The sequence below is a fragment of the Fringilla coelebs genome (genome assembly GCF_963513975.1).
Source record: "Fringilla coelebs genome assembly, chromosome: 15".
In the NCBI taxonomy this organism is placed as follows: domain Eukaryota; kingdom Metazoa; phylum Chordata; class Aves; order Passeriformes; family Fringillidae; genus Fringilla; species Fringilla coelebs.
The window spans coordinates 17,654,428-17,794,562 of record NC_140041.1 but is presented as its reverse complement, the minus strand read 5'-3'; the positions used below and the strand labels follow the sequence as shown (position 1 = coordinate 17,794,562).

The window sequence follows — 140,135 nt, the reverse complement described above, 5'->3', positions numbered from 1 at the left end:
TTGTATTTCTGTATCAACCCATTGTCAGCTTTCATTTCAAGTGTTACAGAAACATCTTCTGTCACCTAAGTAAAAAATATTCTGAATTTATAAAGCATTTTCCATCTAAGATTCGGAGAACATTTCAAGCCCTCAGTCTGCTCAGTGACTCAGTCCATCAGTAACTCACACCTAGTTTTATTGGCACGGAGCTCTGAGGGAGATTTATCCTGCCTTGGGTGGGATTTCCCAGAGAGCAGGGCTGCTCTGATGTGCAGCCCAGCTTCCTCCTCGCACATTTGTTTGTTCTTTTGGAGCAGCTCTGGTGGATTTTGAAAAACAAAACCTGCCTGAGTGTTCCTCTGAAGGGGCAGGTTGGAAACACAAGTCCAGATGGCTCAGGCAGATTTCACAGCAAAGCACAGAGCAGTTGTGGGGAAAAAAGGAACAAAAAGCATCTCCTGCCTGTTTCCTGCAGCTGAGCAAAGGCTCAGCTTGGGAGGAACAGAGTTCACTTGGAGCCAGTTACTCTGAATGCCAACAGGGCTGAAATTCCCTCGTTAACACACAAAGGTTGTTAATTGTGACCTGTGTGCTCTTTCTGAGCTGCAGATCAGCTCATTTTTCCCTCCCTGAGGAATGATTCAGGTGTTCTTTGGCCTCCACTGAGTTCCTTGGGCATCCCATCTCCCAGGAAAGCAGGAGTTGCTCCTTGGCAGGGAAATGTGCAGGGCTTGGTGCAGAGTAACTGAAGGGAATGTTTTATTCCATGTTTGCAGGATGGATAACTGAGAATGGGCCCTGCTCAAAGAGTTTGACCCACAACTCCAAAATTCAGTTCAGCAACCACAGAGAAATTGGGATTATATCCAATAAACAGCAAGCAAGAGCAGCAGGGGAGCGCAGGGGGTCAGAATCTTAACTGGTGCTGGCTTTTCTTCATTCCCTCGAGCTTGTTAATTAGCAAATGAAAGTGCAATGAGTTAGCAAATCCAATAACCTGGGATTTCTCTGAGTCTTTGTGAGTCCTTCCCTGCTCCTGCCAGGCTTGGACTGGCTCCACACTCCAGGCACAAGAATTTCCATGGGAATGGGCTGGTGTTGGCTGGCTCTGAGAGCACTGAGCAGCTGAGATTAAAACTTCTTAAATCACAGCAGAGCAGCAGCAGAGGAAACAAAGAAACCTCACTATAAAAACTCCCTTGTTGTCTTGCTGGGTTTTTATTTTAAGTCTGAGATAAATTGAAAAGCCTTTCAGCACCTGCCTAGGAATTTGGTCCCTGTCTCTCTTGAGCTCTTCCTGCTCAATTAGCCAAAATATTTTGGAGATCAGTGTGGTTCTCTCTGCCCACAGAGTGCCAGGATGGCTCAGGCTGGGAGGGACCCCACAGGTCCCAGCAGGGCCATCCCAGAGCTCAGGGACAGGAGTGTGTCCAACTGCTCCAGAGCATCCCAGAGCTCAGGGACAGGATTGTGTCCAACTGCTCTGGGACATCCCAGAGCTCAGGGACAGGAGTGTGTCCAACTGCTCTGGGACATCCCAGAGCTCAGGGACAGGACTGTGTCCAACTGCTCCAGAGCATCCCAGAGCTCAGGGACAGGAGTGTGTCCAACTGCTCCAGAATGTCCCAGAGCTCAGGGACAGGATTGTGTCCAACTGCTCCAGAACATCCCAGAGCTCAGGGACAGGATTGTGTCCAACTGCTCCAGAATGTCCCAGAGCTCAGGGACAGGAGTGTGTCCAACTGCTCCAGAGCATCCCAGAGCTCAGGGACAGGATTGTGTCCAACTGCTCCAGGACATCCCAGAGCTCAGGGACAGGATTGTGTCCAACTGCTCTGGGACATCCCAGAGCTCAGGGACAGGATTGTGTCCAACTGCTCTGGGACATCCCAGAGCTCAGGGACAGGAGTGTGTCCAACTGCTCTGGGACATCCCAGAGCTCAGGGACAGGAGTGTGTCCAACTGCTCTGGGACATCCCAGAGCTCAGGGACAGGACTGTGTCCAACTGCTCTGGGACATCCCAGAGCTTAGGGACAGGAGTGTGTCCAACTGCTCTGGGACATCCCTGCTGAGGGAGACCCCACAGGGCTGATTCAGTTCTATAAAAGAGCTGTAAAGTCCTGCAGGATTCTCTTCCAAACTCCTCCCCAGGATTTCAGCAGCAACCAAAGGCTGTGCCCAGCAAAGGTGTCCCAGCACACCTGGGGTGTCCCAGCAGTGTCACAGAGTGAGCCAGGGCTGGCTCTGTGCCTGCAGCAGGGATGGCACAGGGATCACACACACATTTTCCTGGCCTCATGCCCAGGGATTTTTGCTTGTTGAAGGCTCCTCTTTGTTTTTGCTGAATCCCAGAATGACTGGGGTTGGAAAAGAGCCCAGCCCCATCCCCACCTTGTCCCCAGCCCAGAACCACCTCCAGCCCTTCCTGGGACACTCCAGGGATGGGGATCCAAACCCCCCTGGGCAGTTCCAGTGCCTGAGCTCCCTTTCCATGGGGAAATTCCTGCTGTGCCCACCTGAGCCTGCCCTGGCCCAGCCTGGGGCTGTTCCCTCTCCTCCTCTCCCATCCCCACCTGGCTCCAGGTCCATGAGCTCAATTAGCACTGGCCTTGATGAACCTGCAAGGTGGGCTTTGCTTTTCCCTGAGATTTCAGAGCTTCCTTGCTTCAGGAAAGGCAGGGAGGGTGTGCCTGGCTGGGCTCTGTGAGAGCTGCTAACACAAACCTTGCTGCTTCAGAAACTTCCCCAGTTTCATGCTCAGAGAGAAAAAAAGAAGAAATGTTTCCCTCCTGCCTGAATGCAGAGGCATTTGAGGGTAATGAGGAGCTGAATTCCCAGCATCCATCCCAGCAGTGATGGATTTTTGGGTGAGAGATGATGGGAGCAGTCATTTGACTGGAGCAGTCAGATACGGTTTAGCACCTGCAGTGATGACTCAGGAGCACTCTCAGCTCGATCAGCTCCTCTCATTTCCCCCTGGAATGTTGGAGCTGTTCCATTGTGGAGGTGCCAGCCCGTGCAGGGGCTCCCAGGGAGCTGTGACAGCCCAGGCTCCCCCTGGCCCTGAGCAGAGCTCCGGCCCTGCCGCACTGCAGAGGGGCTCTCTCCTGCCAAAAATGACTTTTAAAGGCCTTTTCTGCTAAGGCCGAGGCTAATCCAAGAGTAGGTCCTGGTGGGAATAAGCAATGATTCTTCATGAATAACAAAAGCACAATCAGGCCCTAAATGAGACATTTATTCAACCTTTCTCATCTGCCTTCTGTAAATCACCTTCCCAGCGCTGGCACCTCGTGTCCCTGGAGGAAAGGACTGACTAACCACAGCTTTATTCCAGGAGGCAACAGCAGGAGGAAGGAGGATGTTAGCAATGATATTTCAGGCATATTGTGACAGCCCTGCTCGGTCCATCCCGGCAGGGAGTGGGAAGTGTCCTTCACACAGGGTCAGTGCGGTGCAAATGCAGACAGGGAGGGGAAGAGGAGCCTCTGAGCATCTCCAAGTCCCTGCTCCAAGTTCAGCTCTGCAGTGTCTAAAGGGACACAGAAGGGCAGATTGCTCGTGTTCTTTTCAAACCGAGATGCTCAAACTGAGATTTTTCAGTACCTCATCCTGTATTAATGAAGAATTCAGAGTTTGGTGTTAGCACAATCTCCTCCTGACTCCACAGACCTTCCTGCACTGCCCACAGCTTTCCGTTTGTTCTTTCCAAATGTTGTCTCCCTCCAATAGGGAAGGAATTTTCTAGGCTAAAATCACAGACAGATAAGACCCCGCTTATCACCCCCAGCCTCTGTCTGGGCCATTTCTTGGGGCTCTGCTCCTCCCTGATGCACAAAAGCCCAGCAGGTTTCAGTTTCATGATCCTTCTGCAGAAGTGTGAAAACTTCCTGGGTGCAGAGGCTGGGCTTGTCAAACCATGACTAAAAGGGCTTGAAGGGGACAGAAATTCCCAGGAAAAAAATCCTTGGGTATACAAGGAAAGAAAATCCTGTGTTAATGGAGCTTTCCAAGTGGTACCAGCAGCCCTAAGAGAAATAAAAATTTCAGGATGTCCCATAAAGAGCAGAGGAAGAAAGGACAGAGGCAGCAGCCCTTGGGTGGCTCTGGGATGAGGGTGGGGTTAGTGGAGAGATGGAAAATGTACATCACTTTTACATCAATGCCCAAAATACACAGACAGCTATTTTCTCAAGTGACTAGGAATAGTTTAGAGACTTTTTTTCCCAATCAAATAGCACGAGGGAAAATAGTCTGCAGGGGCTGGTGAGGAATGAGGGGTTTTTGAGGGAGGACGTTGCAGAACATAACAACTGCTCCTTTCTGCCTTTTCTGTCCCTAAAACCCAAGCTGCTTTTCGTGGTTTTGGAAGAGGAGTGTCCATGTGAGGAAATTAAAAGCTGACAATGCCTTTGCTCCCTTTGAGCTGACAGGAGCTCAGGAGATAACAATAAACAAGCAAAATGAGCCCAAGGAGAAGGGGAGCAGAGGAATTGCTCAGCACCATCTCCAAGCTCCATTTCTGCAGCTTTGCCTTAAAGCAAAATGCAGATTTTGAGGGAAAAAGGTGAAGAACAGAACCAAATGAACCAGAATAAGCAGAAGCAGCTTTCCCCTTCTTCCTTGGGGGGAATTCAACAGCTCCAAGTGGGTTTTAGATCTTGTGCCATTCTCATTCATCTGCGGCCTCCCTCACTTCACACTGTCAGTTTTGTTGAACTGCTCTGCATGAAAAGTGCTTCTGATGTTTGGCAGGGGACCAGCAGGAGAGAGAGACATGTCAGCAGCTCTGCCCTGTGGGGATAGAGCTGCTGGATGGGGCTGATGCAGCTGGGAATGTCCCTGGGGCTCAGTCCAAGCAAAGCCCTCCTGCTGCAGCTCCTGCTGTCCCCCAGCTCTGAGCTGGGGCTCCTCGCAGGGAGCAGAGAGCTCCTGGCCCAGGGAGCTGCTCCTGCAGGGCTGGGCTGCTCCAGGGAAAGGAGCAGGGCTGCTGGCTGTGAGAGGGGAGCACCCAGGGATTGAGCACTGGGAACAGGGATTGAGCACAGGGATTGAGCACAGGGCACAGGGACTGATCACTGAGCACAGGGATTGAGCACAGGGCACAGGGATTGAGCACAGGGATTGATCACTGAGAACAAGGGAGAGAACACAGGGACTGATCACTGAGCACAGGGACTGATCACAGGAATTGATCACTGAGCACAGAAACTGATCACTGAGCACAGGAATTGATCATTGAGCACACGGATTAATCACTGAGCACAGGGATTGATCACTGAGCAAAGGAACTGATCACATGAACTGATCACTGAGCACAGGGACTGATCACATGAACTGATCACTGAGCACAGGGATTGATCACTGAGAACAAGGCAGAGAACACAGGAATTGATCATTGAGCACAGGAACTGATCACTGAGCACAGAAACTGATCACTGAGCACAGGGATTGATCATTGAGCACACGGATTAATCACTGAGCACAGGGATTGATCACTGAGCACAGGGATTGATCATTGAGCACAGGGATTGATCACTGAGCACAGGGACTGATCACTGAGCACAGAGCAGGGGAGAAAAGGCACCTTCACTTGTCCCTTCCTGGCTTTGAGTGTTCCTCTAATGAGGAAACTCTCTGAACTCTGATTCCCTTGCCCCACTCCCTCTGGAAGGCACCCGAGCTGCTGGGAATTCCTGCCAGGGGATGCCCCAGCACAAGAGAACTTTCTGCTCATCACAGCAATGCCAGCAAAGCTCCCCTGTGTGTTTTTGCTCCCCAGGGAGTTCTGTGCTGGGGTTAAGGCCGTGTTTCACCTGTCCTTGGCCAGCTTGTCTCTCACTAGAACAGCTTCAATGCTCCTTGTCCTATCCAGGGAGACATGTGAAGGAACATCCTTGCTCCAATCTCTTTCTTGGGAGAAGCAGAGCGGCAGAAAACACTTCTATATTTGATATTTTCTGGAGAAGAATGGAAAGGAGAATGAGACAAACTACTCCTGAAAAACTTGGTGGGGCGATGCCAAGCCATGAGCTGTCATTAAATGAGAGAGCCAGCTCTGCATGAATGAAGGCTGAGGTTTCTGTGGGATCCACAGCAATGTTGCATTTATTCCCTCTGAAATTCAGGCAGGTGGGGCTCCAGAGGACTCCTCCAGTGGTCCCACCCCAGGCTGCTCCTGGAGCCCAGCAAACACAGACAGGACAGATGCTGGGACGTTTTGGCACAGGCTGCTCCACTCCCAGGCTCTCTGGGGAGAGGAGGAAACCAGGAATTCATTCCACTCTCCTCAGCCTTGGATCACTCCCAGTTTGGCCAAAGAGAGGTTTCCTCCACAGGGGAAGCTCTCCTGGAGCAAGGTTTCCTTCAAAGGAGAGGAGCTCCAGCCCTGGGGGAAAAGTGCTGGTCAGGGACTTGGAGCACCTCGAGCTTGGCACCAGATCTTTCCCTTTCTTCTCCCTCAGTCAGGAAAAAGTGCTCAGGATTTATCCCCTGCTCCCTTTGTGCCAACAGAGCCATTTTTACCAGCTGGCATTTCCCAGAGCTTCAATTTCCTGCTGAAGATTTAGGGTTTTAATTTTTGTAACGAAGCTGGTCCCAGAGGTCCAGAAATTCCTGATTAACTTTACCCAGTTTTCAAGATAACCAAATACATTTTGTCACTAAGCTCTGAAGTTTTGGAAAGAAGGCCCAGCCCCAGCTGGAGAGGGTGAAGTTCCCTTTTCCCTGATCTTACATTTCCCTCTAGTGGCTGAGCCCTCGAGCACCAGCAGCCAGAGGGAGGAATTCAGCTTTTCCTGCTTTGCCCTTTGTTTAGTAAAATATTTCTCTTTAACCTCGTTGTACCCTGCTGGCCTTGCTTTGCTCTGTGTGCAAACTCTGCCTTGCTGTTCCCTTCCCAGGGCTCAGGGATAACAGGACACAGGTGTTCCCAAACCCACCCTGCTCTGGGGGAGGAAAACATCCTGTGGTGCCCAAATTTGGGGGCAAAGGAGGAGTTAAAGGGGAGTGTGAGGAGGAGTAGTTTTGGTTCAGGGCTCTCCCGGGACTCTCAAACCCAGAAATGTTGTTCTGGTTGGACAAGACCCAAAATTTCCTGTTTCTAGCAGGGCTTTCTCCTTGGTGCTCTTCCAGAGAAGATCCCCAAGGCAAGGCTGGACTTCCAACCTGGGTAAGTCTGACTGGATTTTCAATACAGTAAAAAGCAGGAAAAGATTTAAGAGAAAAGATTCATCCATCAGATTCATCCCATCTCCACTTCACGGCAAGCCAATAATGTGAAGAAGAAATTGAAGCTCTAAAAAATACCAAGTTAAATCAGTTGTTTTGGTATTTTAAAGCCCCTTTTGGTCATTATACCTTCTAATCAAAGGTGGTTGGGGCAGAGAGGCTGTGAAGTGTCAATGTCTGGAGCCTGTGGGATGCACCAAAAAAGCTCCAGAGAGGCTGTGGTTCAGGACATGCTGGGCCTGGGACAGCCACCTCCACACTGGAAAATTTTATGGCCCAAAATCTGAGCTCTGAGGGTTCAGAACATGAGAGTTCATTTCACTCTCTATTTGAAATGAGTCTCCACACAAAGTTCTTTCAATGAAAAGGGTTTCTTTCTCATAAACACTTGAGAGCAGACATGGAATTTCTGTCCACCTCAGGAAGATGATGCCATGTCTCTGGCTTTGTGCTGGTGTGTGTGTGTGGGTTTTTCTCCTCCTCAAACCACGCTGATTTTGTCAAAACTGTCTGAGTCTGGAAGCCTCCTGAGCAAACATTGCAGAACTGAGACTGTGCCTTGGGAATGCTGGGGGAGAGGAGCTGAGCAGGGGGATGCACAGAGCAGCAGGGAAACCTCCAGGGGAGGGAGAGGGAGAGGGGAGGGTTAATTACATTAACCCTGATAAGATTTTAAATGCTTGCAGAGATGTTCTTACCGGTAAAAGCGAAGCTGGGGATGTGTTTGTTTGGGATCTGCTGCCCCAGGGGTTGGCAAAGCAGGGCCAGCTCTAACTGGGGTGTTCCTAGGGGATGGAGGAGCTGTGAACAGGAGGCAGAGGGGAAGGAGGAGCCTCTCCCTTGCAGATGAGGGCTCTGTGTGCCTGGCCAGGCTTTGGGGTCAGGAGCAGCACAGGAGGGAGCTCGGAGGCTGAGCCTGCACCTGGACCTGCCTGGGGGAGCTGAGCTGCTGCAGGAGGAGCCTCCAGCAACCCCAGAACAGGGAACCCCAACCTCAGAGCGCTTGCTCTGCTTCCAGCACCCCCCAATGCTCTGAGGGGGGCTGCAGGGCTGGCTCTGCCCTGGTGCCACCCCAGCTAATGGGGAAAACCTCTGGGAAAGGGAGGAGCTGCTGGTTTTTGCTCCAGCTGTTGGCTTGTGCCCTTGGTTTCTCTCATTGTCATGGAGCTGAGGCCACGCCGTGCTCACATGTTTGCTGTTAACCCAACCCACAGAATCCCCGAGGGGGAAAAGCCCTCCCAGCCCATGAATCCCAGCTGTGCCCCTTGTCCCCAGCCCAGAGCCCCGAGTGCCACCTCCAGGGATGGGGATCCAACCCTCCCTGGGCAGTTCCAAGGCCTGAGCTCCCTTCCCACGGGGAAATTCCTGCTGTGCCCACCCTGAGCCTGCCCCAAGAAGGAGCAAAGGCAGGTCTCTGTTTAGGCTCCTGGAGCCCTTTGGGCACGGAGGAGCTGCAGGGTGGATGCCCAGCAGAGCCTTGGGAAGGGGCACAACTGCCCAGAGGCTTCTGATTCAGCCAAAAACCGTAACTGAATACAGGGAAAATAACAAAAAGGGGAAGTAGACTGGAGAAAATGACTGATTGTACATTTTATTAAGGAATTGCTCTGGAGCTTGTTCATTCTGAGATGAATTGGGAGCTTTAGCCTCGCCAGTGAGCTCACCCTTGGTCTGAGCCTCTGATGGGGATTTATCCATCAGAGAGTGCCCTGAAGCTGCTGCACTTTCTATGAAGCTCCCCCTGGCAGATCAGACCCTGCAGTGAATTTCTGACTCAGAGGTAAAAGACACAATGTCATCCTCGATGGTGGAAACTCTCTGCAGGATTTCTTTCCCCTTTTGAAAGTTATTTGCCTAAAAGAAGAGACTGAGGTTGTAACTGGAGCACATGACAGAAACAAATGGTGTGTTTGTGTTCCTTAGTCAGGTATCTCAATCTTTCAGTATTTTAATTGTGCAATATCAAATGCCCTGGTAAATCCCCCCTGGGACTGTGAGAGTGCCGAGACTGTCAGTGTGAAATTCTTGGAGGGAAGGAGAAAATGATTGAATGAGGTTATTAAAACAATGAAGGGAGTTGCAGAAGTGGAAGAGGGAAGTGATGCCATTTTCTGCTGTAAATTAGTTTTGATGCACCGAGCTTGGACAGCACTGATGGTTTGGGTGTCTCTGAATGTCAGAGCCCATTAAAGGAGCCTGGATGAGGGGAATGGCTGAAAACTGCCAGGCAGTGCTGGATGGGATATTGGGAAGGAATTGCTCCCTGGCAGGCCCTGGCCCAGGGTGCCCAGAGCAGCTGTGGCTGTCCCTGGATCCCTGGCAGTGCCCAAGGCCAGGGTAGAACACCCTGGGACAGTGGAAGGTCCTTTCCCTTCTCCTGTGCTCCCCATTCCTCTCTCCATTTCCTCCAAAACAACACACCAGCCACAGTGAGAGAAAATCTCATCCATTTTTAACCATGAGTGCAGGCTTCTTCCCTCTTCCCAAATCTCCTATCCCAGCAGTCCCCCCACCATGGCTGGGCTGTCCTGGAGGGGCAGGACAAAGAGCAGTGGGATAAAAAGACCAGTTTGACTCCTGGCATGAACTGTGCCCTTTGCAGGGGTGCCCAAAGCCAATCCCCTTGCCCAGAGCAGCTCCCTGGGGTTCATCCTCCCAGTTCAGCTCTCTTGGTCTGAAGCTGGCCACACTTTGGGCTTGAACAATTTTTTGTTCCCTAAGAAAAGCCTTGGCAGGACTTTGTTTTGCTGTCATCTCAAGGCCTTGCAGGCTGGCACTGGGTCATGTGAGTTTTGCTGGCCCCAGGAGCCAGACTTGCAGTCAGGGTGGGAAATGCATTCGTTGCCCAATTTCAATGTCAGCAGCACAGCTGAGGTTTCTGATGGCAGCAGTGACCTCAGAAGTGTTAATGAGGCCAGAGTTTGGAGAAAATGTTCAAAGTTTGGATAAACTGCAGCTTCTCTTGGGCTTTTTGGGAATGACTGAGCTTTGGGAGGATCTGGCTGAACCCTGCAGATAAAACACAGGGGGAACCAAGGCCTGGCATTAAATACAAGGAAAAGTTAAAAATGGGTGTAAACTGTATAAATTTCAGGCAGTGTACATGATTCAAGTCAAGAGTTTCATGCAACTTTATTTTTATTTTCTTCACAGCAGAGGAGGTTCAGCTGAATGCCCTTAGGGAAGGGAGTGTGGAGGGAATGAAAAGGAATAACAGCTTCGGTGTGGTTGGGAATTTCAGCCATTCCAGGTGGGAATGGAGCCCAGGCTGTGCTCAGAGGGATGAGGAGCAGAGGGAGGCAGGGGCTGGCAGGGGAGGAGGGGATGGGGACAGGGACAGGGTGGGCACAGGGAGCGAGGCCAGCCCGGAGCAGGCTCTTGTCAGGGAGAGCCTGGGGCTCCTGCTGCTCAGGGTGAGCCCTCAGGAACAAAACCTTCCATGCCAGGGGGGCCACGACCCCTCCCTGCCCTCTCTGCTGTCCCTGTGTGCGGCTCTGCCCCCTCTGGGGGTGTCCTGGTGACACAGTGACAACGTGACCTGCTGGGACTTCCGTGCTTTCAGTTTGGGTTTGCTTTGTGAAAGTGCTGCAAGCTCCGGAGAGAGCAGCCACCAAAACTGACTGAAACCACAAGTCCATTACTAACCCTGGGTAAAGCCCGAAGGAATGACTTCCTTTGGAAGGGGTGCTGTGGATTTGGGAGGTGAAGGTCACACAGCTGCAGTTTGTAGTAGAGAATTGGTGCCTTTCTGTCTAATTACAAATTCTATTAAAAAAAAATCATCTTTAGACTTTATTCTGATGTTTTACTTTGCCACCAGCTGAGCACTGGCGAGAATTTTGAGTTGTGTACATATAGCTTTGCTTCTTATGAAATGAAATCTTTCTTGTTTGTATTTAATCTCCACTTTAAGTTCCACTGCCATTCCCCAACTCTCAGGTATACATAACAGGAGGGAAATCCTGACCTGGGGAGTTAAACACAAAGGTTTTGTTCATTCTGAGTTAAAGATTCTGTTATTTAAATGAGCAGAAAAATAACTGCAATTCTTCAGCACCTGGAAATCAAATCAGCCAAATCCAGAATTGGTGCCAGTCACCATCCATGTGTACAGGACTGTGCTGACATGGGAAATATGTGACAAAAATTGATTGATCAATGTCCAGTGGAATGTGGTGGGGGTTTATGTCAAAGGGAAGCATTGGGAATTCATGTTTGAAAAGGTTTCCTTTGCAAATGAAGAAAATCAGTTTCTTAATTGTGGTCTGTAATGGTAAAACCAGTGCAAACTATGCAGGATGTGGCTCAGGGTGGGCATCAGCAGGAATTTCTCCATGGAAAGGGTGTTCAGGCCTTGCCCAGGGAGGTTTGGAGTGCCCATCCCTGGAGGTGTCACCTGGAGGTGGCTCTGGGCTGGGAGGGCTCTCCCAGCTCGGGGACCCTGGGCCAGCAGAGGTGCCCGTCCTTGGGCACAGCCAGCACGGGGACAATGACACGGGCTGGCTCTGCTGGGACAGCAGCCAGTGTCAGCCTTGTGGCTTTTGAGGTCAGGCCAGGTCTCCCAGCCCGTTCTGGGGGAAGTTCTGCAGCCAGCCTGGCTCAGGACATAACAGAGCTGTCCTGGGAGCCCTGCCTGCCCCCTGCCACCCCGGCACGGCCCTGGGACCACAGAGCTGCCCTGCCAAGAAGGGACAGCCAGGGAGCTCAGCAGGAGCAAGGACAGAGCCAAACTGTGCCAGGATTCCCAAACAAACTCCGGGAATGGGGGCTGCTCCTGGGGGGCAGTGCCAGGCTCAGGGGGGATCCCACAGTCACACCCAGGCTGGGGCTGCAGCATCACCTCCCTCAGGCAGCCACACAGCCTTGTCCAGGGGCAGCTCCAGCCTTGTCCAGGAGCAATTCCTTCCAGGAAAGGGTGCCCAGGGGGCCCTGCAGCCCCCAGCCCTGGAGGTGGCACTCAGAGCTCTGGGCTGGGGACAAGTTGGACTCCAGGCTCTGGGAGGGCTTTTCCAGCCCCCAGGAATTGCAGTGCTCCCTGGTGCTGCCAAGCCATCACTTCCTGGCTGGGGACATGCTGGGGTCACCTGGGAAATGCTGCCTCTGCTTCCTCTTTCCCTCTGTGGTTTCAGCAGTTTTACATCTCCACAGGTTCGTAACAAACAAAAACGCTGCCGAAACTCAGAGCCAGGGAGTTTCTTTTCAGTGAAATTGTGAGTGAAGGTGGAATTTTCTATTTTTTACCAAATGCTTCATTGCCCCAGAAAGTCCTCAGTAAGGGGGAGGGAGATCCAAACATTTGGAAAGTATTTTCAATCAAAACTCATGCAGGCTGGAACCACAGGCAAAATGGACTGGAATGGGTTGTGTTAGCAGTTTGCTTTTAAGTGCCTAAAAATAAGATTCCCCAAAAGCAGATATTGAAATTTTAATAAAATGTTTCTACTTTTCTTTCCTTCTGTCTCTTTCTTTCTTTTTCTGATTTTCTTTATTTCTTCTCTCTGCCTCCCTCCCCAAATCTATCAGGACAACTTTGAGTGCCTCATGTCCTAATAATGATGGTGAGACTTGAAACTGCTCCCAAGGAAATCTAAAATCCTTCCTATCTCTGTGTGGCCATTTCAGCTGCCCAAACCTGAACTGATCTGTACAAATGTCAGCACTTCTCCCTTTCAGCCCAGCCCAAACCTTTCTGAAGGGCAGAGTTCTCCTGGGTCTTTGTGCATCCACGCTGCTGGGATTTATTGGTAATTATTGGAAACTTGCAAACAGCCTGAGCATCACCTGGAATTTTAAATTAATTAACTTTAAAAAATAATTTAATTTAAAATTAATTGAATTTGAAATGAATTTAAATTATTTAATTTTAAATTAATTAATGGGATAGTGCCTGTTTTATTCCCCATGTGCTCCAGTGGGATCCTGGGGGGATTCCAGCTCAGCAGTGGCACCACCTGGGATGGATTTCCTTGGGGCTGGGATCAGGATAAAGAGCTCTCAGTGCCACATCAGCTGTTCCTGGAGCACTCCCAGGGATGGGGACTCCACCCCCTACCCAGGGATAAACAAAGGGGATTTTCAATTTTTTTTTTGTTTAGTTTTGACCAGGATTCCCCTTCCAACTGAAAATCTCAGTTCTTTTAAGAGAAGTGGCTTGAAATTTTCCTCCCCAGACACTGAAGTGGGTGGTGGGGAAGGTTCATTGAGCTGCTTTGCACTCTGCTGGATTTCAACACCAGGGCTGGTGGGGCTTTTATATAAAATGAGAAGTGGAGATGAGGAGTCTCATGCTTTGTGTCTGCAGTGACCACAGAGGCTGCACAGAAGTCCCACAGAGCTCTCTGCACCCTCTCACACGTGGTTTCACACAGGGAATTGGAGCTTTGTTCTTCCAACCATATTTCTGCCTTGCCAGGGCTCTGATTTCCCAGCCCAGGTGCCCCTGGCTCAGCTCTGAGCTGAGCAGCAGTGCAGAGTGAGGGAACAGCACCTTCAATCCCTTCACAAAAATCAAGGTTATTTAGCAGAGTTTGTGGGTTTCTTCATCCCCATCTTTGCTTTGGTTTATTAAATAGAAATAAATCTGCAGTGCAAGTGGGTGAAGGTGCCTTTCCCCTGCTCAGCCACAGGTGCTCTAAGGAGACATTTGTGCATCAGATATTACAATATTGGTGGGGTTCCTTTCTCTCTCCATGAACAATTAACTGTCAGGAAAGGGCAGTGCAGGTGCAGCCCCTGTAATTAAAAGGTAATTACAGAGTTGTGCCAGTGGGAACCCAGGGCTGCTCAGGATCTGGCTGTTCCCAAATCCTGGCTGTGCCTTTGTGAACAAAGGTGTGGAGCCACCTCCCAGCCTGGAATAACCTTTGCCCTGGGTTATTCCCAGCCCTGCAGCAGGACAGAGCTTTGGGTTTCCTTGGAATGCCAGCCCTGGGGCAGAATTCCGTGCAGGGCTGGGTGGGGACTCCAGGGATGGATGGGGCTGGCTTGGGTCACACCCCACATCCCGGGGCTGTGGTGGTTCCAGCTGGGTCCCTGGGGCAGTTTGGGGGTCCCTGGGGCAGTTTGGGGGTCCCTGGAGCAGCGCCAGGCTCACACAGCCTGCCCTAGCAGGGGATTCCCTGCAGACCCAGGTGGAAGTGCCCTTCCATGAGGATGCTCAGAGCCCTTGAGCAGAGTGTTTGTTAAATTCAGCTGGTCGAGGAAAACATTCTCCTCCCCTCGTGCTCCATCCCCTCTGCACACCAGGAACTGGTTTATACTGGGCTGGTTCATCCTTTCCCTCTCTGGTGAAAGTATTTTCTGTGAACTCTCCAGACATGATCCCGGGACTGATGTCAATCAGGATTGAAGCTGGTTTGCTCAGGGCAAACAGTAGTTCCTTGGACAAAGGTATTTATGGTTACAACTGCCAGACTAGAGCTCTCTCGAGTGGTTCTTAATCTCAGGCATTAATTAGAGGTGGAGGAAACTCACACAGGACGTTTGAAGTTGACATTATTTTTATTCCAGGTGCAAACAAGTGTTGCATAAGAATATCAGTGTTTGACTGCTGAGCTTGTCCCGGGTGTGTTCCTGGAGGGTTCTGCAATGCAGGGCTTTTCCTGCTGGCTCTCCTTGCCTCAGAATTTCCAGAGCTGCTGGGGAGCCAGCCCAGCTTTCCCTCAGCCATCAGAGCGCTGCAACAGGAACAGATGGGACTCTTGATTTTTTTTGTGGAGGAAGGCTGAATGTTTATTGCATAGCTCATGTTTTTATAGGAATATTAGAAGGAACTGTGTTCATCCAGTTGGTTCCCAATGCACTGACAGTTTATTGCTCACTAAATGGCCAGGGTGCATGTTCCTTAAACCCCTCTGCTTTTGGTTAGTTTACATATTTTCTTCATGGATTCTTATGGGGTCTTTTACAGGTGCAGACTGGTTTTTTTACTAGAATAGGTTATTTGAACTGATTCTCATTCTCTCAATTCCTTCTCAGGGGAACTTAAGCTAGTTACTGGCTGTACTGAGCTGAAGCAAGGCTTAAGCGAGGGTTTTACAAAGCTTTTCTTTATAAGGTTTGTAACATCAGAGGAGTTTGGAGTGTGGCAGGTGAAGCCAAGGCTCTGTCAGAGGCAGTGCTGGGTTTGCAGCTGAGCCCCACAGTGGCTGTCACCACGGAAGGAAGTCATGTCCCTTGTGGTGGAAGCCGCTCTTGATTGACTCCCTGCTGCTGGGGAAGCTCTGGTGGAGATCAAAGGAAGTCCCCAGGTCCTGGGTCACCCCCTGAGCTCTGCACACAGGGACTGGGGCTGTTTGCAGCCCTGCCAGGGGTGTCCTGGCCCTTTCACCTGTAGGAATGAGCAGGAAAAGACAGAAATTTAGGGGAAAGTGGAGCGATGAGTTTATGGCTAAAATAGCTTATAAACAAATGGATTTAGGGCCAGTGAATGTTTGTGCTCTGCAGTTTTGCCCTGTGGAGTTGTAAAGAGTTTCATTCAATTTCCAGCTAGAAATTGTGAGGATTGTCCCCCCAAGTCCTTCAGAGCAGTTAGGAAGTGACAGAGGAGAGCCCACCCCCGCTGTGTGAGAGCTGCAGGGCTCTCACACTTATTTACCAGGAAAGCATCCTCTTCTCCTTGAAATCTGCAACTTCCAGTTTCGTCCTTTCAGATCCTGCCCATAACAAGAGCAGAACCCAGCAGAGATCTCCTCTCCAGGCACAGGATCAAATGAGCTCCCAGAAGTGCACAAAGCAGTGATTTTTATTTTAATTGTGTTTCCATAGCCCTGTGTACAGGATCATCCCCCAAAAAGGCATTATGTTCCATTTTTTGGGCAAAAAACAACCCAAAATACAAATCCATGAGCATTTTACATGTGAAATGCATCCTTTACTTGTTTGGGGGTTTGTTTGTTTGTTTATTTGTTTTTTGTTTTGTTTTGCTTTTTCCATATCTCCTCAGGCAAATCACAAAATTCCTGCTCAGCTCCAGGAATTTACTGGCTGAGTCAATGATTCCACCTGGGTGGGATTCCACTTTTCTGTGGGGCTGCTGAGGTGTTTAATCAGGGTGATGTCAGAGCACAGGGAGGAGCAAGGGAGCACAATTCCCAAAATGAGCAACTCCAGGCACATCCTCCTCCTGGCTGGCCCCAGCAGGAACAGATGTGCTCACTCCAGGCAGGAGGTTTCATCATCCTCCTGGGAAAGTCCTTGCTGGAAGTTCCCTCATGCAAAGCCTTCTCCTCACTCTGAATTATTCACAGCTCTCCTGCTTGGTGCCTTGGAGCTGCAGGAACAGGGATGTGCTGCTGGAGCAGCCCTGGGACAGCCCAGGACAGGGAAATGGGAGAAATGGATTTGTAAAGATCCTCAAAACCTGGCAGAGAGCTCCCACAGCCTTGTAGAGCTGTGTGCAAACTCTGGGATGAGCTGTGCTGCCTCAGGGAGGCCACGGAATGGAAATCACATTGTTGAGAGAGATTGAACTGGAAACAAGCTTCAAAAATGGCCTTGCACAAAGATCAGATATTTTAGAGAATTAGAACTGTGAGAGATGCTGTGTAGCAGGACCATGTGGGGTAAAAATACAGGTGATTGGTGTTAAATATAGGTAAAAGTATAGGTGATTTGTGTTAAATATAGCTTAAAATATAGGTAAAAATATAGGAGATTGGTGCTAAATATAGCTTAAAATATAGGTAAAAGCATAGGTGATTGGTGTTAAATATAGCTTAAAATATAGGTGATTGGTGCTAAATATAGGTTAAAATAAAGGTAAATATATAGGTGATTGATGTTAAATATAACTTAAAATATAGGTGATTGTGTTAAATATAGGTGATTTGGTGTTGAATATAGCTTAATATATAGGTAAAAATTTAGGTGATTGGTGTTAAATATAGGTTAAAATGTAGGGATTGTTGTTAAATATAGGTTAAAGTATAGGTGAAAGAATAGGTGACTGCTGTTAGAGGTAGCAGCATTGTGTGGCTGCAGCTAATAGGCTGAAAACCATTTCTGAGGTATTGTAAGCAGGAAAGGGTTGGTTTCTGATGGAATGGTGTTGAGTTTTACATCTCTTATGTCTCACCCTTCATTGAGACTGATAATGGAATAAAACCTTTTAAAATGCCTCTCAGTTACCCTGAGATCGCTGTAAAGCTGGAAAAACCAATGAGGGACCGTGGAGGTTGTCCCAGTTCCTGAGGTATTGGCACCAAAATCTGCCCTGTCCCAGTCAGAAATGTGTGGCAGCACCAAAGTGAGCTGGAGGAGGATTTGCCATTGCACAATCCCCCTCTTCTGCTGTGGGTCCTGGAAACCCTCCCCTGGCAGAGCTCCTGAATTTTAATTTTAAAGGGTTGGTAGCAGCATTGTCCCATTTGTTACATGGCTGCAGCAGAGGGGTTACAGGAGTGAGTGTGATGTCACAGAGCAGCCCTGGAGTAATTCCAAAATTCTCTTTGGCTTTCAGAAGTTCAGGGATGCTTCAGTGGTTCACTGGTGAAAAGTTTTTGCTTTCCAAATAGGTCTTGTATGACCTCATTCCCTCAGTCATGGGAGATGTCAGAGCTCTTATTACATAATTTAAAGTTTCTTTTCCCCACCTTGAGGAACTTGGAATTTTCTGACAGACAAAAGATGATGTAACAAGATGCCTGGATCCTGCCTGGCATTGAGTGTTCTGTGAACTCCTGAATCCATTCTCCTGATATCCCATCCTCAGCTTGGGTCCCCAGGCTTTAGCACGAAATAAATATTTATACATTAATAATTAATAGCAAAATAGGATGTGTCACAACTTCCTTCTTCTTCCAGGTGTGTCCCTGAGAGCTTTAATTACAGAATCATGGAATATCCTGGGCTGGAAGGGACCCTCAAGGATCATCAGTCCAGCTCCTGGACACCCAACAGCCCCACCCTGTCCCTGAGCATTGTCCAAACTCTCCTTGGACCTGGAATTGCCTGGCTGGGCTTTGTCTGAAAACTCCTTTTCTAGAAGCTGTCAGACAAAGAAAATGCTCCTTGAATTTCAATGAAATGAATTTACTGGGCTTTTCCCTTGACTTTCAATTTGCAATGTTATTTCCCCACCCCCAGCACTGTAACACAGCCCAAGCAGAGCTGGTGGTGGAGTTCAGAGTTACAACATCCCCAAGAAATGAGTGCAGCTCAAGAGAAGAGCCCAGCTTGCAGCTGGCTCCTCCAGCTGGGTGCTGGCAGACTGATCTCAGTGTCAGGTTTATCTCAGTGTCAGGTTTATATCAATGTCAGATTGAGCTCAGTGTCAGGTTTATCTCAGCATGAATTTTATATCAGTGTCAGGTGGATCTCAGTGTCAGGTTTATCTCCATGTGAGGTTTAGATTAAGTGAGATTAATCCCAGTGTGAGGTTTGTATGAAGTCAGGTTAATCCCAGTGCCAGGTTAATCCCAGTGTGAGGTTTAGATCAAGTCAGATTAATCCCAGTGCCAGATTTGTGCTGGTACCAGTGGAGCAGAGATCTGCTCTGCACTTTGGAGCAGCACTGAACCATCTCCCTGTGCATGCCCTGGGAGGAGCCTCCTCTGTTCTTGAGCCAGAGAGGACTGATAACTCTAATTCTGCAATAAATCTATCAAAAATACCAATTCCTCTTGCATCCCTGCCCCACATTCCCTGAGCACCTGTAAAGATTTGCAAAAGCATCTCATGGAATTAAGCACCCAAATCCCATTGACTCTGCAGAGTCATTTACTGTAGAAAATGAGATTTGGCTCTTAAACCCCTTTGGAAATGTCACACCTCACTTTTCCTCTCTTTACAAATCCCTGTGCAAGGCACTTCTGGCTCTTCCTGTTCCTTTTATCCCTCTCCAAGCCCAGGGTTTGTGCAGAGACACCCAAAGCTCTGGGGGTTAGATGCTGTGAGCTCCTGGGGCAGCACCAAGAGGTGAAATCCCCTTTTCCCTCCTCTCAGGAGGCACCAGCTCCTGCTCCCTGGATCCCAGATGCCATCCTGGGCTGGGCACAGCTCCCACCTGGAATTTGGGAACTTCATCAGCCTGTTCTCGGTCAGGGCAGAGCTCAGTGGTGCTCCTGCCCATCTTCCTGTCCCCTCCACCCCAGGAGGGGGAGATTCCCAACATCCCCATCCTGGCCTGCTGCTCCAGTGCTACCAAAACCAGATTCATCTCTGGCCTATAAAGATTTTTGGTAGAAGTTGGATATATTTTTCTCCCGTGCTTTGTATTTTTCTCAGGGCTGGACCTTGCCTCAGTGATTCCATAGAGTGGCTTAATGGGAATTTTTTATGAAATTTCATTGGTGCACTAATATTACACAGTATTTCCTGATGAATTCACATAAATGACTCAATTATAGATAAAGAATTATAGAATAATATATATAATTATAGATAAAGAACACTGTTCCCTTCTCAGTGCTACTGCATTAAAAATCCTGGGAATAAAAGTTGATCTTTGGCATTAACCTGCCAATGGACATCCATGGAAAATGGATTCCATACAGAGGAATCATACAGATGATACACTTTTTATAATTATTCCTTTTCCCTAAGTTACACAAAGTTTTTTGCCCCTGGATTAGGGTGATTTCTTTGTCATTCCACAAAGCAAAAATGTTAAGAAAGGAAACCTCTTTTCAAATGGGCCTTTTCTGCCAAAAAGGAATTTTTCCTCAGCATTAACTAAAGCACAGACAGGGTTTGCACGTTCTCTGTCAGAGGGGAAGCAGAATAAGGAGATGGGGAGAAGCTGCTCCCCTCCAAATTTCCCCTTCAGAATCAATGAGCTCATAGTGGAAAACCAGGCTGTCATTGAAAGAGCTTTTCACAATCTCTGTGTTTTAATATTTAAAAATTCCTCTGGTGGATCACAGGAAACCGTCCCATCACGGGAGTTCCACCCAGAGGTGTCTGTGCTCCAGGACTGGTTTCTGGGATTCTTGGCATAAAGTTTGGGCACCAGGTCACTCCATGTGTCCTGGGACCAGAGCTGAGCCAAGGGAATTAGAAAGGCTTGATGCAGACACACACTGCAAATGTGCATTTGTTTGTATGAATTATTAAGTGTTTATTTGTGTTAATGAGTAACTGTCCATGTTCCAGCAGTGAGCAGCGCTTGAGAAGCTTTGTGGAGCTCTGCATTAGTCACTGTGACTACAGAGACGTGCAGCCATGGAAGCAGAAAGAGATGGTGAGCAGGAAATGTGCCCATAAATTCACTGCTGCCCTTATTTGTACCTGGGACTGACCTCAGGACTGCCTGGCACTGCTGGCTCGCTGTTATCCCAAAAGGGATTTGGAATACTGCAAATTGTCTCAAATGGGAACAGACCTGTGCCCAGCCTGGGCTCTCTCTCCTTGTGCTGCAGGAGGGGAGGGGTCCCTGCCCCCTGAGCTGCTCCCGCTCCTCTCTCCAAAATGGGCTCTGGGGATGAGGACAAGCAGGTGAGCTGGAAAATGGTGCCCAGCACAGCCTCCTCTGAGCTGCCCTCAAAGGCAGGGAGCAGGATGAGAGGGGACACCTCTGTCACCTGGAATGCTTTGGGCGAGCCCAGAGCTCCCTCCTGTCCGTTCTGGCACTGACACAGAGCTCAGGTGAGCAGTCAGGGGCTGCTGCTCAGTCCTGTGCCAGGAATGGCCCCAGGAGCCCCTCTGAGCCACATTCAGCATTTGGGGTGGGAAAGGAGCACTTTTGGGTTATTGAGCATTTGGGATAGGAAGGGTGCAGCTTTTGGGTTGATCAGCATTTGGGATAGGAAGGGAGCAGCTTTTGGGTTGTTCAGCATTTGGGGTGGGTGGGAAGGGAGCAGCTTTTGGGTTATTGAGCATTTGGGGTGGGAAGGGAGCACTTTTTTTTCCCTCAGCCCCAGTGCTCCGCCCGTGCCCAGCTCTGGCAGCAGCTCTGGCCCAGGGAATTCCCGTGTTTGAGGAGCAGGCTGGGCACTCTGGGATTCATCAGGGAGTCATCAGGGCCACCTGGGAATGCAGGGCCTGGGGTTGTGTCCTGGGGCATGGGCAGGAGTCACAGCTCAGCCCCAAAGGCAAGTGTGACCCCAGCCAAGCCCCATTTCTTGCCTGGCCCCAGCCAGGAGGGACAGGACAGGGGAATGGCTCCCAGTGCCAGAGGGCAGGGATGGATGGCACACTGGGAATTGGGAATTGTTCCCTGGGAGAGCCTGGCACAGGGTGCCCACAGCAGCTGTGGCTGCCCCCGGATCCCTGGCAGCGCCCAAGGCCAGGTTGGACACTGGGGCTGGGAGCAGCTGGGACAGTGGGAGGAGTCCCTGCCATGGCAGGGGTGGAATAGACAATTTTTAAGGTCCCTTCCAACCCAAATAATTCTGGGATTCTACAGCAAATGAACAGGAATCTGGCACTACATTCCCACTGTGGAAAGCCCCTGGAATCAAGTTGTGTCTCCATTAATTCCTAAAGTGTGTCAGGTTGAGTTTCAAACCTTTCTTTTTTTTTTTTTGCTTTTATAAACAGTGTTTGCCTGGCAAATAATAAGAATTGTGTTCAATTACTTCGCAAACAATAAAAGAAAAATTGACACAGCCTTTCCTCATTTTCAAAGGCCATGTGGAGCATGGGGCTCTTCTTATGCCTGAGGTCTAAAAGGAACACCAGGTTCAGATTATATTTAAAATCTGCAGCAATATAATGTGCAAATAACAGGTATCTCTAAAATAGAACTAATTGTTTATTTTTGGTTGACTTAAGTCTCAATTCATAGAACAAACACACCTGAAAACCAGCAATTAAAAATTAATATTCCCTTTCCTGCTGATTGATGTGGGAGCTGGGATTAGAGGTCATGTAATTATCTCATGCTTATCAGGTAGAAAGAGTTTTAGTTTATTGAACTTTCTCTTTCTGTCTTCATTCTGTGTTTCCCATCAGACACTTTGGGAGTTTATTATCTCCTCACTCTTCCTCTGTGGTGACGAGACAGAATGAGAGACAGAAAACCATCAAGGAAAAGAAATTACTCTGGCAAACCTTTAATGCTTTACAATCTCATAATTTCATTTCCTCCTCGAAGTTTACCTGGGAGTCCCAAATATTTTTTTTTGGCTGTAGCTGTGGCCCAATGTGAAGTAGGAACTGCAGCCACGTGTTGCAATCCTGTGGTATTGCGGTGGCAGGAGGGTTTATAAGCTCCCCTTTCCTCGGCACACTTTGGGACCAGAACTTTGTTTCCTCCACATCTCAGAGGCAAGCTCCAGCTGCAGCTCCAGCCAGAGGCTCCCCAGGCAATGGTGAGAACTCATTTCTTCTTTACTCTAATGCAAGTTTAGCATTATTTATTTGAGAGTGGATTGAAATAGTCTTGGGGGAGTTTTCCTCAGGGCAGTGTTTTTGTCCTGATGAAGTTTAGCACATGATGTACACCTGTAAATACTGCTGGAGCTGTACCCTGTGTCACCAGGCAATAATAATCCTTTTATTGACCTGGGTTGGTGTTTCTGGGCTGGGAGTATTGCCAGACTCCTTTATATGGCTGTTCTGTCCCATTGGCTCCTGCCTGAGCTGGGGCTGGCCCAGCTGAGGTCCAGAGTTCCTTCCTGACAGGAATCCTTTGGGGATTCTCAGTGAAGGAACCTGGGCTCAGTCCCAGCCCTCGAGCTCCAGAGGGGACACCAAGGACGCTCTGCCCCTGGGCTCAGGTGAGACCCCACCTGCAGAGCCCTGGGGTCTCCAACATCAGCAGCACCTGGATGGAGCTGCTGGAGAGAGCCCAGAGGAGCCCCGGGGCTGCTCCAGGGCTGGAGCCAGCCTGGGAGAGCTGGGAGGGCTCACCTGGAGAGGAAAAGGCTCCAGGGAGATCTCAGAGCCCTTGCAGGGCCTGAAGGGGCTCCAGGAGAGCTGCAGAGGGACTGGGGACAAGGATGGAGGGACAGGACACAGGGAATGGCTCCCACTGCCAGAGGGCAGGGCTGGATGGGATACTGGGAATTGGGAATTCCTGGCAGGGGTGGCACTGGGTGGGCTTTGAGGTCCTTCCAACCCAAACTGTTCCATGACTCTGAGATTCCCTGATTCCCTGAACATTTGGAGCTGGAATATTCTCATTTCTGAAGTGCTCAGGCACTCACTAGTGTTGTTCAGAATCTGAGTTTATTTCTGATTAATTTTTCAATAAAATGTTGAGATGGGGGAGTGTTGCTCTCCCACATCTACAATGTGAATCATTTCCATGCAAATTGCTGACTGTTTTCATCAAAAACCTGAATTATGCAGCTTCTCCCTCAAAGCAGGAGAAACTTTTCTGTTTTGGAGGTTTCGATTGTGATGAATGGAGGAGAAGGCACAAGTCCCATTGCTCTCCCCCAATCTGAGCTGATGTTTTGATGTTCAGTTTCAGGTTTATGAAGTGTGGTGATGAATTTCATGTTTCTGCGACAGAAACCAGCAATTTTCAGAAAGTTGCCAAATGAATCTTTCTGTTGGAAATTCCAGCTAATCCTGCCTGAAATCTAAGAGTGTAATGAAGCAGTTATTAGTACTGCTAATAGGATGTGATATATTTTAGAGCTCTTTTCCAAACCTAAATTATTCTGTCATTTCTGTCCAACAGTAGCTGGCTTTTCCCTGAGCCTTGTGCCCCTCTCTGAGCACAACAGGAGCTGCTGCCTCTCCTGGACACTCTCCAGGCACTTCATTGCAGCTCCTGGTCCCATTTAGAGCTGGGTACAAATCCAAAGGGCACTGGATGATTTGTGACCAGGATTTAGGATGCTCAGAACAGCAGGAGCTGCACTAGGATCTGGTCTGCACAGGAACACACTCTGCTCTCGAGGAATCAGGAGGGCTACTCCTCTTTCATTACAAAAAGAATGGTTTGGGAGGAAAAGAAACAACTCAAAGCACTTAATTTTGTGTTTTTCTCCTGCATTCAGCCTCCCACTGTAGTTAGAATAGGCTTTGAAAACGATGTTCACCATCTCTCTCTTGAAGAGATTTTATTTCTGGTAATTTGGTTTGCTCTCCAGTTTGAAAAGGTCTGGAAGTGCACCTAAATCGCTGTTATTGAAGTTTTTATGCACCCAGTAGTTATGATAATATTTGGCAAAGGTAAATGTGCTTTATGGAGAGTTGTGCTTTATGGAGAGTTCTGGTGCTATTTGGAACAAATTCAGGAGAAATATCAATTTATATGTTGGACATAGAGCAGCAATGATCTCCACTCCCAGCCCTTGCTGCAGACAGAGCTGGGCACTGAACCCAGGAGGAATTTTGCCTGAGATTGTTCACAAGCTCAGGCTGTGAGAGCTCAGGTGGATTCCAGGAGTAGGAGCAGAACTGGAGCTGGCCCAGCTGTGCACTGGCCCCGCTGTCACTTGTTCAGAGTGGGGACAGAACCCAGCAGAGCCCTTCAGCAGCTCCTTGGGGGTGTCCTCAACCCCTTGCTTTAGTGGAACCACTGGTGAGCTGAGCCAAGCTGGGCTTTGGGTGGATGGAAGGTGATGCCATTGATCCTTCAGGGCAGTGCCTTGGCCATGGGGAGTCAGGGAATCACTGGGGCTGGGAAAGAGCTTTGGGATCACCAGGCCAGGCTGTGCCCGTCCCCAGCCTGTCCCCAACCCAGAGCACCCAGTGCCACCTCCAGGGATGGGGATCCAAACCTGGATCCTTCATCCAGTGCCTTTTCCATGGGATTGGCCTCACTGGACCAAGCAGGGCTTTTCCTGCATGAGGAGCATTTACTGAGGGCCCAGAGCCACTCACAATTCCTGTGGAGTGATTCCTTCTCTAAACTGCCTTGGGATGAGAATCCCGAGTGGATCAAGATCATGGCTCCAGCAAAATGCTGGGATTCCATTTTTAAGGAATCCCAGAGATCTCAGAATGGGAAGATGCTCCTCAGCTCACTGGGACTCATTTTGTGTCCCTGTCACCCTGCCCAGCCCCAGCCTGACTTTGGAGCACATTCAGCCAACCTCAGTGAAGTTTAATAATGTTTGGTGTTTTTTTCCCCCTACAGATGTCTCACCTCCTCTGTGCCTTACTGTCCCTGTTTTCCTTTGCTGCCCTACTGGAAAGTGCTCAGTGGAAACTGCAGGAAAATGGTAAGGAAATCTCTGCTTAGTCAGACCTGAAACTTTGGAATCATAATTGTGGCCACTAGCACAGGATCTGTTAACTCCAGTACCTTAGGCCAAGGCCAGATGTTTATTTGTTTGACAATAATTAATTGGAGTTCATGGAAAAATATTTAAAAGTCCCAAAATGTTTTCCAACAGCATATTTGCAATATTTGCATTAGCAACTGTTTTATTTCCTATTCCTTCTCCTCGTGGTCAAAGTCTCAGTCATGCAGCCTGGATGCAAAAACTGAGACTAAAGGAACAGCCCTAAAAAAAACCAAGGGAAGAATTAGTTGTGAAAAAGAAAATATATTTCTGAGTAAAACCTATAACCTAGAAATAGTTTATCAGCTTCTCTGGTAAAGAACTAAAATGTAAATCCATTTGTAAAAATACAGGGCAGGTAATAAACAATTATTTTGAATAATTTATCAGAGAGTTGGGCTAAATTCAGATTGTCCTCTCTTTCAATGACTTATCTTCACATTAAAAAGAATATTTATCCTGGGGGTTCCCTGGGAGGGCTAGGATGCTGAAAGCAGCAAATCTCTTTGTCAGCATTGAGAGTAAACTTTGAGTTTGAAGGTTCCCTCTGTTTGGGAGGCTCCCAGGCTCCCTAGAGCCGAGTGTTTCCTGCCAGGGGGGATCCCAGATTTGCCAGGTTTCCCGGGGTTTCTCCTTTGTGGAAAAGCCTCCCTGGGGCAGGGCTGCAGGAAGGCTCAGCCCCAGCTCGGCTGTCCCTGCCAGCAGCCCCCGATGTCTCCTCTGCCCTGCCAGTGTTCGTCATCGACTCCCGCTGGGACGCCGAGGCCCCGGCCACCACGGTGGAGCTGAGCTGCGGCGGCGCCGAGGAGGCCGTGCTCTGGAGAAAGGACTCCAGCCCTCTGCAGGGAGGGGAACGGAGAGGGCAGACCCTGAGAGTGGCAGTGAAGGAGCTGCCGGACGCCGGCAACTACAGCTGCGTGAGCGAGGAGAGCCTGCGGGTGCTGAGCTCCAGCCTGCTGCTCATCGCCAGGATCGGCCCCGGCGGGCTCCTCCTCAGGGACATCCTCCAGCCCTTCCAGGGTACGGCCCCGGGGCCGGCACTGCCCTGCCCGGCCGGGGGCAGGCTCGGGAATGGCCTTGCGGGGTGTTCTGCGTGCTGGCAGGGACAGGGACATGGGAATCGTCCCTCCTGCGGCTCTGGGCCCCGCGGCTGGAACTGGGGCCGCGGGATTTGTTTGGGATTCTCCAGGCTGGTAGGGGGAAGGATGGGAGGAATTCCTGGGCTGGAAAATCAGGGCTGCATGACAGGACCCATGGAATGGCTGGGGCTGGGCCAGGGCAGGCTCAGGGTGGATTTTGGGGAAGGTTCTTCCCCCAGAGGGTGCTGGCACTGCCCAGGCTCCCCAGGGATGGGCACAGGGTGAGGCTGCCAGAGCTCCAGGAGGGCTTGGACACAACTCCAGGGTGGGATTCCAGGGCTGGGCAGTTGGACTGTATGAGCCTTGTGAGTCTCTTCCAGCTCAGGAGATTCCAGGGTTCTGGGATTTGGCAGAACCAGGGCCTGGCCCAGGTTTGAAGTGCTGTCATTTGGGCCTCTCCATTCAGGAGACAAGCCTGGGATGTTTTGCATTTTCTGCATGAGCCTGACTCAGATGAGTCTCGTATTTGAGTCCCTCATGGTGCTGCCAGGGCATCTGTGAATTCAGGATTGGTTTCTCTCTGCCTTGGCCATTTTGGCAAACAAGAGTAAATAACTCCTGGTTTCTTTCTCTGTCTAGACCCCAGGACATTTTTGAAGTGTGAGGCAAAGAACTACTCTGGAATGTTCACATGTTCCTGGATGACAGAAAGTAATCCAAATGTGAAGTTCACCATCAGAAGCCTGGAAGGGTAAGAGTTTGTGCTTCCCTTCACATGGCAGCCCTTGGTGTTACTCTGTATAGGATTTCAGGCTGTTGGGGCAGGCAGTTGGGGGGAGATCTCTTTTCCAAGTCTGAACATCCCCAAAATGTTTTGAGTCATTACTGGGACAAAGTTAACTTGAAAAGGGCATGGAAGTCACTCAGAAATTATTAAAGCCTTGAAAAAGGAATGAGTCCAAGTGGGCTGGAGTAGCCCCTGAGTAACTTAAGCAATAGCAAAACAGTCGGTGGGGGGCAGAGAGGAAGTGGAGCCAAGGCAGAAAGAACCACAGCTCGCAGTGCAGGGTGGAGTGGGAGGCTGCCCCCACTGCAGAGCACATGGCCCCTGACAAGGCTGGGCTGAGGAACCCTGAAGAAACCTGTGCTGGGAACCCTGGGGGGATTTCCTGCCTCCCACTGCCCCGGGGGTTCTCCAAGACATGCAGTGCTCCAGCAAAGGTCACCCCAGCCTGTTTCACCCCAGAGGAGAAACAGCTTCCAAGGGCTGTGCAGCTGGCTGAGAGCAGAAACAGAGCCAGGCTCAGGTGGTGCTTTGGCAGCCTTTGGTGTTTGTTCTCCAGTGGAGACTTCTCAGCCCTCATTCCTTCAGCAGGGTTTGGGAGAGGGCAAAGGGACAAGGCAGGAAACTGGAGCTTGCCATGGGATGGTGGGATTGGGAGCTCCTGGTTTAGGTTTAAATATTACTTCCCCTGCTGAGGCAGGGGTGAGCTGAGGCTGAGAATTGACATTAATCCATCCCACAGCACTGGGAGTGTGGCAGCTCCCACTGACCCTTTTCTGCAGCAGACAGACTTCAGGCAGACCAAACCATTTCCTCAGCAATGCTGTTGTTGTGGCAGCCCACTGCCAGGACAAGCAGCATTCCCAGTGCCTGTCCCTGCTCTGTTCCAGCTCCCAGGGAGATGTATCCTGCAGCAGCCCTGTGGCTCTCACCGAGGGGGACCTGACCACCTACACAGCCCAGTGCCACAAGGAGAACTTCTGTCCCTTTGCTGAGGAGCACCAGCCCATTGACATCGTCCTGGAGGCCATTGATGAGGTGTTATATGAGAACTACACTGCCACCTTCTTCATCAGGGACATCAGTGAGTAGCCCAGCAGCGGGGGCTGATTCTGACCTTTATTTTGCCGCTGCCAGTGGGAGTCAGGGTTCAGCCCAGCCCTGGGAATCCCTGCCCTGTGCTCTGTAAATGTCCACCAGGCCCCAGTTACAGGAACAGGGGGTACCAGGACAGAAAAGGATGAGGAAGTGAAGCAGTAGCATCTTCCTGGCTTGTGACGTCCAGTGCCCCAACACCCACAGGTCCCTGAGTGTCCCCAAGGGATGGATGTGGTTGAGAAGGGCCAAGGCAGAGAATAATCCAGCAGGCTCTTCTCTGAGAGCTGCTCAGGCTGTGGATGCTCCCCTCCTCAGCCATTCCCAGATGGGCAGCCAGGGCAGGTTCACAGACAGGGACAGCAATGAGAGGGCTCTGAGCTGTGGCCACAGGGCACAGGAAAATGAGGCAACATCCTACAGAAACAGAGCTTTTCCTAAATGCATTAGTGGTCAGCAGGTGCTGAAGATATTCCTGTGTGACCAGCAGAGCCCTCTGCAACCCTCCAGGCCAGAAAAAGAGAAGGATCTTATCCAGACTGAGCCTAGGAATGTGCTTACTTTTCCATAAAAAGCACCCAAGGCAGTCTCACACCTCAAGGCTGCTCCTCTCAACCCCGAGGCTCCCAGAGCTGATTCCCATAAAACTCTCACACTGACACACCAACAGCTGGCATTCAGCTGGCACCATGAATTAATTCCCTCTGTGTTTTGCCTTGCAGTAAAGCCTGACCCCCCCCAGTGCCAGCATGTGGCCACCAATGGAACAGTGACCTGGACATATCCCAGGACCTGGAGCACCCCAAACTCCTACTTCCCTTTGACTTTCAAGGTCAAAGTTAAAAGCACAAGGAGACACAGATACCAGGTAGAAACACAACATTTGACACACAATTTTCTTGCCTGAATAGTAGAAATAATTTTTGTATGCAAGAATAATGAACTAAAATTAAAAACTAAAAAAAAAAATGGTGCTGAGCCCTAAAAGTGGCAAATTCTATCCTGGCAGAAAAAGCCTTTCCCAGGTCCATGGGCAGAAAGATCCCTGAGGCAGCTGAGGACAGAAAATCCTGTCCAGCATTGCATGGTTGTGTTTACTAATTCATTAGGAGGCTGTGCAGGGCCTCATGTGGGAAAATCCCAATTTCCAAACCCAGAACCCCAGGATCTGTGACACAAATTTCCTCCTGTGTTGTTCATCCCTGGGCAGCTCAGACTTTATAGGTGAATTGGAAATCAGAGCCAGTGACTCATCTGGCAGCATTTCTATGGAGAGTCTGGTCTTTGCCCCCTGATTCCCAGTTCATTAATGGGATTAATTAACTGTCTCAGGGTCAAATCTCCAACGTGTGCCCAAATTACCTCAGACACTCAATGGCCTGCCTTGGAGGCAGCATCCTACAGAAACAGAGCTTTTCCCAAATTCATTAATGGTCAGCAGGTGCTGAAGATGTTCCTGTGTGACCAGCAGAGCCCTCTGCAACCCTCCAGACCAAAAAAAAGAAGGATTTTTTCCAGATTGAGCCTAGGAATGTGCTTAATTTTCCATAAAAAAGGGAAAGCCTCTTGCCCACAGGGCAGCTGGCACTGCCCCAGTGCTGCCCTTCCTGGCTCCAGCACTGAGCCGAGCAGGCAGCAGGAATGGTTATCCCGGGTTATCCCGGTTTTCCGGGGCAAACCAAAGGCACCAGAGGATGTTTCCCGCCGGGGATGGGTCCAACCCGTCCAGCAGATGGGGCCGTTCCCCCGGGCTCCGTCCCGGCTCCCGGAGGTGGAAATTCCTGCACCCCTCCGGGAGGGGCTGGGGATGCTCCTGAGCCAGCACAGCCCCAGCCGGGCTGCAGCTCTGGGAGAAGGAGGAAAAAGAGAAAAACCCAGATTAACAAACCAGCCCTTTGTTTAATGAGTGTTCAGGTTTGGGGTTTGGATCATTTACAACACCCAGCTCAGTGACTTTAGGTCATTTGCACCCTCAGTGGGTTTGGATCTCTGTGAGACACCTCCCTCGGTGGGTTTGCGTCATTTGCACCCTCAGTGGGTTTGGATCTCTTTGGGACACCCCTCAGTGGGTTTGGGTCATTTAGAACACCCCTTTCAGTAGGTTTGGATCTCTTTGGGACACCCCTCAGTGGGTTTGGGTCTCTTTGGGACACCCCTCAGTGGGTTTGGGTCTCTTTGGGACACCCCTCAGTGGGTTTGGGTCTCTTTGGGACACCCCTCAGTGGGTTTGGGTCATTTAGAACACCCCTTTCAGTAGGTTTGGATCTCTTTGGGACACCCCTCAGTGGGTTTGGATCTCTTTGGGACACCCCTCAGTGGGTTTGGGTCATTTAGAACACCCCTTTCAGTAGGTTTGGGTCACTTTGGGACACCCCTCAGTGGGTTTGGATCTCTTTGGGACACCCCTCAGTGGGTTTGGGTTATTTAGAACACCCCTTTCAGTAGGTTTGGGTCACTTTGGGACACCCCCTCAGTGGTACCTGAGCTTTCCAGCTCTCTCTGCTGAGCTCAGGTTCTCCCGAGCCCCAGGAGCTTGGGACCCCTGGGAGCCCTTGGGACCCCAGGCTCTGGTGGGGGCTCAGTGACCCTTCCTGGTGCCTGTGGTGGTGCTGTCCCCCCCTGAAGGAGCTGTCCCTGTCCCCAGGTGTATGACACGGAGGAGCAGTCGCTGCAGCTGCCCCCGGGGCCAGCAGAGGTGTGGGTGCAGGCCAGGGACCGCTGCTACCTCAGCTCCTGGAGCCCCTGGTCCTCCCTGTGCAGGTAAGGACCCAGCCAGGCTGGGCTGAGGGAACCCAGAGTTCCCATGTGAATCCACATGGAAGTGAAATTTCTGATGTTGTTTCACAGATAACCAGTAAGGAGAGTGACACAGTGCTCCCAGAGAAAGCAAAGAATGAATTAGAACAAGAACAGAAGCACAGTTAGAAGAGAAGTTTCCATTTGAGATTCTTAAGAAGCCATAACTTTTTTTTTTTGTTTTGTAACAGTTGAATGTGGTCCTAATTTTGGCAGCTCCTAAATCCCCCAAATTCAAATTACACTTTTAGCATCCATCATGTTGCATGAACATGATTTTGACATGTTGCTGGCAGCTATTATTGTATGTCCTGCATATTATTATTGTGCCTTTATTTATTTAATATTTATTTATTTACTATTTATTTATCTAGTATTTATTTATTTATTTATTTATTTATTTATTTATTTATTTATTTATTTATTTGACTTTGCAAGGCCAGTGGATGGCAGTTGCTGCTCAAACCACTGCATGTGTTAACTGATTTGGAAAGTCACTTCCAAATAAGTTAACACATGCAGTGTTTGAATATTTGATATTTCAGAAAACTGCTGATAATTTATTTACAAGTCCTGTTGGTATTTATTGTTGTTAAGTTTACATGTTTTATTTTGGCTAAAAAGGCAATTTATGTGCTTGTTTACAAAGAAGCTAATAATAAATACACCTGAAAACAAGAAAATTTGGATTATTTGTGGTCTTTTAAGAATGGTTTGTCTCACTGCTCACTTTTGTACCAGAGGATCAGACACTATTTCTGTCTCAATATCTGCAGGGCAAATGAATTATTACTCATTAATAATACCAAATTCCCAGCCTGTAAAAGTGCAGAGGATGGCCCAGCCAAGGGAGCAGGGTGTGCCAGCAGGATCTGCTGAGCCCTGCCTGCAGGAGGAGACAACTCTGGGCTTCTTTGTGCTCTCCAGCTCTGAACTGAATCCACCTGCCCCAGATTTGAGGGCTCTGAGGCTCCTCCCTGGTGTCAGAGGTCCCAGAACCTTCCTGAGCCTCGGGGTTTAAACCTTGGCCCCCTTGAAACCAATCCCTGAAACCTCTCCTGAGCTTGGGCCCAGCCCAGTCTCCATTCTTGGAACATGCAGCTAAATTTGGTGTCCTGACAAAGCCTAAATTGACCTTTGCCTTTCAGAATGTGCCACGAGGCTAGAGAATGAGAGAGGCTTCAGGGGGAAGGCACTGGCTGAGTTTATTCAGGAAAATAACAGAGCTCAGCCTGGAGCTGCCCCTTTCTCTGCAGGAATCAGCTCTGGCAGGTGGCTGGTCCCTGAGGCTTCGATCCCCAATTGTCCATTCCCTGGGCCTTCCATGGACCCAAGTGCCTGTGAATGTCTCCTCTGGCTCCCATCTCTGCCTAGATTGGATAAAAAGCAAAAAATACTCACTGTAGTGGCTCCACACACAGATCACATTCTAACATGCTCCATCCATCCAAGAACTTAACAATTGATGTGTCAGTCAGCCCCTGGGCTTCTCTTCTTTCTTTCCTCACCTTTTGCACTGTAAATAATCTGGGAGCTCTGGATAGTGCACAGACTCAGGCTGCACAATGTACAAAATCCCCCCCACCCCAAAAATCCCTTTAGATTGCAAAATCCGAGCTTCTGACATAAAATTTTAGATCTAGTTTATTCCTGAGAGAGGACTGTCATTGACTGTACAAAACCCAGCTTTTCTGCTTTTTCTCCTGCTCCTTTTCCCAGGCCCCACCATTCCCTGGGAAGGGGCAGCTCCTCCAGCTTTCCATTCATCCCCATCACTCAGCCCCTGGCTTTGGGCTGGGTACCACACCTGCCGAAATCTGCTCTGAACAGAGCCTGACTAATTCCCCCCAGGCCTTTCTGTGGGTGCTGCTGGGCTCAAGGAATGCAGGCAGATAAAGACGCGGTGTCCTTAATGAGGCACTAATTGGTCGCTGTAGGAATTTGCTGTTCTCCAAGAGCTTCAGTCCCTGAGCTGGGCAAGCAGGCACTTGCTGAGAGCAAAAGGGGGAAAAAGCTGATTTTTATTAGGGGTTCTGCGGGAGAACACAGATTTCAGCTCCAAATGCTTCATATCCACCCCTCCTCCATGTTGATCTTCCTCCCACCCCTCTTCTTTGTAAGCTTCTCTTTTAGAAACGTTTTATTTTTAATAAAGGGAAAACCAAAGCACATCCTCCAGCCCTGCTGTGAGCCATGAAAACACCTTGAGACCTTTCTTGAAATGTCACTTTGACTGACATTTCAGGAAAGTCCAAACACCTGGAAATTGCATCTCGAGGTGATTTCAGATCAGTCCTTTTCAAATTAAGGACTGATTTCAGATCAGTGCTTTTCAAAGCCCATTCCGTGGAAGTGTTAAGCCATTAATGCTTTGTTTTTGTGAAGAATCAGCTCAAAACCATCAATGGGCTTGATGCCTTGTGAAGGCTGACCTAGAACAGAGACCAGACAGAGTTAAAGAACAGAATAGGGATTTATTGAAAGGCCTCAATAGATTCACCTTGGGCAGCACAAGAGCCCAGCCAGGCCAGGATGACCCAAAATGGTCCCAAAATGCAGGACCAGGCACGGTGTCTCTCACTTTGATCAGTTCTGCTCCATTTGCAGATTGGGGTTAATTGTCCAATTCCAGCTTTAGGTTATCAAGTCCCCTCCCTCTTGTTTTTCTCTCTCCAGCCCACGTTGTTTGTGCTCTTGGGCTGAGATTTGGGTCATTTGTCCTTGGTGCCCAGCTGGAGCAGGAATTGTTTTGTCTCCCTGCTCTATGAAGAGAGCTCACCATCCCCTGATGTGAAGCTCAGACCCACACACTAAAGCAGCACAGAATGTGAAACATAGAAAAGCTGAAACCTGAGGCATCAGTCTGACACAGGAATCAAAGGGTCCCTGAGCTGACTGCAGGATACCAGAACCACTCCTGTCCCAAAGAGATCAGGAGGGACAAGGAAAACAAAGATCAGCTCCAGCCTTTGCACAGCCTGTTGGGTTATTTTTTAGTTTCTGAGACAAAACAGAAGACCTTCAGCAGGGCTCTGGCCTGGCCTGACACCCACAGTGCTGAAGGAAGGCTCTGATCTCCCACAGGGGTGGAAAACAGGGAGCTCACGGATGCCTTCAGAGGCTGCCTGGAGCAGAGGCTGGGCAGAGTTACAGCAATAAATAGGTTTTTATGAAAAGCCCTTCACAGGACACACCTTGGGCAGTGCCAGAGCCCAGATGGGCTCCTGGCCACGAGTTCTCACACTTTGATCAGTTTGGGTCCATTTCCATGCTGGGGTTCAGTGTCCAATTCCAGCTCCAGGGGATGCAGTCCCACCCTCCCAGGTTGCTCTCCTCCATTCCCTGCTGTCTGCACTTTTTGGGCTGAAGCTGCAGCGGTGTCCTTGGTTGTGGGGCTGGAAAAGGATTGTTCTGTGGGACTGAGCTGTGAGGAGAGCTGCTGACACTTCACATGGAGCTCAGAGCTCTGTACCAATGCAGAGGCTGGAAAATAGGAAAGCTCAGACTGAAGGCATCATCTCCTTTCCCAGGCAAACACCCAAAGGCTGTGGCACAGCCTGAACAAAGGCAGCCCTTGGTTCTCAAACCCTGCATTGAGCAAGACTTCAAAATCTGATGATTTAATTGCACCTGGGCGGACAACCCTGAGCCACCCACCCTGGCTGGGGCTGGGGATGAAAACACCCGGGATACCAGGGAGGGGAGGGCCCCCCATGACTGCAGCAGCCCTGGCTGGACCCTCCCTCCAGTGACAAAGCGGTTTTTTACCTTTTCCACGTGCTGTTCGTCATCTCTGTGGATGCTCTGCATGGGAGGCTCTCCACGGATGGGTGGGAGCAGGTTCCTCCTCTGGAATGCAGCCAGGGAACATCCTGCCATGCACTTAACTAATGACCTGCTGTGGCAGCATTTTTGGCATCCCAGTGGTGCTCCAACCAGGCCTCCAAAGCTAAAAGCAATCTAAAATTTGGAATAAATAATAAGTGGGAAAAATTTCTTACCCTCAGAAAAATGCACACTAATATTTTACCACATGTAACACCACGGAATTGCTTTTTCTTCTTCAAAAGATCAACTTGGAGGGATGAGAATTTGGGAAACAAACAAGATATAATGGCAAAGGTAGAAAATTACAGGAGTTCCACAATTAACTTACAGGTATTCATGGGTTTGCCGATGAGGACAAAATTGCACTCAAGATTCTTCAATATAAATGACTTATTTACCATATTTACCCTAAATTTCAGAAGGAGTTCAGCAATTAGTCCTCACTCACCCAGCTTTGGGAAGCAGCTGTTCCTATACACATCCCAACATTTGTTTTCCAATGAACCTTTTTCCATTGAGGTACTTCATTGCCCACGTTTGCTCTGTCAAACATTAATTCATGAGGACAAAGACACCACAAGGTCCCTGAAAATGCCAGCAACACTTGATGTTGTCCAGTGGGAATGCCAGACCCAGTTCCACTGGGATGGCCCTCGAGGTCACCTGGATGTCCACACCCTCTGTGGCCCCTTTAGGACAGACCCATTTTCACTATCTCCAGGGATCTCTGAGGGTAACCTGCTTCCATGGTTGACTCCTCTCATGGTTGTGAAATTTGTTTTGCTCCCGTCTAATTGGAATTTCTCTCCCTGCAATTTGCTCTGTTCCCTCTTCCTTTCACTCTGCAGCTCCAGGAGGGCTCTGGCTCCTGTTCCCTCTGTTTCCTCCCTCTCCAAATGGAGCCAACCCCTTGTCCCAAGTTTTCTCTGTGTTTCACCCCCTCAGCACTTGGTGCTCCCTCATGGGCTCCATGGGATGGGATGGGATGGGATGGGATGGGATGGGATGGGATGGGATGGGATGGGATGGGATGGGATGGGATGGGATGGGATGGGATGGGATGGGATGGGATGGATGCTGGGGCTGCATCCCAGGGGACACTGGGAGCACTGGGCTGGGCCCTTTCCTCATGTCAGGGTCAGGATCTGCCAGGCTGCAGTTTTAGTGTCAGGACACCCTTGGGGGCTGTGTGGGCTCCAAACCCTCCAGAGCAGGAGGAACTTCTGGCACAGTTTGGGTTTTGCTCCTGTTGCCTAATTGCTCATAACTGTCCATCAACCACAGACGTGTCCTGAATCCTCCCCACGAGTTCCTGCATGCTCCTTGCCAGGATTTTCTCCAGAAAAGCTCTCCAGAACACAAAATCACCGACACCCCCAAGCAGGGGGATCCAGACCAAGCCCAGTGCAAACCTCACCCTGCCTTTTGTCCTCTCAGACTTGAAGGAACACATGTCCAAATTAGGGAAAAAGAAAAAATTTAGAACAAAACCACCAAAGGGCATTCAAAAAATAAAATTCCAGGCCACCAGCTCCAACTGGGTCTTTGCCCATACTGGAATTTGGATTTGATGGCATTTATGTTTTTTGTCCTGTTAAGTGATGAGAAATTCACCACAGCTCAGAAGCAGCTCCAAAACGCCCCAAAAATAAGAATTAAGCCCTTCTGGGATGAATATTTTGGCAAACACCCAGCCGGGATTATTCTTCCCTGGGAACTGGGCTGAGCTGTGAGTCCCCATGGCAGTAGCAGATCAGGCAGCCCTGAGTCAGCCCTGGCTGCTGGGGCTGGAACAGTTAATTGAATGAGGCTGGGCTCAGCAGGACCATCCCTGCTCCATCAGCACCGGGACACGCGGCCCTGCCCGTGCCCAGGACAATCCTCTGGCCCTGCCCTGGGCACCTCCTTCCCCAGTCACCTGCAGGGCATTTCATCACCAGCTCTGGCTATAAATGGTGCCACGGGGCCATGGCCCCACTGTCACACTGCAGGCAGCTGGGCTGGCTTGGGGACAGCCATGAAGGTCACCCTGGTGCTCCTGGCAGCGGCAGCTCTGTGCCTGGCATGTGAGTAACTCCCTGGCTCCTCGGGGGGCTCCTGCACTGGCTGGGTGGGAGGCAGGGAGGGAGGGAGGGAGAAATTGGGATTTTTTAGTTAAAATCCTGTTAATTAGCACTGTAATAGTTTATAACCCAGCTGGGGATGGGGTGGATGGAAGCTGCTCCTTGCAGGGTGTAGCTCAGAGATCTCAGAGCTGTGATGCCTCAGAACCACCTGGTTTTATCTGTTTATTTTTAAATTTCCATCTGAGAAGGGAGCTGGGAGCTGGTGAGCGAGCAGGGGACAGCTGATGATGCTCAGGCCACATAAAACAGCAGGGAATCATGTTTTTTTAATCTCATTTTTCCAGGCTGCAGGGAAATTTGAGGGAGAGGTTGCTCTAAAAAAGAGGGATCTGGGAGGAATTTCTTCAGTTTTACTTGGCAATTTTATTTTTACTAAAAAGTTGCAGTAAAAATGCATTTTTAGAGAAAGATAAATGCATTTAAAATCTGAAAGACTCCACAACTCTGCAGGTAATATAGAAGTTTTAAAGTACCATGAACATTAAAGGTGCAAAATAATGAAAACGTTAAATGCAAAATTATGAAACAAAAGAATCTTTTGAGTAGCTCTGAAGAGGTTGCTTTGAAATTTGTCTCAGTCTCAAAATTCTTATGAAAAACAGCAGTTTAAATGAAATGTGATGGAAATCATTCATTCAGTGTTTCATTAACTGCAGGGAAATAAATAAATATTCCTTCCATTAGAATTCCAGGAAATCTCTTCCTTGAACTTTCTGGTTTATCTTGTCTGCTTGAAAACTTCATGCATCAGCACTTTCTGAGCCACACCTTTATTGCATTCACTCCGTTTGCAGAGTGGCTCCTAAAAGGTTACCAGAGAAAAAATCAGATGTGAATGGTTGGGGGGAAGTGGAATAAATCCAATCCAATTCCAGAATAATGAAATCTCAGTCAGCCTCTGGTGACAGAGATGGAAACCTGACCTGGAGCTTTATTTCTGCTCATTTTCTTTATGCTGAACAACTGTATTTGATGTGAGGGTGTGAACAGGTTTGTGAAAGGAAGTTTTTGTGGAAAGTTTAACCTTTGAAGATCAAAAAAAGCCAAGTTTATTCCACAAGACAATTGTTAGAGCTCTGCTGGAGAACACATTTGGAAAGTTTAACCTTTAAAGATTAAAAAAAAAATAAATTCAGATTTAATCCAAAAATCCAAGTTGCTAGAGCTCTGATCCAGGACGCATTCCTGCTCCTTCTGCACAGAAATCTCTCCCTGTTACCCCTGGGAGACCCAGGATGTGATTATGGGACAGCAGAGGGGCAAATACATTCCTGAGGAAAGTAAGAAATGTGTCAGCGGCGTGGAGCCACGCCAAGGAGCTGATTGCTTTGTGGGAGGTGTAATTAGCATTGTTTGGAAGGAGCTCCTTGAAGCCCCACCTGAGGACAGGGCTCTGCTCCAGAGGAACGAGGTAAAAATAGGAGCCAGCCACCTCAAAATCCATACTGAAACAAGGGAAACACTTCCTAACATGGGATCATGAGCCAAATTGTACTGTCATTGTTATTTACAGTCAATATTGTATTTTATTCTCATTATTGACAGGAAACACAGTTAAGGAAGGGACATGTGGTTTGCTCACAGCCTCATACAGCTCTTGGTAAACTCAGGAATTAAACCCCAGTCATGCTCAACCAGCAGTTAATCCTGGACATTAAATATAAAATAACATGATGAACAGTACATATAATATTGACTGCTGGGCTGTCAGTGGTTTTGTGGTGCACAATGGCTCCATTGCCCCCTCCAGCAAAGGCTTTCTAACAGCTGTCAGAAGTTTCTAAGGTAAATAATGCACCAAACCCCCCTTGTTCAATAGGTTCTGACACCTGGGCCTCACTAAACACTGCACAGCTCTCAGTATTGACATTTAAGGAGGTAAAAGATTCAGTTCTGCTGAGTGAAATCATCCTGGTTTGCACCTGAGTGTTCATTAACTGTGGGTTTTCATTTTCTCTTTTGTGGTTCAGTTTACACTGCAGATGCTGCCACAGAGAATGAGGTGAGTGATTTCCTTTTTCCTGGATAAAAAATACAGAATAAGAGGTAAAAAATTATCATAGAATAACATGAGGTCGGAAAATAAACACGTTAAACTTTAATTAAATGCTGCCAATTTATTGAGGTTTCAGTGAAAGTTCCTGAGTTTGGGATATGGGGTTTCCATAGAGTTGTCCTGACAGCTTTCAGATGTTTTCACCTGTCTGGCATTCTGGGCATGAAATTGGGCAAGGTGAAATTTTAGGCCAGAGAAATCTATATTTAAAAAAATCATAATTATATGATGATGACACTATAAGGCTTTTTTGATGACTTTTAGCTCCTAAATCAGGAGATTTTCATTCTGTCTGAGTACTCTGGGGTCAATGTCTGGAAGAAGGGAGGGGGTGGAGTCCATCCCTGAAGGGCCCAAGGAAGGGCTGGACGTGAATTGATCCCACCTGGATTTACCGATTGTTGTGATCAGATAATGACAAATCCCAACACTCTGCTCCTCTGTGTTGTTCCAGGGACCCTATTCCTGCCCAGTCCCTGTCACAGGCAGCCCCACTCTCACTTCTGAGCAGAAATGTTTCATTTTTGGGGCTTAGCCTCTGCCCATAGAGGTGGTGCCACCTCCCTGGCTGTGCTGTCCCAAAGCATGCCCCAAAAATGGATATATTCATGATTTCTGTGCATGGAGGATGTGTGGTAGTAAAGCAGATGGGGCTCAGTTCCTTCATGCACAAAATACCTATTTTTACTCAGTTATCTCATATTTTTAGGAATTCAAAAGGCACTGTGTCAAACCCAATTGGAAAACAATACACTGTCAGTTCATTGGTCAGTAAATGGAATTTTGTGCATCCACCAAATCTCTTTATTCTTGGATTGTTTACACATCTTCTTCACTGATTCCCATTGCACCAATTTCTTGGTTTTGCAGGTGCAACCTGATTTTTCTCACAAGAGTAAATTGTTGTGCTTACTGACTTTTCATTCTTATGATTGTTCTCACGGGAACAAGCAGATGACCTGCACCCAGCCCCAGCAGCAGGCCTGAACCATGATGTTATAAATCCTTTTTTTTGTGAGGTTTTTCCCTGTATGGTCCAGAGGGTGTGAGACTCAGGGCTGCCCTCGTTGCAGGTGGACTGCAGTGAGTACAAGAAGATGGAGAATGGGAAGCCCATTTACTGTGAGAGGCTCTACCAACCCTTCTGTGGCTCTGATGGCAAAACCTACAACAACAAATGCTCCTTCTGCAAGGCTGTGCTGTGAGTACTGAGCTGCCCATGCCCCTGGGAGCCAAAAGCTGCCATGGGCTGAGCAGCTGGGATTTCCACCCCACAAAAGTGCTGGGTTTCTTTAGGGCTGGTACTTCTCTGCTCCTGTGCTTTACCTTTACACCGTGATTGTTCCAGTCCAACTGATCTAAAAACAAATGATGGTGATGTTTGGGTGAGAACTTCCTATTCTGGTAGGAAGTGTAAAATAGGCAACTAAGAAATGACCCAGATATTCAGGTCTGAACTTCCTATTCCAGCAGGAATGGTGAAGCTGGACACTAAAAAACTACTTGGATATCTGAGGGAGCAATGTCCTATTCTGGTAGGAAGCATGAAATGACCCAAATACTTGTGTGAGCAACTTCTTGCAGCAGGCACTGTAAAGCTGAACACTAAAAAATGATTCCTATTTGTGTGAGGAACTTGCTGCAGGTACTGTAAGATTCAGTCACGAAAAAATACCCTGATATTTGTGTGAGCAGCTTCCTGATCCAGCAGAAACTGTGAATTTGGACAGTAAAGAGTCCAATGAGCAACAGAGACCTGACAAAGCACCTGCACCCAACACAGGTCACACAAAAATTCAGAAGTGGTGCTGGCAATGTCTTGGGTTTATGGATCAAATGTGTAATTTTGCAAGGAAAGCTGTTTAGAGATGAGTGCCCTGATGTCTGCTGTGAATGTTTCTGGTGTCTCCTCTGTCAGCAAAGGGCTGCAGAGGCTTTTGGTGCAGCTTTTGGTGCAATGCCCATGTTTTCCCTTGCAGGAAGAGCAGAGGGACCCTGCACATGAAGCAGGCAGGAGCGTGCTGAGGGAGCTGTGCTGAGGACAGCTCCACTCTGCCCTTTCCTGCCTCTCCTCGTCCTGCCCTGCCAAGCCCAGCCCGGGGAGAAGTGCCAGCTCTGCTGTCCCTGCTCCTGAGCTGGGACTGACACTCCTGCCTCACAGAACAACTGCTCCTGTGCCTTCACACCAGCCCTTCCTTGGATGTTTGTCTGCATGGCTGAAGTTCAAATCCCCTGACAATGCCCCAAGTCTCCCCACCTCATTTATCAAATGTTTTCTTTCCTTATCCAGAAACTTCAGCAAATATTTTTTTTTTCCTAAAGGTTTTCAGCTTTCCCAGGCACTGCTCTGACTCTCCCAGTTTTGTAGCTGAATTTAAAGTGCTTATTTTTCATCCCTCTCTGTACAATTCTGGTTCCTGTATGTTGTTCAACTACTCAGTGTGCTTGTTTATTAAAATAAATCTTCACTCTATTTTTTTTGTCCATGGTGAACTTTCTAGAGAATTTATTGCATCCATGACTAACAAGTATTTCTCAAATTACAGAAAACTGTGGTGGAGCAGGGGCTGAGTCCAGAGGTAAAAATCCAAAGCTGGGATACAAAAGTTGTATATTCTGGAATTTATCCCCTAGTCTGGCTCTTTTTTTTTTTTTTTTTGCTTTAAATGAGACCAATCTGGTAAAATGTAAGACTGTAGCAGATTTAACTTAACAGTTAAATCCTGTTATTTAAATGGGAACATTCATTAATCTTTTTGTTTGACAAATTTCAGAACCTAAAGAAATTTATGTCCTGCTCTTAAATCCTGATTATCTTCACTGTTAAAGTAATTTATGTCTTTTACTCAATACTTGGTCATGGGAATGTATTTTCCCAGAATTAAAATTGTGAATGACTGACCTTATTGGAAGAAAATTTTGGAGCAGCTGGACACAGAACAAATTCAGCCCTATCCTGAATTCTGTTTATCTAGAAACCAGGTCTCAGCAATTAGGCAGCAGGAATGAAAATGAGGAAGGTAATATAAAAGTTCCTCATAGTTCAGAGGCTTCAATAAAGAAGTTCCTAGAACAGATCACCTTGACTGAAAAAGATAAAAATGACAAAACAAAGATCAGATTGCAAAGGGAATCGCTGAGGTTTCCTCACAATGTCAGAAAAACCTGATTTATGGATATTTGCTGCCTTCCAGCCTCATGGATATTCCCAGCCTCTGCTTTGGTTGGTTGGGATATTTAATGGGCTGTGCTTGTGCACCAAACCTAAGGCACCAAAACTGTCATGCAGCCCCAGGAGTGATTCAGGAAGCTGCAAGTCAGAGGCATAAAGCACCCCCTGCGTTTCCCTGGCACTGCAGTCTGCCCCTGATCATTCCTGACATGGAATCTCTGGGATCCTTGGACATGGATCCTCCCAGGAGAGCAGGACCTGCCCACCTGGGAGCTTTTGCCCACCTGGGAGCTTTCCCTCAGCTCAAAGCTGGCAGAGCCCAGAGGCACAGCAGCTCCTGTCACATACCAGAGCACAGAACATCACCTGCAAATTGCTGCAAGTGACACCTGGAGAAAATGCTGGAGAGGCTGGCCAGGCTGGCCAGTCGGGTCTGTGGGATGGAGCAGTGCCATGGAAATGTGGGGAAGGGAAAATGAGCAGAGCCTGAGCGAGCTGAGCTCGGCTTCTGTGAGACAGAAAATAAAATACTGGTGTGGAATAGGAAACACAACAGATCCTGCACTCAGGGAAGATTAGAGCGCAAAACTCTGCCCTGGAAAGGTTCCTAAACACCTGGTGTGTCTTTAGAGCTGATGTATTTACAGGTGAGGGACAAGGAAGGCTTTTCCTGAAGCCTTACAAAACATTTTCTTCATTCTAAGACAAAAGGTGATGAAACCTGGAAACCAGGCAGTGGGAGCCCTGCAAAAGCAAAGCCAGAATAAAGCTGGCTGGGGTTAGCACAGCACCATTCTCAGCTGTGCTCACGCACCTGAGGGCCTTGGCTGCTCAGATGTTCTCCTAGAAGCTTTAATTTTGGAATGCTGAGGTTCTGCTTGCTGTGTAATTAACGTCTCCTTTGGTGATGAGGAGTGTCCAAGGATGGAGCTCTGGGACAGTGGGAGGGTCCCTGCCCACGGCAGGGGTGGGGTGAGATCTCTGAGGTCCCTCCCAGCCCAAACCATTCCATGATTTATGATCAGCTGGGATGGAGAACATTCATCCCTCAGAAGGTAAAAGATTAAAAACATCTCCTAGGGATGCTGCTAAGCACTGAGAGTTTGTGGGGTGCAAAACGTTGGGTTTTTAAATGAAGGCATTAATTCCTTCAGTCCTTTTATTTTGATTCATCAATACCTGTGCTAGAGAACCAGGATTCTGAAACCTCCCTAAAATATAAACCGTGAATGTCCAAATAGCTTCCACCAGCAGTAAATGAGAAACAAGAAATGCAACGTGATCTTTTGTTTTGCAGCTGATCAAGACCAGAACAGAATTTTTATTGATGACTGTTCAGCATCTCTGATTTCTGATTGTCTTCCTTTGGGGTTTAGTTCAGATATCCTTGGGTGCCTCAAATTCTAAATTTTCCCACATATGGCAGTGGAGGGAGAAAGAAATGGAGCAGCCCAAAACCCTTCAGAGATTCATACAGGTGATCTATGGGATAAATCCCAGGGTTTCTGTTAGGAAAAAATGGGGTGGTTTTGGTTTCTGCTGTCTGTCTGTAACCACTTCACCATTCACATTCTGTGACTGTTCCAATGACAGCTCAACCCAAGGCCCTGCCCAAATTCCTTAATTCCATTTAGGTCTCCTGTGTCCTTCAGGCAGCCTCCTCTTGCTGCCACCCATGTCCCCTGCCTCGGGCTGAGGGAGGGCAGGACAAGCTCTGCTGGACCTGGCTCTGCTCTTCCCACAGGAAGCCTCACTCATTTTTGGGGCTGATTTTTTGGATGTTCTGTTCTTTTTGAGGCTGTGTTGCTGTCTCAGGTTGGACTCGGTGACCTCTGAGGCCTTTTCCAACCTCAGTGATTCTGTTGACACATCCAAAATCCACAGGGATTGCCAAGAATTTATTTTGTTATTCCTACTCTGCCACAGAGCGTTGTGCAGTCTTCTGGGATTGCCACTGAAGCAGCAACTGAGTCTTTGCATGCTGTCACTCACAAAAAATAACTCACCAGCATCTGCTGGCTGATGAACGAGCCTTGTCACCCAATCCCTAGGGGCCTGCATGAAACATGACTTTAAAATGTTGAGGAAATTGTGACTTCTGCTGGGATCCACCCAAACACAGCCATTGAAACAAGGCTTGGGTTCAGACCTGCACAATGCTGCAAATACACGTGTGGGGCCAGGGTGAAGACTCTCCAGGGAAAATCACTTATAAACCTCGCAGAGCCTCCAAAGGAGGGACATGGGGTGGGGAAGGGTCTGGAGGGGCCATGGAGCAGCTGAGGGCACTGGGATGTTGAGCTGGAGGAGGCTGAGGGGAGACTCCGTGGGGTCTGCAGCTCCTCCTGAGGGGCAGCTCCGATCTCTGTGACAGGGACAGGACACAGGGAAGGGCTGGGGCTGGGCCAGGGGAGGCTCAGGGTGGATTTTGGGAAAGGTTCTTCCCCCAGAGGGAGCTGGCACTGCCCAGGCTCCCAGGGATGGGCACAGCCCGAGGCTGCCAGAGCTCCAGGAGGGCTTGGACACCACTCCAGGGATCCCAGGGTGGGATTCTGGGGCTGTGCAGGGCCAGGAGCTGGGCTGGATGCTCGCGGAACCCTGCAGTGGTTTGGGCTGGCAGGCCCTTGACGCCCATTTCATCCCGCCCTGCCAGGGGCACCTCCCGCAGCCGCGGCCGCTCCGAGCTCCGTCCCGCGTGCGTCCCTCAGCTCGGCACAGCCGGGACTGCAACCGCGCCAGCACGTCCATTGAGTCCCATGGCTGCCGCTCTGTGCTGAGCGAGCCCAGCCCCGAACGGAGCCCTCGGAACCGCGGTGCCCTCCAAGGGCCCGGAGCCCTCAGCGCGGCCCGGGCGGGGCGGGGCGGGGCGGGCCCGCAGCGCGGCCGGAAGCGGAAGCGGCGCGCAGGAAGCGGCGGCGCTGGCGGAAGGGGCCGCGCAGGAAGCGGGGCCGGGGCTGCCCCGCGGCCACAACCGGGGCGAGGGCGGCGAGGGGAGCCAGGGCAGGTGAGGGCAGCGAGCGCCAGGGGAGGGCAGCGAGCGCCAGGGGATGGGGGCGCGGCCGGCTCGGCCCCCGGGGCGGCGGGGCGGGGAGCCGGAGGCTGCCGCCGCCTCCCGGCCCCGTGGGCTCGGGCCGGCCCCGCTGTCACAGGCCCCGAGGGCCCCCGGGAGTGAGCGGCGGTGCCGGGGCTATGGGGGAACCCGGTTTTCCTTGGCTTCTCTCGGCACAAAGCACCGCGTCCTGGCGTTTCCCCCGCTCCGGGAGCGCCCCTCGCTACCGGCGCTTGCCAGGCCGCTCCTGGCTGCTCTCCGCGTTTTTCCTCATTTTTCGCAGCTGCGGAGTCTCCCCGGGGTTCTTTAAGCTTTTTAAGGTCCTTGGGGTGTTTACTCATCAGGAATAGAGCGTGTCGAGCTGTTATTTCGTGCGACGTTCGTTGTCGGGAATAAATTGAGGTGGGGGCCGCAAAATCCCGTTTGCTTTATTGGATATATAAAGCTCTTCCTGCTGTGGAGATTTGTCTTTTATGTCTAAATGGGGTCAGCTAGCTGATGTAGAATGAGCTGTTAAAGCTGTGCTCATTAGCTCAAAATAACCCCAGGAGGAGCTTTTATTGAGCAGAAACTGCAGACTCATGGAGACAAATCCTTCTTCTCCCCCTTCATGGCAGGGGCGGCTGGTGCTAGTGTCATTTACAGGATTTTTCCTGCGTTGGGTGTTAATATTTTCATTTCTCTTGCCTTTTGCCCCAGTGCTTCTGCTGTTCTCTTTCCTGCTGGATTGTTCCCAGCACGTGGCTGTGCCAGCCTGGAAGGTTTTAGGTTGTGTTGCAATCCTCTGTTCAAACTGAGCTTTCCCAGGTGACTGGGGATTGATGTTTTCCTTGGAATTCAGTCTATAAATAGTTAATTTCGGGCTTTATGAGGTTGATCACCCCAAACGGAGCCCTTCCATCCTGCCCCAAAAAGAACAAACACAGGGTCTTCACTCCTGGCTGGAGAATTCCCCCAATCCAGAGGAGCAGAGATCCAGTCAAACAATAAATCCAGGTGGGGATTTATAGTTTGAATATTCCCCTTTAAAATAAAGTAATAGCAACAGGCAGGTGGTGACTTAAAATGACACCCAAAATGTGTGGCACCACGTGTTTTGCAGTAATTAGATCACAGTGGAGCTGAAATTGTGTGTGCAATTTCAAATTTTAGCATCACAGGGAGGCTGCAATGAGGCCTTGCTGAAAGCTTTTCCAAAATCTGCCTTTTTTTTTTCCAGTTGTTTTTCCTCAATCCACTGAATTTTGGCATCCAACCTGTTTAACAGGTTCACTGAGCTGGTGATGCTTTGCCCTCCTCATTCTTGTTGTTGTGTTAGAATGAAATAAGTCTTGGCCAGGTACAGTCATGAAAGGATCTCTCAGCATCTGTAGAAGGTGCTTTGCTGTTAGCAGCGAGTTAATCTTTGTTATAGTTGCTGATTTGTTGCTTCCATGGTAATTGTGGGTGTTTTTACACGAAGCCTTGGAACGCCAGAGCCTGGGAGCGCTGCAGAGGGGAGGACACAGCTCAGGAAGGAGCAGAGAGAGGATCCTGCACGCTGCTTCCAACGACCCCCAGTTTTTCTGTGCCTTTGATCTGTAACTCAGCAACCTGAATGTTTTTCTTGCTGTTCTCACCTCCCAAGAGAAACTGGTTTGAGGGCTTTTAATGGGGCTTTTTTGGAGAGTGATCAGCAGGAGCCCATTTTTTCCAAAAAGAAGAATAAATCATTTTTCTGCTGGACAGACTTCAGACTTTTATTTTGCACTGGAACGTTGTAGTTGGTGCTGAGCTGGTGATCCCTGTGCAGCTTCCCTGTGACTGCCTTGATCTCAGGGTGGGATCTCTGAAGGTTTATTCATAAAAGAGCTGATCTCGGGTTAAACCTGTGGTGATAATTCTTCATCACTCCCTCAGCTGGGAGGGTTTGCCTAATAATCCTCAGGTTTTGTGTGAGTCTTTGTGTCTAATGAAACCACAGCTTGTTTTTTGCAGCTTCACTGCTGTTCCCTCTGTGCTGTGTCCCTCTGTGTTTCAGGTGCCTGAATTTCATGACTCTGTGCCCGTTTCCTCTCAGCAGAGCTTGCAGCAGAGATGGGGCCCCGGCGGAAAACTGTGAAAGCAGTGAGCAGGGAAGGGGCAGAGTCTACCAAAGCTGAGGAGCCAAAAGATTACATGAACCAACTCTCTCATGAAGTGCTTTGCCACATCTTTAGGTGAGCAGCTTGGCAGAAATCAGTTCAGTGCTTCTTATTTTAGAGTTCTTTATTTTTTCACCTTTTTGTGACACAGCAAACAGTGGATGTACCATGGGTGGAGTAGCGGATAAAAAGGGATGAAATATTGTTTACAGTCTCCAAAATTCATTTGTAAACTTAAAATCATTTTATGTGAGTGTCATGAATGTTAGAATGAAGAAGAAATAAATAAGTGATTTAGTTATAAATACTGATTTTAGAGCAGAAATGCTCTTTGGGTGGGGCACTGTTGAGGTGACTGTTTGGGAATTGTTGCATCTGCAGAAGGGATCTGGCATGAGGATGTGACCTCCCCTGCAGCCAAGTCCTTCTCCCAGATGTTCACTCAGCCCTGTTATCCAAAACATAATGTCTCACCCACAAGTTCTTAGCAAACAGCAGCTCTCCAAAACATTTGGGAATTGAGCTTGCAGTATGCACTAGAAAAAAAAGTAACTTAATCAAACCTGTTGATGGAAATTGCTTGGTCAGCAGGGTTTGGGTTGTTTTACATTAACTTCAAGAAAGAAATTGTTCCCTGTGAGGGTGGGCAGGCTGGCACAGGTGCCCAGAGCAGCTGTGGCTGCCCCTGGATCCCTGGCAGTGCCCAAGGCCAGGCTGGAGCCACCTGGGACAGTGGAAGGTGTCTCTGCCCATCGCAGGGGTGGCGCTGGATGGGCTTTGAGGTCCCTTCCAGCCCTACCATTCTGTGATTCTGTGATTTACCAGAGAACCAAATTATCTGTGCTTGTTTAATACTCCATTTATGTGACTGTTCCACGCTCAGTGCCAGGAGCTGCTGAGTCACTGCTTAGCAGAACTCCGGATTGAACTCCGGGCAATGCCGTGTGAGAAATGCCCCAGTGCTGCAGGCAGGCTGTGCTTTGGGCCAGCTGGAGGCTGCAGCAGGGGCTGTTTCTGCTGTCCCCAGGTACCTGCCCTTGCAGGACATCATGTGCATGGAGTGCCTGTCCCGGAAGCTGAAGGAGGCGGTGACGCTGTACCTGCGCGTGGTCAAGGTGGTGGATCTGTGTGCGGGGCGCTGGTGGGAGTACATGCCCACAGGTGAGCTGCTCCCTCCCTCTCCCCTCTGCTCAATACACCTGCACTTGCTTGGGTCTTCCCTTCCTTTGCCTGGCTGCCTTGGGGAATGGCTTGCCAAGTCTCTGTCTGGGTGTAAATTTGGGGTGTTGCTGTATTAGGTCATAGGTTGGACTTGATGATCTCAAAGGTCTTTTCCAAGCCAGTTCATTTGGTGATTCTGTGACTGGGAGTGCTCTGTAGGCACCTGTCAACACAATCTGTGTTTGTCTGATTGCTGGAAGGGAGCTGTTTGCATGCAGGCAGCAAAAAATACAATGGAGTGAGAGAGCAACTCATCTGCCAGCACTTAACAATGTAAGGATAAGTTTTGATGTCACACCTCCAGTCACCTGCAGATCAATAGATAAATTTTTCAGTCTGGGTGAACCCTGTGAATACCAGGATTTCTGTTGGGTTTAAAATGCATTGCTGAGATTTGGTGGGGAACACAGCTAAAATGAGGGAATTCTGAAAATGACAAGATTTGCAAATTGAGATGGACTATAGCTGGTGTTAGGCAGGTGTTTAGACCTAACCTAACATCGGTGTAAATACAAGTAACTTAGCCAGTTAAAATCCTTTTTGTATGCTGTCTTTCACTAGAATAAAATAAACCTTTGTTTTAAGAAACCATCCTGTTTCTGTGAGAAATGTGAGCTGTGGTGAATAATGAACTGAAATAAGGGATGCAGCTGGGATTTTTTGACCCATGGAGTTGATAAATGGAATTCCAGGAAAAATAAACCCACAAAGCTTCATGTGAGGAGGGAGAGAGCACAGTGAACCCTGCAGCCAAGCAGCTCCTCTGAAGGAAACCTGTAGCATACATGCAAAATTCAAGGCAGAGGAGTATTTAGGTCATGATTTCTAGAATGTGGAAGTAAAAGAAAAGCTATTGCTTCACCAAGTGCATCTTTTCAACACCACAGAACTTGTACTGCCACATACAGAGAGAAGTGTGTTTGGCTTTCCCTTCAGAGCCGAGTGTCTGCTGCCACACCAATACCAAATGTGTTGTTGTTGTCTTAGGTTTCACTGATTCCAGCTTCCTAACGCTGCTGAGGAAGATGCCAGACATTGAACAACTTTATGGTCTTCATCCCAGGTATCTGGAAAGGCGCCGAGTCCGTGGCCACGAAGCTTTCAGCATTCCTGGAGTTTTAGAGGCTTTGCAGGCCTGTCCAAATTTGCTGGTGAGTGGCTGGACTTGGGAGAGAACCTCCTTCAGCTCTCTTAAAAATTGTGACAGGGACTTGGTGCTTCCAGGGCTTTGGTTTAGGCCTGGCTGCACAGGGAGGAGTTAATTGTGACCCTGTTTGCTGATCACAGCTATTTTTAGTTGCACCGCTGGGATCCCAGGTGCTCTTAAACCCAGCAAGGAATTAAAGCTCTGATCCCTCTGCTTTTAAACAGACAAGTCTTGCTAGAAATGAAAAGTGAATAAAGTTGCATTCTGTAGTTTACATGGTTAAGAGGATGTTGTTGTTGAACTGGTGTTAGAGCATTTGCTTTGCTTCCTTTTATCCAGGGTGTTGAGACCTCTCATTTAGAGCTGGTGGAAGCTATTTGGACATACATGCCCCAAGTCCACATTTTAGGGAAGTTTCGTAATCGTAATGGTGCTTTTCCAATTCCTCCTGAGAACAAGCTGAAAATTCCTATAGGAGCTAAAATTCAGACTTTGCACTTAGTAGGTGAGTGTGGTCGTGGTGAAGTAGTTGGCTTCAACCCAGGTGGATTTAAAGGCTTTGAAACTCTGCAGATTTGTAATTCTTTGGAGGAGAGGGAGTTTGGGCTGTGGCATCTCGGACATCTTAGTTGGATATTTGATAGCAGGTGCAGAGGGCAAGTTCTAAAGAATTATTGACAAACCAAGGTGAACTTGTGTTTCAAGTGTTCACAGCTTTTCTCACTTGCCACAAAGCACAGAAAAGCTTCCTTTTGAAAACCAGGAATTTGTCATGCAGAGGATTAGTTTAAAGCTTGTTTAAAATGTTTGTTTGTTTTTTTTTATGTATTATTAGGGGTGAATGTCCCTGAGATTCCTTGTATCCCAATGCTGAGGCACCTTTATTTGAAGTGGGTGAGACTCACCAAACCACAGCCTTTTAAAGATTTCCTTTGTATCAGCTTACGTGCTTTTGTCATGAGGAACTGTGCTGGTAAGAGGGATTCTTCCTGTCTGAAGGGGATGGTAGAGCATGGAGGAAATCTGGTTCTGTTAAAGTGTTGGAATTTCACATTCTGAGAGCAGCCCTTGTTTGATTTGTGGTGTTGGACAGAAATTTCTCCCTGTCCTGTCCCTTACTTGGTGCTGTGTGATTCTGTTGACTTCCTGCTCTAGAGGGGTTTGTGTGGATGTGTTTTAGTTCTTCCATGGGATAATTCAGGGAGAAGTGAACAATCTGCTCTGTCTTTCTGGCCTTGTTGTGTGCAGGACCCACAAACTCTCTGAAGTATGTTCCCCTGGTGACAGGCCTGGCTTCTGCCAGGAATCTGGAGCACTTGGAGCTGGTCCGTGTTCCATTTCTTGGAGGACTTATCCAGCACGTGGTAGAAGACAGCTGGAGATCTGGTGGGAAACTCCTACTCCCTCATACCTAAATAAAAATAAATAAATTAATTAGCAAATTCTGGGGGCTTTTTGTCTGTAGCATATTATTTTTTGAGTGTTTGGAACTATGGTCATAGTGCTGAACATGCTCTGTATTTGGTATAATTTTGATATTCTAACTGCAGTTAATTCTTAATGAGCTACATTTGCTGATCAGCAGAAGCAGGATTGGAGGAGTTGGGTGCAAATGTTTGTTTTCTTGATTTGCTGATAAAGGTTAAGACAAGACTGGTGAAAATGTGTAGGGCTGAGGGCTGTGATATGAGGCTGAAGTATAAGAAGGCTGTTCTTTATTTGCCAGGTGGTTTTAGGAATTTGCACACTATAGTTCTGGGAGCTTGCAAGAATGCACTTGAAGTGGATCTTGGCTACCTCATCATAACTGCTGCACGAAGGTACTTCCCTTCAGATCTCTCTTGGCTTCCCCTTTTTTAAAATAAATGTCTTAGAAATGACATCCAAGAGCTAGAACAACCATCAGAGCTTAAGGAATACACATACAAACTTTGCATAACAAGACTGTTCTGTGATCAAAATAACTGCAAATACCCTCTGAGTCCTGCCAGATTCTCTGTTTTATTAGAACAGGGCACCTTCTTTGAGTGTTTTCTGTGTTTTGGCCTGAATTTTGATAGGAGCAATTCTGAATTCCCTGCAGGTTGCACGAAGTGCGGATCCAGCCTTCCTTGACCAAAGATGGTGTTTTTTCTGCTTTGAAGATGGCTGAACTGGAATTCCCACAGTTTGAAACTCTTCACCTAGGCTACGTTGATGAGTTTTTACTACAGTGTATGACACTTTTTATATCCATAAAAACCACAAGGATTACAGAAATTGCTGTGTTTTCCATCATGTTCTCAGTGATTAATAAGAATATTAATGTTGCATGTATTGAGGCTGCTGATCTCATACAGCCAAATCTGGTTTTCCTCTTACCTGAGATTGGGAAAGCTGAGTTTTATTAAAGGAATGATCTGATCAGTAAGGAGTTAAAAAGTCCTGCTATAAAAGGCAAATTTACTGCTGTGTCTGCTCCTCTCTTTTGTAGGTAAAATGACGAGTACGGACTTGGTGAGGTACGGCTTGGCTGATGTGGTTGAAAACCCAGGAATTATTACAGATATTGGTATGAAAGCTGTAAATGAAGTTTTTTCTTTCATCAAGTATCTGGTCATTTACAACTGCCCACATCTACATAACCCAAATAATTGGATCACAGGTATTGCACACCTTTGAAATTTCAGAGCTTTATATGAATTTCTGTGCTAAACCAGAATTTCTCTGCTCTAGTACTGCTTGTTCTGTTGTTAGTAAGTACAGTAGATGATGCTTGCTTTGGGGCCATGGTGATGCTGGGAGTAGGATGGAGATCCAGAGGATGCTGCTCTCAGATCTGAAAAGGGGGTGATGAACAAGGAGTGAGGTGGGAATCCCTCAGGAAAGGCCTCTCTTGTGTTCCCAGACCACTCAAGGTGGACCCGCCTGGTTGACCTGACCCTGGTGAGGTGCCATGCCATCAAGCTGGACTCTTTCAGTCAGTTCATCGAGTTACTGCCAAGCTTGGAGTTCATTTCTCTGGACCAGATGTTTAGAGAGCCTCCAAAGGTAAATTCCAGAGAATGGTTTGGCTTTTTCTCATTGCCAGGGTTTTTACTTGTTTCCATTTCATTGGCACACCAGTGTGCTCCAGCTGCTGTGCATTCTTCTCAAAGGTGTTGCTAATTGAAGAGATTGTTAATAACTGACTTTGGTTTGCAGTTGCTTTTAGCATGATATGCTGGGGAGAGTGGTGCTGCTTCTGCAAATGGGAACAGTGGCAGGGAATGAAGGTGTGGCCAGAAAATAAAACTCACTGATTCTATCAAAAGTAAAACTCACTGATTCTCTCAAGGTCTCTGCTGTAGTTCGGTGTGCTGCTGCTTTTTGTATTGTTCTTTCCTCTTAGATCTCTCTTTTCAATACTAAGAGATGTTTATGATTTTTTGCTGGGTGAAATAGGTGTGTGGTATTTCCCTTTTGAAGTGCTTTCAGAGATTAGGAATTGTATTTCTTCATGTTGTCTCCTCCCACACTGTAACACAAATCCTTGGTAAGCTGGTAGCAGGCAATGCAAAGTGTGAAACCTGCTTCCTTTGGCCATTGATGGTACCTTGTGTGCTGGGAAGGCTCTGATCTGCTGTTTGTATTCATGCAATCATCCCACAGCAAATTAATAGATTAACACAATTAATAGATTAAAATGAAGTGCTTTGAGGACTTCCCCTTTCATTAGGAGTTGAACAGTGTAAGTTCTTGGTTGCCAGCCTGAAGATGGACCTCTGCACTCAGGAAATCTGAGGGGCAGTTTCCCTGGCAGTGTTGTGCTATCCCAGACATTGCAGCAGAGTGGTTTTCCTGGTGCCTTTAGGGGATGTTGAGATCACAGCTCCACGTTCTCAAATCTGAATTTCTGCTCTTTGTTTCCAGGGCTGTGCTCGTGTGGGCCTAAGTGCAGGCACAGGAATTGGGGTCTCCTCTGCCCTGGTGAGCAATCAGAACTCCAACAATGACAATGACAACAACAACAACCACCAGAACAACAACAACAACCCCAACATGCACCACAACAACCACCAGCACCCCAACGAGCAGAACGAGGAGAACGAGCTGCGCCAGGAGGGCCCCGCTGAGGAGCAGCAGATTGGGGCTGAGGGTAATCTTGAGGGGCTTTGGGGGGATTTGCAGCTGAGAGGAGTCCTGGGGGAGCTTTTGGGGAGGATTTTATCTGCATTCCCACTCACATAGGCTCCTGGTGAAGATGGGAATCTGCACTGAAAGTTTGTTGCTTTTTCAGCTCCTGGTGTGGAGCTTTAATCTGAGTGACCTAAGCCCCAAAAGTTAGGCTGGGCTTTGGCTACAGAGATGCAGAACAAATCTGTGAGATACTTTGTGAAATCCAGAGGCTCACCAAATGAATCAAGGCAGTTTTTATTTCTTTCGTGTGGGTGTTTGAGGGCTCAGTTTGTTCTGTTTCCTGTTCCTGACCCCCTGTTGCTCTTTGCAGCCCTGAATGAGATGGAGGAGGTGGCACAGGAGGAAGGGGAGGCTGCTGGGCAGGGCCAGGATGAGCTGCCAGCTCCCAGCCAGGCTGTTGTTCCCATGGAGGTGGATGAGGAGCAAGCAGGTAACTGGGTTTGGGAAGAAATCACCTCTTGGTATCTCCCTGAGGGATTCATTTTCCACTCTGAATCTGGTTTTGGATGTTTGGCTTCAGCAGGGTTGCCTGATTTTGAATAATGATGTTAGCACAGCTTAGTTCTGTGAATGAATTTATTCTCTGGTACAGCCCAGAGCTTTCTTTGCATGTGCAGGGAAATACCTTGACCTTAAACCTGATTTTTGTGCTCAGCATAGTAAAAGTCAGAAGGCCTGAATGAACTTGTCCTGTTGCTCTCTTGGTGTTCTCTTAGTTCTTTCACTGCAGCATCTGGGTTGTTTTTGCCTTTTCTCAAGCCAGCACAACTTGTTCCTGTGTTCAGTCTTGATTCTTTTATTGCCACTTTTTGCTGGACAATATAATTTTCTGCTGAATATCCCAACAACATGAAGTAACACTCCATTGTGACAGTCCTCCCCTTCCAAACCAGAATGCTTTAATGCTGAAATGCAGTATTTTGCTCTTCTCCCATTTAGATTTTAGTGAGGGATCCACAGAATGGGTGGCTAAATTGACTCCATTTAATTCCTTACCAGTTTTTCAAGCAGTGCTAAAAGTTTTCCAGCCCTTTCATCCATGCTTAGTTAATTTTTACATGAAATGCTGATATTCTCTTTTTCAGGACCAAGTGGAATTCAACCTGCTGTAAAAGCAGCTCCTATTACCATCCATGATTCAGACAGTGAGGATGAGGAGGAAAACATGGGCTCTTCCAGAGCCTGCATCTCCAACAGCATTGCACAGAGTTACTCAGATGGGGAAGAGAAGAGCAGGGATCCAGTGGAAACCAGAGAACCTTCAGGTGTGCAACATTCCTTCTTAAGCTTGAGTCTTTCCCCGTGGTTCGGTTTCATTTCTAGCTTGGTTTGGAATGTAGAGTGAAGGTGGGAGGACATGTTTGAGCTCCAGCCACAGGTCTTGTTCAGAAACACAGATAGTGGTGCTGCACTGATCAGAGACCTGCAGCTCCTCTTTGGGACTCCAAATGGACAGAATTTATCAAGCCTGTGAGCCCAAAGTGTGGATGTCAGTTCTAGTTTCAGGGGGGAAAGAATCTGTGTTTGGAGAGAATTTACTTCAGCTTTTGTACTGCCAATATCTGGGATTTGGGGCTCAGGTAGTGTAATGAGCTGAGAGGATTCATACAGACATTCAGGAGGAATTCCTGCAGGAAAGGGTGCTCAGGCCTTGGCAGGGGCTGCCCAGGGAGGTTTGGATCCCCATCCCTGAAGGTGCCCCAGGAAGGGCTGGAGGTGGCACAAGGGTGGGGATGGGGCACAGCTGGGACTGGATGGGCTGGGAGGGCTTTTCCAACCTCAGTGATCCTGGGATTAAGTTCTGTTATGATTTGTGTGGGTTTTGATTCACCTGTGAGCTGAGCCTGCTGTTACTGCTGGCAGCGCTGCCCAGACCCAGGAGGGGGAGCTGAGGGTTGCTGCTGAAACATGAACTTCAGTCTGTCTGTTCCTGTTTGATTCTTCAGATGTATTGCTCATATTTAAGAAAACAGAAGCCTCTCTAGATCAGATATTAGGAAAAAAATCCCCCCTGTGAAGCTGTGAGGCCCTGGCACAAGTGCCCAGAGCAGCTGTGGCTGCCCCTGGATCCCTGGCAGTGCCCAAGACCAGTCTGGACATTGGGGCTGGAGCAGCCTGGGACAGTGGGAGGTGTCCCTGCCATGGCAGGCGTGGCACTGGATGGGATTTAAGGTCCTTCCAACCCAAACTATTCCATATTCTTTGATTCTGTTATCAGTCTGTCTTTCATATTCTGTGCCTGTGTGAGCAGTGAGCTGCTCTGGACAATCTGGTGGATTTGTGAGGCAAACCCTCCAGCACATCACTCCAAAAATAGCTGCAAGATGTTCCAAAGGTGCAGCAACAGCTGCAAATACCAATAATTCCCATTCCTGGGGAGATTGTCATTGGCCTTTGGGCTGCCCTGTGTTTCAGTATCCTTCCCAAGGAGCACTCAGGTTTGTTGGGGGTTTCTCACTGTTCTCCCTCCCTTCACTCCCGCAGTGAGCGGCAAAGGCAAGACCCCCCTGCGGAAGAGATGCAGCACCAGCCACGGGGGCCAGGCCAAGCAGTTCCCTGTGGAGGAGAGCAGCTGTGAGAAGGGCTGCCAGGTGACCAGTGAGCAGATCAAAGCTGACATGAAAGCAGCCAGTGACATGCCCGAGAGGAGCAAGAGCAAGGATTCCTGCGGCAGCTGCAGCAACGCCCCGGGATCCACGGCAACACCCAGCTCCTGCAGTGCTGCTTCCCCCAGCCCTGACTGTGCCCAGGCAGCCCAGAGCCACTCTGCTGGCAGCAGCCCAGCAGCTGGAGAGGAGTGCAGGCAGTGTGGCTGCTCTCCCTGCAGGAGGGATGGGTGCAGCGAGAGGGAGCCCGAGGAGAGCTCCGTGTGCTCCCGCTGCTGCTCCCGTGCGCAGCGCAGGACGAGCGGGGGGTGGGATGGGGAGAGCCCCTCCACCAGCGGGGCCTGCAGGGACGGGCCAGACTTTGCACTTAGGACACTGCCAGACTGTGGGGCTGCAGGAGAGCCTGGGCATGACAGGACTAGTGGGAGTGCCTGTGGGGCTGGCAGCCAGGAGCAGAGCACGCAGCCCCCGGGCTGGCAGCTGGACTGCAAGGAGGAGTACCCACGGAGACCCCTGACCAGGGCCAGGAGCAGGCTGTCCCACGTGCCTCTGGTGTCAGAGCCAGGTAGGACTCAGAGTAAGGGCTGAGTGCATGCAGTGCTGCCATGAGACAGCTCTGGGCAGCTGCAGCTCCCCAGGAGCTCTGATGTGTGCAGCTTGTTAGTCAGGGGTTTAAACCTGAGTGGTTTGAAAGGGTCAGAGCTTGATGGAACAGAGCTGCCATCATCGGGTTTCTCTGAAAGTGCCACTGACTTTTTCCTCCATGCAGCTCTTTCTTTTTGTGTTCTTCATAATTCTAACCAGTATTTGCTTTACTCCATTGAAAAGCAAATGCAGTTTTTTGGTACTCTGTCTGCCTGTGGAGGCTGTGATTCATTGAAACAGAAATTGTCTCTCCATTAAAACCCTCCCTGCAAAGGCAGCTGCTACACTTAGATCTGAACAAGAAGGCAAAGGTTATAACTGGTGCTTTATCAACTAATGAAGTCATCATTGCAATTGAGCCAGGCTTGTGGACCTGCATTGGGTTCTGCTTCCAAGTGTTTAAGGCAGAGTGATCAAACTTACTGAAAATTGTCCTTTTGTTAAACACCTTCATGCTTCACATTATTGTTTTGTTCACTTGACATAAAATAAAACCCCTGAAGGGCCGGAATGAAGGGAGGAAACAACAGATGTGAGAAGGGAACTTGCTGTTTCTTTCAAATATACTTGGTTTCCAAAATAATCATCTTAGTGTGGCACAACCTCATATATCCAGGATTCTTTGCTGGGAATGTCTGGCAGGTAAAATGAAACTGAAAGATGAAATGTGCTGCTTACACAACTGTGAGTGTTGGAGGTAGGGATGATTGAAGGCAAATTCCTGCCTCTGTTAACATGGAATGATTCAAACACTTCATATCCTGGTGTTTTTCCAGTTTATTTAATGCTCCCTCGTGTTAACAAAACCTAAATCACCTCTGATGTTCTGCAGGTAGATGCAGCTCAGGTTTCAAGAAGAGATCTTGCTAATAAATTTAAAATGTCTGGTTTCTACCTTAGGACCAGTAATTAATTTGGGGATCTCTGTGCACATATGTTTTAATAAAGACAGCTTAGTTTTAGTAAAATAATTTCTCATTTTGCTCTGTTAATGACAGAAAATTAATTCTAGGGCATTTTTTCTGTTGGAAGTAATGCTTGTGGTGATTTTTTTTTCAAAGACTCATCTGTTAAGCAGGAATTAAAGGTCTCTGGTGGAGCTTGGGAACATTAAAGGATTTTATACCTGGACATCCTTTGCAATATTAGGAAAAACTTAGTGACAGTTACAAAGAACAGATTTTCCAGGAGTTTGAGATAATTTCTACTATTTAAACATTAAAGCTATTTTGGGTCTTGTATTTGTCAAGGATGTTCTGTTTCCTGCAGAGATTCAAGTATAACCTAACCATGAATCTTCTCTTTTCCTGGCTCCACATCTTTCTGTGGTGTAGGTTCAGCATTCCTGGGTTTTCACCTATAAAGTTATTTATTTAATAATTCTGAGCACCAAGCTGACAGCAGGGTTTGAGCAAGCAGAGATTTGTTCTGAAGCCAGGCAGGTGTTTGGATTTACCTGTGGGAAAAGTTGTCATGGGCTGTTTTAAGCTGTCCTGACGTGGAGCAGAGGAAAGATTTTGCCATGTTTTTGTTTCCAGAAGTAGCAAAGCCAAAGCCAAGGCAAACCACCAAGAGGAAAAGGACAGCTGACAAATCCACCAGCACCAGTGACCCTGTGATTGAGGATGATCATGTTCAGGTAAGGGCTTTTCCTTCACCCCTGCAGCTTCATCACCATAAACACCTGTTGGGAACTGAAGCTGTATTATATTAATTCATATCCTCCTCTATCTCATAAAATTCAATTTATTTTTCTTTCATTTTTACCCTTTCATACTTTTTTTTTTCATTTTTCCCCAGGTACTGACTTTGAAATCCAAAAACCTTGTAGGAATCACATTGACCAACTGTGGAATAACAGATTTGGTGCTGAAAGACTGCCCCAAAATGATGTTCATCCATGGTATGTGGTTTGTGTCAGGGCTGCCTCCTCCCTCTGGCATTATTGGAAACTCCAGGAAGAATTCAAGTCAGGCCACTGCTCATTTTGTATTCATCAGCTGCATTGCTGATGAATTAGAACTCCAAATATTGCTCCTTCCCACTCTGAATGGCTCTTATAACAGCTTTAATAAAGATTAATATCTGAAAATCAACAGCTGAAATGATCTGACAATTAGGGAGATGAGATGTTTATTGAAGAATGGTAATACAGTAATTAGGAGTTGATGAAATGAGTTTGAGTACCTTGTTTTTCTCTCATTTCTTCATTCTCCCCTAGGTTTTTCAGCTGACAGGATGATACTTTTGCTCTTTGACATGATAAAAATCTGTTTTCAGTGCTGGTACTTAGGTTGCATTAGTTTCACATGCCAGGCTGTGACTGCTCCTGGATTGGGTCATTTATTGTTTTCTGCACCATCCAAATGAAGACTTTTTCTTCTGACATCAGATCTGTCTACTTAGCAGAAATAAAGGAATTATTTCTTTATTCCAGAATACTTAGAACACACATTGATTTTGAAGGAAATTTTGACTACATGAGCAGTGTTGCTAGAAAGGAAACAGTTTTATTTTCCATTGTGTGGCTTCCCAATCCTCCGTGTTTGAGCTGATTTTGGAAGCTGTGGCAGTCCTCAGACCATTTCAGTGAGAGGAAACAGAGGGAGGAAAAGGTTATTAGATGAAATCTGACCTGGCCTTTTAAAAGGCCACTTCTGGCAGGGTCACAGCAGAAAAGTTTGATGATAATATGGAGAAAATGAAGAGCTGGGCTATATCTGATATATTTGTATCATCTTTTGGAACTTATATGGCTTGTTTGCCTTCTTTTGAACCTGCCAGCCTTGAAATGCTCTGACAGGAGGCTCCTGAGGTGTTTTATTTCCTTTTCCAGCCACCAGGTGCCGTGTGCTGAAGCACCTGAAGGTGGAAAATGCCCCCGTGGTGAATCGCTTTGACTACGCCCAGTGCAAGAAGCTGAACATGGATCAGGTGCTGGATCAGATCCTCAGGATGCCCCCAGAGAGGAACAGGATCATCTACCTTCGTCCCATGCAGCAGGTACAGAGCCAGCCTGGCCTCCCCTGCAGCTGGAGCAGGGAATGGTACAGCAACACACCCTGAAATTTGGTGTTTACACCCAGCAGGGCTTTTATTGCAGAACCTGCTGCTTGGGTTTTAAGATGGCCTGCTGGATTAAATTTTAAAGTTCATTATCTTCAGTATTCATTGCATTAGAGGATATTGTACACTGTACTCTTAAAGCTGCAGAGCTTTGTATCCAGCATAAACAGAACAGGTGACTGGGGATACAAGAATCATAAAGTCACCCTAGGACAGATGCTTTGAGTTCATTTCAAACTGAGTAACTCAGACTGTGAGAGCCTGGGTGCTCCTTGTAGCTGTGTGTGAGCAGAGCGTGGCACAGGGATCTGAAATCCTTGACCCATGGAACAGCAGAGTTTGGGATTCTGAAGGCTCCATCCCCTCCTGATGCTGGAGTGTTGCAGGATGCTGGTGGGACTGGGAGCCACCCTCTCCTCCCCCAGGCTGTGTAGGAGCTGGAAGCAGAGGCATTTAAGGAGTTGTTTAAATCATCTGATGAGGATTTATGAGGACTTCATTTAAGATCTGGAAGGTTGGGAATGTTTGATTTTATCCCTCTGTGGTGCTGCTCCTCTCCTGCTTTCCTGTCTTGGTTTGCCAACAAGGAAGGGTTGATTTTACATAAAATCCATAAAATCAGCTTTGCTTTGAAACCACATCTCTTAAAGGACAGTGGTAAAAATATTAGATGGGAATAAAACCCCAAATCACTGATCCCCTCCTTGTAACAAAAATTCTGAGGAAAAAAATGTAATTTTAGACCATTCTGTAATTCTATGGAGTTTATTTCCACATTGGAGTTGGGAAAAACATCAGAAATGAGACATTTCCCATTCAATTCCAGTACTCAAGAAGGTAAACTGGCAGAGCTGCCCTGGGGAGGTTTCACTCCCCTCAGTCCTGTATTTCTTTGTGCTGTTAAAATTCTCTCCCATTGCTGCATTTCCCGGGGATTTGGTCAATATCTGTTTGCTCTTGACTCTGCAGCCCCATGGCAGTGTTTGTGGTGCTCACAAGTCTTTGTCCCCAGGTGGACACGCTGACTCTGGAGCAGAAGATCTTCAGTGGCCCCTACCCCTACCACATCTGCATCATCCACGAGTTCAGCAACCCCCCCAACGTCCGCAACAAGGTGCGGGTGAGGAGCTGGATGGACACCATAGCCAACATCAACCAGTGAGTACTGCCCTCAGCCAGGCAGCCCTGGCACACCATAGCCAACACCAACCAGTGAGTACTGCCCTCAGCCAGGCAGCATTTGCCCTCCAAGGACTCTGCCAGGGTGTCCTGGAGCAGCTGCAGCTCCAGATTTGCTCTATTCCATCACCCAAATTAAAAAAAAAACAACCTTTGGTTACTGCTGAAGGTTGAATTCTGGGTGGTGCAGTGTAAATCCAGTGTCAAGATGCATTTAATATAAAACAGACTGTGAACCCATATGGAAAATCCTATAAATTCTCCAGCAATAATGGAGTTGTACATTGAAGTTGTTGGAATAGCTGGGAAATGTCTTCAAAGCTGAAAACAAGTCATTTTTAACAGAGTGATTTGATTCAGGAAATAGTGTTGGTTTCTGTGGAAGGTGATGTTCAGTCAGTATCAGCTCCTGAAAATTCCCAGCAGCAGGGAATTGTGTCAATGGATCTCATCCAGCAGTTCTGAGCCTGTCCCTGTTGGCTGTGGTTGCTCTCCAGAGTGAAGGGATGGAGGCTGAGCTGCTGTGAGGGTCTTGGGGCAGGTTTTCCATGGATTCAGGCTCATTGAAGGGAAGGTTGTGTATTAGGATTTCTCCTTTGCTTTTTTCCCTCCCACCTGCCCGTTTCCTGGCTGTGACCTCTCCCTCCTTCTCCCCAGAGAGCTGATTAAATACGAGTTCTTCCCTGAGGCCACCAGGACTGAGGAGGACCTGAAGAAATACCCCAAGTACCCCTGGGGCAGAGACATCTACACCCTGGAAGGTAAGAGCTGTGGGGAGCTGAGGGCTCCTGCTCAGCCTCTTGCTAAGAGAAGAGCTTTGCATCATCCCCAGAGGTGTGGAGAATATTCCTTGTGAGGGAGGTGGGAAACAGCTCAGTGGGGATTAAAGTGAGGAGCTGCTTTGTGCTGATCAGAATTTGAGGGGTGCTGTTTTCCTCTTGGCTCCTCACCTGTCCCTCTCTAGGCATTGTGGATGGTGCTCCTTACTCCATGATCACTGACTTCCCCTGGCTGAGGTCCCTGAGGACAGCAGAGCCCAACAGCTACGCCAGATACGACTTTGAGGACGATGAGAGGAGTGAGTAACCTGCTCTGCTTCTTCACAGATTTGCTTCTTTGGCAGTGCCTCCCTTTCCTTCTCAGTTTCCTGCTCCTTAGGCTGGTTTTGGTAGATCTGTTGTTAAGGTGGGCAGGAGAGAAGTGAGACAACTCACAGAAATTTGATATAAAAGTTAAAAACTGGACTTGGAAGCTCTGGCATGGTGAGGATGTGGGTTAGAATTTATTGCAGATGTGGCTCTTTCTATTGAGGAGCTTGTCTGCTCAGATATGATGGTCGGCAGGGCCTGGGGCTCAGTTAAAAACCTTGCTTGGTAGCAGAGAAAAATAATGTTCTTCCATTACTTAATTAGGAACATCCTGGTTAAAAATATCTCTACCTTCATTAGAGGTATTTTTAATTGATCCTGGTTTGGATATTCTTACCCAGCTCCAGTTTAGGAATCTCAAGAGGACCAGGAAGAGACTTTTTTTGGCTATACTTTTTCTGGTTTTATTTTTTAATTTATTTTTAAATTTTTATTTTGGACTGATGCAATTTAATTTCATTTTAGCTTGGCTTGATGCCTGTAGTTCAGTATGAAGGCTGAATTACCAAAGAATTGATTGGTATTTAAGAATCAGGATGTTCAAAGAGTCATGGTGTTAAAGCCATGAAAACTCAGGAGAGCGCTGCTGCTCTATATGCAATTTAGAGCAATTGCTGTTGTTTAAAACATTTAAGTAATGGATAACCTGGAATTATGTCAGAGAAACCTCAGGGAGAGGCTTTCTGATGCTCTGGGGTTCATTCACTCCCAGACATTTGGACATGGGGGCTGGAGCTGTGGGAAGCTCTGAGGAAGGCAGGAGAGAACATCCCTTAAACGCGGCCGGTCGAGGGAGGCTTTTCCTCCTTGCCTCTTTTGCCAAGTCTGAATGCAGAACCAGCCTGGCTGGGGAACACTTTTGGGAGAAACATCCCCTTTTCCTTGCTGTCTGCCCAGCCACCATCTACGCCCCGAGGAGGAAGGGGCAGCTCTCAGCTGACATCTGCATGGAGACCATCGGCGAGGAGATCTCGGAGCTGCGCCAGGTCAGGCGGGGCGTGTTCCAGAGGGTCGTGGCCATCTTCATCCACTACTGCGACGTCAACGGGGAGCCCGTGGAGGATGACTACATCTGAGGGGTGCCCCCAGCCTGCCCTCCCTCCCCCTGGCACTGCTGGCCAAGAAAAAGCAGGATTTTTTTTTTCCAAATGCAAAGCATTTCCCACCGAGGCACCCTCGGCTCTCCCTGTGGCCAGGAGGATGTAGTTAAATGTAAAATGGAAAGTACAAATTGTATACTAAGAGTTGTACATAGAGGAAACAAAAAACAAAACAAAAACAAAACTTCCTAATACTGAGACTTTATTTCATATGTTTATACAATTTAATTTAAGTTCCATTTTAATGAAGGCCAATAATTAGGAAAGGGAAAGAAGATTTGAACTTTTCAACCCATACAATTCATAGCAGTATTTTTTTTCCTTATAAACAACAATTCCATTTGCTGTGTTCAAAAGAGTCATCAGAGTCTCTTTTAATCTGTGCCTTTTTCTTGAGCATTTAAGAGTCCAGTCTGAGTAAACCTGTTGAGCACAATCTTGGTGTCTTGTGTGCATTTTTGGAAGGGTCAGAATATTCTCCAGCTGTTGCAAAGAAGGCCAGAAGCAGCAAAAAAAGCCAGAAGTAGAGAATTTGGTGATCTGTGGTAGTTTCCAGAGATATTCAACCCATTTTTTGGGGGGAAGGAAGCCCCCATGTTTAGCACCTTGGAAGCAGAATGTTCTCAAGCATTTTGTACTGTTAAATTTCATTTTCTTGGTGTATTTGACTCTGTACTATGGAAATCAAGTCGCTGATTGTTGGTTCCACCCTCCTGAACATAACTCTGCCCATTCTGGCTGGCTGGAAGCTGAGCTCTCCCTTCAGGCAGGCAGAGCAGGGGATGTGGAGCTGCCTGGTGGCCGTGGCAGCTCGGGCTCTGTGACACAGCCGGGGAGCTCTGGGGCTGGCTTGTGCTCCCTCCTGAATGCACATTCTCCACTGGTCAGTAAAAACTGCTGCTATTTGCCCCCAGTGTGTGTGTGGTGTATTGAAAGGTGCTCCCAGTGCCCACAGGTGTTTGGTGGGGATTTGCTGCCAGTGAGGTGTGAAATGCACATTTTGGTGTGGCACTCCCAGGGCTGGCAGACCTTGCAGAGGCCAATTCCCAGCTCTGGCCTGGTCTCTCATCCATGCTTGTTTAAAACTGCTGCTACCAGCCTAGAAAATGACACTTCCTGAGGTAAAAGCTCATTTTTTATCCAATTTTGCTCATCATCCTGATAGTGATTCTCTGAATTTGGGCTAAATGTGGCTAATGGGGATTTCTGATGTTTAGCTCTGTAAAACTGAGGTGAAGCTGCTCCACACAGCCAAAGCAGTGCTGGTTTTCTCTCTGTGGTAATTCTTGGGATAATGTGGAACTAGAAATGCATGGGATAAGAGGGAGAGAATGGTGCCTAGTGGGAGCATTTCCTCAGCCCTGCTCTGTGCTGACTGGAGGTGGAGCACTAAACACCAGAGAATGTGAATGTTACTAAATTTGCTTTAATGCAGGATCACAGTCAATGGTTTATTATAACTCTTATATTTAATTAACCATAGATAATGTATTCAATGATATTCAGCCAAAACAATTGTGACCCTTTCTAGAAGTGTTTCAAGTCCTCTGAGTCATTGATTCTGTCAGATTTACCATTTTAGTCCAGAAAATGTTACCGAGTTTCTGGAGTATTCACCACGTCTCCAGCTGGTATCTCCTCACTGCAGCCTTTTGCAGAAGTATTTACACAAATAAAGTGTTTGTTTATGTTCAGTATCTCTGGAAGCAATTGAACTTTGCAGTGATTTTGGCCTCTAAAATGTGACACCCATTTTACATCAGTGCCTGAATCCCCTGTGCCCATCTCCTGAGGGCTGGGGGCACGGAGGAGCTGGGATCTTCCGGGGATTTGATTTTTTGGCTCTGAGCTTCCTCCTCTCTCCATTTCCTGGCAGTTTTGGGCACTTTTATTCAATCACCACGGCAGGGGAGGCTTTCCCTGGCTCTGCCCAGCTCAGCTCTCCTTGGAGCATCCCAGATGTTTCTGTGCCAGGCTTCTCCTCCCTCCTGTGCCTGGTGTGGCAGGAGGAGCAGCTGCTGTCCCTGCAGGGGAGGGGACAGTGATCCTGCTCCTCCTGCAGCACAGGAGTTCCAGCTCTGCTCTGCCCTGAATCCAGGGGTGTTTGCTCCAGAGGGAGCTCCAAGGGCAGCCTGGCCAGCGCTGAGCTGCAAGGTAAGGAGATGATGGAGGCGATGTGGCTGCCCCACCTCTGTGCCCTGCTTCCCCCTGGATGGGGCTTTGGGGAAAGCAGGAATTTCTTCCCTGGGTCAGCTCTGGCCCAGCCACTCTGGGCAGGTGAAATCTTGGTGGGGTTTCTGTCCCTCTGTGCAGGTGACAGTCCCCGAGGAGCAATGAGCTCCCCAGGTCCAGCTGGTGGTGGTGGTTCCACTGGCTGGGAGTGAGCCTCAGCTGCCTCTGGCCCTGCTTTTCCCACAGCTCCTCCTGAAGAGGATGCAGAGATCCCGGCTGGGAGAGGCTCAGGTGCCTGGAAATGTCATCTAAATAGTACAGAAGGTAAACAGGGAAAGGCCAGGGTGTGTTTGGGCACTGCACAGGGGGCACAGCCTCCTGCTCACTCTGCTGGGGCTGCTTTTCCCTCTCCTTGAGGAGGAGGGCAGAATCAGTGCTTGGGTTTCAAAAAGGAAAGGATTTTGGAAGTGTTTTTGTTTGAGAAGCTGTAAGGGGTTGATGGAGACAGGAATGTTGCCCCTGTTCTCTCTCCAGGCTGCTCAGGGTGTGAGGATCTCCTTGCCCAGGATTTCCACTTTTAGTTCCCAGTTAAGCAATTCCAACTCAACCTCTTGTCAGGGTGGGACAGCGACACCTTGGCCCTGTGTGCACTGCATGTGACAACAGGACAGCCAAAGCCAGGGCCCATCCCCTGGAGAGCTCCCTTCAGCTCCTCAGCACTCCCTGGGTGTTGGCAGGAGATAAAATGGGGATTTATTCAGGAAGGTTTATACAAAAAGTGGAAGAACTAAAAGCTTTGGTATATTTTTATTGAGTCTGTATTATTAATCCCCTACAGATTTCTTGCTTTTTGGCCTGGAATGCTCAGAGGTGGCTCAGGAAGTCAAATGTGGAGAAAAAGGGGATCTTAAACTGGGGAAGGGTTCCCAGCTGCCAGGTACAGAATGGGAATGCTCTCCTTGCCTTCAGCACTCCCAGAGCTGGGTGGGAATGACTCAGTGCCTGTGTGGGCTGCCTGCTCCCAAAGCAGCTCCTGGCTGGAGCTGCTCCCTGCTTTTCATCTGTGCTGGGAACGAGCTGGACACGATCTGGGCCCCATTGGTTGGTTCTGGGCACGTTATTAAGTCAGGCTGACACAAAAAAGTGCCTCAAATACCTTCTGATTCTCCCTCTTTCTGAGCAGGGCCAGTTGGGAGTGAGCTCCTTCCTAAAACCACAATCCTGGGTGAGATGAGCTTTAGGCTGAGGATATCTGCAGTAATCCCTGAACTGAGAGTATTTGGAAATGGAAAAGCAGCATTTATGTAGCTAATACAGCATTGCTGATTGTTCACAGAGCTCTGGAGCCAGCAGGGGACAGGAGGAGCAGATGAGGTAAAATCAAAGCCATTTTGAGTCAGAGGCAAGGTGAGCATCATTCACCTGTCAGCTCTGCAGGTTTTCAGTGACACATTCCCAATGTCCATCCTCCCTGAAGCGTCCTTTGGTGGAACAGGGTTTGCCAAAAAGTGTCTCTGGAGCAGGGGTGCACTGCTCCACATCCAGGGGACCCTTGGCTTTCATTTCTCACATGAATCCCTTTGGATGCCTCTGGTCCCATCAGCAGCTCTACAGGGACCTGGGAATCCTCCAGGTAAGGGGCCAGGACAAAGCGGGGCCTCCTAGACTGCAAATAAATCACAATTGGGAATGAGCAAATTCCTGTGAGCAGGGGGACAGTCAGGACCAGGGCAGGGACTGTTCCCTGTGCTGGCCCTGCTGAGGGACCTCCAGGGGGTCCAGTTCTGTGTCCAGTTCTGGGCCCTCAGGCAGGAGGGACCTGCAGGGGCTGGAGCGTGCCCAGGGAAGGGAACGGAGCTGGGAAGGGTCTGGAGCCCCAGGAGAGGCTGAGGGAGCTGGGAAGGGGCTCAGCCCAGAGAAAAGGAGGCTCAGGGGGAACCTTCTTGTTCTGCACAACTCCCTGGGCAGTTCCAGTGCCTGAGCTCCCTTTCCATGGGGAAATTCCTGCTGTGCCCACCTGAGCCTGCCCTGGCCCAGCCTGGGGCCGTTCCCTCTGCTCCTGTCCCTGTTCCCTGGAGCACAGCCCGACCCCCCGGCTGTCCCCTCCTGGCAGGAGTTGTAGGAAAAGCAAAGAGGGGCAGATTCCCCTCCCTGCTCCAGCCCCTGGAGCCTCCTGAGGGGCAGCTGGGAGGGGGCACCTGCTCCCAGCCTGGGGCTGGAGTGCCAGCAGCACCAGAAAGGAGCCCAAGCTGGAGTTCACTGCCACGTCCAGAGAGGAGCTTTATTTTTAGGAACAGCCACTGCAGCACAGACACTGAGCACAGGCAAGGACTGGCACCACCAGCCAAGATGGGCAAAGCTGAACTGGGAGGCCACAGGAGCAGCCAGGGGAATCCAGAGTGGGGCTTTCCATGAGACCCCTGCTTTTCCAGGCACTGCTGGGTCACAGAAGCTGTGCTGGGATCATTGGCTGAGTGAGCAGGAGCTGCCAGGTGGGTCCTGACAGGGTTGCTGAGCGCAGGGAGGGATTAGAGGTGTCCTGGTGTCCATCCAGGACATGGACATTTGGTGTTTGGAATTTCATCCAGTTGGAAGGGGGGGAGGCTTTTCCCAGTGAGAGCCTTTGACCATTTTGGCTGGTGAGCCACTGCTCCCATTGACAGAGCCTTGGGATTGTTGTCCCTGGAGAAAATGGGAGTTTATTTTAAATTAAAACGAAATCATTTCCTAATGCACATAAAAATAAAGGAGAAAACAACACCTGAAGGACAAAGCAGAACCAAAGAACCTCTCCCTGTGCTGCTGGTTCCATCTCACTCCAGGAAATTTCATACCAAGATTTGATGCCCTTCAATGGGGACAGAGAAAAGCTTTTTTCCAGGATTTCTTTAAGAAATTTGACACTTGAGGTGAAACCAAGCCAAGCTGTTCTGCAGCCTCGTGTGCCCAAAGCCCAACAAACCCCTGTGGGCACTTCCACAGAAGGGAGGATCACAGCACTGAAGCAGCCCTGGATGGTTTTTTCCCAAATTTTCAATAATGGCTTTTTTTCACTCCACAGTTCTGGTGTCAAGAGTAAAGTTAAATTAATTTTTTTGGAACTAAAACAGGTCATTGCCAACCAGGTCCCAGAGATGAACCAGGAGCACCTTCCTCCACAAACACCAATAATTTGTGTCTTTCCAGCAGCCCAGCAATTTTCTACCTCAGCATTCCAACTGGGGCTGTTTCTGCCCAGTGTCCTTCTGAATCCTACAGGAAAAGGATGTGAAGCTTTATCAGTGACTTTGCTGTGGAAGAAGTATTTAAAGAAGTCAGACACCATGGCCAGGAAGCCACTTGTTCTTCTCATGCACAACATTTCTCTTACTGAGCAACATTTTTGTTTGTTCTGAGCGGGATTTGTCTGTTTGCAGTAAATACCTGTCACATAGCAACAGAAATATTACTAAATAATAATACATAGAATGTTGAGCTCCTTGGTCTAGAAGCTTTTAATGAAAAAACCACATGTTCCTGATAAAAAATAATAAATAATGTCAGCTTCTCTTTGTACATTAAAAATATCTGTACATGGTTCCACGATATGACAAAGTACAGTTGTGTTTTCTAGGCTCAGGGTGGCATCTTGGGGTGGATCTTCACCTAAAAAGGGTCGAGGCTCGTGATCTTGATCCTGCATGAAAATCCTTTTCCCAAATGTGTGGAGTTTAGAGCCTTGCCCACCCTTTCCATGCAAAGGGGGAAGCAGCCCACGAGGAACGTGGCAACACCGACATGCAGGAAGCAGCTGAGGACTGAGATCTTAGCAAATGTGAGACTGGAAAGTCTGGAAAACTTCTTGCCTCGACTGGAAGAGACCAGCAACAAATAGAAAAATAAAGGTGGCAAAGGTAAGTAGAAGTCTCTCTTCCAAATGTAGCTAGAAAAGGGTTTAGGTGGTTTGTTTTCCAAGATGGCACTTAGTGATCCATTGGCTCTGGCTCCTGGCCAAACTTCTGCTGCCTCAGAATGCCCAAAGTTTGCTCAGAGGAGGGATGGGGACGGCTCTGGGCTCCAGGGCATGTCCCATCCCCTGGGAATGGCAGAGCAGTGCCATGGCTCTGAGCTGGGCTGGCTCTGCTGGTCCCGCTTAGCTCCTGCACACCCTGGGATCCTCCTGGCCAGGAAACACCGCCAGGGCACTGCAGAGCTCTGCAGGCTGGGGGGAGTGGCAGCTGGGGCTGGAACCAAAGGGCAGCAAACATTTCCTCTTGTTCTCCAGGAGAAAACGTGGGGCTGCTCCTCCCCTGGCAGTGCCCAGGCTCCAGGCAGAGCCAGAAGGGATGGGGCAGCTCGGTGCCACCCCACAGCTGTGACCTCCAGGATGGAGTGAGCTGAGCAGGGGCAGCTGGAAAGGAAAGGAGCAGCAGGAGTCCCTGCTCCGGCTGGTTTGGAGCTGTTTTGGTCCTGGCTTTGCCAGGACTGCCTCACTCCTGGAGCAGGGCTCTGGCACAGCTCCAGCTGCTCCTGCAGGGACAGGGACAGGGACAGCAGTCCTGACCCTCCCCATGCTCCCACCCAGCTCCCACAGCCGGACATTCCTGGGAATTCACTGCAGGAGGCACTAGGACAATGCAGATGGATGGATTTTCAAGTGCTGCTGTCTGTGAATCCTTGGGATGTCCTAAAAGGCCTCTGTTCCTCCTCTGCTGGGCCAGGACTAGAAACAGGACTCTTGGGATTCAGGGTCGGTGTGGATGGGAAGCTTCTCTTGTTCCTGGTGGTGCCCGTTGTGTAAAACCGTGTACCTGGCAGGGGAACACAAACCTTGGTCAGTGCCAGCTCAAAGGCCAAACTGATGGAGAATGAGATCAAGCAAACCCCAAAGTGTATTTAAGAGAGTGATTCTTCCAAATATCCAGATCCCACATTAAAAAGTGTGAATCCCTGCTTCGGGAATGAAATCTTCGGTGTGGAGCAGTCAAAGCAATGCCTGAAAACCAAGAAGCTGGTGGGTTTCAGGTGTCTGAGGTGAGCTGCACTGCCTGAGTGTGGGCTGAGGATGCTCCTGCAGGAATTCCCAGCTGGTGTTTCCCTCCAACATCCCTTGGAACTCCAGCACTTCCAACAAGGATCAGGAATTTAAAAATGTGCTCCCAATGAGTCACAGACTGGATGTCAGAGACAAGCAGAGACATTTTGCACCTCACACCGAACAGACTCCAACGAGACAGCCACAGAGAGAGAACAGAGCTGGAACTGAGGGATCAGGTCAGACAGGGACACTGTGGGACACAATCCACCCGGGAGACCTCGGGAATGCCAAAGGCTCTGACACAGACGGGACACCGGGAGAGAGCCCTGACACCTGGGGCAGCTCAGCACCATGGACAGGGACTGGGATATCCAAGGATCCTGATGGACAGGGACTGGGATAGCCAGAGATCCTGATGGACAGGGACTGGGATAGCCAGGGATCCTGATGGACAGGGACTGGGATAGCCAGAGATCCTGATGGACAGGGACTGGGATAGCCAGGGATCCTGATGGACAGGGACTGGGATAGCCAGGGATCCTGATGGACAGGGACTGGGATAGCCAGGGATCCTGATGGACAGGGACGGGGATATCCATGGTTCCAGCTGGACAGGGATTGGGACACCCAAGGATCCAGACAGACTGGGACACGGATATCCAAGGATCCCAATAGACAGGGACTGGGATGTCCAAGGATCCAAACAGACAGGACTGGGATATCCAGGGTTCCATCTGGACAAGGACTGGGACACCCAAGGATCCAAACCTTCCTCCGTGTTCTGCAGCCGTCCCAGAGTGGAGCAAGAGCAGCAAGAGCAGGCGGTGCTGATTGTGAGAGGTTCATTAAGCTAAAGAGGAGTCATTAGGGTGTCCCAGGATGTCGTGTGGCACAAAGTGTCTGTCTGAAGCCTCTGGCAGTGAGTTCAACACTTCCAGCTGTTTACCCTGTGGGGAAAGAGGACTGCTAGGACAGGAGGAAAGAGCAGCCCTGGCGCAGGGAGTGCCAGCTCAGGTACCAGCACATCATTCCTAAAATATTCCCAACATCTCCAGGAGTCTGTTAAGGGTGTCCTCTGCTGCCAGGCCTTTGTGTTCTGTGGGGTTTTCCATACCCTGCAGCCTTTCCCTTCAAATGTAAGCTCAGAGCCCCCCGCCAGTTGTAGGGCACCGATTTAGTGCTGGATAAAAGCTGAGATTTTTACAGCCCTGCTTTTGTTCTCACAAAAAGTTTTTGTTCTCTCTCTTTCCCTGTGCCTTCACTGATCTCTCTCTGAAAATACACCTCATTTCTCAGCTCTTGGTACCTGTGGGGAGCAAGTTTCAGAGAAATTCTCATCTGCACCTGAAATTCAGCTGCTTCCCCTGCAGGAACACACCTGGTGTGCCTCAGCTCCCACCCCATGGATTTGCCAGGGATTTATCCTACAATGCCAGGAGGAAGCAGCCCTGGAACCCTCCCTGTGTGGGCTGAAGGCTTCAAGAGAAAGCAGCCAGGTAGGTGTGAGAAATAAATACATCTGAGGGAGCTGGAATATGTGTGCAGGGAAAGAAAACATTAAAAGGGTTAAATACATTAAGTAAATTATCTACAGCAAATTAGTTGTGCTGTTTTTCTGCCCTGATGGGCTCCTTGATGGGATTTGTGCTCAAAGAGAATCCCAGGCTGTCCCTTCCCTGGGAAATTTCCCCAGACCCCAAAGCACCCCCAATAAATAAATTATAAAACAATAAATCCCAACAATGGGAAGGCCTTGCTGCAAACACTGCCCACGGCCCTGGCATTGTGCTGATGGCCACTTTGGGGACAGCTGTGCTGCCAGCCCAAGGGAATGACAGCTGGGCTCAGCCCTGGGCACGAGGGGAGCTCTGGGGCTCTGCAGGACAAGGAGCTCCAGCTTACTCTGGGAATTTGAGTAGCTGAACCCTGCTGGCTGAGGGATTTGTGGCTGCACTCCTGCATTTCCCACCTTCCCAAACCCACCAGGGTGTGCAGCTGCCTTTGCTCTCTGCTCAATAATCCCTTCCCACTTTACAGCTGCTTTCTTTATAAATTGCTTCCCTTTTGCACTGGCAGGAGGTGGTTCCTGCTGTCCTGACAGTCCCTGGACACTCAGGGGAGGTTCTGCAGCTGGCCTTTGTGCAGGGATGGACCTGAGCTGCCAGCTCTGGGCTTTTGCCACTAAATCCATTCCCCCTCTGCTCAAAAATAAGGAAGGACAATAGGCAGAGATGAGATTTTGCTGCAGAAATAGGGATGGTGGCGGGGGGGGTTTGGTGTGGGGTACCTCACGTCTCACTGGGTGCACAAATGGCTCAGGAAGTTTAGACATGAGCTACAGAAAAGGTGCTAAAGCCCAACTTCAGCTGTATTCACAAATCCCTTTGTAATTTTTGTGTTATAAATGCAAAATAGTTACTGAGAAACCCCCAGAGAATGCAAGAACAGAAGAGAAAATCCAGGTATCAAATTCACTGAGTTCTGAGCTGTTCATTTCATTTGCTTTCTCATTTTCCAAACTTTTCCACTTTCAGATATTTTCCCCTTTTCTGATCTGGAGCAAGTCTTCAACTCCTTGTGAGATAAAACAAAGAAGAAAAAAAGCAGAAAAGAGCAGACTGCAATTGATGTTCAATGCCCTTTGCTGCTTTTATCAGGGGACTGATCTCCCCACTGTGATATTGGCAATTTTGGGAGTGAACATTCACTGCCTGTGTCTTCACATCCTCCTTTTCCGGTTGCTGAAGCCCAGCTCCAAATGAAACACTTCCAAAAACTTTTCTTCCTTCATCTACAACCAGAAACTCCCCCAGGAGCAGCCACCATCCCACCTGGAACAGATCTCCAAAGAAAAAAGGCAAGTGGGTGATGATGGCTCCTATCTGTATCACTTTTGTTATTTGCAGGAGCACCCAGGAAAGATTTGCTGGGACCAGAGGAAAACAAGATGAAATTATGTAAAATGGGATAAACTGGGAGGATTTGCATTTGGCTTGAGCAGAATCCTGTTCTCAATATTGTATTTTTATACAATTTTTCTCCTCAACCACCTAAAATAGTGGAAGGTAGAAGAGGTTTTGAGGTAAAAGTTGGCTGAAGCCACATTTTAAATGGAACTGAGCTTCCAAACTGAATGAAGGATTGAAACTTTTCCAAGATTTGACAACTGTGTTGCTCCACAATTTATCTTTCCCTGCATTTTCCTTTCTCTCCCAAAGTGACTTTGCTCTGGAATATTTGCAGCACCACTGCAGGAACTTCACCCTCCAGATCCATTCTCAAAGCTCTGCTGCTTCCAGAGGGACTTCCAAGAGCAAGAACAAATAATTGATCTGCAGTGGGGATTGTGGTGAACAATCACTTGGCAGAGGTTATTTCAATGAACACATCCCTGAAATCAGCCTTGCACCATCTGCTCAGTTCCAGAATTATAAATTCTGAATTAGAAAACAACAGAATTCATAAACCACTCTAGAAGTGAGGGGAAGAGAGCAGCTTCAGATGATTTTTGTGCTTTATCCCAGCCTGTGCTGGCTCTGCTCTGCTCCATTCCTGTGTCAGGAATGTGTGGAAAAGAGGTTGTTTTTTTTAAATCTGTGTTTTATGGCAGCCACAAAGCCCCAGGAATGAACCCCTGGAAGTGCAGGATGGGTCTGGGTGGCATCAGGAATTCCCCAGGCTGGAAGCACCAGGAAAGATCCCACAGATGGAGCTGCAGTGGGCCAGGAACAAAATCTGAGCAGGTTCTCCAGGACATCAGGAAGGTCCCCTCCCGCCGTCTGCCTGGAAAGGAGCTTCTGATATTTTTGGAAAACTGGGAGATGCTGGGAAACAGAGAACTGGGAAAAGTGTGGCACAAAATCCAAGAATCTCTGGAATTCCCTATTTTAATCTGTGATATTTTTCCACTTTGAAAGAGCAAAACTCTCAAATCCAAACTCCACCAAATGTCAGAAGGAACTGGGAACAAAATGCATTGCTCCATCTTCTGCTGAAGAAATGAATGCACAGAGGCCAAATTAAATGGAATTTCACAAAACATTTGCTTTTAATGCAGCTGCATACGAAACTTCCACAAATGAGAGCAGAATTATCCCTCTCTCAGCATTCCCAGGTTCACAGACTCCAGAAAATTAAAAGCCTCCCAGTAACTCTGTAACCTCTGGGCTGAATTTATCCTGCTCCCATCCCTGCAGTGAAGTTCTGCACTTGGCCATCAGAATAAAACCATTAGAGCAGGGTAAGAATAAATTGAATTATCCCATTACAGCCCGATGTGAAAACCCAGATCTTGGGAAAACGTTGGAATTGCTGAATTATTTACATGGCTCTGACAGCAATGTTGATTTTAGAGTCCTTTGTAGTCAAATCTAAACACAAATCTCTCTCTGTCTCATGACAAGTGTTTATTTTCCCACTCCTGAGCAGTTAAGCTGAATCTCTTAATTATCTTTAAATCAAATAATGCTGTTCCGACCTTGGGAGCTGAACTCAGCCCTCGTCATTCTTTGCTAAATATCAGGCAGAGGTTTTATAAAACATCTGTCTCCAGCCCACACCACCCAGCTTTCAGTGCACTTTGTAGGATTTCTGCAGAAATCCAGATTTAAAATTAGCAGTTCTCAAGTAAGTCAATACTTATTTCTCTTGAATAAGAGGAACATAAAAAAAAAAGATAAAGAGAAGATTTTTTTTTTTCTGACAAGTCTCAGGAAACAAAGAGAGCATCTCCCAATATGTTTGTGTCTCTCCTTTTTTTCCCCATTGTTCCATGCTTTCTCTTTTTACTGGCAAACCAAGACTAACCCCCCTCCAGTCCCTTTATTTTTGTGTTTGCAGGAGCTGTGGATCCTTTTCAGGGCGGATGTTTAAAAGTGCTGGCAAATAATAACCTGAAATAGGATCTTGAAATGAAATGTCCAAACCCTTCAGCATCTGGTTTCCTTTTGGTTTTCTCCTGCTGAATTTCACCCAGATTTTGTTTCCCTGGGACTGCAGGTGCTCATTTCCATCTTCCTTTTTTCTCCTCTTTATTCCAGCTCTATTAATGAATTTCTCTGTGATCCTTTCCTATCCCCCTCACCACAATCGCTGAATTTGATCATTTTCCCCTTTTCCCACTCATAATTTTCGCTATTTTCCACTGCAGGATGTTTTGCTCAACCTCAGCTGAAACCCCTGGAATCTGGGTATTATGAGGAGGAATTGGTGATGGAAACCAAGGGATGCACACAGGAACCACGAGGTGGGGATGGCCCAGAGCTGCTGAGCTCTTCTCCTATAGATTTGTGCCATTTTAATGCTGCAGGAGTTGATGTTTCCACAACAGAAGCAGCAATTTGGGCACCAAAGGATAGAAATGAAGCAAATTTCAGAATCAACGAGGAGCTCCTTGTTTGCAGTGAGTGAAATGCATTTGCTAATTATAAACCAGGGTAAACAAGTAAACAAATGAGAGAGGCCACACAGGGGATGTGGGGAAGAGGAGCCCTTTCCCCTTTTTCTCCCATTAACTCCCTATTTCCATTTCTCTCTCGTTAATGTTAAGCTTGGCACTCCATTATAGGCACTAATTAGCTCCAGATTTTGGCTTCCAGTTCGTTTTTGCACCATAATTAATGCAACAGCCATAAGAGCCCCAAATCTGATAATGAGGAGAGCACTTGGAAGTGCTCAGACACAGCAGAAGCACCGAGCAGCCCATCAGGAGCAGCTCACAGCCACCCCCAGATGGGAGCTGCTGGGTTTAAGTGTTTCAATTAATGAAACACAAGCAGGATCAATTAATAAGATTCAAATGGAAGATAAAGATTTATTTTTTTTTAATGGAGGTTTCACCACTGGCATAATTAAATCTTTTATCTGCTGGGGGAAAAAACCCTACATTTGTTAAAGCTGTGGAGTGAAACAGTGGCAGAACCTGGAGCTGTTCAGCGGAGTTTGACAGGTTTCAAATGTGCTACAGTGGGAAAATCCCAGAATTTCAGGCTGGAAAAGCCCTCCCAGCCCATCCAGTCCCAGCTGTGCCCTGTCCCCACCTTGTCCCCAGCCCAGAGCTCCGAGTGCCACCTCCAGGGATGGGGATCCAAACCTCCCTTTCAGTATTTACCAGCTCTCTCCCTCTGGGAACGGGTGGCTTTTCCCCACTGAAATACCCAGTGGAAAATGGAATTACAGCTGGTTGAAATCTGGCAAACAATTCCCCCTCCCTCCCTGCTTTGTGTGTGAACAGCAGAGCTTTTTTTTAGGTGTCAAAAGCAGATTTTCTGCCCAGCATCATGTGTTTGATAACAAAAGGCTGGCATGTGCACATTGTGCTCCTCTCTCAGGAGCAAATGCCACCAACTCCCTCAGAGCAGCTGGGTCTCCCTCCCACCCTCCAGGCTGAGGGGAGAGTTCTGCTCCCCAGGGAATGGCTCACCCAGCCCTCCCTGCCTTTTGTCCTGCAAAATCCACCCTTTTGTGTCCTGGGGACTTCTGTACAGCCCCAAGGTGGTGCTGGGAAGCTGTGCTTGCCTTAAAGTGTTTCATTTAAGGACTGAAAATTGTATTTTCTTGTAGTGGAGTAATGACATAAAAATTAAATAACAAAATACCACTCAAATAATAGTCAATTAAAACCTGTTAAATTTAATAAGAAAAAAACAATTTAAAATTAATAGTAAATAACATTGTGATGCCTTTAATATCTCAATGAGGACCTGTTGTGGGTTAAGCTCATTAAATCTTATGTATCAATCTTATCACAACTTTAATTTAAGTTCTTTTGGCTGCCTTTCCTCAGGTCTCCATCCTGCTGAGAGAGCAAACACCAGATTCCACCGTGTTGTGTTCAGTGTGAGTTTCTTCTCCCTTTCCTTCTGTATCCAGATTTTCCAATTAATAATTCTATGATGTGATTAAAGTAGCACATTCCTGGCTTTGGACTTTCTCCCTTACAACCCACTGGGTGTGAATTTGTACAGCTTCATCCCTGAGATTGTGAGCAATATTAATTAATTGTGAGCTGTGCTCCCCACTCCTCATCCTCTGTGAGCCTTTTATCAGGATTAAATGTCACACCACAGATGGGGACATTGGCAGTGGGTGCTGAGTTTGAATCAAATCTCCAGATTCTCCCTGCACAGCCTTGGTTTTGAGTGCAGGCTGGGATTTCAGGCTCCCTGTGCTCACAATGAATTCCCTGCCTCCTTCCCTGGGCAGTGTCTCCCGGTTCAGGCTGTGCAGGTTCCCAGCCAAGGAGCACAGCTTGCCTGGGCTGTGTTCCTTCCCCTGTTCCTCAGGAAGGATGATGCTCCCCTGGCTCATCCCCTTCCCTGCCAAGAGCTCTCTCCCAGCAGGGTCAGATCCTCTGCAGGAGGGGGACAGGAGCTGCTGCTTCATCTTGCTGTGATTCAGAGGCTGCCGAGTCCCCAATTTCTGTCACCCTGTCCCCAAACTTCCTGTGCTGCTGCTGCTGTTATCCCACCTCAGCCTTCCAGGAGTTCTGAGATTTTATTCAAATGAATCCCGTGAGGATCAGTGCAGCTGGTGCCAGGCCCTGCTCCCTCTGGGATTTCAGGGACCCTCTGAACCTCCATATTTTTTTTCTTTCCCTCTGTGCATCCTAACAAGCAGAGCCTCAAATCTCCTGAAGGTGCCCAAAAGAAAAATCTCAAGCTCAACATTTGAATGTGCCCTGTCCAGGGCAAGGAGGGGCAGAAATCTGAAATATAAGGCACAGCTTGTTTTGGGGAGGATGAGGGGAACCCAAAAAACAAGAGACCATAAACAAGCAGATATTTATTTCTTCTCTGATGGGTTGGTATTTATTCTCAGAGTAAAACTAGCTCTCAGCAGCTCCTCTGGAGATCATTCTTTAGAGAAAGGGACATGACATGAAGAGTTCCACTGATCAATGAATTGATTTTGAGCACAGGAGGAGGAAACCAAGGCCATCAAAACACCTGTGTGTGTGTAAACCCTTTATTTCCATTTCCCTGCTGCTTACACAAAGTTATTTCTGATATTTTGTGCTTTCTTCTGGTCCTTCTGCAGATCTGAGTGTCTTTCAGGGCCACCTGTGAGATCCCACCTGTCCATTTCTTTTTCCACATAAATTTGCTGTGCAGAGCAAACAAATAAGTTCAAACTTCTGAAGGTTGTGCCATCCCTTGGTTGCCCCTAGGCCTGTCTATTTTCTGCTCCAGAGGAGATGACACAGTCCATAAATCTCTGCCCTAGTCCCTGCTTTGGTAAATAAAATCTGCTCAGATTTATGTCAGCTCCTTCCTGAGGAAAAGCAAAGCAGTGATACATGTGGCAAATGGAACAGAAAATTGCTTTTCACCCATCAGGTTTCCAGTGTAACTGACTCAAGTTTGGGCTCTCCTACAGCAATAACTGGTCTCATAAGATAAACCAAATTTGTAGCACAATTCTTTGCATTATGTAAAGGCAACAAAAGATGTGCTTTGCCCAATAATTTAGCAAGTGGTTTCAAACTGAGAGTAGGTTTAGGTTGGATACTGGGGGGGAAGAATTCCTTGTGAGGGTGGGCAGGCCCTGGCACAGGGTGCCCACAGCAGCTGGGGCTGCCCCTGGATCCCTGGCAGTGCCAAAGGCCAGGCTGGACAGGGCTTGGAGCAACCTGGGACAGTGGAAGCTGTTTTGGGGATGGAACTGGATGAGGTTTAAGGTGCCTTTCAACCCAAACCATTCTGGGATTCTCTGATTCTAAGGAATGAAGATCACGCTGCTGCCTCAGAGAGGAAGTGAAGGAAATCTGTGTTTATTTTGGCAGAGCTTTATCTTGCTAAGGAGCCTCTAGAAATCCAGCCTTTCACTGCTCCAGCTGCACAGGGATCCCTGTGTTTGGCCAGGAGAATGGGGCTGGTCCAGGGCTAAACCAAACCCCTTGCAATCAACTTGGCTTCTGAAAAACAATTTATGAACCCAGCATCCCACCCCTTTGCTGAGCCAGTTCTGAATTGCTCCCTTTCATCCTACCCAGCTGTAATTCATGTTGCTTAATTAATCTTAATTAAGTGTTGTGGGCATCTCTGGAGCTCAGTTCTCTCTTTATTTAATTACACTAACACACCATATAATGGTCTCTGTTTGATGGGATGTTTTTGCACAAGAGTTTAATCCAGAAGCTGAAAGAATTAATTAGTTCTTACAATGTCTCCAGAGGGTTGGCCAAGTAAACTGTGGGTTTGTCACAAATGCCTGGATCTTCAGTGACCAGAATCCATCCCTGGTACTGCACACCTTGAGCCACAAACACCTTTCCCCTTGCTGGGGCTCTCAGATCCCTGTGGGATCTTCTGGAGCAGGAATCAGACTCATGAGAGACAGGGAGATCTGGGATTAGTCAAGAGTTTCCAGCTGGTTCCTGTTCCAAAAGCTTCCCCCGCTGTATCCTGGCCCCTCTCTGCACACCCACGGCCTGAGCCAGCCCTAGAAGGGATCAGCTGCCATGGACTGGGAATTCCAGCAGGGAATGATGCCCCTGTTTGCCAGGGCTTGGTGGGAATTCCCTTCCCCAGCACCTCCTGGGACCCTGGCACACCCACGCTGATTTCTTTGCCCAGCAAGGCTGGGAGCTGCTGGGTCTCCTCCTCTTCTCTGCCAAAAAGAACCTGGGTTGGCAAAACACAGAACACTGCAGGGAAACTCTCGGAGCAAGGACAAAGGGCAGCAAAGGCAGGGACTGTCCTGGGACCCCGGGGCTCCTGATGCTCCTGTTCTGCTTGACAGCTCCACTTGTGATGATTTTGTCACAGATCTTCTCTCTAGCTGTGATTCCTTCAGGAACACAACTGCAGGGCAGCACAGGAGCTCCACAACAACCTTCCAAGGATGGGCTGCTTAGGGTGAGCATGTTGAGCACCCAGACTCACTGCAGAAGTACAATTCTTCCCAAAGACAGACAAACAGAGCCCAACTGGTTTGCTCCCAACATTTCCATGGACTTTCTGCTTCTTCTTGGCCCAAGCAGGGAGGTGTGGATGCATCTGCCATCTCTGCAGGGATTTGTGGGTCAGGAGAGCGCGGTGATTGTCTGAGGGCCAACTTCCATCCATCCTTCAGGAGCTGGCTCCATCCCAAGGGAGGGAGATTCCAGGGGGGCCAGGCCCTCCCGAGCACGGCAGCTGGCAGTCCAGTGCTTATGGCAGAACCATTCCAAGAGCTATGACAATGACACTGTTGATAGCTCTGGAAATGGCGCTGCCATCGGCACCACGCGAGGCTCCGTCCCCCCCGCTCCTCCTCGTGCTCCTCAGGGGGAAGGATGGAGGAGCAGCTTCGGCTCAAATCCCTGAAATCTTGAGGAGAAGGTCCCAGTGAGGGTGTCTGGAGAAGCCTTCAGAGGTGCTGGCTGCAGTCTGCTGCTGGAATGTGCCCTTGGGACACAGAGCACACACACAGAGTACACCCGTGCCTGTTTCCCCTTTTACCCTGGGTTTAACTGGGAAAAAAGGGAAAGCCTCCCTCTCTTTCCTCATTCCCCTATGGCAGTTTTCTCTCCTTCCCTTTGGATCCAAGCCAGAGCTGCTGCCCAGCCCTGGAGTTCCTTGTGCGGGAAAAGCACGTGGAGCTGGCAGGGCACCCGCTGCACCTGCCCAGAAAAGGGCCCCAAATCCAGCTCAGTTCATCCTGCAGACACTGCTAGTGAAGCACTGATCATCCTTACTGCCCTGCCAGCTGGTGGCCTGCTCCAGGCTGGGTATTCCCATTGCTTCTGTTGCTCAAAACTGAAGGATTTATGCTTTGGAAAGTTGGGCAGCCCCTGGTTTCTGCTGCTGAAACCTCTTTCCAAGACATCTCTTGTACCACTACAGCCAGAACTCCCAGCAGGGATCGTCCTTACCGCACCAAGGGGTTGTTGATGTAGGAAAAAAGACCAAAAGGAGCTTTTCCTTCTCCTTCCAGGCACATCCTGCAGCCTCCAAGGATGGTTGTGGGGAAAGGTTTGAGTTACAAGTTGAAAGCACTTTTTCTGATGCCTGAGGTGTTTCAATCAGCTGTGCTCCTACAACAGGTACTGACAACTTCTCTCTCAGTGCTTCCAAGCCTCAAAAAAACCCCAGCACCATCTCCAATAACTTTTGTGCAGCCTCACTGAGGATCTCATCAATAACAGCTATGACAAAATCAAATGGGGGACATAAACAAGGACAGAGAGAGGAGCAGAAGAATAAGAAGCAGTTTTCTCATCCCATTTCTGTCTTCAGACCAGGGAAAATTGGTCCAGAGCATGGAAGGAGCTGCCCAGAGCACCTTTTTCCAGTGCATTTTGATTTTTTTGTCCTTGCTCCTGGTTGCTTCCTGAATCTGAATAATTTTGCTGCCACCCTGACCTTGAGGGAGGTATTTGTCACTTTGACCAGGGAAGTGTAAAGTCCTACCAGACCAGATAGGAAAGGTTTTGTAACTACTTTGCATAGATATGATGGAAAATCAAGATTTTCCTCTCAGTGCTCAGCAGAACCAGGGGAGAGGTGTTATGCCCAAAGGTCACAGGGTTTGGCAGCAGCTCAGATTGGATTGTTCCAGGCAGAGGCAACAACTCCCCTGGAGAGCAGAGAGAGCAGCACACCCAGCAGAGCACACCTGCAGCCTCTCTCCAGCGCAGCTTTTTGGGAAAATTGCAGCCAAGATAGATCACAACAAAGGAGTGGACACAGGGATGCTTCCAGGGGGGTGAGAGCAGACAGAAACACTCACAGAGGACATTTCACAGACAGCTGGCACGAAGGACTGAGGAAATAATAGCTGGGTACAGCTGCAATGGAGACCTTTGAGTGCTCAGTGAAGCCTTAGATCCCAAAATGTGAGGAATCCTGAAGTGTCCCAGGCCAGGCTGGACAGGGCTTGGAATAACCTGGGAGGGTGGAAGGTGCCCATGGCAGGGGGTGGAAGAGGTGAGCCCTAAGGTCCCTTCCAAACCATTCCATGATTCTCTGTTTCCTGCAGGCCTGGGAGGGATGGTGGCTGGGGGTTCTGCAGAGCCGCTCCAGGGAGCAGATTGCAGCCTGGGCTCAGCTCTGCCTCCCTGTGTGCCCAACCCTCCCAGGGAACCTCCCTGGGGAAACTTCCAGATGGAGGGAACATGAACTGCCCTGAACTCTGCTGGTGGAAAGGAACTGCTGAAATCTGCTGCCTGGCTGAAATCTGTTTGCCTAATGAGGAATAAGCAAAAGCACTGAAGGGAAAAAGGAGAGGGAAGCCCCTGCCTGCCCCAAATCTGTTGGGATAATGGCAGGTTCAGAGGGAGCTGTGCAGTGTGCCCAGGGTTTGGGGCTGCAGGTGAAGGGATGGGTGCAGGGGGTGCTGCAGCTGCTGGGGGTGTGGCACTGAAGGGAGAGGGACATTCCCTGTGTCCTGTCAGTCCCTGTGACTTGTCAGCCCAGGTCCCACACAGGGAGGCTGTCTCTGTGACCACCAGGAATTTCTCTGTGCTGGGGTGAGCCCTGCTCCTTTCCCCTGCCCTCTTTCCAAAACCATTTTGAGGAGGAAGCCAGTTCTACACTTATTCCGCTCTTCTGGAGCTGCACGTGCAGAAGTGCCCGGCCCTGGAGCATTCCCAGGGTGGCAGGAGCCCAGCTGGAACCTCTGAGGGAAGGGGAAGCCTCTGCACTGTCAGGTTTAACCAACTTAAAACAGGTCTTGGACTCTGCCAGGGATCCAGGGCCTCCCCACCCCACAAAGAAGAATTTTTCCTGATATCCAAACCCTCTCTCTGTATCCTGCTTCTCTCTGCGTGCTGCCCACTGAAGAGACCCTGCAGTGCTGCAGCCTGGTCCTGGGAGTGAGAGCAACCATCCCAAAGGGGAAAATCCCTCTTATCACATTACCCTGCAGCAGGAGCCCACTCCCAGTGCCCTGCCAGACACCCCCATGCCCCTGGGGCTGCTGCCTCCACCCCACAAATGTTGAGCCATAAATCAAGGAGGGTTTACAGCGGGTTGCAATAAACAGTGAACAGACAGAGCTGCAGTAATAAAAGAAGGGACTTACAGAGCATGGTCATGGCTAGACAGGAGCTGGTCTGCTGCAGAAGAGCAGGAGGAGCTTGGAGACAGAGGAACAGCCACTTTTAGTGCAGGAAGGAGCAAAGACAGACACAGTGAGGGAGTTAAAGGGGGAAAAGGAAAAAAACACAGCACTGGTTAATTGGGAAACAGCCCCACATCAAACACTGAGCAGTCAATGGCATCAGTCAGAGCTACATCCCCAAACCTCCCACTGAAAGGAGCATGACTTTCACTTAGAACCATCTGAGCCATCAGCTGGAGTCCTTTTCTCCAGAAACCATTCTGGGAATCATTCTGCTTTTCAAGAAAATCCTTTTCCTATCTCCTCATAGGATTTTAGGCAGGAGTTCTCTGCTGAGCCTGTTTTCCAAAACCTCTTCAGCATTGCTCTGGAAGGGATTTGGGAGCTGGGTCCTGCCTTCCTCCCAACCATTCCATGAGCACCAACCACCCCTCTGCTCTGAGGATCCTCTCTGGAGGAAGCCACAGCTGGCTTTAAACCAAAGTCCAGGGAGTTGTAACTTGGCCACCTCATTTGTTCCCATTATTTTAGCAGCCATGCTCACTGCTAAAAAATCTGATTTATGGAGGCAGTGCAGAGCTGCTGGAGATCCCTGGCTGGTGGTCCTGCAGTCTTTTGACAGCTCCAATGTGCTGGAAGTGCTGGATTGGGTTTTTAGGTACAGATGGGAGAGCAATAGCTGAGCTCCCTGACTCAGTCTGCAGTGCAGGAGGACAGCAGTCACCCCTTCACCTTTACCAAAGCTGGATCTATGCCTGCCTGCAAGGATGAGCTTCAAAATCCCCCTCTGTGTGCTGCTGGTCTCTCACAAATCCCCTGGAGTGGAACAAGGACTTCCAGGGGCTCCTAAAACAGCTGTAACCCCTCCCTCATCCTGCGCTTTTCTCCTGAGCCAACAAGAGCCTGAAACAGTGCACACGGAAAAGAAAATTCCCCTATAAAACAGCACTCCTGGACTGGAAGAAATCAAATTTCAGGAAACTACAATTCCTCAGAGTTAGACAGCTTTCCTTCTGCCATGAAAGGATAATGTAGAACTGTCCCTGAAACAGGAGCTTGGAAGCTCTGTGTGTGCTGTGCCTGCAAACAGGAGAGCCCACGAGGGAGGAGAGGAGGGCAGGGAGCTCCAGGACAGCCCCGCAGCGTGGGTGCCCAACTATGAATTATGGGACAAGAAGAGCTCCAAGGTGAGCAGACACAATTTTACAGCCAAATCTGCCCAGGCAGACACTTGTGAAGCCAAGCATAGGGGGATCGAGGGTTTTAAGGAAATTAATTTAGCTTGCAGCTTATTTTAAAGGATTTTATGGGCTTGTTTTAAAATTTATCAAGGACAAAGATGCTTTCAAAAACAGAGGAATTGGTTTGTCACTGAAGTGCATCATTCATTTCCCTGAGTTCTGTGAGCTGCTGTTTTATGGGCTTCTCTCACAGAATAGAACCATGGAATATCCTGAGTTCCCACAGGATCATCCAGCCCAGCTCCTGGCCCTGCACAGCCCCAAAATCCCAGCCTGGGATCCCTGGGAGCAGTGTCCCATCCCTGGGGAGCCTGGGCAGTGCCCAGCACCCTCTGGGGGCAGAACCTTTCCCAAAATCCCCCCTGACCTCCCCTGGCCCAGCCCCAGCCCTTCCCTGGGTGCTGTCCCAGGAGCAGAGATCAGTGCCTGGTTCTCCTCACTCCCACAGAGGCTGAACAGGGCTGTGCCCCAGGAGGGATTTGCAGGGATGCCCAGGGGCTGCATCCCTGCCTGGGAGGTGGGTGGGACACTCCTGCAGGATAAAACATCCCCCCTCCAGCTCTTTGAAGCTCTGCTGGCAGCACTTGTGGCAGTGTCACTCCTAATTGCTTCCCTGCCTGCAGAGCAGTTGCTTTGTGCAGTTCTTGTCTCAAAAGCTGGCTCCAAGTGTTATGAAGTGCTTTCAGTGCTAATAAACACCAGCTCTGGTGCTGTAAAAGCCTGTCACAAAAGCAGCACAGGGCATGAATCTCCCTGAATGCATTAATGTGCCTTTAATATATCAGTGGAAACTGCGAGTGCTCCTGTGCACTGACAGATCAATCTGTGATAAAGTTACTCACAGATAACATTAATGTGAGACATGACCAGTTTCTTGATTTTTTTCCTTGAGTTTGCCTGTTTGGCCCTGCTTTTTTCATGTAGCTTTGCAAAGGGATAAATCCATATTTTTTCCTTCAATTCTTAGCTAATCTCCACTATATATTGCTCAGCATTGCACTTAAACTGTTGTTTATGTGTTTTTCCAGAAGTGGCTTCACTTCAGTGATGGAAAAAGCACTGCCAGCACTCAGAGCTTGGACAACACAGAGGTTAAAGGAGTTGTTGGACTTCATTTTGAGAGAGAAAAGGATTTCAGAGCAGGAAAAGGCTCCTGTGTGGATGTCACATCTTTGGGCTGTGACATCATATCAGGGCAAAGGATAAAAAATGGAAGGGGGCACTCAGGGAGGTTTGGAGTGCCCAAGGAATTCCTGGAGGTGGCACTCGGTGCTCTGGGCTGGGGACAAGCTGGGCATGGGGCACAGCTGGGACTCGATCCTGGAGAGCTTTTCCAGCCTCGGGGATTCCACGATAACACAAACACTCAGAGATAAAGCAAAAAGCTCTTTAGTGCCACGTGCTCTGCCGTTCCTGAAGTGCTTTGATGGCTCAGTGGAATGACACAAATTAACAGGCTCATTAACAACCCTTCTGCCAGATCTTCAGGAACATCTCTGAAGGGCTGTCAGTGACAGTGGCAGACACAATCCACACTCAGGGACGTGATTGACTTTGAAACCACTGCCAGGGAAGGCTGAATGAAGCAAGATGGGAATTCTGGCTGCTCTGAGGGGAAACAGCAGCAGAGGGAGGGAGGAATTCCAGATGAACCGTGCAATGCTCCTGTTCCCAGCCCAGGAGTGCCAGAGCAAGGAAAGGGCACACAGCCAAGCCTATCCCAAGGATTGCTGTGCAAAACTCATTTCAGACCTGGGCCTGGAATGTGGCTGTGCCTTCCAACCCAATTTAAGGGCAGCCCAGCAAAAGGCCTGGGTAGGAGCCCCTGGGGAGTTCCCAAAGTGCCTCCTAAATCTGGTTACCTGGAATGGTCTGTCACAGCCACAGAACAGAAATATGAATGCAGAACTGAGGACTGGAAATCATCAGCTCATGCAGGACCAGCCTCAATCAGCTGGATTGAATAGGGATGGAACATTTGCAGGGCAGGATGTCATTCCCACATTCCCATAGCACAAGTGCAGCTTCATGGGTGGCAAACCCAAAGCAAGGCTGGCTCTGGATCAACTCCCAGGCCAGGTCGCTCACTCAGGATGCACTGAGCAGCAGATGGTGGCAAGGATCACCTCTGCTATGCCAAATAAATCAAACCAAACCCTCAAATGCCAATTTCCTGGTTTGAAATGGAAGGTTGAAGGTAGAAAGGTGCTCAGAGCCGCCCAAGGGATGGGCTCACAAGTGGGTGAGCACCACAGGCAATGGGAGAGATCCCAAAATGGCAAATTGTTAAAAACCAGTAACATCTAAACAGATGTGCTGAAAGTCCTTGACACCTTCCTGGAAATAACAAATTTCTGGCCAAAACATCTCGGGAATAACAAGGTTTTCTCTCCCACAGACGTTCCAAAAGCCTTAAAAGCAATTTTAACACAGCAACAGGGAGCTTTTCCACATTGTGACTTTACAATGGGGTGGTGCACACAATGCTTAAATAAATTCTCCTCTAGCAATCAGAAAGGAAGAGAATTATTGAAAAGAAGAACAAAGAAGTGAACCTAAAATTAAAATGCACTCACACAATTAGCTCTGAGTTGTAGATACTGCTGCCCCCAATAATCGCTGAGGTTTCCATAGAATTTCTAACCCTAAGGCATGTGGAGCTCTTTGCACATGCTGATTTGCATTGTCTGAAAACACTTTGCTGATAAACCAAATTAATCTCTGGAGAGGAGAGAACCAACCCAACACATTCAAAGGTCAGTTGAAACAGAAGGAGAGTAGGTGGAGAGCAAAGTTCTATCCATAATAGAGTTTATTCACACACCAAAATTAGTTTTAAATCCTGTTTTGGACCACTGGAACGAGTGGAGAGACTGGCAAAGGGCTGGGAGTTGGATTCAATAGGTGCTGCATTATGAGGGATGGCTGTGGTTTACCTAAATGCTGTTGGAATGTGGAGAAGATGGGGCTGAGGGCTCTGCTCTGGCCATGGATCCCTAATTCCAGCTGCAAGGCAGACCCTGCCCCACCACAACGCCTTCACTGCCCAAAGCACAAATCATGCAATTAAAGCAGACAAAGATGAGTTACACCTCAGTCCTTTCAGAGCTCCAGGTGCCCTGCAGAGCGTCAGCATCCCCACCAGACACAAACTGATGCAGAACTTCTGATCCTGAATCTTGCACAGGGCCAAAGAACAAAAAGGGGTTTAGCTGCACTGTAATCTCTTTTTCCAACATCCAGGCATATTGAAAGAGATTACCTTTCAAAAATTGAAGGAAACTGTGCTATTGTAAAACTCTAATCCCCCTCTCTCCTTTGTAGGAAACAAGATAAATATCTTGATTTCACTCAGCACAATTACAAGAAGCTTTTCTCTTATCAGAAGCTCTCTGCTCCCTCTGGGGAAGCATTGTTGGAGCTGGGACAAGGCTTCAGCAGTTCCTGCTATTTGGGGAGCAGGGCTTGGGGGAAGGAGGCTCCTCTGACACAGGGTGATAACTCGGGATTTGTGGAACACCCACATTCCTGCACCTGAGGGTTCCTCTGCTCCTGGACCCTGCAGCAGATCCCAAATCTCCCCTGACTCAGCCCAAATGTATCTGAAGGACCTCTGATGGTCACAGCTCCCTGTGCCCTGACAGCCCCGGGCACAGGGAATGGCACTGTGCAGGCTGGCACTGATGCCAAGCTGGAAAACCACACCAGGAAAGTTGGAACATAAGTTTGGTTGTAAATATTGGCAAAGCTTCATTAAAAAATTAAGAAAGCTCCTTCAAGAAATGACAAAACTCTTTTTTTAGTTGTTACTGAGTCTAATCATCCCCCATATTTTTAGAGAATCCCTTTCCAGGTTGGCAGCTAATGAAATTTAGCTGAAAATCAAATTACCTCTCAGCTATTTAACAATATTAACATTTCCAGGCAGCAATCAGATCCCCTCAGCTTGGGCTCGGTCTGGAGCCACTTCTGCTGGCACAGGGAGCTGATCCCTGAACTGAAACCTCTGGAGTGGAAAACACATCTTGAGCAACCTCTGGCTGCCCTGCCCTGGGCAAAACAAATGAAATATCACTGAACTCACCATTTTTAAATGCTCATCATTTGCTGTGTCTCTCAAGCTTTTGCTCAGGAATTTCCAATAAAAGAATTTAGTGGGAATGTGCTTTATCAGCACCTTGGCAAGGCAGGAAACCCTTCCCTGATGGTGCCATGAATAAAGGAACTGGTGGAGAAGGGGCAACACAGACCCCAGAGCTCTGCAGGTGCCACCAGCACAAAAACTCCACACTTGCCTCCAAAATACCTCCAAAAATGCCCAGTGCAAATCCAGTGTGAAACAGGGAGTCTGGGGAACAGAAGGCAGGGGGGGCAGAGCAAGCCCAAAACAACCACCTGGGGACCATGAAGTTGTCCTGAAGGAGACAGAACCTCTCAGAGCTCTGACTCATCTTGCAGGATCATTACAATTCCCCAACATTTCCACCCTTTCCAACCCCCATCGCTGAGTGTGCTGCTCTGCCTTGGGAAGCTCCGTGGTCTCTTCACCTGCCTGAGTGCCCAGGGAAGGATAAAGAGCAGGAGGAGGAGGAACAGGAGGAGATATTTTACCTGTCAGCCCAGATCCTGAGAGACCCACTGGGTGCACCAGGAACAGCTCTGAGGGACAACCTCTGTGTTTCCTGAGCTGAGCCACAGCTGCAGCCCATGAAATCCCCCCCTCAATGAAATCCCACCCTCCCAGGTGGGGTGGGATCACTGCTCCACCCCCAGCACCACCTGGCTGAGAGCCACACATCACAAACCATTCAAAAAACACCACAAACCATTCAAAAAACATCACAGACCGTTCAAAAACCATCACAAACCATTCTATGGTTCCAGGATTCTGTGATTGCTCATCCTTTTGCTCCTTTCTGACCACTTTCCTACCACCAGGGATTTATTTTTATTCCACTGGATCCATGGAGCTGTTAAACCTCTAAAAACTGGAGCCTGAGTTGCTGCACTCCTGTTCCAGTGGCAGCAGGGAGCACTGGGGCTCACTGCAGTTCCAAGTCCTCAAGGTGGTAATTTCTGCTTTTTCCCACTTTGTTTCTCTTGGCTCATTCAAGAGAAAAATCAGGAAGTGTTTTCCCTTGAAGAAATTCAATTGACATTTGGAGAAGACCTCTCAGTGGTGGAAAAGGAGTGGTAAATAAACCTCTCACCAGAGCTTTCCCTGAAGAGAGCAATGCAGGGCTCTGAGCACTTCTGAGAGGAAATGGGAACGCAGCAGAGTGACCTCCCTGACCCAGATGTTCCAGAGTTTGTCTGCCCTGATCATTGCTCAAATACATTTCACCCAAAGTCATCTTCTTTGCTATGGCAAAATTTCACAACTTGTTTTATCCAGGAATTCCAGCAATGCTGACCTGGCTCCCCATCCATTTGTGCTGTACAAGAGTTCAGTGATTGCAGAACGCAGGAGTTTGTTGGTTTGTGTTGAATAAATATCTACTCGTGACAGAAGAAATGCAAACACTCTGTTTCAAGGGGAGCACAGCATTTTTCAGATGATTTTGGCTTTTTTAGTCTGGTATTGCACAGAACCCCGAACACACAGAAATCCCCATCTATTTACAGCTCATTATTGTGCTAATGTTTGTCATAGCTGAGTTCAGCACAAGGTCTGTCCCTCCTGCCACTGCTCTCCCTGCCAGGGGACAAAAAGCAGCTGTAAAATCCCATTGGCACAACTTCCCCATTTGCAGAAACTTTTGGTCCCTTTCCTAAAGGAGATGCAGCAGGCAACATCCACAGGGTCAAGTTGTTCCCTTCAGAACAAACGATGCCAAAATTCACACACAGCTTCTGCATTCTCCCAGCTCTTTCTGGGCACATCTCTGGAGGAACTGCCCATACCTGTTCCCTGCAAACTCAGGCTGTCTGAGCACCTCAGGATTGCTTTTGTCCCATCCCTTTCTAAGCACTGATACCACTGAGATACTGCAAAATGAAAGCACTCCTGTACAAACTCCTCTTGCTGGTGGCTGCAGGCTCTGGGCACCCTGGGCTGATGCCTTCAGTTGAGCTTTCCTATTTTCCAGCCTCTGCATTGGTACAGAGCTCTGAGCTCCATGTGAAGTGTCAGCAGCTCTCCTCACAGCTCAGTCCCACAGAACAATCCTTTTCTAGCCCCACAACCAAGGACACCGCTGCAGCTTCAGCCCAAAAAGTGCAAACAACAGGGAATGGAGGAGAGCAACCTGGGAGGGTGGGACTGCATCCCCTGGAGCTGGAATTGGACACTGAACCCCAGCATGGAAATGGACCCAAACTGATCAAAGTGTGAGAACTCGTGGCCAGGAGCCCATCTGGGCTCTGGCACTGCCCAAGGCTGTAACCTTTGAAGGGCTTTTAATAAATCCCTGCTTCATTCCTTTACCAGGGCCCAGCCTCTGCAGGCACGGGGCAGACTCACCTCAGCACGTGCGTGGAGCCGTTGATGGTGGTGGTAGAGCAGGGCACGGTCTGGCCCAGGATGGAAGGCCTTCGGTAGCGCTCGTCGCCGCAGCAGAGGATGATGAGGAAGGCACGTCTGAAAGCCTTGTTGAGGAAGGCGTAGAGGAAAGGGTTCAAGCCCGAGTTGATGTAGCCCAGCCACAGGAAGGCCGTCCACAGCTTGCCGGGCACCGTGTAGTTAATGAAGGGATCCACGATGTTGGTGACAAAGAAGGGGGCCCAGCAGAGGCAGAAGCAGCCCATGATGATGCACAGGGTCTTGGCAGCTTTGGTCTCGGTTTTCATGCGGTGGCTGCTGTGCTGGTCGGGGGGGCCCTGCCGTGGCTCCTGAGGGCCCTGCTGTGGCTTCTGAGGGCCCAGCCACGGCTCCTGAGGGCCCTGCTGGGGCTCCTGGGCGTGCTGCCATGGCTCCTGAGGGCCCGGCCATGACTCTTGGGGGCCCTGCCGTGGCTCCTGAAGGCCCTGCCTTGGCTCCTGGTGGTGCTGCCGTGGCTCCTGGAGGCCCGGCTGCGGCTCCTGGTGGTGCTGCCGTGGCTCGGCCGGGTTCCCCGCGCGCTGCAGCAGGCGGATCTGCCGCGCGTGCGCCCGCGCCGTCACGTAGATGCGGTGGTAGGCCAGCACCATCAGCAGGAAGGGGATGTAGAAGGCCACCACGGAGCAGGTGATGGCGTAGGGCTTGTTCACCATGAAGATGCAGTAGGTGGAGTTGGAGGCCTTGTTGAACTGCCTTTGCTGGATCTGGGGTGCGGAGGGTGCGGCAAGGAAGGAGGGAAGAAGGGGGAATCAGAGAATGGGTTGGGCTGGGAGGTGTCAACTACGTGCTCATAATCTCAGCGCTATCAATCAATTTGTGAAGCTTTCTCTACGGCCTCAGGTCAAATCTAGGGCTCTCTTGGGAGTTAGAGTCTGTCAGCACAGAAAGTCTAAAATTCTCAGTGTCCAGGACTCCAACAGGGAGGGACCTTCAAAATCCTCTTGTGTTACCCCCTGTCATGAGCAGGGACACCTTCCACTAGACCAGGTTGCTCCAAGTACCATCCAGCCATCCTTGGACCCTTGGACACATCCACAGCCTCCCTGGACAACCTGTGCCAGGGCCTCACCACCTCCCAGGGAAGGAGATTTTCCCTAATATCCCATCCAACCCTGCCCTCTGCAGTGTGCAGCCACTCCCTTGTCCTGGCACTACAAGCTCTTGCTTTTTCTACCAAGAGAATAATCCTGCCTCGTATTTAAGTGAGAGCTGCAAAGGCCAAGGGGACCAAGGACTCCTGAAGTGTTGTCAGGGGCCAGCTGGGCTTGGCCTCTTTCCCAAAGACTCCTCACTGAACTCGGAGTGAATGTGGCTAAAATCCTCTCCCAGGCCAGCCCTGTCCCTGTGTCAGTCCTTCCAGGACAGAGCCCCCTCACCCCCTCTTAAAGACCCCTCCAGAAATTCAGCAGCCCCTCTGCACTGGCAACAAGAAGTTTCTCCCTTTCTTTTCCCCGTTCCCTGAAAATTGCTTTTTAGAGAACATCCAGCACCCAGCCAGCAGATTGGATGGGTGTCCCTGCTTGGCTACTCACCAGATCAATGATGCCAATGCTATTCCAGCCCTGCATGATGGGGAGGAAGGAGATGAAGGTGGGGATCACCCAGCAGCCCCCCAGCATCAGCGCGATGCGCAGCGGGGTCATCTTGTTCCTGTACACCAGGGGCTGGCAGCAGATGGCATAGTACCTGCAGGGCAAAAATGGGTCAGAAAGCAGGGTCTTCATGCAGAAAAGCCAATTCTTTATTCCCATAACTCATTTTTCTGTAGTTTTCACAGATTTTGTGTTCAATTGGCTGGGAGTTTTCCTGCCACTCAGTCCATTGGTTAGGAGGTGTTTGTGTGTACCTGTTCAGACTTTATCTATTCACAGGTGTTTATGTATTTTCTTTGTGGATTCTCATGGGACAGATCTTTTGTTATTAAAGGTGCAAACTGGTTTTCTTCAAAAGGCAAACTTGTTGTGTTAATTGGCTTTCATTTTCAAGATTCTTTCACATGGAACTTAGCTAGCTGCTTAGCTGTACTTAGAAAATTAACAGGCCTAAGCCCTGATTTGATAAAGCTTTTCTTTTATAAGATTCCTACCTGTATGCAATACAGAAATGGGACAGAAACAGTCTGAAGAGACTTCCAAGCCTTCTAAAAATTAAATTCTAAAGCCCTTTCTCCAGCTGCCTTTCAAACCAGAGGGAAAACAGGAGTCTGTATCCTGCTTCCATGGGGCCTCTCACACAGGGACCTGGGACATTGCCCCAGGTTTCACAGTGGCTGGCAAAGGAAAGCCAGAGTTTTCTGCTTTCCAAGGAGAATGAGGCACAGGTAAATGCTGGGGGTTGTCTGAGGTGGCAGGGCAAGGGCGAAATCCCATCTTCAGCCCTGCTTCCCTCTGCACCCAGGATGTCCCCACCCTCCAAGGAATATCCCTTCCCTCCAGGCAGCCTTAGCTGAACTTCCTGCGCCGGGCATTTATTTTGACAAGGCTGCAAAAGCTGCTAGCACAAATTAACAAAGTATCCCAAAGCTGTGAAACTGGCAGTAAAATGAGGTGGGCTCTTCCATTTCCCAGGATTTCACCTCTGGGCTTTAACCTTCCCAGGGACAGGGCAAAGGTGCCTTTGCACCATCAAGGGGATGTGCCCTGAACTCTCCTTCCTCCTCCTGATCCATTCCAAATATCCCAAGGACAACAGGTTCCTGCTTCTAAAGCAGTTACGACCTAAAAATGTCTTCTCAAAGAAAAAAGAAATCAAATTGTCTTTTTGTTTGATCCCTGTGCCACTCCCTGCAGGTGGATCTCTCCATCAGGAAGGGGTAGCAAAGCTAAAACTGGAAATCTCTGGCTCTGAAACTATTATTTATTCCTAAGAAGACCAGACCAGCAAATATCCAATTGCAGACTTTCACTGGTCCTGACCTGACAATCAGTCTCAAGTTCCCAATAAAATATTTTTTGCTCTTTAGATTTTTGGATTTCAGCACCCTTAGTAAAAAAATTTTATGAAGGCAGCAGAACCATGAATTAGAGGAATTAAATTAGCAAGCACATGTGTGTGTATTAAAAAGCTGCTCTTCGAGCTGTGCATTTATTTCATCAAGATTTTAGTGGGAACCAAGAGTTTTGTCCTAAACAGGCACAAAAATACAAGAATTTCCATTTTTTCCTAAGGCTTTTTTTTTTTTAAAGTCATGTGGAGTCAACCGAATTGCTTTATTTTGATAAAATCAGATGATATATTCCACACAGAGGCTTGAAATAATATCAAAGTGTCAAAAGAAAACATTTCTTAAAAGTCTCTTTGAAACAAGATTCAAAATGTCACAGGGGAAAAACGCTGAAACAGGCATTCAACTCTTGCAATTTGATAATTCCTCTGTTCTCCTCTGGTTTCCTGCGTGCATGAAAAGTCAGCCTGATCCTCTGGAAAGCTGCACTTCCAAAAAATAGGAATTGCCAGGACCTGATCTTTTAGAGCTGTGGGTGAAATGTTCCTCTGGTGGAGCTCCAGCTCCCCTGGGGCTGATCCCTGTCCAGGAAATGACCTTGGAATTCCAACAGGAATTTTGGGGAGGTTTATTGAGACAGAGAGAGCTTCAGAGCTGTTCCTCCTACTCTCAACACAAAGGACCTATATTAAAAAAGAAATTTAAACTATTTCATTGTTTCTTATCTCAAAGTCACCTGCTGGAAGTGCTGGACATCAAAGGCACCAAAGCCAAGGCACGAGAGACTCCATTTCTTTGCAGAAAGGGCAAAAGAAGAAATCCAATAAATGAAAGGATAAAACCAGCCAAGCCAGCAGCTAGCCTTTGACAAGTTGGATAAGCAAACAGGAAGAGAAAACCACTGTACACTGATAATTAACTGCAGCAGGAAAACAATTCTTGCCAGCAGTTTGAGTGATCCCATTTCTCTGCTCCTCTCTCTGCTGCAGCTGAAAGAATTACACTGAATTGTTCCTGCTATTAAGGGCCATTAGAGTAAAAATTATGCCTGTAAAAATGACACCTTAAGCTCTCATATTTCTTCCCTCCCAGTGATTCAGCAGCAATTTTCCTCCACTTTCACGTCAGAAGATTTTATTTTATTTCACTTTGGCTGCTACCAGAACTTCCCCCGTGCTCAGCCAGCCCAGCTGGGCTCCTCCTGTCACTGTTTTGGGCGACAAAGTGCCCTGAGCAGGGTGTGGGTGACAATTGTGTGATGGGGAGGGAGGCAGAGGAGCACAGCACCCACTCCTCAGAGCCCAGCAGGGTTTCCATCCAGGGAATCAGATATCAGACAGCTGTGGGTGCCACCAGAAGCCCTGGAAGTCACAGCTGGTGCAGGAGCTGCTGGTTTGATGCATGTGGTGGCCTGAGCATTTTAGCAGCTATTTATTCACTAGGAGAAAAGTAATTATATCTGTGAGATTGTCAATAGTCTTAGTCAGAGGCTGGAATGAAGACATGCTCTGTACTTGTGCTCCATTCCAAGCAAGGCTGTTTTCCTGGGCTCCCAAGGAATGTCTGTCACGTGCTGCTGGGGCAGGGTGATGGATGAACATAAGATGCAATACATACACATGATTAATACCATGTCCAGGCCCAATTAAATATTAATTCTCTCTATTATCAGTCAACTTCCTCGCAAATGTTCACTTCCCTGTTCCCTCCAGCAGAGCAGCTGATGTGAAACCTCCTCTCCTCTGCAATGACATTCTCCACTGAAGGGGAAACACAGGAATCCCTTCCCAGAGCTGCAGCTCTTCCAATAAAGCAAAGGTTATTATATTCTAATACTTCTCCTTTTCCTTATCAGACATTTGCCACAGGAATGAATCAGGTGCTGACATTTCACAGGTGGCTGAAAAGAAGAAATCCATCATTTCTCTGGCCTTATGTCTCTCCTGGCCACTGCAGAAATCAGAGGATCACAGGGAAGGTGTGGAATCCTCTGAACTACAGGAAGGGACTTGGGAAGGGACCTTAAAGATAATTTAATTCCTCCCCAGCCATGGCAGGGACACCTCCCACTGTCCCAGGAGATCCAAGCCCTGTCCAGCCTGGCCTTGGGGATCCAGGGGCAGCCACAGCTGCTCTGGGCACCTGTGCCAGGGCCTGCCCACCCTCCCAGCCAGGAATTCCTTCCCAAATCCCATCTATCCCTGCCCTCTGTCCCTGGGAACCATTCCCTTGTCCTGGCACTCTCCTTCCATCTTCCCCCAGGCGCTGGAAGGTCCCAGTTGGGAACCAGTTCCACAGTTCCTGCAGCTCCTGGATCTGCCTGCCAGCAGCACAAAGGGCTGTGGGCCATGACAGGGAAGTTCTGATTTATCCAAACACCTCCTCCATCCCCTGGCTGTGCCAAAGCTGCCCTGGAGTGCTCAGCTCCTGCCTCAGCCCCGCTGAGGCTCTGGCCACAGCACTGCTCCCTCCTGCCTCCTGGGCACTGCAGAAATGGAATTACTGAGCTGCAGGAGATCATTCCCTGCCCCTGGAGAGAAATGAAAGCATCTCCTGGTTTGCAGTGCAGTTTGGAGCTGGGAGCCTGCAGGCACTACCCTGCAAGGAGCTCTTCAGCTCTCACAGACAGACAAATCCACCCCCAGCCTTATTAACAGCCTGGCTCTGGGGGTGGCCCACACTTCAAAGCATTTGGTGTCATGTGCATATGGAAAATGATGTACAGAGCATATGCTGGATCATCCTGGGGCCAGGATGAGCCACAGAACACTCACTGAGCACTCACACTGAGTAATATTGCACCCCCCTTAAATCAGCTAGGAAAAAAAGAAGCCAAAAGATAGGAAAACTGGGGGAAAGAAGAAGACAAAAGGATGGAAAAACTGGATAAAAGAAGGCAAAAGGATGGGGAAACTGGAAAAAGGAAGACAAAAGGATGGGAAATCTGGAAAAAAGAGGATGAAAGGGTGGGAAAACTGTGGGTGCTACTGGCCCTCTCCTAAAGTTAGGGTGCAAGTGTCAGTGGGAAGTCACTGCCCTTGTCCTTGTCCCTCAGGGAATCCAGACTGGGACAGAGTCTCCAACTGAGCCCTGACCAAGTGATGAACCTAAGGAGCCATAATTTCAATTTATTTGCGCCTTTGGGAAATTAATCCAACACTGCTGTTGCTGATATTTCAGTGAAAACAGGTTCTGGCCTCTGTATAACCAGATTTTAACATATTTTGGAAAGAACAGCTCTTTCTATTTTCCTTTTTCTCACTGAGCAAATAAGCTTTGGGCTCTCATTGTGCCAAAGAAAACAAAGTTCTGCACCATTGGTCCAGAAAAAGAAAATGTCCTAAAATGATTATATCTAACAAAATTAAATTCTTATTAGAAAAACAATGGCCTGCTGGTGTTGAGATAATTACACTGAGAAAAATGCTAAAGAGAACAGTTAATTGGAGCTGGATAAATTTAGCAGGGAACACAAACAAATGTATGTTGCCAAATGGAGAGAGAGGGGGCTCCTGATGGTCCCCGTGAGGCTGAGGTGTGTGAGGGTTGTTGGCAGCAAAGGGGGTGAAATAAATGAAATATTTCTGGAGTTTGCAAAGATGAATAAAGGGCAGAGCGTCCCTCAGCCTGTGCTGCTGCCATCTGCTCTGGGATTTTCCTCAGTGCTCTCAGAGCTGCGTTCTGAGCTGGTGTCCTGCCTGGCAGGGACAGCTCCACAGCTGTCACCTCTCAGTGTCACCTGCCCTGGGGACAGCCCCAGCTGTCCCTGCCTTCGCTGCCTCTGCGCTCCCACCTGAGCTGTCAGATCCAGGTGAGACAGGCACAGGAATTCACAGCCTGGGCAGAGCTCCAGCTGGAATTTGGGGCATTTAACCAGACTGTAGCCATTAATTACTGCCAGCTAGCCAAAGTTTAATCTCTCTCCCCACTAACAACCTCCCCATGGCCCCGGGCAACTGGGAATATTCTACAGGGCACTGCTGGGCACAGTGGCTCCCAGCCACAGCCTGGGCATCCTCTGGGCACCAGGCAGTCCCTCGTGCCCGTCTGGGATCCACGGGAAGGGGCTGAGCAGGGAATGCTGGGCTGGAGCCCCTGGAGCAGGGCAGTGTCCATCCGTGTCCCCAGGGCCACGCTCCGTGCCCTGGCACAGGGACAGGGCTGCTGTCACAGGATGTCACCACAGGGCTCGGGAGGCTTTACAGCATCACCTCTCCCACGGGGCTGAGCTAATTTGCTGTCCATTAATGGTAATTAATGTTTGCAAGCAGCACAAGGAGCAGCTGTCACTCTCCGGCTGCATCTGCTGTGCTTTAGCCCTGGCTTAGCAGGGATTTTGGGCTGGGCCTGAGTGGAGGATCAGTCTGGGATCAAAGGACACACTCAGAGCTGGTTTGTGGTGTGCAGGTGTCTGAAACACTCCAGCAAACAGAGCAGCCACAGGGACACAGCCCTGGGGACCTTCCCAGGCTGGGGCAGCCAGGAGGGGGCAGGAGGCAGGCAGAGGATGCTCCAGCTGCACAAAGGGCTGCCAGATGTGCATCCAAACCCCGACCCACGGACATTCGGGACCTGTTTGTTTCTCTGTTGTTTTCTCCACACCCCCAAAGACTTTGAGAAGTAATTGCATTGCAAATTGGACTGCAAATACTGGAGGAGAAAATTGCCTCTCCTGACAGGTTCGGTGTGTTTGGAGACTCCATCAGAGCTTCTGGGTCTGTTTATCTGCAGTGCAATTATTTTTTATTGCACTGGCACAAAGAATGGACATGTACGCATAAAACATGCAATAAATAAATATTTCAAGGGTAAATCTCTCTAATATATTAGAATATCAAAGAGATGATGAAAAAGCTTAAGGCAGTGGCAGCAAACTTCGGATTCAGTGAGCCCTGAGATACCTTTGCTACCTTGGAAAATCCCTTTTCCCACTGAGACTGACAGAGGCTGTCTGCAGTACTTCTCTCCCTGTGTCTGAGCAGTAAAATCAGTTTATTACGTGGTGATTTCTCCAGATTTTCTCTGATGCCTTTGAGAATTCAAGCCTCAGAGCTTGTTTCCTTCTTTTCCAGAGATAGCAGTGGAAATAGATACAAGACTTTATCAGATAAAAGTCTTTTCAAGCAACACTTTGTGAATATGCTGAAGGGAATGACTTTCAAACTGAGTCTTTAGGATTAGATTAACCACCCGGTTTTCCTAAAAACCCCTTAAAACTCACACCTGCATGCCCTGAAATAAAACAGAAGGCAGGAAATAGATCACAGAAAAACTACCAAGTAGAAGCAGCAGACTCCCATAAATTCTGAATGAACACAAGAGCAAACAGCTGAAAAAACTGAATTAAGTCCTGGGAAGGAAGCAGTGCTGCCCCTGCAGCCCAGGGAGGATCGATGCTGGGCTGAGTCATCCTTCCCTCCACAAAAACCTCTCATTCATCCACCTGCTCTGCCCTTTTGGGGTCATCCACCACCTTCTCCTCATCTATTCTGGCCCCTTCACACTGTTCTCAATCAGTCCTCGCTGTGGAAAGAACCAACCCCAAACCAACTAAAAAATGTCAGAGAAATTCAGGTTAATGCCAAGGGCTCAGGTGGAGGGGTATGCCTAGAGCATCAGCTCCATGCCCAGGCTGTCCCAGGATCCTGGGGGCAGATGGGGACAGGCAGCAGGAGCTCTGGACATGGGGGGGTCTCCAGGAGGGCAGGAGAAAGGGGGAACTTCCTTTCTGTGCCCTCTCACAGGAGGTTCCTCATCCCCTGCTGCAGATCTGGGGCTGAAATCCCATTTCTCTTCTCTCCACAACCCTCTCTATTTAATTAAGAGCCTGGAGAATCAAACTCCAACATTTCAGAGAGCAAGGTCGTGTCCAGAGCACGGTGCCCAACATCTGCTTTCCTGGTAATTGGCCCAGAGTGGCAATTTGTCAATGGTTTGAAGATAATCAGTTTCCCATTTGTGTTCCAGCCATTTAAACTTGCAGATAAGGACAGGAGCTGTGGCTGTTGGATGTCAGCTTCTCTCTGGATACCAACCTGCCTGTGCTGCTGCCCTGCCTCCTAACCCACAGCACTGCTGCCCATCAACACAGAGGTTAAGCAACTTTTTTTTGAAGTCTGTCTGCACTCAGACTCTCAAGGTACTGAAATGCCACATATTTAAATATCAGCTGTCACAATAACAAGAATAATTATGGTTATTTTGGCCCTGTTAGCAATACTAAGTAACAGGGACTTTAAAGGTATTGAAATCTCCACACACAACTTGAAAAAAAACAAAAAAAAACCCCTCTAAAAATATGATCAGAATAGCCAAAATGTTTTATACTGAGTGTTTATCTTGTGAAAAACTCCTATGGAAGTTCTGCCATTTACCCAAAAATCTGCAGACAGCAGTCAAACAGAATTGCTCACCATAAATTATTGAGGCTTTGGGCTTTATTTTCAGGTGGCAAGAAAAGCTTGAAAGAAAGGAAAGTTTTTAGGGTCTCCTAGGAGATTTAGGCTGGAGAAGACCTGTGCCCAATCCCCACCTTGTCACCAAGAGCACCGGGTGTCACATCCAGGTGACACCTCCAGGGATGGGCACTCCAAACCTCCCTGGGCAGCTCCAAGGCCTGAGCACCCTTTCCATGGGGAAATTCCTGCTGATGCCCATCCTGAGCCTGCCCTGGTGCAGTTTGAGGCTGTTTCCCCTCCTCCTAGGAGCAGAGGAACCTCTCTGCTGTAACAACCCCCGTGCACAATGTCCCTCCCTCTGCCCCAACTCAGCTCCCACCTCTGGACACATTTGAGGTGTTTTTTCCTCAAAAGGAGGAACAGACCCACCCCTGGTCAGTGCTGCCAACAGAGCTGCGCCCAGAGCAACCCAGGCCCTCCCCATAAATCTCATCCCATTCCAAATTTCTCTGTCCTCAGCAGGATTCTCTCCAAAATCAGCCCCTGGGGGGGATTTATTGCTCTGCCATTCCAAGCAGGTGCAACTTTGCCCTCTGGCAGCTCAGGGTAGCCCAGAGCTCTCAGAGCCTTCCTCTGCAGCTCGTACCTGTCCAGGGAGATGCAGCAGAGGTGCAGGATGGACGCCGTGGTCAGCAGCACGTCCAGGGAGGTCCTCACCAGGCAGAACATCTCCCCATAGATCCAGTTGTCCTGAACCAGCTCCATGGCTCCAAAGGGCATCACCAGCACCGACACCAGCAGGTCAGCAAAGGCCAGGGAAACGATGAAATAGTTGGTCTTGATTTTCCTGCAAGGCAGATCACAAAATCAGGGTGGGTTCAGTGCAGCAGCATCCACACATGGACAGAGATTCCAGCATGAATTTGGGGTTAATCTGCTCCTTCACACTGAAAGCTCCTCTCTAACACACTCCTCACTTTATATGGTCATCTCAGCTTGCTCCTGGTTTTTAAAGCTAAATATCCACCATTTTCCTGGCCTAAATATTTCTGCTCACCCAGAGGAGGCAAATGGATGCTCACAGGCCTCTGATGTGGCTCAGCCTCACAGCTTGCACTGGAGACTCTGGGGTGAAGGAAAGGGATTTTATTTTAACTTGTAAATGGAGAAAATCCTTCCAGAAAGCACTGAGAATAATCTAGACTGAAGCTGTAATTTTAACTTGAAGAGTACGTTTAAATCACAACAATAAAATAGAATTAAATCCATTAAAAATCCCACGCAGCACATGAATAGAGGCTGTTAAATCTCTCTCTCTGCTCCTAAGGCTAGGCTGACAATTCCCAGGGTTAGCAGCAGCCTTGAGACAGGAATTGTGCCTGTGACCCCCTCAAATCATGGGCAGCATTTGCTAAGCTGTGCTGGTGCTGCTCAACCACAACCAGAGCTTGGTCTGTGCGCTGCTGATGAGCTCACTGGGAAATGTGAGATGGAAAAGGGCCAGAGGCCAACCTGTTTCTCCAGGGAATTGCTGCTCAGGTGTGCTTTTCTGATTTGTCTGGTTTTCTACAGAGAATGCCAAAAAGATGAGGATGGGAAATGAAACAGTGCCGGCGCTCGGGATGAGCCGAGGGCAGGGAGGGTCTGCAAGGCAGGGGCACACCCTGGGGCAGCTCCTGCCCTCAGTTCACCTGGAGCCCCTGGGTGGGCTCACCTGAGGTGCCTGTCTGGGCACAGGGCCACCAGGACCAGCAGGTTGCCATCTCAATACCACGATGTTCGTGCATCTGGGACTTAACCCACTGGAGCTATGATCTTTTCTGAAAAATCCCTTTGCCAGGACTTTTCTCCTGAGAAGCTGAGAGGCCTCAGAGGAAAAGAAAAACAATAATTACCTGCTGTCATTGAATGCAACAGGTGCATCTTTGATTGGTCTCATGTGATTGTTTCTAATTAACAGCTAATCACAGCTGGCTCGGACTCTCTGAGTCACGAGCTTTTGCTATCATTCTGATTCTAATCTTTTTCTTTCAAGCCTTTTGATGAAATCTTTTCTTCTATTCTTTTAGTATAGTTTTAATATAATATATATAATAAAATAATAAATCAGCCTTCTGAAACATAGAGTCAAGATTCTCATCTCTTCCCTCGTCCTGGGGGACACCACCACAACCCGTGACAGATCCCCGTTGTTCATCAGCCAAAGAGCCTGTCTGGTCATCCTGAACAGCTTTTACAGGCAATTCAAACACTCCCAGTGCTGCACAGGCATTGGTCTGGTCCCTACCCCCCCACCTCTGAACCAGCCACATGCTTGTGTTTCAGGAGAGCTGGAACCTCTGTTGGTCAGCCCAGACTGCTTTAAGGAGCTGGGCTGGATTTCTCATTTATCACTGGATGAACGCTTTAAAAACCCCAGGGCAGCCTGTGCTGCAGCAGCCAGGAGGGGCTGTGTCCCAGGGGGGGCTCACCTGAGCTGCCTGTCCCTGCACACGGCCACCATGACCAGCAGGTTGCCCAGGATGGCCATGAGGATGACGGCGGAGATGAAGGAGAGCAGCAGGATCTTCTCCGCGATGCCGAAGCCCTCACTCGAACTGGGGGAACCAGAGACAAAAGTGTGAGAAACAAGGCTCACTCTTCACATTTTTAAAAGTTTAGCAGGGGATAAAAGGGACAGGAGAGAGCTTGACAAACTGCCAGGAGCACACCAGTTAGTTAAAACAACTTTCCTTATGTACTTTTTCATTGCCCTGATCAGATGCATATTTATGAAGATTACACATATTCAAATATTCCTTTGAGTTCTTTTCCATGTTCTGGGAATTCTTTAGTTTTGTTTGACTCCTGACCTATCATCAATAGTGCATATTTGAGTTTTGGGAGCCATGTATGTCATTTCCTCACAATGTACAGAACATTTCCTCACATCTCCATTCTCTTTACACACAAATAGTTATTTTCCATGCAGAAGTATTTTGGGTTTGTTTGGGGTTTTTTCCTGTAGTTTTTTTCCATTTGTTTCCACAAGGTTTTAGTATCATATAATCACAGAATGGTTTGGGTTGGAAGGTACCTAAAAACTCATCTCATCCCACACCTTCTGCTGTCCCAGGGTGCTCCAAGCCCTGTCCAGCCTGGCCTGGGACACTCCAGGGATGGGGCAGCCCCAGCTGCTCTGGGAATTCCATCCCAGCCCTCCCCCACTCTCACAGGGAAGGATTTTTCTTACCTGTAACCTCAATTTCCCCTTTTCCATTCTGAGCCCATCACTCTTTGTCACTACAGTTCCTGATGTGATGTGACAAGGACTAATGGGTTCAAACTTTCCTCAAGACATTTTACATCTTCAATTTCGAAATCTACATAATGTTTTGCCGTTTTCTCTCTTCACTCTGTGCTACAAAACACAAAACAGTCTGGCTTTTTTTTTTACCTTTTTTTCTTTTTTTACTTACTAATCTTTCCAGAGTTAGGGAAAGGAAATAATTTTGTTTTCCAAGTGCCCAATTTTCCTCTACTCTGAGATCAATAATTTCTTTCAGTTAACAAAGAGGAGGAAAGGACAAAGGAAGAATAACACAAACTCCCCCTCCCCATTGTCAGCCATATTTTAAATCCACATTTCTACAAATAATTTGCTGTATCAAAGAAAGGTTTTGGGTTTTTTTTTCTTTTTCAGAGCTTGCAAAAGAGAAGGTGACACCCAGCATGCAATAAATTCCTCATAAACCTGATTTTATTACAAAATTTTGAGTTGTTTTTCTCCTAAAGCTATTTCTAATGATATATCCTGAATAAACTGTATCCTAAACCTTCACCTGCTTGTGTGACTTTTACAGGTGGCGAAGGGATTTTTTCCTGTTATCAAGTGTGGCTGGAGATAAACTGGCATTAAAAGCAACACTTGACACTAATTCAGCAGGGAAATTCCTTCTCAGCCTACAGAGCTGGTGTTGGACCCCCAGGATTAATGCTGGGAGATTGCTCAGGTAATTGAAAAATGGAACTGGTTTTCTGTTTTACCTTGACTGGCCCTGGGGTCACTTTTCATTTACTAAACAGCATCCCAGGCTTTTTACACACTATCTCACTGAGCTCTCCTGATTTGGAGAAAACCTAAAGGAGATTAGAAACTTCTGGCACACAGAAATGTTGTGTTTTACTCACCCAGACAAGCTCTGGAAAGGCCAGAGGAGCACAGCCCTGAGCCTCATCTCCAGACATTGCCCGGGGTTTTTTCACCTTTGAGAGTTTTAAATCCACATTTCCACCCTGTGCTGAGGCTGGTGGCATCCCTGGGCAGAGGTGGTCACCACCAGGCTCTGAGCAGAGCCCAGCAGGGCAGGAACTCTCCCTGGCACATTTGGGAGAGGAACTTTAGCTCTGAAATCAGTTTTGGGAGTGTTTCCCTGGTGCCATTTCCCACTGCTCCCCTGGGGAACATCAAGCAGGCACATCCCTCACTGGGGGGCAGGAGGGATTTCATCTGGGCTCTTTCTGCCTTTGGAATAATCCATCATCAGGAATACATGTTAATTATTCAGTCTGAGTAATTCCAAGTTGTTAATAATGGAAGAAGTGGATATTGCTGCAAATTGAAATCAATGGTTTGCATAACATCTTTTATCAAATCGGAGTGCTCTGGCTCCCCAGCTTGCTTCCCTCTTTAATAAAACAGAGATTGATGGGTTTGCTATTATGAGGAAATGAGATTCAGGCAAAATGATTGCTGGTTAGCAGGAATACAGAAATCACTTAAGGAAAAAGGTGAAATTCTGATGGGGAATGAATGCTTAAAACCCACATATGGACATATTTAAAAAGCTCTTCTGCATAGTCATTAATGTGAAAGTAAAAAGAAGGGTAATTACTCTTTCAAGCTCAATTTTCACTTTCCTGTAAACAACCCAACTTTTCTAAATGAGCTCAAGTGCTTTTGCATATTTTCTGCAGCAGTTAAAGAGCACAGATCAGTCACGGGGGCAGAGCAGGCGCCTTCCCTGGACCCCACTGCACACAGAGGGGAAACCCTGAGATTAAAAACTCACAGCAGTGGGAGCCTCAGGAAGAGTTCTCTTGATGTAACATTCCCATGGGGTGTGGGAAATAAAGGGTTGGGTTGATCTTTTCCAGCCAGGGCTTTTCCCTCTGTAATATTTCATAACCACAAATAAGCTGTCATTGGCCTCTCCTCTTTCCTGCTTCCCTGATTTTTTTATTCCTAGGCATAAAAAATCATTAGGTCTTAAGCACCTACAAACCAAGATAAGCTGTTTATCAGTAAAGCTGATCATGTGGCTCAGTACAGAAACATGACAATAGGCAAGTGATGATTTGATCTCTGCCTTTCCAGCTGTTACCACATCCTTTTCTAAAATATTAATCAGAAGTCAGCATTAATCCAGAGGCATTTAATTTCCTTTAATGCCTTTAAATGCTGCACTGCTTCACTTCAGCCCGTGCAGATGGCAGGACAGCTCCCAACAGAGCCCAGTCAATTACGTCCTTCACTTCTGTTTTAGAAACAGACTGAAATTAATTAAAGTATTGACAAGCCAGGAATAAACAGCGCTCCACGTATCAAAATAACTCGGTCATATGATTCGCTAGTTTGAGTGGTTTTTTTGGAAAAAAAATTCAAATAAATTGTGGGGGTGGGGTGGGAGGGAAGGGCTGAGGTTTTCTCCTTTTGCACTGGTTTGAAACGCAACTCCTGATACCGTCACCAGCCCTGGCCCATGAATCTGCCGGAGGCTGAAAGCTGCAGTGCTCCAGAGAATGAAGTGTTTTAAGCAGCTGATAATGATTAAAACCGATTGTCAGGATGAAGCAAAGAAGACAGGCTGTTTGAATGTCTCAGAAATTGCTGGGTGTGGGCTGGAGCAGTCAATCTGTGCTGGGAGCACTCCCCAGTTTGGGGACAGGGACCTGCTGGGGCTGCCACACACGGGGGGACCTGGGGAGACAGCCCTGCTCCCACCTCAGCCTCCGGGACTGAATCTGGAATATCCTGAGCTGGCAGGGACCCACAGGATCATCCAGCCCAGCTCCTGGCCCTGCACAGCCCCTAAATCCCACCCTGGGATCCCTGGGAGCAGTGTCCCATCCCTGGGGAGCCTGGGCAGTGCCCAGCACCCTCTGGGGAAGAACCTTTCCCAAAATCCACCCTGAGCCTGCCCTGCCCAGCCCCAGCCCTTCCCTGGTCCTGTCCCTGTCCCAGAGCAGAGACTGGAGCTGCAGACCCTGAAAGACATTTCAGATGCCAACCTGGATGTGGCTGTACATCCCCTTTCTGTGCTCGTGGGTGCTATCAGGTGTTCTGCCTGGAGAAGGGTTCAGGGGTCCTGCTGCTGTATTTGCACAGAATCACAGAACCACAGAAGGGTTTGGCTTGGAAAGGATCTTAAAGAGCATCCCCAGCCATGGCACTCCCCCAGCCATGGCAGGGCCACCTTTCACTAGAACTGAGTAGAGAATTTCTTCCTAACACCTAATCAAAATCCTTTTTCTTTTAGTTTAAAGCAGTGCCCCCTTTTCTTATCTCTATCTATCTCTATCTCCTCCTCTATCTCTATATCTGTATCTCTATATCTCTATATATCTATCTCTCTGTATCTCTATCTCTCTATATCTCCATCTCTATATCTCCATCTCTATATCTCTAAATCTCTATCATCTCTATCTCTCTCTCCCATCACCTCAGCCTCCTCCAGCTGCACAATCCCAGTGCCCTCAGCTGCTCCCCCACGGCCTCTCCAGACCCTTCCCCATTCCCTGTCCCTCTTGGGAGGCTCTCCCAAGCCTTAGAGATATTTTTCTCCCTGTGGTGCCCAGCCTGCCCCCAGGACTGGAGGTGAGGCTCAGGGAGCTGCCAGTGCCCAGCCCAGCAATCCCTGAGCTCTGCTCCCTGCTCTCTCCCCAGCTGGCAGCAGCAGAATTTCTGCCTTTGCCCAGTGGGAACTGCATCTGGGGCTGAGCACTCATCCAGGACAAGGAGCTGATTTATCATGGTCTGAGCCAGAGGCAGGAGTTTGCACCTGGGGAATGAGGGAGGGAATAAAGCCAGGCCTGGGGAGCTCTGGGCTCTGCCTGAGCCCTGGCTCTGTTCCTCGGCAGGCAGCAGATCCCCAGTTACATAATTTACACCCACATGTGAGCAGATACCTCTGCAGGGCTGATGCATGTGAGTACAGCCCTCAAAACCCATTAGACTGTCACCTAGAATAAAGCTAAAATTAACTTATGAAATCAGCATGAGATTAAGATCACAGTATTTACACAGAGCAAAGGCAGCTGCTGCAAATCCGTTGTTTGGCATCCTCTACCAACTTCCAGAGAGCCCTGGTGCCACCAAATCCCACCCTGGCACATCCACCTGGGCTCTGCAGCACCCTGGGTTAATCTTTTTTCCCTGTAAGAGATTTGCAAGTCTGCAGACTTTAATGCAGCTGTCCCCTTCCTGTGCTGAACATTCCCCTTGTGCTCTCACAACACTTTGGGATGTGCAGCCCAGGGAGGAGCTGGAGCTGCCCAGAGCCCAGAGGAGGCACCAGGAGGCTCAGAGGGATGGAGCAGCTCTGCTGGGAGAGCTGGGGTTCTGTGCAGAGCCAGAGTGTTTCAATGGAGGAGCCAAACACCCCACAACAATGAAAAACCCCAAATCTCTGACTTAGGCAGGATTTAGACACGCTGCACAGCACAGCAGAGCTGTTGTAACAATGGTTTCTCTTTGTAAATGCTGAATAAAGCCAAAGATCAAACACAAGTTTAACCAGAAATGCCTTGATCAGTTCCTAATTAGAATTGCTCCTCCAAAGTGAGCCCATGGCCTCTGCCAAACCAACAGCAGCTCCATGAGGAGCAGAGGGTGATGAAGGAAGCAGAATAGCAACCCTGACTTCTGGCGCATATTCCATAATCACGATGTGATGATCCCCTCTTTTCCAGGTGGCTTTGCCTCTCTCCTGTCACACACAAGGCTGAATGCTCAACAACAGACAGCACAGAGCTGTGCTCAGCAGAGCTGATGGAGTGCAGCTCCTCCTTTCCAGTATTCCCAAACATTCTCATTCATTTCCCTTCCATGTTCCCCAAGGGCTGAAGGCAGAGCCCAGGGTGCATTTCTGCACAGGAACGTTTGTTTGTCATTTGGCTGCTGTACAGAATAATTTACCTCACAGGGACATCCCCATCACACACATGCACCACTCCAGCTCTGCCTCAGGAGTTTAGGAACAGGGAGGGACTGGGTGCAGATCCATAACACAGAGTGGGAAAATAAAGGTTTAGGCTCACACCAAACATACTCTGAGTGCCCAGATTTCTCACACAATTGAGAATTTGAGGATTATTGCCTCCTGCAATGGCCAGGTGCAGAACTGGGGTGCACAGAGCCCACAGCTCTTCAGGAGTTGTGCTGCTGCTCCTCGGCTCAAAGCATTTAATGCCCTTTTTTTTTACCTTTTCCTGTAAAACTTTCCCCAAAAGAAGCCCTTCCCTATGCCCAGAGATTTGTTACCTCTTGATCAAAACCCCCTCTGACAGTTTTCAGTCATTCTCATTCTGACTTCCTTTTCTCAAAACTTTTTTCCCATCTTTGCCCAAAGCCTGGGACTTGCAAGATGTTCAAATCAGAAACCCTGAAGGTCCTGCTCTCAGATATTTTTCAAACAATATCTGCAGTCAGGAAAATATTGTTAGATGAGAGGCATTTAGTCAAAACCCTTGGAAGTGTCCTGGCACAAGGCTGGGTATTAAAATATCCAGGCTGTGCCCTTTTCCCACTGCCTGTTTACACCTTGGACAGCAGAAGGCAAATACAGCTATTGGCTGTCTAACTTCTGATGTTTCCTGGAGAGTTTCCCAGTTTCAAACCTCCAGAGGATCAAAAAAGTTCCTTGCAGTTACCTCTGCTAATGGAAGACTTGGCACAGATAGGATAAAGCATTGATTTCTAAAATACATTTTATTTGAGACCCTCCCCGACCCCATGTGGGACTCCAAGCCACACAGAAACAGTTCCCAGCTCATTTTGAGCTTTACTATAAAAAACCAAAGTTTGTTAAAGATAATTCCAGTGCTGGCAGCCAGAAACCTCCCAGCCCCTGGTGTTCACCAGCTCATTTTTATGCCCTCACTGGTGTGGAGGCTCCAGACAGGTGTCCTCTCCAAGCAAGGACACAGAATGCCCTTGACCCAAGAGCAGAACACTTGAATCCCTTGGTTTTGTTTTAGCTAAAGCTCCTCCTCCATCCCCAGCTAAGAGCTCTCCACAAAGCCCTCTCCACATTTCTCACTCCCAATAAACAGGAGGGGAGGTCGAGGTGCTCTGAGGATGGGCTCAGCTCAGAGGGAGGCAGGGCAGCCTGGGAAGCTCTGGGAGTGTTTGTTAATTGTGTTTAATGGGGCTGAGCAGGGCAGGAGCTCCCAGCAGGAAGGTGCTCCTCTGCAGAGCTCCCTGACTCCTGGGAACAGCCCCTCCTGGCAAAGAGGGCAATGCCAACATGGGGACAAGGGGAATTTTGCCAGCCTGGTGCTGAGGGGGGTGCTGTGGAAAGCCCCTGGCACTGCAGCTGCCCTGGGCAAAGGCTGGCAATGAGCTCCAGCCCATTTGGAGCCCTGGAGCCCAGCCTGCCCTGGGATGTCCCAGTTTTCAGGATGGTTTTCACATCCTTCCACAGCCTTTTCCAGATCTCCACTCGCTGCCTCTCGGTGCACAGACACTGCTGCTAAAAATGTGGTGCAAGACATCCAAAAGTTCATTTTGGTGGGCCAGCTCTGAGTGCAGGGAATTTCCATGTGCACACACTGCTCTGATAAAAGCAGATGAAGCCTGACAGAGGTGTGTGGTGGCCTGAGCTCCCCGTGGGGCTGGGCACAAACACAAACAGGAGCTGCCCCTCTGCAGCCCCAGCTCTATTTCCAGAGCCTGGGTGTCTCCCTTGCACAGCTGCCACCAGAGCACACCAGTAATTTGCAGGAGCTGGAGCCAGGCTTAAAAACTCCATTAATTAAGTGTTGGCGGAGGTGTTTGGAAAGATGTTCCCATAAATATAGTGCTTTAAAGTGTTTCCCTAGAAACTGAGAGAAGAGTTGAACAATATGAAAAACACCCAGGCTGTGACTCCCCCATGGAGCAGGGCCTGGGCTGGAGGGAGCACTTAGGAAAGAGAACTTTTCCCCCAAGGGTTTTTTGGCTACTGGAAATCCTTGGCTGGTAGCACAAAATGCAAGACTGAGCCTCTTTATCCTTCCTTGGCCCCTGTGCCCTCCTGCCTTGCCCTGGTGAAGGTGCTGGCAGGTGGGGGATGCTCTGGGGCTGCACCTTCAGGAATGCCCCAGGTGTTTGAGTGCTCCCAAAGTGTCCCTGCTGTGCCCAACCCTCCAGGCACAGAGAGAATAAACCTGGCAAAGCCCACAGCCTCTTTCAGCTGGCTGCTTACAGCATTTCATGGAATCACTGAGGTGGGAAAAGCCCTCCCAGCCCATGGAGTCCCAGCTGTGCCTGATCCCCACCTTGTCCCCAGCCCAGAGCCCCGAGGCCACCTCCAGCCCTTCCTGGGACACTCCAGGGATGGGGATCCAACCCTCCCTGGGCAGTTCCAGTGCCTGAGCTCCCTTTCCATGGGGAAATTCCTGCTGTGCCCACCCTGAGCCTGCCCTGGCCCAGCCTGAGGCCGTTCCCTCTGCTCCTGTCCCTGTTCCCTGGAGCACAGCCCGACCCCCCGGCTGTCCCCTCCTGGCAGGAGCTGTGCAGAGCCACAAGGGCCCCCTGAGCCTCCTTTGCTCCAGGCTGAGCCCCTGCCCAGCTCCCTCAGCCCCTCCTGCTGCTCCAGACCCTTCCCCAGCCCGGGGGACCAGGTGGAGGAGACAGGTTTGGCAGGAAATCCTCCCCATCAGCTCATTTACCTCTGCAGAAATGCAAGAACAAATCCCTCTCTGGCTGCTGATCCGCAGAAGGATTGGAGCTGATCTTCCCTTGGAAAGGGAATGAGGAAGAGAGCTGCAGGCTGATTGTGGCCTGTTAAATGACATTTTATAGCCTGCTATTTCTCACCTAAACACAAGTGTGATCAAAGGACTTGAGATAAACGATGATTTAATGACTCCAAGTGTAGGAGCTGGAGAGGTTTCGAAAGGAGCTTGTGTACACAGGAATAAACACTTTATTGCAACCTCAGCTGTTTGCTTTCCATGAATCCCCACTGCCAGGGCACTCTGAGCTCTCAAACACTTCCCTCAACTCCTTCCATTTCCTACACTTTGGGCCATTTTGGTGCCTGTTTGGTGGCAACTACTCAGCCCAGCTCTTGTCCCCTCAGCAGGGGCTGGCAGTGTGCTGAGCAGAGGGGTGAGGGCACCCCCAGCTCCTCCAGGACATCCTGGAGCTCCAGGGATGGGACTTTGGCTCCCTGTCTCTCCCTCCATGACTCCTTCTCCTGTTTCTCCCAGGTTTGGATGGGGAGAGGACACTGAGGACCTTCCCTGCCTCCTCCTGCCCGTGCACAGCCCCAGGAGCCAAACCCATCCCAGGGAGAAGGAGCCAGCACAGCAAGCTCCAGGATTTGGGACTCCCCAGACACACAATTCCCTGCCAAGGGTGTGGGGGGAGGTCAGCTGTCAGCACCAGTGCTCCCCGTGCCTCTGAACCTGGGCTTTGGGTGAAAAAAACAGGATTTTGCCTTTGCTTCCAAACAAACCCAACCGACCCAGCCGACGTGATTCCTCGTTCCCTCACCTTGCTGCTCATTCCTCAAAGTCAAGATAAGATTAATGAGCTGCACACAGAACTGCTGGAGGGCTCTGCACTTTTCAAGCCACAAAAACACCTTCAGCAGCAGAGTGAGAAAACTAAAGCTGATAAAGCCAAGTTTGGAAGCAATTAACATCAATCTAAAATTCAGCGGGTTTGGGGGCTCAGCTTAAAAATAAAAAGCAATTACTGCTGTGGCAAACTGAAATAATACCTTGTTTTTGCAAAGTTGGCTAGGCAAAGGGAGTCTGCCTTCACCAGCAGCTAGAATTCAAGGGGTTTGTAAAAGCTGTTTACCAGCATTAAAGGTGCTGGTGATTTTTGTTTCACCTGTTTATCCAACCTGAGGAAGCAAGAACCCTTTACTGACCGTGAAGCACTCAGGGCAATATCCCAAAACCTGCCTGGAGCACAACTGTGGGATCAATATTTCCCACGTGTGGGAAAAGCCAGCATCCATAAAGGAGACAGAGGAGCCCTGCAGCTTGATTAGAATAAAATAGATATTCCACTGGGGAATCTCAGAATTCCTTTTATCCCAAACTCCTGGCTGCCCCTCTTCCTTTCCCCAGAGGTTCTGCAGTAGGCTTTGTGCCGAGCCTTTAGCTATGACCCTAAAATTCAGGAGTCAAACTTGTCTGGGGTCTGTAACAGCCTTGCCCTTGAGGTTGCTGGAGGCATCAAGAGCCATTTCAAAGCCATTAATTAACACCCCTGGCATTGTTTGTAAAGACATTAGCACACACCCATCAGCATAAAGGAGATTTTCCAAGGGAAGCTTCAGCCAGCAAAGGAAAATCAGGTGCCAGCTTTGAGCAAAGCTCAGATTCTCAGTTAAATGCCATTTCCCAAATTGTTGCAACGGGTAAAGAGGAAAGAAATGGGAAGAAAGGTGAGGGGGGAAAAAGGTGGGAAAGAAAAACAAAAAGGCAGGGAAAAAGACATGGGGGGAAAGGATGGGGAAAAAGGATGGGGAAAAGGAGGGGAAAAAGGCAAGGAAAAAAGCAGGCTAAAGGAAAAAAGGTGGGGGAAAAGGAAGGAAAACTCAGGCAGGAAAAACCAGGTGGAGGAAAAATAGCAGAAAAAAAGTTGGGAAAAAGGAGGTGGAAAAAAAAAAGTGGGTGGGGGTGAAAGGAGGAGAAAGAGCAGAGGGAGAAGGGCAGGAAAAAAAGATAGAAAAATGCAGGGCAAAACTGCCATGCAGAACTGGTGTAGATAAGGGTCACCTGTGCTCCAAAAATACAAGAGAATGAGATTTAGCTCCTGTGACATAAGGAGGGCCGTCAGACCACCAGAAGCTCTGCTTCACTCCTGGCAGCTGGGAGTGCAGGGCAGAGAGATGATGGAGCCTTACCCGAAGTCTGGGGAGGGTTTTTAGTCCCAAACATGGCACAATTGTGACTTACCCTGCTCACAGCCCAAGCCAGGCAGAGCTCGGCCTCTCTGGATTGCTGTAACCAAACTGAGGTTTTCATTTCAAACCCCTTGACAGGCTCTCATTAACCTACTGCCTGTGATAAATGTACCCAATAACAATCTCTGAGTCACGTGAAATTAAAAAATCCAATAAAATATAAATAGGAAATACCCGTGGGTCATTTCTTTTCCTACTCTGGAATTAGAGAAAATGAGGTCTGCCACCTCCCTCGAGCTGTGAGGAATGCAAGTTCCAAACTGTACTGTCAAAAATTTCCAGGAATGTCTCTCCAACATCACACTGCAACCTTTTCAAAATTCATAACGTTTTCTACTGAAAAATCCTTGACTGGTCTGGGCCACGTTTGAAACTTCTCCAAACACCAGGGTGGTGTCACAACCTCAGAGGAGCTCCAGGGAGCCCCAGACCAGGCTGAATGAACAGAGAGTTTCATCTGCAGCCAGAGAGGAAATGCTCCCCTGCAGCCCTGCAGGTGCATTTTAGGGTCCCTGCCCACCCCAGCTCGGGGGCTGCAGCAGCTGAGTCCTCCCTCCTACCTCACATTCACATCCAGCTCTTCCATCACAGGCAGCAGGCACAGGTAACTGGGAGTTCAATGTCCATAGGAGAGACCTCATCCTGCAGGGGAGAGAGAAGCACTGGGTTGGTTCCAGGATCTCCCATCGATGCAATTTCCCCCTGGGAGACACCCACTGCAGGATCCAGGCCAGGTGCCCTGGGTGTTTTGGCCCCCCAGGCACCCCCAGCTCACGTCCAGCTGCCTCCCACCAGCACTCCCAGCTCTTTTTCCATCAGGCAGCTTCCCAGCTCTGCCCCCAGCCTGGCTCTGCCCATTCCAAATCACCTGCACACCTGCAAGGCTTCCCCAGCAACCTCCCAACTCCCCAAGGTACAAAAAGTAGCTTGAATAGAGCCAAGCTGAAGAAAGTTTGCAAAGCCCAGGTGGGAAAACACAAGCAAGAAGGGTTGGTAAATTAGTTTCTGTTTTTACACAAACCTGAAACATTGACTTACCACTAAATTAAAGCGGGTTTCCTGTGACACTCTATTGTGCAGCCTTATGAATACTTAATAGCAGTGCTGTAATTACAAAGAACTAAATGCTTTGCAGCTTGAGTTAAAATAAATGTACTTCCAGCACCACTAAGTGATGTAAATATTAATGGGGTTTTTAACTCTATCAAAATTCCATCCTGACTCCAAAGAAATGAATGCACCATCTTAATAATGTGCTTGTGCATTTGCTGCTGCTAATCCAGTGGAAAAAACAGGCTCAGTTTCGGAGCTCTTGAGGCTGTTGATTACCCCTTGTGCTGCCTCCAGGGAGCCAGGGATAAAGGCACCACCACAGCCTGTCAGTGCCAGCCCAGATGCAAATAATACCACTGTGGTTCCTTGGCTTCAAAGGGAAATCAGAATAAAAGTGCCTCAGCCTTCCCAGACACGGAGGGCAGCTCTGCAATGCAAATGAGCCCCCCACTCTGCAGACCTGGCTGGGTGCTCGCCAGGGGAGGCACTCAGGAGCTGTGCATTGGACAGCACTTTGCAAGGGAAATTTGCCACAGTCCAAAGGATATTTTTATCAAAAAGGCAGAGTTTGGCTGGCCCCTGTTTGCAGCTTAAAGCTTCAGCTGGTGTTCTCTGGGCACTCTGCAATCTGCTGATTCAAAACCTGCTGCTGTGTTTTGCAAAGAAAAGGGGGAGAGGTCTAGGGATTCACCTCGGTGTCCCTAATGCCTGACCTCCAACCTGAATTTGGAGGAAAAAGCCAAAAATCCACTCTCCTGTGCTCCTGCTCTGGAGTTCTTCCCTAGGACAGCAGAGCCTCTCTAACATAATTAAAGACTGCATTTATCATTAAATCCACGATTTCAAGGGGCTCCTCACTTTCTGTGGTGAACAGCTGCTAAACTGAAGCTGGGATTGAATAAAAAAAGAGCTGCTGCTCGATTCCCTACACATTTCCCTTTTGGGGTGGGGATTTTCCTCATAGCTCCATCATTATCAGAGAAAAAGAAGTTGTTAGCAGAGGTGAACTGGACCAGATCTCCCCAGCCCACATTAAGCTGCTATTTTTGAAGTGAGAGTCACCTCAATCCAAAGACAATTTCTTGCTCATCACTGCAGAGAAGTCCAAAATCCTGCAAGTGTTGTAAGAGAATATCCTGCTCGTGACAGCACCTGAGGAACAGGAAATATCCAAGTGATTCACCTTGAGGAACAGGAAATATCCAGGTGATTCACCTTGTTCTCTCCCAGATAAAATGGCTTTATTTCCCCCCATTTCTGCCAAGGGGGGATCTCTGCCCCCTCCCACAGCCCCTCTTGCCTTCCCTGTCTCTGCTGTCTCCTCTCTGCCCAGGAAGGGCAGGGCTGATCAGGAGTCCCTCAGCTGTCAGCACAGACAGATTGCTGATGGAATCAGATTGAACCCAGCCTCATTCCAGCTGGGCAGGAGGGAGCACTTGGCTTAAACACAGAAATTAACAGAGACGTGACACATCCCCAAAAATGACATGGACTCCAGCCTGAAATACAGAGCACAGAAGAAATGCCTTCATATTCCAAAAGCTCTTCAAGGAAAGTGGCTTTTCCACCCCAACCTGGCTGAGTTTAGGGGCTCCCAAGGGATGCCAGTCACAGGTGGCACTGGGGTGACAGTGGCAGCCACACCTCATGTACAAACAGCATTTCTGGGTGCCAGCCTGGCCTCCACAGCCCCAGCTGTGCCCTCTGAGCCTCCTCAGCCTCACATCAGATTACTCTGTCAATGGCAAAGCTTAAATTTCATCCCTGAGTCCCAAAATAGCCCCAGCAGGCAGCAGAGTCCAAGGGCTGCTCCCCAGGAAAGGGCACGGCCAGGCAGCTGTGTCCTCCTGGATCAAATATTGACAGCAGTAAACTTCTCCAGGGTGACTTTGTTCCTCAGCAGAGACACCTGCAGCAGCTCCCTGCCTCTGCCAGGCTGTGTTTGTGTCAGGGAGAGGAGCAGCTGTAAAACCTGCAGGTTATTGCCTGTGACAGGGGCATTATGAGCTCTCCCAGCTCGCTGCTCTCACCTTCAGCAATTCCTGTCAGCTCTGCTATCCACGCCAAGCCTTCAGCTGCACTCAAACCTCAGCCCAGGGAAACATCCCAGGGGAGAGCCTGGCTCTCTCAGAGACCAAAACCACAGTGAGAGATGTCAGTGAAGAGCTGAGGGCAAGAGGGAGGGGGGATCCTTTCCCAGCACCCCACTCTGATCTGTGCAGGGCTGCCCTGCTCCCTCTTTGCTCACAGCTCCTCCTTTCCATGCAGGAGCTCCAGCTCATCCTGCAGCTCCTCCTGACAGGAGCCTTCCAATCCTGGCTCTGCTTGGCCAGCACTGCTCACACCTCACTCACCCAGAGCCCCCTGCCCCAGCAGCACTGACTGCCCCACTCCTTCTGAAATCATCAAAAAGAAACTCCTAAAAATCCTCCTGGAGGCATCCTGCAGTTCCCATGCTGCTCGTGAGAAGAATTTTCTACTTTTTATTCCTGTGCACAAAGGGTCTCTGACTTTCTGCCCCTTACAGCCACCAGGAATATTCCAGCAAACAAATTGATCAGAAATCCCCTGGGAACAGCAGATTTTTAACTGAATATTGGGCATTAGGGATTAAAGAGTTCTGAATTTACAGTGGCAAGGATTAGCAACAAAAACTGATTTAGTGCCTAAGATAATTCAACAGGACAAAGGAACCCAATGTCTGTGACTTTTATGTCCCTTGGAACTGAACAAAAAAAGCTGCAGCATCAGCAACCAAAAAATTGCAATGAACGCCCCACAAATTGGCACAGAAAAGAATCTGAATGTTGTCAGAGTCTGTGATTCGTAGCTCTTAGTCTAGAATTCATCTACACCTGAAAATCTCCAGCATGAGGTCAGGACTGAGCCATCTGCAGAGTTCTCAGGAGTCAGATTTTCCTCATTCTGGAGCTCACCTGGACTCAGGGTGGGTCCCTCCCGTGCTAAATTACTCTGGAGGCTGCAGGGATTTATGGATGGGATGGTCTGGGAGGCTGCAAAGGGCACAGGCAGCATCCATGGAGGTCTTTAGTTTGAAATTCTGTGGCTTTAAACGAGAAAAGGGTTGGTCACAACCAGGTACAACAGCTTAAGAAAGACCTGAAATCTCTGTGAAAAACATGATATAAAAGGTTGTCCTTAGTGGATTCATTTGGGGCAGGGGCCTGAGGCAGGGCAAGAGCTTCTGCTGGCCAGGAGGGTTGGAAATCCTCCTAATTCAAGGTGCTTTGGGGCATTTTTCAGCAAAATTCTTTTCCTTTCACCTGCTGAAGCTCCTTTCTGTCCTGGTCTCAGCACTTGTGCCAAACCCTGATTATGAATCAGCTGGGCCTGAGTGTGCCCAGCCCCAAGCAGCTGCAGAGACTCCAAACTGTGCCACAGAAAATCCAACCTTGGCAAGTTTTCTGTAGAAGTGCTGCAGAAGGGAATTGCCACCTTACCTCTGGAATTCCCTCCCTCTTTCCAGGCTCACACCTGGCAGCACAGGGATGCCTGGGGACAACACAGCACCACTGCAAATATTAACAAGAACCCCAAAAAGTGCCTTGAACATGATGAATTGCTGTTTGCAGCCCCTCTCTGGAGCACAGGGACACACAGGGGTGGAGGAGGAGCTGCAGCCTACAGATGCAGTTTGAGGCTGCTTTTAAAAACTTCCATGTGGGTGTTTGCCAAAGGAGCTTTTTATTTTTTTTTTATCTATTTTATTTTCTTCCCTGCTCGTGAAACAGCTGACTTTTATTCATATTTACACAGTCCCTCAGAAAGCAAATGAAAAACTCTTCCTGAGAAGTTGCAAAGTATTAAATTAGCCAAAAGTAAATGTTATTTTTGGAAAACAAGTTCCAGGTGTGGCTGCCAGACTCCTTCCACCCAAAGCTGCAGCATTGAAGGGAACAAAAGAGCCTGGATGTGACAAAAGGAATGTCACTGTTATTGAAATAAAAACTGATTCTGCTCTCAAGCCAAAGCTGTTTGAGAGCCATTTCTTTTACCTGGGTGCTTTTCCCAGGGCTGGCAAGGAAATCAGGGGGCTCTCAGTCCCCAGAATGCCCTGGCAGCCTCCCCATCTGCCCCCTGCACAAACCTGCCTCCTTCACAGCAGCACACTCTGAATTTCCCCTTTGCCTGGCAGGAAACACCAGCAGCCCTGCCCTGGAAGGTGCAGAAGTGAATTTTGAGCTGCTTAGCACAAATGAGTGTCAGGGCAGGGAGGGACACCCCACTCCTGGCTGAGCACCCAGCTCTGGGCACACCAATTCCCTGGGAGCTGTTCCCTCCAGGAATCCATGGCCAGCAATCAGCTGTTCCCCTGCCTGCTTCCATCCCAGCTCAGGGATGGGGATGGGGAGAGGGCAGGGGGAGGCTGGGACGGGAGGAGGAGCAGCCCCAGCCCCAGGAGAGGAACTGACGCTGCAGTTTTTGCCCTGCTCATTTTACAGTAAATAAAGAATTAAGGCAGATTGCTGGGAACGTGTCCATTCAGGCAGCAGCTGGATTTCCTGCTCGTTGCTTTGGCAGTGAGGGAGGAGGGGAAATGTGGAGACATCACAACGAGCAGCCAGTGCCTGGTGAGGACTGAGTGGGCACCCAGCCCCTGGCTGTGCCAATGACAGAAGGGGGGACGTGCTCTCACAAACCCTGCTCAGTGACACAAGAAATGAACCCATCTCCCAGGGAGACTGAGTGCAGAGTGATCGATCCTGGCGCTTGTTTTGGAGGAAGGAGCGGCACCGGTGCCACGAGCAGGGCAGCCCCAGTGGCTCCCACTGCCCTGGACTGGAGCCAGCTGAGCACAGGGTGAGGCAGGGCCTGGCACGGGAAGGACCAGCTCAAACCACAGAAACGTGGGATGGTTTGGGTGGGGAGGACCTCAGAACTCATCTATTCCACCCCTGCCATGGCAGGGACAGCTCCCACTGCCCCAGGGTGCCCCAACCCCATCCAGCCTGGCCTTGGGCACTGCCAGGGATCCAGGGGCAGCCCCAGCTGCTCTGGGCACCTGTGCCAGGGCTGCCCACCCTCACAGGGAGGGATTTCCTCCCTGCATCCCATCTGAACCCACTCTCTGCCAGCTGAAGCCATTCCCTGTGTCCTGGCACTCCAGGCTCCTGTGGAAGTCCCTCCCCATCATCCCTGGCTCCCTCCAGATTAACCCTATCCCATGCCAAGCCTGGCCTTGTCCCTGCCCCTCCCTGGGCTCACAGGGATGGAAGCTGCTGGAAAACCTGGAAATCCTGGGATGTTCATCCTGGTGCACTCAGGAAGGGGGAGGGAGAGCCTCTGCTAACGTCACACCTCCCAAAGCCAGCCAGGGCAACCAGCAAGAAGGGGCTGTGAACAGGGAAGCAGGAAACCCTGAGCTGACACAATCTCCTGCCCTGTTATCTGCACCTTTGGTTTATTATATTTAATCAGCCTTTTGATCTGGAGGAAGAACATCCGAAGAGAAAACGGCGCCAAAATCTTTTGTCAGCACCAACTTTGCAGATCCAATAAAAGCCCAGAGCAGCACTGAGGCAGCAGATCCAGCAAACAGCTTTTCCTTGTGATCTTGGCTTTTTCACAGAAAATCTCATTACACTGCTTTTCCAGTCAGGCTTTTCCAACAGGAGGCTCCCATTTGTCACTTAAAAAACCAACTCACCACCAAGAAAATCTGTCATGCAGTTGTTTCAGCTCGTGTTTGTTTCCAGGCTGTAAAGCAGAGTCTGAGGCCATGGAGAGAGGAATCAGATGGAGGAAGAGGCCTGGAAGAGACCCTGAGGAGCAGTTTCAGCAGACCCAGCCATACTGTACCTGACATTTGGAGATGGAGATTCCACATTCTCGTCATGCAGCCTCCCAGGGGAAGCACACTGAGGGATTTTTTAGGCTCTCCCCTAAATCTTCCTTACTGCATTTTATTGCTGTGGCTTCTTTCCCTGCCCTCGACAGAGTTTGTTTATTCCTCTTGCTGCAGACACTGCTGCAGCAGCCCCAGGGACAGCCCTGGCTGTGCTGGCACTGACCCAGAGCCCCCTGCCCCAGCTCTGCTCATTCCTGAGGGCTCCCAGACCCCTCCTGTGCCTTTCCTAAAGTGCAAACCTGAGAAGAGCACTGGGGGGAAGGATTCCTTCCCTGCTTCCCACATCCACCCTCCGGATGAGCACTGCTGCAGGGTATGTGATTCTCCCTGGGTGACACTCCCAGGTCCTTTACCATGCAGCACCTTCCCAACTGATCAGGGAACCACAGGATGGGCTGGAAGGGACCTAAATCCCACCCAGAGCCACCCTGCCATGGCAGGGACACCTCCCATTGTCCCAGGTGCTCCAATCCCCAATGTCCAGCCTGGCCTTGGGCACTGCCAGGGATCCAGGGCTCTGGGCACCCTGTGCCAGGGCCTTACACCCTGGAACAGCTGAACAATCCCAATTCTCTCAGCTTCTCCCAGTCCTCTTGGCCTTTTCCATCCTCTCCCCGTGCACTCAGTGCCTCCTGCCTTGGCACAGCTCATCCTCAGCAGCTCCATGGATTGATTTCCTTGGGGAGATCCTTTCCTTGGGGAGATCCTTTCCTTGGGGCCATCCCTCCCAGCAGACAGCCAGGGATGAGCACAGCCCCCCAGAGGAAGCCTCAGGAGGGAGATCCGGAGGGATTTTGCTCTGCTCCACCCTCCTGCTTTCTCAGCAGCTGAGGGCACCCAGGGGGGATGAGGGTGGCCTCACCCAAGGCCAATTCCCAGCTCCTGGCATGGCACATCTGCACCTGGGGGATGCAAACTTGTCCCCAGATCTCCAGCAGCCAGGAATTCCTGCTGCAGGGAGCTCTGGCCATGAGGAAGGGCTGTCAGCACACCCCACTGTTTGTCATTAGCAGTAATGCCAGCGGTGGCAGCAGATTAATTCTGGATTAATTCTGGAGTAACATTTCTCTCCATCTCATCCCTGTTTGTTTGTGTCCCAAGGGCTCCCTGCCCTCCCTGACACAGGAGCTGGGAGCTCCTCTGGCCCTGCAGTGCTTCCCAGGCAATTCCTTTCTCCTCCACATCCCTCCTTGTTTCAGCAAACATCTGATGCCACAGCTCCAAGCCACAGTGACCTCCTGCAGGTTTCCATGGCTGGTGGGGAATCCCGGGGGAATCCCGGGGGAATCCCAGGGCAGTGGGTCCTGCTCACCCCACAGCCACCTCTCTCCTGCTCTTCCTGATGCTGCTCCTTTTAGCTGGGTTTTGTGAAGTGCTCATCACCTAAAAATGTTCCCATCAGCCAAGATTGGAGCTCTCAGTCTCTCCTGGGTTGCCTATTTTTGGATCCTTGATCTGGGCTCTCGTTGCTGATTCTTTTTTTGTGTTTGTTTTTAAATAAACAAAGGCTGGAACAATAAATGTCTGGGCAGCCAGAGAGCAGTGAGGGATCAGATGTTTGCTGCAAGGAGGGATGTGGAGGAGAAGGAATTGCCTGGGAAGCACTGCAGGGCCAGAGGAGCTCTCAGCTCCTGTGTCAGGGAGGGCAGGGAGCCCTTGGCATGCAAACAAACACAAACAAGGGATGAGATGGAGAGAAATGTTACTCCAGAATTAATCCAGAATTAATCTGCTGCCACCGCTGGCATTACTGCTAATGACAAACAGTGGGGTGTGCTGACAGCCCTTCCTCATGGCCAGAGCTCCCTGCAGCAGGAATTCCTGGCTGCTGGAACCCCTTCCTCTGCTCCAAGCTTTTCTTCTCCGAGCTCACAGTTTCCCACCTTCAGATATTTGTGCTCACACTGCCCTGAGCTCCCCCCAGCCTGTTCCCCACAGGTGAACAACCCAGATTTCTCCTCCCTTTTAGCATTTACATGGTAAATGGCTCTTCCATGGAGCCGGGAAATCCTGAGCTGAATGGGCAGGAGGAAATCCCTTCTTCCTCCAGCTCCCAATTCCCTGGCTGTGTTTTAATCATCCCCCAGCAAGTCCTGCCTGCTGTATTTTATTAAAAGCAAACACAAGTGCAGAAGGGCTGCTTGTTTTCCTCCCTGAGCTGTAATAGAAGTGATCTGATCAATAAAACAACTCAGCCAAGCAGAGCCCATGGAAAGGAGGCGCTCATAAAAGGCATCTTTGCAATTAGTTTTTATCAGCTCCATGATTTTCTGCTGACCAGGGAGGCTCCTAAACTCAGGCCAGCAAGGAGATGCTTGCTCTGCACTTCCCTGCTGCCCCTGGGGTTCAGAGCAGGCTGGGCCATTCAGGCTGGTCCCACTGGGAGCTTTTGGAGGCTGCAGAGCTGAATCTCCTGTGCCTGTGCCAGTGGGTCCATGTGCAGGAAGTCAGAGCCAAGGGCAGGGAGGGGATGGAGCAGGGAAAGGGAACCTCATTTTCCACAGCAGGAGGGAGAGGGAACTCCATTCCCTTCATGTTCCACAGCAGGAGGGAGAGGGAACTCCATTCCCTTCACGTTCCACAGCAGCCCAGGCTCTTGGGTGCTGTTTGCCTCTGCCACAGGACCCGTTCCACTGTCAAATTCCCATTTCTGCCCCTGCCTGCCTGCCCAGGGCTGTCTCTCACCTGGAGTTTGGGGATAGCTCAGCAGGTTTTGTTTCTTGGAGGGTTCAGTCGAGCCCTGTCCTCCCCTGTTTGACTCTGCCATTTGAACCCAGCAGAGCAGTTCCTGAACACAACATTCTGGTGGTTCTTGCTGTTCTTGGTGATGATTTCCCTTCATCCTTAACCCCCTGCTCCTTACTATTTCACAGATTCCTTTAGCCTGCCTTATCAGACACCTACATGTTCTAATTCCTCATTTATATTCATTGCTGCAACTTTCCCTTATTTTTCTGGGGACAGTGTTGACTGGGTTTGGGTTTCTATTTTATTTCCCTTCTCTGCTGAATGATAAAAATTCTGCTTGGCAGTTTTTCCTGTTAGGGAAAACATGTTTTTGTAACAATCCCATGGAGGGCCCATGAAAAAGAAACAGGTTCCACTGCCTTGGCTCCTCTAAAATCAGCTGCAGCCTTGAGCTCTGTCAGACAGAGCCCTGAGAGGGGCTTTCATGGGGGCAGCCCTGACTTCAGGGATGTCAAAGCAGCCATGAAGAGCCAGATCACCCCAAACATCCTCCTCAAGCTTTTCTGCTCCATGTGGAACCAGCCTGGCTCTCACCCCAGCCCAGCACCCCCTGGTTGAGCTGAGGAGCCCCAGGAGAGCCAGGACACCTCAGAAGAACCTCTGGGTGATGAGCAGGGAGGAGCTCCTCGGCTGGACCCAGAGCTCCAGCTGCATCCCAGGGAGTCCTCTGAGAGAGATTTAGCTGTGACATTCCTGCTGGTTCAGCAGCCCTGGTACACCCAGAATGGGATTCATGAGGCCAGACCAACCCTTCTGCCCCTGGGCAAGGTGGTGTGGGCTCTCCACGGGGGCTCTGAGAGCACCTCAGCTGCTGGCAGGGCTAATGTGGGATTTTAGAGCTTTTGAGGACTCCCAAGCACAAGGGTGATGGACACAGCCAGGCACTGCAGGCACAGAGGGAAGAGAGGAGAGGTGGTTTGGGGGGTGAGAACCTTGGGGGATGAGGGCAGGGGGAGAATTAGGGATGAGATGTGCTGAAGGCAGGGCTCTGACCTGCTGCCTCAGCTCGGGGAAACAGCCCCAGAGCAGGAGAATGCTCTAGGGGAATGCTCTAGGGGAAGGCTCTAGGGGAGTGCTCTAGGGGAGTGCTCTAGGGGAAGGCTCTAGGGGAAGGCTCTAGGGGAAGGCTCTAGGGGAAGGCTCTAGGGGAAGGCTCTAGGGGAAGGCTCTAGGGGAAGGCTCTAGGGGAAGGCTCTAGGGGAAGGCTCTAGGGGAAGGCTCTAGGGGAAGGCTCTAGGGGAAGGCTCTAGGGGAAGGCTCTAGGGGAAGGCTCTAGGGGAAGGCTCTAGGGGAAGGCTCTCCCTGCTCAGCTTGGTGCAGGAGCAGCTCCAGCCCTGCTGCACCAGCCAAACCCGGGCACTGCTCTGCAAACCCACCTGGGAATAGCCAAACCCTCCTGGCTGCACCAGGGCAGGGCAGAAACACCCAACACCACCCCAGGGAGGGGCTGAGAGGGGCTTTTCACCCTCCTCTCCCCTGGCAGGCTGGGGACAGCACCCTGTGCCAGGGTGGCTCTCCGGAGCAGCTGCCTCCCTCGGGGCCACTGCACCTCCTGCGATTTTCTCTAATTGTTTCCCTAATCACATCAAATTGCCCAAGCTCCATTTGTGTTCCTGCAGAGTAATTTGCTTTCCCCCAGGCCCTGCAGCCCCACACTGCAGCCACTCCTCAGGGCTGAGGGGGGCCTGGATCACATTATGGGCTCTAATAGAAATAATTCTAATGGAATTACACAACAAGACCAGACTAAAGGCAGCTGCTTTGCAAATCCTGGGGTTGGATTGGTGTTAGCTGAGGGAACGAGCACATGGATCATCCTCTCCCACCCTCTGCCCCAGCTGAGGCAAAGGTAACATCTCCCCCAATATAAATAATAATGTAATAAAGGTAGTCCCACAAAAAGTGCACCAGCAAACAGGAGTGCAAGGGCTGAAATGCAAAAGCCATGAAGCACGTTCCCCCTTTCCCACAAACTGCACCACAATGAGGTTCTTCACACTCTGCTTCCTCAGGGATCCACCGGGCTAGAGAAACACTGGCACCATTTAATTGGGTGTATTGGTCTTTTTAGAAAGAGGTTTTTACAGAAACTCCCTAAGGAGTGAGGGACAGGAATGACAAGGTCAGAACAGGGGACAGTCTCTAACCTGACACTATCAGTGCCTTGCTCTGCAAATGGGCAGGGAAGCCCTAATTGGATATTAATTAGTAGTGTTCCCATGAGAGATTTCCTTTAGCCCCCACAACCTGGCATTGTCATCCCAGATTTTAGCCACGGGATTCTCAGATTCACACCAACATTTACTGCAGTCACAAAATCCCAGAATCATTTGGAAAAGCCCTCCCAGCCCATCCAGTCCAGCCTGTGCCCCATCCCCACCCTGTCCCCAGCCCCCAGTGACACCTCCAGGGATGGGCTCTCCAATCCTCCCTGGGCAGTTCCAGTGCCTGACACCCTTTCCATGGGGGAATTCCTGCTGGAGTGTCTGCACAGTGTGCAGTGTGACAGTGGGATGTGCAGGACAAGCTGCTGCCTCCTCACACCCTCCTGGCCCCCCTCCCACTGCTCCTGCAGCCAGCACAGCCAGTCCCCACAGAGGACACTGGGGTCCTCACCTTGTCCCCCCGTGCTGCTGTCTGCAGGAGCAGAGGAGAGTGGGGAGCAGGACAGAGCTGTCCTCAAAGGGCAGCTGGGCAATTCCCAGCTCCTCTTCAGCCCCACTCCAACACAGGCTCCTGCATCCTCCATCCCACATCCAGCTGCATCTCCCCTGCATTCACCTGGGAACTCCTTCCACAGGTTCCAGGTATTTCCACCCAAAGGGCTCAGCCTGTTCTGGCTGGCACCTGTCCCTTGCTCTTTGTCCTGCCTCAGACTTCCTGGAATACCTGGAAAAGGTGGAAAACTCAAGGCATGCCAGCTGGCTCCAGAGGATGGGGATGAGGAGGAAAGGGAGAGGGGGGAGCACTGCTGGCACTTGCAGGAGCACAGTTGGCACAGAGGAGCCGAATGTACAATTTGGAGACTTCCTAGAAGGAAGCAAGAGTGCTCAGTCAGAGCACTCTTACTTTTAAATCAGTGTTTACAAAGTCCTGGGCAAACTCAGCTATTTCTGTCTGTCAGGTCAGAGCCTGCTTGAGGAAATTAGACAAACACACCTTGGTGTAAAAGGAGTTATAATTTAAGCAAACTCAGCCTGACTCATGTTTGTTTTTTAACGGCGTTTTTGGACAGCACTGGCCGAGGCTGCAAGGGAAGAGGCAGAGGGAAGATCTCAGAGGAGAGAAGGTGCTGCTGCTCCCTGCCCATCACATCAGTCCCCATTCCTGCTGGGAATGCTCCCACCCCTGGCTCCTGGGCACACCTGTGGCTCTTCCCCCAAGGACTGGCACTTCCTGGAGAGGGACCTCAGCCAGGCCACCCACCACCCTCTGCTACTCTGGCAAAATCCAAACAATCTCCTAAAAAGCCCCACCTTGTCTTTGCCAAGCAAAACCAGCCAACTGCAGTAACAGGGGACAGAGAAAAGTCATCCTCCTTCAAGAAACACTGGGCAATATTCCCACTCAAAGGAAAGTATTTTGGGTTTAAGAAGAAATGAAGTCATAATGACATCACACATCTCAGAGCACACTCCAGGCTCCGAAGCTGGCACACCAGGACTTGGCTCCTTCCTCACTGCCCTCAAGCAGCACAAACTTGCAGCTGGATAATGTTTTAATTACTCACCCTTCTATCAAGTTTCCGAGGGTGAATTTGTTTTGGAGCAAGGGGAGATGCCCCAGGGCTGGAGGGAGTGACACTGCTCTGCCACAGCTCTGTGTGTCCCCGAGTGGGAGCCACAAACCGGCTGCACTCCCAGCACCTGAACCAAAGCACCCGGCTTGGGCAGGACTCCTGCGAGCCTCCCTCGCCCTGGAGTCATTCTGAGCAAGCTTCAGCCGCACTGAAATGCTTCAACCTCAGTACACAAGCGTGGAATGGATGCAGAGCTTGGGGAGCCCCTGTGAGCAGAGCCTTTGCACTCTGGACCCTGGCGCACAACTGGCACAGCACAGAGCTGCCCAGTCCTGGAAAACACCTTCTTCACCACAGAACCACACAATTGTTAAGTCTGGAAAACCCCTCCGAGATCCTCGAGTCCAGTCAGCACCGCCAAGGCCACCACTGAGCCGTGTCCCCAAGCGCCACAACCTGCCCGTCCCCCGAACTCCTGCAGGGACAGCGATTCCTCCTCGCTTCAGCCAAGTTTCCCTTTCCCACTCGTGCAGAGCCCCCCGAGCTTCCCCTCCCGGTGGCTTCCCCCGTGCCAGGGGCTCTCTGCCAGCCCCATCCCGCTCCTCCTGCGGTCAGCGCTGCCCATCCCAGCGCTCCGCTGGGCACGGGAGCCGCTCACCCCAGCGGAGCCGGCGGCTGCTGCTCGCTGCCACCTTCACCTGCGCGACCGCGCACGGAGCAGCCTGCCTGCCTTCCCTCCGCTCCCCCCGAGCGCCCGGGGCTCTGCCGCGAACCCGCGGGACACCGGGCACCGCACCCGGGCTGGGACACCGGGCACCGCACATGGGGGACACCGGGCACCGCACATGGGGGACACCGGGCACAGCACATGGGGGACACCGGGCACCGCACATGGGGTACACCGGGCACCGCACATGGGGGATACCGGGCACCCAAAATGGGAGATACCGGGCACCGCACCCGGGGGCTGCCCTGCACCGCACCCGCATCCGCACCCGCATCACCCCCGCCGCTGCCGAGGGGCGCTCCCCGGGCGATGCCGGCCAACAGCCGCCCCCAGAGCGGGTTTGCCCCATCCCCAGCCGAGCCCCGTCCGCCCGCTCCCTCCGCCGGCCCCTGCTCACCGTGGCCGGGGCAGAGCCCCGCGGCGCCCGGCGCGGCTCGCCCGGCGCGGCCGCTCATGCTGGCGGGATGGGGCAGGGCGGCTGCCGGCGCTGCCCAGGTGGGATGCGGTCTGTCCTGCCCGCCCAGGTGGGATGCGGTCTGTCCTGCCCGCCCAGGTGGGATGCGGTCTGTCCTGCCCGCCCAGGTGCGGATGCGGGGCCGCGCTCCCGCCGAGGCTCCGCGGGCAGCGCCCGCCCCCGGCCCGCCCCGCGCGGCTCCCGGGGGTGCCCGGCCCCGTCCCCGCCCCGCCCGGGGAAAGCCGGGGCCGTTCCCCCGGGAGAACAGCCCCGAGCTCGCCCCGGGAGCCGTGCGGGCGCTGTGGGCAGGGCAGCTCTCCCTTTATCCAGTGAATTCTCGCCGATGCTTCTCCCTCGCTTTCGGAGCCAGCTCAGCGATCGGTGGTTTGGTTTGGTTGCTTTTGTGCAGAAGGGAAGTGGAGCAAACCCTTCTTACTATAACTTGCTCGATTGGAACCGCTTTTTAAAGATCTGAGGGGTTTTGGCAAAGATCTTTCAATGGATTTCTCAAAACAAACAAAAAGTTGGCGGTATTTCCAAGCACGCTGCAAAGGCTTTTTCAGTTGCAGCATCAGTCCAGCTCCTCTGACATTACCGGAGCTTTGGCAGCTGAAATCTGGCCCTGACACCCTTAACAAAGCTCAGTCTTGGCAGAGCAGGACACCAGAACCAGCTCATCAGCAGAGCTTTTAGAATACCCCTTGAAACAAGCCCAGCATAAAGCCAGGACCCGAGCAGCTCCTCCTCCAGGTGTGGTCACCTTCACCTGTCACCTCTGGAGCTGCGGTTTGGGGTTTGGGGCTTCAAGCTGCAGCACCTTTGTGCAGTCACTGCAGGGCTGGGGCCTCTCAGAGGTCACTGGGTGCACAGGGGGATCCAGAGCACACTCAGGGTCAGAGATGTAATTTGGTTTGGGGCATTTCCATGTCCTTTAAGCACAGCTGAGGTCCTTGCCCCTGGAAAAGGGACATGTCCAGCTGTGTGTGGATCCAGGAGAAACCAGAGCACCCACAGAAGCGCAATCCCTGCTGCTTGCTGACAAAATACATCCAAAAAGTAAATGTATATCAAACACATTATCAACTTTTTTGATAGAACTCTGGTTTTTTTAAGACCTGGGGGGTTTGGCAAAGATTTTTCACAGGAATTCTCAAAAATTTGGTGGCGTTTTCAGGCAGTGCAGGCAAACAGCACCCAGGCCTGTGTGCTGCATGTGTTTGTCCATCACTATAGAAACTGAAAGACAGAGAAAGAATAACATTAACAAAAGTAAACCCCATCCAATCCATGAAGAAACATTTTGTCACAGTGTGGATTTTCTCAGACTCAGAGGACCCAAACCGAAGTGAATGAAGCTGGTCTGGGTGGAGCTCTCTCTTCAAGAGTTCCTGAAAGAATTTTGATTTGCCTGCATTTTCTTCTCCATGGTACTGATGTGTGTTTTCTGGACATTATTAGTATTTACTAATAGAAGACACTAGTGGTAGCTACTCACTAGTGTAGCCTCTAGCTTTAGTGCTGAATTTGTATATAAATTCCTCATGGAACAAACAATTGTAGTTCTTCCTGGCAAGATCTGAGTGCTCAGAGCAGCTCCTCACCTGCCTTCCAAGGTGTTCCCAGCCAGGATCTCCAGCAGCACCTCCTAAAGGGAAAAATTAGCACAGAAGGGAAAAATCGGAGTTGGAGCCCTGAGCCAAACCCACCCCGAGTTTGCAGGAGGGGGAGAATGAGCTTGAGTGGGTTTCTGTGCTCTCCTCTCACTGCTTGGGTGGGCTGGGGGCCAGCAGGGCTCTGGGCAGGGGGAAAGCTGCTCAGGGAGGATTTGGTGCCTGGAGAAGGCAGAGGCCAAGCCCCTTCCATCCCTGGCTGTTCCGAACCTGGGCCATGCTGGCCCCAGTGCTGTCCCCAGCTGTGGCCATGGCCCATCCCAGCTCCTCTCAGTGCAGCCTCCTCTCCAGGACTGGCAAAAGTTTATTCCACCTGAATGGGATGCCTGGAAAAAAAAGGATTTAAAATTTTAAACAGGGAAATTAAAAAGGATTTGAGAGGGAGATCAAGCACTGGAGTTTGGGGGTTTTTTTCCTGTTTTTTTCTCCCCTCCTCCTTTTCCTCCTGCTCTAACAATGATGAATCCCGAGATGAGGTTGAGGAGAGTGGCTGGGTGATTCATCGGGACTGAATCACAGCCACTCTGCAGAGAATTCGCTGTCGCTGCAGGTGCAGCCCCATCCCTGCCCTGGGTCCCTCCCTGCTGCCCCTCCAGGAGCAGAGCGGGACGGGAACCCGGCAGAGCCGAGAGAGCAGCTCCGGGTGAGCTCCCTCCGAGCAGCCCCGCTCTCCTTCGCCGCGTGGGAGGGATTTTATCCAAAGGGAGCGCAATACACTGATTTTCTGAGGGTTTTACCCACGGCTGGATCACGCAGCCTCCCACTCCCCCGGGAAAGAACTTTCCTTCTGTTCCTTTTGGAATGCAAGCTTTCCCCCTCCCTCTCAGACAATCCCCCACTAACGCTGGGATGCAGCAGCAATTGGTACCCAGAGCTGGGCTGGAAAGTCAGGATGGAGCAGCTGAATTCCTGGGATTTCCCAGGGCTGGATTTTCTGAGGGACTTAGAGGAGAGGCAGGAGAAAAAAATCTGCTCTGCAGCTGATTTACAGCATCAGCTGGGTCGATGCTTGTCCTGACACAGAATTTTGTCTCCCTGTTGTCACCACCTCCTCTCCTCACATCACGCACACCCAGAACTCCGGGGATTGCCAGGATTCCACATTCCCAGGCTCCTGCTGACAGGGCTCGGCCAAGCCCAGGTGGGACCAGCTCAGAAGTGAAAGGGTCAGGAAGGAGAGGGTGAGCCTGTGGTTCCCAGACCGTCAGGGTTTGAACAATGAAACTCTGCCATCGGTGGTGGGAGCTCTCCCTGCCTGCAGAGCGCTCTGACCCACTCCCACAGGTTATTCACAGCTCTTCCTGCAGACACAAACCTTAATCCCAGTTTGAGGCAGGCCTGACTTTGAGCTTTAGAGCAGAACTTTGGGGTCATTTTTACCAGTGTGACTATCACTGTTCATAACACATCAGCTGGTTCAGCTGTCATTGGAGGGGCACAGGATTATTTTGCAGACATTGAAAGACCCTCTCAGAGTGACCCCTGGAGAAATTTGTTACCTCAGGACCAAAGGTGGAACCAAAGCAGGCATGGTGCTTCATGTCAGCATCATCTGGAGAGTCAGGAAAATCACATTTACAATCTGTGGGCTGGGAACTATTAAACAATCCCTCAGAAATGTAAGGATGACACTCCTCCTGGGAGAGCTCTCTGAGTCCTGGCCCATCTCAGTGTCTCTCTCTAGGCCACACAGGTGTGACAGAACTTTCCATAATTTCAACTGGTTTTTCCTAAAATCCTACTTCTAATGAACAATTTGCACTTGGTTCTCTGCTCCACAAAATAAGTTTTGGAGGAAAAAGGGAAGCAGAAATCCATCTCCCGCCTCCTGCCATCCCCCCAGGGCTGAGGGGTGCCTGGGTGTTTGTCCTTCTGCTCCTTCCCTTCCCTGCCAAGCTCGGGATGAGTTCTGGGCTGTGGAGCCCTCCTGGGCTGCTCATTTCCATGCAGATGAGGCTGTGTGTGATTCCATGTGAGTGTGATTCCCTGTGAATGCAGATAACTGATGGGGCTGTGAATAAGAGAGCTGAGTGAATCATTCATCAGGGATTATTGATAGGATTAATTTTACCTCTTTTTCTGCTCTCAGGATGCCCACGAGCCCCCCCCCCCCCCCCCCCCCACTCCCGAATTTATTTCCCCCCTCTTTTATGGAGTATTTCTGGACACAAAGCAGATTAAAGCCAAGTCATCTTCCTGCTCTTTGCTGAGTGAGATGTTTGCTGTCAGGTTAACCCCTGCAGACTCCCCCAAAGTGTGTTCCCTGCTGGCACCACACCCCTTGGGTTCACACTGGGATTTTTAACCCCAGCTCTGCTCGGACAGGAGCTCCCAGCCCTGTGTGTGGTGTTCCTGTGTCCCCTCCTGGCTGTGACAAGGTCCTGCCCTGCCTGAGCGTGGCTCCCTGGCCCCCAGCCCCACGGGGATGGTTTGGGGGGGTTTTCCCCAGGGATTGCTCCCTGGAGATGCTGCACACCCTGCTGGGGCCCTGCTGCTGTTTCCATGGCAGCACCCAGCCAGTTCCACTCGGATTGAGCACAAACCAAAAGGAACCTGCAGAGAGATTTCCCCCAGCCCAGCCCTGCCCTTGGGGACCCTCTGCCCCCCTGGCTGCTGCTGTGCCTTTGTCCTCTGAGCTCCCTGGGCTGCTGCAGCTGTGGCAGCAGTGCCTGGGCTCTTTGGGGCTTCTGGGAGATGCAAAACCAATTTCCCAAGTCCTTTACCTGCTTGGTGAGGCAACATCATTTCTGATTGTTAAACTCCTATCAAAAACAAAAGGAAAAGAAGGAGAATTCTTTATTCAGAGCTGTTCAAAGAGATGAGAAGAGCCTGCAGGGGGTTTGCAAACCCTTCCTGCCAACCCCCAGAGGTAAAACCAACCTGTGCCCAGGGCAGTGAGTCCTGAGCTCAGCTCCTGCCTGGGCTCCACTTCCCAGGATGGTTTTTCCTCACGTTCCTCTCATGTTTCCAGGCTGGCATCCAGGGATATGCAGCACAGGAGCTAAGCCAGAGCTGTGCTACCCAGGGTTTAGGCCAGAGCAGCCCTTGGTGCAGCCATCAGCGTCTCCAAGGCTCTCCAGAGGGGAAGCAATCAGCACCAGCCACAACCTTTACTCCTCAGAGTTCCCCAGAGGGAACATTTCAAAGCATCAAAAGGATTTAAACCTGTCCAGCTGCTGCTGAGCCATAATTACCAGTTGCACAGTCAGCTCCCACTGTGGCTGACAAAGGCTCAGCAGCAAATCCTCTCTTCATGGCACTGCTGGAGTATTTATAGAGCCCAGGCAGGCAGGGGGCAGAGGCAGCAGCAGGAGGAGAGGGGAGCTGCTTGCCAGGGGGGAAAGGTTTGCTTGGCCTCTCCTCAGCCCCTGGGGAAGCTCCAGCAGGGACCCTGGGGCGCAGCCCTGGGCTCTGGGACACGGTGGCAGTGAGACATAAACTTGAAGGAATTCAGAGATTTTAGAGGAGCTGAAGTTTTCGTTAGAGATCAGCTTTATTAGAGTTAATCAAAATAAATGGGGAGGCCTTGATGAAGTTCAGAGTTGGTAGTTAACTAATAATTGATTGCTTATCAACACAATGTTTGGTTAGCTGGGTTTTTCATGAAGAATATAGAAACTGATAAAAAGCTTTCGGAACATAAGACAATTGTGGCCTCCTCTGTTCTGAAACCAACTGAGGACAGGGAATGGGAGTTCTACCAAGGGTTCATTCGTCATGTTTTCATTGAAAAGGTAGAAAGGTCAGAACGAGGAAGGCTTCATTTACTTCCTCACTTTGGGACCCCTCCCCATTAAAAAGACCATCGACCCATTTCGAGGAACAAACTACGCATGCTTAATGGCTTTTGAACTAATTACCATACGAAGCGGGGAATGGGATGTACCAAAGTTATGAATATGCACATGTATTTTGGGTATTCAAAACTTTATAGATAAAAGGACTCTGTAATCACCTGTAAATCACCTGTGTATTTGGGAGCCAGTTTTTGGGGTCCCTGTGACAGCAGGGGTGGACTGGGATCAGGGGATGAGTTTTGGGGATCAGGGGATGAGTTTTGAGGTCCCTTCCCGGATTCCCGGCAGGTCCCGGCCCCTCTCGCGGCTCACTCGCGCCCTCCAGCGGCCACGCGGGGCAGGCGCAGCTCCGGCCCCCCCACCCCGAGCCCTCCCCAAACTCTTCCCATCTCTGTGCCATCCTGAGCTCAGCCCTTCCCAAACCCTTCCCATCCCTGTGCCATCCTGAGCATCCTCCGAGCTCAGCCCTCCCCAAACCCTTCCCACCCTTCTGCCCCTCTGGCAGAGCACCCCAGCCCCTCCTGCTCGCTCTGACGGTACAAACACCGAGCCTGCTCCCCGTTAAAAACCTCTCCTCGCACCCAGGGCTACAGAGACACCTGGAAGTTCTGTTCCTCGGGCTCCGGGAGAGCAGCCTGCTTGTCCTTGCTGTCCCCCCGGTGCCAGCGCTCAGCGAACTGCACGGCATCGTGGATGCTGTGGAAAGCCAGGTGGCCTCCAGCGCCGCCTGCCTGGCCAGCCCAGCCTCCCTCCCGCAGCCGCTGGCGGATGGAGGGGTTGCAGTTGGCCAGGAGCACCTGGACACCGACCTCCTGGTAGTCGTGGTGGGTCTCCTTGAGCGCAGAGAGACCCACGGTGTCTATGAACTGCATGGCCCCGCAGTCCAGGATCAGGGTGTGCATGTCTGTGGAGGGGGGACAGGCATCTCCCGGAGGGCTCTCAGCCCTGCTGCTGCCCTGTTTCAGGCAGCCACACCCGCTGGTCCAGCAGCCCCTGCTGCCGCCTGGCTCCGGCTGCGCCCGGGCCCCCAGGCTGGCGGCCAGCAGCACGGGGTTGAGCCCGGTTTTCTGGTAGAGCACAGCCTTGAAGTAATCCTTGTTGGCGTAGTAGAGGGAGCACTCGAAGCGGAAGATTTTGACGTGGGCGATGCTGCTGAGCTGTTTGTAGGCGGCCTGGTCCTCGTAGACCTCCCTGTCGCTGACCTTGCCCAGCAGCGTGGCGCGCGGCCGCTGCGTGCGGAAGATGATGCAGAGCAGGGCGAAGCAAACGCCCACCAGCAGCCCGATCTCCGTGGTGACCAGCGTGGAGCACAGCATGGTGGCCCACCACACCACCGTGTCCAGCTTGCTGAGCTGCCACATCCTGGGGGTGTCGCGGAACTTCCTGAGGCCGCCCCGCAGGTTGACGATGGTGACCACGCCGAGGATGGAGGTCTGCAGCGAGTAGAAGAGAGGGGAGATCCAGAGCAGCACCAGCAGCAGCACCAGGGAGGTGACCAGCCCGGACACCTGGGTCTGGCTGCCCGTGGACTCCTTCAGCAGAGTCTTGGTGAGGGCAGCAGAGCTGGCAAAGCAGTAGAAGAAGGAGGGGATGAGGTTGCACATGCCGATGGCGATCATCTCCTGGTTGGCGCTGACGGCGTAGCCGTGCTTTTTGCCGAAGATTTCCGCCAGGGACACGGTCATGGCAAAGCCGATGACAGCGATGGGCAGAGCATCCAGCGCCAGGCTGGGAAACAGGCTGACATCGGGGACGGTGGGCTTCCTGAAGCCCGTGGGGATGTCCCCGCACACGGCGGCCTTGTAGCGCCGCTCGAAGTCGAAGTAGTGGGAGATGAGGGTGGCCGCGATGACCACCAGCAGCTCGATGGGGAACGGCGCCTTCAGCCTCGCCTTGTAGCGCTCGTTGAGCTCCTTGACGGGCACTATGATGGCCAAGGCCGCCAGGCTGGTCAGCAGGTCGCAGATGTTGGTGTTGTGGATGTGCCTGAAAAGGTCCACCCAGGTGAGGATGAAGGAGCCCACCCCCTCGTGCCGGGGGATCTTCAGGCCCAGCAGATATTTCATCTGGGAGGTGATGATGGTGAGGCTGGAGCCCGTCACGAAGCCACCCAGCAGAGGCTCTGACAGGTAGACAGCCACGAAGCCCATCTGTAAAACCCCTAGCAGGATCTGGAAAGCAAAGCAGCCACAGCTTTAGCAGGGTGAGAAGGGCTGGAAGGGGCGGCTGGCAACTCATGTCACTGTGCTACCACTTTAGCAGCTCTGGCTACTCTGCCTGGGGATGTGCTGAGCATTCCATGTTTGAAGACAAGTTCCATGAATTTGTCTTCAGGAGTTAATCTGGGGTATGAATACTAGAGAGACCTACCTTTAACACTTCTCTGTGGCTGGGGATGCCACACAGAAAATCCTACGAGGTCCCTGCTGCTGCCTCCTCACGAGCAGCCCCATCAGAGCAGCTCTGGATAGCACTCACTTGGGATGCCCTGAATTTTAGCTGTCCCAGTGGAAAAGCCTGGAATTGCTCAGTGACAGCCTGGCCTAGGCAGTGGGGACACTGACAGGGAGCATGGCAGGGTCCTTGAGGGTGGTCCTTGCCTGCCCCAAACCTGCTCTGAGCTGCCCAGCTGCAGGACTGCAGTGGTGGGAAGATGTTTCCAAATCCTTCTCTTCTCTTGCTGAGGATGTTTCAGATACATCCAAGGACCTGGTTGTCCCATGGAAGAAAACATCCCCCACTCAGCTGTGTTTGCACTTTAAAAATCACCGCATTCACAAATATTCAAGCGTGTCAGGGTCTAGAAATGTTTCTCAGGACTCTTAAATCTGACCCAACACTTAGAGATCTCAAACTCAGAGACATTCCTAGGAGGAAACAGCACCAGGGTGAACATTTGTACCTGGTAAAGGCCCACCAGGAAGCTCAAGGAAAGGGCCACGGTGATGGCGTAGCAGCTCCGGTCGCAGCGCTCCGTCCCGTTCCGGGGCAAGCTGGAGTTGTCCCCGAGGGTGGCACTGCTGTCCCCATAGCCTGCCAGCTGCAGGTGGCGCGTCACCGACTGGCCCACCATGAGGCACAGCACCCCGAAGGAGCCCACGCTGGCGTGGCGCGAGGTGGCCGTGGCCGCGTAGATGATGTTGCAGAAGAAGTTGGTGTAGATGCCGTAGACGGGGTCCTGGTTGGCCAGCAGGGAGTAGGAGATGGACTGAGGGATGGCCACCACGCCCACCAGGAGCCCCGAGACCACGTCCCCGAGCAGCTGGGTGCGGGGGCTGTACCGGGGCAGCCACTCCAGCACCGGCAGCAGCCGGCGCAGGCACCTGCCCAGGCCCCCGGGGCTGCACCTGCAGGCAGCTCTGGCCTTCTCCAGGATCAGCTCCCTGCTGCTGCAGCCTGGGGGCTCCTGCTCCTCCAGGCTGATCAGGGTGGCAGGAGCCTCGTGTGGCCGCAGGGAGCCCAGGGTGGCTTTGCTGGGTGCTGGCTCCTGGCTGGACGCGTCCTCCATGGGCGCAGGGGAGCTGGGGTGGGAGAGCAGGCAGGCGTGAGGGGCTGCAGGCACGAGCACGGGGGCTTTGCTTAGCTCCAGGGCTCGGGGCACGGGTGGATGAGTAAATAAATAAACAAATAAATAAATAAACAAATAAAGGGAAATTATCTCAGACTAATCCAACGAAAGCGTTTTCCCAAGGTTGATTCGTTTGTTGTCACTTCTGGAGCTGATTAACCACAACCCCCAAATCTGGGGCACAGCTGCAGAGCCCCCCGTGCTCCTTCCCTGTCCCTCTTGTTTTGAAACAGGAACTTCACGGAATTTCAGTGAAATTTCACGGAATTTCACTCAAACTAAAACTCCTTCTGCCATCAAGACACTGCTACTTAGGCAAAACCTTCTTTTGGAAATGTTAAGATATTCCAAGGGGCACTTTAGGAATCAAGATATGGGTAAGGGAAATAATTTGCAAATTAATTTTTCCTTCCAGATTACATAGTTTTTAAATTGCATTAGTGGCTTCCATCAAACAGGGGCTCCCTTCCACAGAATGAAACCACCCTGCTTTTTCAGGCTGGTGAAGCCACAGAGACACCTTCAGAGCTACTCCAAGTTTTTTCAGTCAAAATGCAGCTGCACCAAAACACCTTTTTGTGACAACTAGAACAACAGACAGAGAGAAAAACACTCCTGAGGGGAGACCCAGCGTGGCTGTGGTTTGGAACTGAACTGGGATGAGGAGAAATCCCATTCCCCTGCCCTGCACACATCACCAAATCTTACCTCTGGCTGCAAACGGGGTGTTTCCTCAGCGCCTGGAGCTTCTCCCCAGGGCACAGAGCTGTCTCCACCTGGCAGCACCCCTGGGCAGAGGAAAAGCTGGCCCAGGTGCCACCTCCCTTGGGGTCTGAGCTCCTGAGCCAAGCCATGTCTCTTTTATCTCTGTGCAGGCGCTGGAAACGGTGCAGCCGCCAAGCAGAGCCGTGTTTGGAAAACAAACACCATTCTCAGAGAGTATTTTGGCTGACAACTTGTTCTGGACACCAAGAATGATTGAGGGGGCTTAGAGAAGTGCTCCTGCCAGATAAGAGGATTGCTTGGATCTGGAGAAGTGTTTGCTAAACAAGGGCAATGATGGAAAGAAACCTCCCTGCTCTGCCGCTCTCTGAACTGAGCGAGCTCAGGTCCCGCTGGGCTCCTCTGCTCAGGTTTTCAGCTATTCTGGACAAGCTTTTGTGCCAAAAACCAAGAAGCAAAGCTCACTCCAGAATGACTTTCCTTTCCTGGCAGTTTTTCCTCCACAGAGGCTCTGTGGAGCAAAAGCAGAGAGCAAAGCTGTGGTGACACAGGTTATTTCAGGGAGACGGCAGAACTTTGGATGTGCCCAGTCTGCACAATTCACATTTTGCAGAGCCTTTTGGCACACACAACAAGGGGCTCTGCTGTGCAGGAACACAACGGGGAAAAGAGCAGGGTTGTATTATTTGGTAGGTAAAGGTGAGCAATTGCAGCAGCAGCCAGGAAAAGAGGATTGTTCATCAGCCTGAATGGAAAGAGCAGCCTCATAAATACCAGCTGGAACTGCTCTGCCCTTGTCAGCTGTGCCAACAACCTCCACCAGCCCTCTGAGCACACTCCCCCTGTTCTGCCCCCTCCTTTTCCATCTCTTTCCCACTGACCCAGTCCGGATTTTGCTGGATGTGCCATGCCCTGTGCAGCTGGATGAATTCCTGCCAGGCAGGCACCTTGGAGAGGGGGCTGGGAGCTGGGCATGGAGAGGTGGAATTCCACAGGGTTTGGATGCCGATGCTGGGGAGACACCCTGAGGGAAGAGAAGGGGAAAACCAACATCCTGAGCTACATTTATCTCATCAGGGGAAGTCTGGATCTCAGTAATTAGGAGTAAATAAATAAGGAACATCCGTGTTCTCTGGCAGCAGGAGAAAATGAGAGCACATGGTAGGGAGGCAGCTGCTCAATCTTTTTATCTATTTATATAAATTCTTTTTTTTTTCTCTGCCATTCCTCCACAGCTCATGCATTTTCAGGGTGCAACATTGAGAGTTCCCCCTTCCCTTCCCCTGCTCTCAGTAACTAACTCTATCTTTCCTTTCAGGCACTTTGTTCCTACTTAAAGCTCGTTTTGTGCCTTGGCCTGGATGATGTGGTCTCTACTCACTCATTTTCTTTTTCCATCTTCTTGCCCAGAAAATGACCCAAATTTCTATTTTCTCCATGAATCCTTCATCTTGAAATTCACTGAAGAAGTGATGAGTCAGCCATTGAAGAGCAGGCCAGGCTGGACTTTTAAGTCTGATTGTTCCCTGGGATGAAATGCAGCTGAGCACA

At 49.7% G+C, this 140,135-nt stretch overlaps 5 protein-coding genes across 6 annotated transcripts in view; 3 read left to right on the top strand and 2 right to left on the bottom strand.

The window, feature by feature from the left end:
* Positions 1-25,187: 25,187 nt before the first annotated feature.
* Positions 25,188-31,057, top strand: IL12B (interleukin 12B; the record flags this gene model as incomplete). The annotated part of the gene is made up of 6 exons (XM_084215823.1): positions 25,188-25,272; positions 26,068-26,355; positions 27,054-27,165; positions 28,089-28,282; positions 29,016-29,161; positions 30,938-31,057. The coding sequence occupies 6 exons, from the start codon at positions 25,188-25,190 to the stop codon at positions 31,055-31,057; spliced, it is 945 nt and encodes a 314-aa protein (XP_084071949.1).
* A 5,744-nt stretch (positions 31,058-36,801) lies between these two features.
* On the top strand, positions 36,802-41,573 carry SPINK9 (serine peptidase inhibitor Kazal type 9). Its single transcript, XM_084215960.1, has 4 exons — positions 36,802-36,983; positions 39,014-39,045; positions 40,173-40,300; positions 41,079-41,573. Exons 1-4 carry the CDS (start codon positions 36,935-36,937, stop codon positions 41,122-41,124), a joined length of 255 nt encoding a protein of 84 aa, XP_084072086.1. The 5' UTR covers positions 36,802-36,934; the 3' UTR covers positions 41,125-41,573.
* Positions 41,574-45,191: 3,618 nt separating this feature from the next.
* On the top strand, positions 45,192-65,402 carry FBXO38 (F-box protein 38). 2 transcript variants are annotated; one of them, XM_084215929.1, is made up of 22 exons: positions 45,192-45,275; positions 47,341-47,518; positions 48,471-48,604; positions 49,652-49,815; positions 50,151-50,316; positions 50,647-50,784; positions 51,060-51,197; positions 51,538-51,631; positions 51,895-52,025; positions 52,285-52,455; positions 52,699-52,841; positions 53,703-53,928; positions 54,280-54,399; positions 55,055-55,234; positions 56,454-57,140; positions 58,759-58,859; positions 59,021-59,123; positions 60,057-60,223; positions 61,299-61,444; positions 62,123-62,226; positions 62,430-62,543; positions 63,511-65,402. In XM_084215929.1, the coding sequence occupies exons 2-22, from the start codon at positions 47,397-47,399 to the stop codon at positions 63,687-63,689; spliced, it is 3,528 nt and encodes a 1,175-aa protein (XP_084072055.1). In that variant the 5' UTR covers positions 45,192-45,275; positions 47,341-47,396; the 3' UTR covers positions 63,690-65,402. The 2 variants fall into 2 exon arrangements, with proteins under 2 accessions (XP_084072055.1, XP_084072056.1); XM_084215930.1 differs by having other exon boundaries at positions 45,202-45,275; positions 47,383-47,518.
* Positions 65,403-70,587: 5,185 nt separating this feature from the next.
* On the bottom strand, positions 70,588-115,052 carry HTR4 (5-hydroxytryptamine receptor 4; the record flags this gene model as incomplete). Its single annotated transcript, XM_084215822.1, has 8 exons — positions 70,588-70,675; positions 91,651-92,000; positions 92,211-92,429; positions 93,258-93,411; positions 101,714-101,914; positions 103,539-103,664; positions 114,797-114,844; positions 115,012-115,052. 8 exons carry the CDS (start codon positions 115,050-115,052, stop codon positions 70,588-70,590), a joined length of 1,227 nt encoding a protein of 408 aa, XP_084071948.1.
* A 19,828-nt stretch (positions 115,053-134,880) lies between these two features.
* LOC311159645 (sulfate transporter-like) overlaps positions 134,881-140,135 on the bottom strand; it is a gene marked incomplete at both ends in the record, with an annotated part of 6,200 nt that continues 945 nt past the window's right edge. Inside the window, 2 exons of the mRNA XM_084215821.1 lie at positions 134,881-136,464; positions 137,196-137,845. Coding sequence (XP_084071947.1) covers positions 134,881-136,464; positions 137,196-137,845 — 2,234 coding nt within the window. The remainder of the gene's footprint in view (positions 136,465-137,195; positions 137,846-140,135) is intronic.

Coding starts and splice junctions, on each gene's coding strand:
- SPINK9 (XM_084215960.1), top strand. CDS start 36,935: ATGAAGGTCACCCTGGTGCTCCTGGCAGCGGCAGCTCTGTGCCTGGCA. Junction 36,984..39,013: donor GGCAGCTCTGTGCCTGGCAT/GTGAGTAACTCC, acceptor TTTGTGGTTCAG/TTTACACTGCAGATGCTGCC. Junction 39,046..40,172: donor ATGCTGCCACAGAGAATGAG/GTGAGTGATTTC, acceptor CCCTCGTTGCAG/GTGGACTGCAGTGAGTACAA.
- FBXO38 (XM_084215929.1), top strand. CDS start 47,397: ATGGGGCCCCGGCGGAAAACTGTGAAAGCAGTGAGCAGGGAAGGGGCA. Junction 55,235..56,453: donor GGAAACCAGAGAACCTTCAG/GTGTGCAACATT, acceptor TCACTCCCGCAG/TGAGCGGCAAAGGCAAGACC. Junction 62,544..63,510: donor CTTTGAGGACGATGAGAGGA/GTGAGTAACCTG, acceptor CTGTCTGCCCAG/CCACCATCTACGCCCCGAGG.